The sequence below is a fragment of the Mytilus californianus genome, unplaced genomic scaffold (genome assembly GCF_021869535.1).
Source record: "Mytilus californianus isolate M0D057914Y unplaced genomic scaffold, xbMytCali1.0.p SCAF_2, whole genome shotgun sequence".
NCBI lineage: Eukaryota > Metazoa > Mollusca > Bivalvia > Mytilida > Mytilidae > Mytilus > Mytilus californianus.
Window position 1 is genome coordinate 6,588,605 of NW_026262668.1, and position 144,179 is coordinate 6,732,783.

The following is a 144,179-nucleotide window of genomic DNA, read 5'->3' on the forward strand; positions in this document are numbered from 1 at the left end:
GATATCAGTAATAATCATTGATGATAATCTTCGAGGACTTGAAAATAGCAATAAAACAATAAGACTCCAGAGAAAGAGAGTTGCATATTGCATTCAGGAAATAACAGAGTGTTGTCAGCACAATTTACAGCACTAATAAAATGATTTCAGATTTTCTGGAGGAATAACCACTTTGTCACTATGTAGCTGGGAAAAATAGAAATTGTTCAACACTTCTGAATTGATCATCAAGGTGATTGATAATTAATACCTTAAAAACATTTGTTACTAGTTTCTGTGGAAATTACTCATGTTTCTGGATTATTCATCAAGTACTGGAGATTAAAAGTTGAAAAGCCAATATGATCAAATATTATAGAGCATACAAACAAAAAAGACCTTGACAGAAGAGCCTGAAGTGTCGAAGGTCAACAATGAGTAAGATTAATAAATAATTACTTAATGAGCTGATACTAAATGATCTCCATGCAAAATGAAATTAATGTATTTCCATCCACTCATCCATTGGTGATATTAAAGTTATAATTTATATGTTATAAATTACATTTAAACATCTTGAAAGTAGTGAACAGATGAAGGCATTATCAACAAAATGACCATTTACTACCCAGATTTTACAAGTAAAAGATTTTAATTTTCAGATGAAATTTGAAAGATGTAGGTCTAAGTCCCCCTGAATTTTATTCTCTCCAGGATCATCTTAAATGAGATGTTCACTAATAAATTTCACAGCAACACAGCTTTACGTGTATATATTGAAGGTTCTTACAACATAGTGACTTGTTTCTAAACATGTAATCAAGTTGAGTATGCCTAAACACACATTGAAGCTTTAATTTTACGGAAAGTTTGCAGGAAAATTTTCCTGAAAGTCTTTATTTAAAGGGCAATTATATAACTTTTACATGCAATCTATGCATATAAACCTCAATTTGATTGTAATGTTCAAACAAGTATATACCAAGCGGAAATAAAAACTTTCACTTTCCGTAAACCTCAACCAACATGTAGTTGGAAGAAAAGCAATTTATTATCTCGATTACAAATAAATGCATTCTTTTGTGGATTTCATAAAATAATTTTGACTTAAAGAGCAATTACTATTATCAGGAGTCAACTGGCAATTTGGGCTCTGCCACTTTTTGTCATTCCCAAAAATCATCATTAAAGGACAACAACTATAAATATTTGACTGACAATTTCGGCCAACTTTGCATATTGAAGATCTTGTCCTGCTGATCATCTTTGTTTTTTAAAGTTTCTATCTATCTATTATAGTTTTTAAGATAATGGGCAAAAACGAAAAGAAAATATGGTAAAATCGTCTTTTTATGACAATAACTCCTTTAAGAAATTGATTGATAATTTTGGCCTAGATATTGGCTTGCTGATAACTTTTGATATTTAAATTTCGACCGTTTTCAAGAAAACAGACAACACAAACTATTGGTAAAACTGTCATTTAAGGGCAATAGCTCTTGTAAAGTGTCGACCAAAGATCTCGACAATATTCGCTTAGTTTTAGATTATGCCTTGTGGCTCCTTTTTGCTTTCCAAACTTTCTCTATCGATGATATTTTTCAAAATAATAGGAAAAAACAGAATCGCCATTTAAGGGCAATAAATCCTATTAGGACTCATTCAATTGACGATTTTGGACTTTTTGACTTATTTGTAGATCTTGTCCTATGATCATTTTTGCTATTCTTTCTTTTATTATTTCAAGATCATAGGCAACAACAACAAAAAATTGGTAAACATCTTCATTAAAGGAAAATAACTCATAAAAGGAGTCGTCTGACAGTTTTTATGTAAATAGACAGTAGGTATATAATTCTGAACATTTCTACATTTCAGATATTCTCTTTAGCGCTTTTCATGATAATAGACAAAACTTACAATTTATCCCTATATTTTCATTTTCGCAATGTCGACCATTTTGGTTGGCAAGCGGGATCATCAGACACAATTTTTAAACTAGATGCCCAAATGATAATAGAAAAACAAAGGATATGGGGTATCCATCTATGACACAAAATCAGTACATGCACAACAAAAAACACACAAAAAGCAAAGGAGCAACGCTTTTATGGTGTTCTTCGTCTCAAAGTCACAATGAGGCCTTCAACACGGAGCCTCATCGATAAGTATGGCCATGTTTGGTTCTAATTTTCCCAGCCGAGTAGTTTCTGATGAGATGATTTTTGTTTCGCTTGCGACGAAAGTCGCAGACTGCGAGATATAGGGATTACAATCAGGTGGTGACTTGATCTGACTGCTGGGACAGAAATTCGAGTTCAAGTTTTTTGTCATCTAAAATACTCGCTTATTATGAGTAACACAATAACTATATTTGGTATATGACATTCTTGCAAGGTCTACATGTCAGCAGACAGGGTTCACCTGACCTCGACCTCATTTCATGAATAAATTAAATTTTGGGTCAACTATTTTAGGTATGTGGAATGATTGTAAGGTGTACATGACAGACTGGCAGGTTTCATCTGACCTTGTCCTCATTTTCAGGTTTGATTGGTCAATGTTATGTTATGTATGTGCAGCAGAAGCTGCTGAGAAATGTTTGATGATAAATTTCGCCATCGCTTAGTACATCAAATCTGGGATATACTTTTTTAGATATCCTCTGCTCAGAGGGAATTGGTCATACCAGAGACATATATACACATATGTGTGTATTGTCTCTGGTCATACTCACTCAACACTTTTATATGTAATAGAGGATACTACTGACCATTTCATTGAGTTCACAAGAACAAAAACCTTGAAAGCGAGTATTTTATTTAAATATAGACTGGAATTAAAAAAGGATGGAAAGACAAATAACAGAACAAATGATAGTTTTGTAACCCGGATTCAATTCTTTTTTGTTTTGTTTACTGAATATTAGTTGTAAAACGGACTATATCAGGCCGTGAGTTTTCTCGTTTAATTTGTTTACATTTGTCATAATTCGGGGTCTTTTATAACTTGCTATGCGGTATTGGTTTTGCTCATTGTTGACCTATAGTTTCTAACTTCTACGTCTTTTGGTCTCTGTTGGGAAACGTCTCATTGGCAATCACATCTTCTTATTTTTATATACACCGCGGTTTAAATTGAACGGTAAAACTAAGAAATTAGCTATTAAAATTGGCATAGATAGACAAGAGATTGTGGTTTTATTCAGATTGGACTTGAAAGTAATACTGGTGAAACTTCTTTTTACTTTTTGAACTTTTTTGGGGGGTTTAAATTAAGATTTTATTTTGCCCCATTGTATCGATTGTCAACTAGACTTAAGGGTGCATTTCTTTCTAACCAAAATTTTGTAAACGTTGTGTGCCGTTTGTTATCGTTTGCTAAACGCTACAAAAGTAGAAACAAATACAGCGTTTAATCAGTGTTTACTGACCCTGTTTGAACTTTCAATAATGCATGCAAATGTTGTTGGTGAACAGACTTATTACAAAAGTTGAAACAAAAACATCGTTTAATCAGGCTGAAGTTAGAAACAAATGTAGCGTTTGTTCTAACAAACGATAAACGACAAACTGTAGACGCAGTTTTAGCGAGTGCATAGTTTGTCAAAGTTTAGGTAAACTTTGCAAACGTATGTTAGAAACAAATGATCAAAACATGTGCGCGCTTAGCCGTTTGTATCGTTTGTGTTTGAAAGAAATGCACTCTAAGTTTAGAAAACTGACTCTTCGACTCGTTCTTACCGAAAACAACTTTATGCCCTGAAAGTTTAAACTCTGTGTATTTGTTTTTAAAAGTAACTTCGGAACAACGGACTGTTGTGAACTAATTGAAGTGTTCAACTTCCGTCCTGGAAAAGACTTTTTGTTGTTGTTTTTTTTAACAAATCAGACCATCAAAATGTTGTGTACAGTTCCCAGAAAACTGTTTCTTCCTCCTTTCATTCACCATTCTTTCGTGATGCTACTTTGCTACATGTTTTCATTGTGACGTTTGTTAATTAAAACGATATTGTTACACCACTTCCTTGCCGACGTCGTTTTGTCGTTGTTATCGCTGCATCGACCATAAGAAGCCAGAAGACGGTAAGTTTCCTTCTCATTTATGATATTTTAAGGAAACTTGGTAATAATTTGTTTCAGAAAATGACAAATAAAACGGTATGGGATTCGGTGTAAGGTAAGTGTAAGTTTAGTAAAGCACATTACGGCCCTCTATCACTTTAGGGGTCATTGTAGGATCCTGTAGGGTTCATTTATGATTATGGTTAGGTTAGATGATAATCTAGGTTAAAGTTAGTGTTATGTATAGTTAGGATAATGGTAAGGTTTAGGGTAAAGGATGGTTTAGTATAGCTCTAGATGGGTTGGGACCCTTAGAGTAAAAGAAGACCACATTTTTAGGAAATTTGATAATATAAAAATAAGGTGATGTGGTATGATTGCCAATGAGACAACTATACAATAAAGTTCAAATAAAGCGGATGTAAACAATTATAGGCAACCGTACGGCCTTCAGCAATGAGAAAACCGCATACCGTATAGTCGGCTATAAAAGGCCCCGATATGAAACAAATCAACTGAGAAAACCAACGACCTAACTTATAACAAAATATTTTACGAAAAAACAAAGACAGACATGAATCAACGACATCCACTGAACAACAGGCTCCTGACTTGGGACAGGCACATATAGAATGTGGCGGGGTAAAACATGTTTGAAGGCGCCAACCCTCCCCTAACCCGGTACACTTGTGTAACGACACAAAACAAGAACAACCTATGCAAAACAATGAACGAAAAATACAAATAAAGAAACAACAAAAACTACAACCACTCAAATACAGGCTCCTGACTTGGGACAGGCATATATAGAATGTGGCGGGTTAAACATGTTTGAAGGCGACAACCCTCCCCTAACCTATGACAGTGGTGTAACAGTACAACATACGAACACACTATAAAAATAAGTTGAAAAGCTCATCACATCGATACAAAGCCGAAAAATACATCCAATAAAAACACATTCAGGACGTGGCACGGTATTTATACATCCCTAAAAACAAAAAAGACACAAACATAAAAATAAGAAGATGAGGTATGATTGCCAATGAGACAACATTCCACAAGAGGCTAAAATGACACTGAAATTAACAAATATAGGTCACCGTACGGCCTTCAACATTGAGTAAAACCCATTACGCATAATTAGCTATGAAAGGCCTCGAAATGACAAATGTAAAACAATTCAAACGAGAAAACTAAAGGCCTGATTTATGTACAAAACAACGAACGAAAAACAAATATGATATACAGCAACAAACGACAACCACTGAATTACAGGCTCCTGACTTTGGACAGGCACATATATAATGTGGCTGGGTTAACCTATTTTGAAGGCGCCCCCTCCCCCTAACCTGGGACAGTGGTGTAACAGTACAACATAAGAACAAACTATAAAAATCAATTGAAAAGGGGGTCTCATTTGGGGGGTGGGGGGGGGGGGGGGGGTGGGGGGGTGGGGGGTGGGTGGGAGGTCTGATTCCGGATCCCGCTTATTGTTTTGTCAGATTCCCGAATCCTGCTTATCTTTTTTTTAGTTTCCCATTTCCCGCTTATCAATTTTGACATTTTATTAATAGTCTCCTCACATACAGAAATGTAATTAACATTCACCGATAAGCCCCTTTAACGCTATAAATTTGTATATCCCCTCCATTATTTAAAGAAAATATTGCTACAGTAATATATGTATGTGATAAAGGTTGTCAGTGACTCGCTGAAGGTAGGTGGTTTATTCTGGGCATCCTGATTTCCTGTGCCTTTGAAACTAACTGTCATGAAATTATACGGATTTGAAGAAAATGACGTTAATTTGATGTGATAAACATTCAAAAAGACCTAACCGATGTTAGTGAAGGCGATAGTATTCCATCATTTTCTCTCAGAGTAATATGAACTCCACTGTGTAATAAAATATCGCTAGTTTGGAGAATAACTTTGAATAATAATTTTACGACAGACGACGGACGCAAAGTGATTGTAAACCATCAGCCTTGCTAAAACCAGGTGAGCAAACTATGAAAGGGTTTCAACCAAACCTAAGCACGTCTTTTCTATATAGTGTAGTTGAGCATCCTATACTCCGTTACTTACATGTAATCAAATTGTGTCTCAAAGCAAAATTATCGGACAAAAAGCAAATTGCGGACAAAAAGCACCGTATCAGTCCTCTAAGAAGATATTGGGGAATTAATCAGATTAGAGGGCGGTGATTTTTGTGAGCCACGGCCCACTTGGACCATGTAAGTATTATATTGACAATATAATACTTACATGCTTGGACCTATATCTTATTTAGATTTGATATATTTGCATCTTTTGTGGCTGCTTTAAAGATGAAGAAATGTAAGAATTCAATGTAGCTGCGAATACGAAGCCCTTAAGGTCGCTATTTCATAATTGTTTTTATAATTTTGTGTGAAGTCCAATTATGAAAGGGCGACCCGAAGAGTTACGTATTCACAGCAACATTAAACGTTGAAATCAAGTCGACAAATGACTAACTATAGGAAATTCGGCATGACGTAAAAACTTCAACATTAACTCAATGTTTTTTTTTAATTAAGGTAGCAATTCTGACTGTTTTTTTTATCGAAAAATAGTATCATATGACATTGACTAAAATCTATGACCTGGATTCAGTGTCAGCATTCAACTTTCAATGAAGCTATTCATCGGAGTTCAATCATATGTTTGTCAAATCAATACACAATATGATGTTTTAACCAAACTTATTACTGATACTTATTATGAGGTTGCTATATGCAAACCAAAACTTCGTAGCAAGGCATTTTAAGAAGTTGTGATTCACAATTTATTAAGCAAAGACATGCTACATATCGACAACATAACTAGAAACAAAATATTTCAATATTTGAATTCTTATTAATTTTTGCCAGCGGAGAAATAATAGTTTAATATTTGAAACATATTGGAATATAAATTCTGTTTTAGTAATGAAAATAGTGTTTGTTGCTCTCTTAGTTTTGCCAGCAATACAATTTTGCCTCAATATGAAATACTATATTTTCTCATGTCTGACGTGTTGCTATAGGGCCCCAAGATTTTTGATTCCCAAATGCGTCATTGTACCCCTAATGTGCTTAATATTTTCTTTGAGAATTTAGACATCACGACAGGTGCCACACGTCTGGCAGAGGATGCTTACTCTTCCGGAACAGCTGATGTTATTCTTGGTTTTATGGTCTTCTCGTTTTCCATGCTGTAGGTCTATGTTTGTTTCTTAGTTATTTTTTTTATATACACTTGTTTTGCCATATTAATTGATTATGATTTTGACCCCTCCTGTCGGTATGCTTCACTTGTCCTCAATCGTTTTCATGAATACGACCATCTTTCATTTATCGGAGAAAAGCTGTCATAAAAAACAGCTACATTTTGGCCAAAGCGGGAGAGGCAAAACTTGACAAAAATGCCCCTAAATGAACAAAAATAAATTCCAGAAAAAATGACCGCCTTACCTCTTGAATCCACTCCAGAATTATATACTTACTATCCATGCCAAGTTTGCAAAACATAAATTTTGTTTTTGAATTTCTTCAATATTTCTTGGGCACAGCAATTAGTTTTTCACGGAAGGGACCTTAAAGATATTGCCAAAATGTGTCAATGAAAAATGGTGAAATATGTTTATATATTTGGTTGTGTATATTGTATTGCACATGTGTATGTCTTTTGTCCGTTATTGTGCGTATTTTGTGTTTTAAAGTATTGAATTGAATGGAAGTACATGTATATTTTTTACTGAGACCAAGATTAAATAACGCTACATTTTCAAAATGAATTGTTGTACGGATCCGCCCGACCCGGTCTTTATTACTTTCAGAATGAAAAATCAGACTTCTCAACAGAAGAATCCTGCAACGCACCTCTTGATATTTGGTCTATTTGACTGGATCTTGTTGTTCTTTTTATAATGAGGTATTATGTACAGAAAACATTTCGGAATACAGTTTTCGAAATGCAGAATTCATTAACGGAATTTCGATGATTGTAAACCGTACATACAAACAAGTAACCACTACTTTTGACAACAAATTATGATTTCATGCTTAATACAATTATGATTTTCCCGGATTCCCTGCTAATTTTTTGGTAATTTCACGTGTCCCGCTCGACTTCGTTTCCCGTTTACACGCACAATAATTTGACTTTCACGTGTCACGTTTACCAAAATCGGCCAATCCCGCGACACGCTTAGACCCCAAGGAGACCCACTTGAAAAGGGCTTAACTCATCAGATCGATACAAAGAAGAAATACATCTAACACAGAGTGGACTTGTTCACTGGTGTTAATATGTCCTTTGATTGAGTTAAGCTATTTCAGTTGATATTTTATAGTGTGTCTTTCTATGTTGCGATGTTACACTATTATTTCAGAAAAAGGGTGAAGGTTTGGTACCATTAAAACGTTTAAACCCGCTGCATTTGTTTTCACCTGTCCTAAGTCAGGAATCTGATGTTCAGTAGTTGTCGTTTGTTGATGTGTAAATGTTTCTCGTTTCTCGTTTTTTATATAGATTAGACCGTTGGTTTTCCCGTTTGAATGGTTTTACACTAGTAATTTTTGGGGCCCTTTATAGCTTACTGTTCGGTGTGAGCAAAGGCTCCGTGTTGAAGACCGTACTTTGACCTATAAAATTTTACTTTTATAAATTTTGACTTGGATGGAGAGTTGTCTCAATGGCACTCATACCACATCTTCTTATATCTATTGGCAGGGTACTTATACATCCCCACAATAAAAAGACACTAAGTACAGTTCTGAGAGTACTCGCAGTTACTGACAGCTAGTTCAAAGCCAATAACAACTAATGAAAAAAATCATGCATCTAAGACTAAAATATCAATCAGTGCACATCCAACATCCAATGGATTTAGTGTAAAACGTCAGTACAGATCTGAGAGTACTCGCAGTTACTGACAGCTAATTCAAAGCCAATAACAACTAATATCAATCAGTACTCATCCAATATCCAATGGATTTAGTGTAAAGACGTCATTAACAGCCAGAGGCAATAATTTGTTTCAGAAAATGACAAATAAAGAGTTGAAATTACATTACAAATATCTTTTCAATTTACGTTAGTATAAGTAAAACATGTTTGACTTTCTTTTACATAGGGGTCCTTGCTCTCTTTAGGGTTGAGATTCATTTATGGTTATGGTTAGGTCAGAGTTGTTCAAGGTTGGTTTTAGGGAAAGGGTTAGTGTACGAATAATTATAGGGTTAAGGGATCAAGTGGAGTATCAAGACATAATTTATACTTTAACTGATCACTGCAAAATAAATTAACTATATCAGTCAAAGCTGTGGACTGCTTTAATTTTCTTTTCAGTAGCGATGCCGAGACCGGATATCAGGAATTCTGTGGTTATGTCTGCGTGGACTCAACAGGAGCAGATAGACGAACTTCGTGGAAAACTCCATCTAAAAGGTAACTTTGATCCTTCGCCAGAAATTAAACTAGTATTTCAAATTTATTTCAAATATATAAGAAGGTAAAGATTATAAAAGAAGAAAATGTGTGTAAGTTTTAAGAGTCAATTTCTTTGAAAACTGGTATCCGTGTACCTTATAAATTTAAAAATGCAAACTAGAAATCATAATGTCCTTTTCATTTCAGAAAGAGATGCGCGTGCGTTTTTTGAAAGCTCTGAAGAGAGGAAAATCTTAAATGAACGATTAATTGCAAAACTTAGAGCAGAAAATAAGAAGAAGCGTGTAACTATTGCGAAGAGTATAAATGTAAGTTAAAATGAAAAAAAAGCATACATTAGTAAATCAAAACAATCAGTAATAGAGAAATTGTAAAATACACAAAATAAAACAGATCCAAAGCCCCTTTCAAAAATAGAAACATTAAAAAGGCCGGGAATTTGTCTGGAACAAATTTATCATTTTACAAAGGCAACATGAATATAAATTAAAGCAGGTATGGAACACATATCCATTAGACAGAGACTTTAACAACAAAAGCTTACACCCCAGCCCCCCACCCTCCAAAAAAGAACAATAATAAAAAAAAAAAGATTACAAATAAATCTTTATTGCAAAATTACACCCATAAGGGTCAAGAAATACAAACAAACAATGATGCAAATAAATACAATACAATGCAATACAATACAATACAATAGAGCATATTTTACGGAAGAGTTCAATTTACAAATTTATGTACAAAACACTATTATAAACTTGTCTGACATGGGTCTGACCCCCTCAGTTCTAAAGACTGCTTAATGAAGACTCCAAAATGACAAACAAGTTCAGGGGTGGGTTTAAGAATGTGTTTTAGTTTATTAAATGCATCAAGATATTGAAATAATGGTACATAGTCTTTTAGATAAGCAAAAACAAAAAAATGAACGCAATGCTATGTTAATGTCACAATACAAAAAGAAATGAAATTCGTCATCTAGAACTCCACATTTTTTACATAATCTTTGTGCTCTTGGAATGTTTCTGTATCTATTTCAGTTCCTTAGATATATTATATGTTAATCAATTAAATCAAAATTAATCATATTATGTACTTTGTTTAACCTATTTTTAATTTACTTTTATATTATGTTTATAAATTATATTGTAATTATTCTACTCATTTTGGGCGCCGTGATTGTTTGTTTGTCACCAAATTCAATGCCTAGGGAATGATCACTAAGTATACATTTTGAGAGTAACTACCTATGTATAAAATTATTGCAAATTAAATATTCCTCAGACTGACAATTAATTTTTAATTTCTCATTAAGACAAAGTTTGGATGAGGAATCTTTGAAAGTTTATTTAAAGTATAGTTTTTTTCATATTCCTCTGAAACAAACTTTTTAATATTACGTTTTAACACTTTTTTGATTGTTTAAAAGGTACATTAATATTTGAGTGATTTTCTGGGTTTACTTTCATATCTTTAAAAAATTTATCTGCAAATGAGTACCAAGAATAATTTCCTGAGGAACAACAACAACAACAACAATAAAATAAACAAAAGAAAAAGTAAAATCTGAATGACCAAGCTTTCTTACCAAATGCTAGTTAATGTTTTCATTAGACGATTTTTGTTTGTGTATCTTTCTTTTTTCAATTGCCATTGGTAGTCTTTTTCTGGTATAGTCAGTCGCACGTGGTCAGTCGTAACAACGGAAACTATACATATGTGTTTGCAGGGCGATGAAAAAGTTATACAGTCTGTATTCCAAAATCGGAAAGAAGAACTTCTTTCGATGCAGCGATATACCGTCGAGGTAACTATATAGCTGTTAAAACAAGAAAGAAAAAGCCTAAACTCACATGAATATAGGCATATATATTGAATTATTGCACTACTCGAAAGTAATTAAGTTGAAAAAGTATTTGAAATTTGGCACGCTTGTCGCATCACTACTTTTGAAAACTAAAGTAAGTAGCATCTATATTTTGATAAGTCCGTTTTATGCAATGTATAATATATTTTTTTCTTTTTCTATCCCTCTCCGTTTAAAATTTGTTATTTTTTAATCTTGCAATCATTTTTTCAAATGATCTCCAGAAAACTAACGTAGTGTATTAAAAAAAATATATATAAATACAAACAAAAGAACCCCAATTAAGGTTTTAAGTTCAAGAAAATATGATGAATCGTCTATGTCGTATTCCAGGGTGCTGTAAAAACGATGGATCAGAAAGTGTGTGAGGCTAGTAAACGGCGTAATACCATCAAACATGAGGCAGACATAAAAAGAGATCGACTAAAGGAACTGCAATCTACTCTTAGGCAGATGAGGCTTGTTAATACACAAGATTTTGATCTAGAAAGAAAACAGGTGAATTTATACCAGTGTTTGTTTTTACCAAATATGGAATTAGGAACATACAGATATAAATGAGTCACAGCAATCTGTCAAGTACGACAAAACCAAAAATGGACAAAGCATGCGACTTGGAGTAAAAAACATGATTTATTTATAATATTCTCTTATATAGTAATCAGATATCAAGTCAGGGTGAAGTGAAAGATTTTGATCCAATACAATACCAAATTACACGTTCCTTCTTCCTCATGCTTTATATGGTTAATCAACATGAAACACGAAAAAAAAAAGTTAAGAGTATCTAGATCATAACTTTTATTGCGACACATCAAACATACACCTTAAGTCTTTTTCGACCTTAGGTCACATATTCGGCAATAAAGATTTCAAATGTCAGAGGCAATTGAAGGTCACGTAATACTGACCAATCAACTTGTTCCTTACTCTTTGCTTATACTTATACGATTCTCAAGAACATAGCATTAGTTTCAAGAGCAGAGATTAAATAATAATCCGAGATTAATGTTTAGGTTTAATATTTAGAATTTCCTAAACCTTTATACACGAAAAACACATTAATCGATTGATTTTCAAGAACGGATTTATTGCTTGATGTCTAGTGCTATAGTCGAGTCCATAACAATTTAACAATAAATCCAGAATGCAGGTTCTGCAAAGTTGTCCGAGCATACTAGAAAAAAAAACCAACTCTAACATACGTGGCGTTAAGAAGTGAATTTCTGCTTTCGACGTCCTTGTATTCTGCAGTAGTATGATAATTGCTTTTTTTTGTTGGTTTTGGATTAAAAATCATTTTTGAAATTAGTCATCGTGTCATTTCAGGTTATAAGACGATTACAGAATGAGATGGATAAAGCTGGTATTAAATATGAGGCCGCCAGAAATATAACGAGGAGGTACGAGGAAATAATGACACACATGCAAGAGGTAATTTGAACGTTATGCTGATTCAATGATTTTTTTTGTCAAATTCTTCGTGAAATTCGACTAAGCTCCGAATCGTCCAAAAAAGTCTTGATCAACATTTTATAATTATAATTGACGTAGCTAATATTATGATACTTTTTTTTAGAAATCTGGAATAAGAAAATTGAGTTCATAATTAGATATAAGAAGATGTGGTATGAGTGCCAATGAGACAACTCTCCATCCAAGTCAAAATTTATAAAAGTAAACCATTAGTTCATATTATGGTTTTAACTATATGAAGCACGTTTCAATCATCAAACAAATTTCTACACCAATCAAAAAAAAAACATCGACAAATCTTTCATTGCTTTAGTCATTTAGACGCTATTTTTTCTGTTGGTTTTATAAAAGGCCATTTCTTTTTTTTCCTGTGACTTCATTTTTCAACAGTTTTAGAGGCAAATAAGAAAATTCCAATTTGTGACTCTTACTTATACTTTTCACACAGCTAAAACGGCAACTCAAGCATGAGTTTTATTGCCGTACGGGAGAAATCGTCCAGGTGACCATATACCCATACTCCAATCAACCTTTATCTTTCCCGATTTCTGCACCCAAGCCATCTTCTCGTTTCATAAACTAAAGGACTATGGGTAATTTCATAATTCGTACTCCAACATGAAAATAAAGTCAATTCGTTTTCTATTCGTTTGATGTGTTTGAACTTTTGAATTTACCGATTATGTCTGTTTGTTTTGCTCACACATTGTTGTCAATATAGTGGAATTCTATGCAAATGTCATACAAGTGAGAGGTTTAGCTAGAGCTCTATAAAACCAAGTTTAATCCACCATTTTCTACACAAGGAAATGCCTGTACCAAGTCAGGAATATGACAGTTGTTTTCCAGTCGTTTGATGTGTTTGAGCTTTTGATTTTGCCATTTGATAAAGGGTTTCCGTTTTGAATTATCCTTGAAGTTCGGCATTTTTGTTATTTTACTTTTCACGTCAATGTTTTCCATTGTTAATGACGTTTTTGTCTCGCCTGCGATAAAATCTCCCAGAATGCTAGACATAGGGATTATACTATCCGGCGGCGGCGACGTAAACTATTTGTACAAAGCTTTATATTTCGGAAAGTAGACGACCTGGATGCTTCATACCGTGTATGCAGATACTTTATGTTACGAAGTTTCCGTCTGTCATATGTCCATTGTCCTTGACATCTTTTTCATGGCTCAGTTACGTAATTTTTTTTTGTCATGTGAATTCCGCATTCATCATGAGTAATATGATAGCTTTATTTGATATATGGATTCCTTGTAATGTCTTCATGTCAGTCAGACAGGGTTCACCCGTTCTCGACCTCATTTCACGGATCAGTGATCAAGGTTAAAATTACGTCTTCAGGTCCATTTCTCAATTACTATAAAAAGTAAGTCAACTATATCGCTGTGTTGAAGATCCATTGGTAGCCGTGTGCTGTTTTCTATTCTTTGATCGGGTTGTTGTATCTTTGACGCATTCCCCGTTTCTATGCTCAATTTTATATGTGGTGTATATTGAATGATTGTGAGGAGTACATGTCAGTCTGGCAGATTTCATCTGAAATTGACCTCAATTTTATCGTTTATTGGTCAGTGTTAAGTTTTTGTATTTTGGTTTGTTTTTAAAATACTATAAGCCATATCAACTATTTTTGGTGTATGGAATGATTGTAAGGTGTAAATGTATGTCCGGCAGGAATCATTTGTCCTTGACATCAATTTAATGGTTCATTGGTCAATGTCAATTTTCTGTGGTTTGGTCTTCTTCTCAGATACTATAATGATAGGTTAACTAAACTGATTACCAACTTATTTTCGCGGATAATTTATTTCGCGTGTAGCCATGCTCAGCCAACTTTACGGTGATTTAACTTCGCCGCGGTTTTCGAAATTTCTTGATGTATTGATATAAGGAAAGACCCATGTGTTATATATTCGCAACATTTTATATTCGCGTTATTTTCCACTGTGAAAGTTGCGAGAATAAATCGCTCGCGAAAATTAGTTGGTTAATAGTATTTGGTGTATGGAATGATTGTAAATTTTACATGTCTGTGTGGCAAGGTTCATTTTCATGGTTAATTGGTCAATAACAAGTTTTCCTGGTTAAGTCTGTTTCTCAGATAAAATAATCGATAGGTCAACTTGATTTGGTGCATGTAATGATTGTAAGGTGTACATGTCTGTCTGACATGTTTTATTTGACCTCGACCTAATTGTCATCGATCATTGGTAAGTTTATGTGATACTTGTAGTAGAAACCTTTATTTTTAAAACTTTCAAGGGGTCTTTCAACATCAAATCAATCATGGTTATGTTAAAGCAGGCGAGAAATTTCAGCGTATGTTCTCTTGTTATCAAATCCCAACGTTTGGAGTATGCTTTTGAAAATATTACCCAGAATGCATTAGATTTCTGAAAAAGACGAACTTTTGCAGGATTTTCTGTTGCGATTCTATAATAAAACCGATTGCTAACTTGAGGTTTTGTGCTTTTCTTTTAGGAATGTAGATTGTATCCAGCTAGACTAAACGTACTGGAGGAAATCTTTCGTGATGCTAGCACAGAATTAGATGTACTCAAACTAATGAACGAGAAGGCAGTTAAAAGTAGCGATGACACCAGAGTAAGTTACAGTGCAAAAGCACTAGTGAATATAGAATTAAAAAAAACATACATGCGAGAGGGATACATTTTTAAAGAGTTCACACGACAATTCGCCATCGTGCTAGTTTATTTGAAATTAGCTCTATATATATAGGTTCATCGTAGACTTTCTTTAATTGTTCATCTAACATTTTACAGAGAGACTTAATGAAAATGGAGAGAGAAATGTATCAAGCAAGAAGAGCGCGAGATCAACAGCTTAATGTTACCAAAAAGGAGGTGGAGAGACGTAAGGAGCCTACTGACAGAACAGAAAGAAGGGTGAGTATAACTCGAAGAATGTAATCAATCATTTACAATCTGGTAAGGAGTGAACAGGGTGCTTTAACCTTTTGGAGCACCAGAGGTCACATCCGGTTTTAATTAGGAGTTTGTTCAAGTCTATTTTTTGTTTTGAGTTCTTGTTTCATTTTCGTTCATTTTTTTTTCTGTCAGTTTGATCACTGCTGACCATTTCAAAACTTCTCTACGGACAACAATAGATTAAAAGACCATACATTTATAGGAACAAGCGGCTTGGAATTATCAAGATATCACAATGTTCAAAATTATAAAATATATTTTAATTTTGAACAATATTATGCAAAACAAATAAATACCAAGAAGAAGAGTTGGTAAATCGAAAAAAAACTGAAATGAATGAAAAAAACGATGCGAAGTAAGCAAATGCTTAATGTAAGGAAGGGATAGGTGAGAATTTAGATATATCTATATACCACAAATATGTTTATTTACAGGCAAAGGTTGCGTACGTTACAGATACTGCAGGTGGTAAGTTTTGTATGTTCTTGTCTTACGTTCTTACCTGTTTAATTATTTTATGTTATTTATTTATTCTAGGCTATTAATGTCGTCTGTGGCTTGTCTGTTCTTCAACTTTTCACATTTTTTAAGATGATCTTCTCTGAAACTACTAGGGGACAAGATACATATATTTATTGGTCCTTGAGTAGATTACCTTAGCTGTATTTTACAAAACCTTTGGAATTTTGGGTCCTCAATGCTCTTCAACTTCGTACTTTATTTTACTTTTTTTTTAAACTTTTTTGATTCGATCGTCACTGATGAGTCTTTTGTATACGAAACACGCGTCTGGCGTACAAAATTTTAATCCTTGTATCTATGTTGAGTTTATTCATGTTATCACAAACTTTCATTTCTGGTCACCAGCGCTTACATCCCAGCTCCTTTGTTCTACCAGGGGTGATCTGAGCCGGATCATCCCTACCAGACCACCCTAGCTTGCGTTTCTTTGTTCTGCATGCTTTCCTTTGTTCTGTATGCTTTCCTTTGTTCTGTAACATTTTGGCGGGAATGTCAAATCCACAATACAACTAAGAAATATTCTCATGGAAAAAACTAACTATCAAAATTTATGTAGATAAAATCCAGTGTCTATGCTGGGAATCGAACTCAAGACCTTAAGCATATAGACCTACGATTCATAGCGCTACACTAGGACGACTGGATGAAAACTCTCAGTTAATTTAGCATATTTAAACATTGTATCCGGGGCTCATAAAGGGTATATACTATATAGTAATATCACTGTGCTTAAACGGCTGTGGGTAACTTAAGTTACCCACAGCCCAAGATGGTGGTCTCTAAACTCGTTGATATATAATTGATACAAAATCTACTTTTTGCGACGTTTTTCATGCACTATGTAAATATTTATAGGATTCTTGAATAAAGAAATCACTTATTACCATATCAGTCGGTTAAAGAGCTCTTAAGAGCTCATGTTCCTTGTTATTATGTATATATGCAACCCGACTTTAAATAAAGATTACTTACTTAAAAAAATAAAGACTACTTACTTACATAAATTTGTTAATTTTGAGTTCATTTTAGCGCAAGGCCAACTTTAAAAAATGCATAAGATGTCCGTAACTTTATGGTCAAAACTAATCAGACGGTCCGTAACTTTATTTTCGAATGTGGGTAACTTTTGTTTTCTAAATTGTAAGATTGATAATTTCAACAATTAAAGGACAATAAACACTATCAAATCCCGTATTTATTACATAGTTTTATACTTTTACGATATACGTCAAAATACGAAGAGAAAAGAGAACATAGCTGTAAAAAACCAGACCCGAGTTTTACGGATTTACCGTTGTTTTTTTCCAATTTATTCCCGATTTTCGGATAATATGTTGATAGATTAATCCAGTAAACCTGGTTAGCAGCATCCAAAGTATACTTTGCAGAGTGTTTACATAAAACAAGATCTGATGGTACGGCGAAATTTATCTTCTGGCTTTATAGATTGTTCACTGTTTGAGTCCTTGGCACTTTAGCCGCGGGCAAAATTGATACCTTTTCCTTTAAATAATTTCCGAATTGTTAGCCAAAAAAGTATGGTATCCACTATACCTAGTGTTATGAAAAAAAAATGCCAACATCTTAAAGTAAATGGAAGCCAAGTTGTTGAACAGGTGTCCGTTTATAACAGCAATTAAGGTAGATTTAAAATCTTCTAAACGTTTCATTGATCTCAGGGATTCAATAACACTTGCTATCAAAGCGTAAGTATCTTCTTCAGGGGTCTGGACAGCTCCGTCTATGTATTTCCGCTCAGGATTGACATCTGAACTTGTTCTCTTAAAGATGATTTTCGTATATTCACTTTTAATGTATGGTTTAAAGCCTTGAGTAATTTGATCTGAACTTTGTGATATCTCCAGTGGGAAGTGGTGAGATTTATAAGCTGCATGTCCTGATTTTTCGTCCAAAACTTGTTTCCTTATGCTAAATTTTGAAGTTCCATTGTGTTGGCTGATTGAGTGATACACATGGTATCTATGTCACTAGATAAACTAACACATGTAATTTAAAAGAAAAATCTAGTTAATTAGCTGGGTACAATACCAGAAATCATGGAAATCACAAAAGAATTATATCATACTAGAAATCTACTTTATTTCTGATTATATATTCGATGCAATTTCTATAATATGTTTAATTATTACATCCATGAATATCGATTCTTTGAAAGTTACAGCTGGGACTATTATACTATAATATATTATGTCCCAGGTTACGGACATCATGTTAAAGTTACGGACATCCTGTTAAAGTTACGGACATTTCTATTGGTATAATGAAAAAAGTTACGGACATCCCGTTAAAGTTACGGACATCGCGTTAAAGTTACGGACATCCCTATTGGTATAATGAAAAAAGTTACGGACAAGTTGTTTTCAACTTACGGACATCCTAAGTGTTTTCGAAAATCCTAATGTGATCGTTTATTTCGCAGTATTTAATCATCTTTTATGTTTAGGTGTTTCCCTAAAAGATTGATACAACTTTTTAATTACTGAACATTTGTGTTGTTTTCAATGGTTTTTTTATATAATCTAGAACAGCTGGGATGTAAAATAGTAATCCCATTCGGACTTGGTGTGTCAGTGTAAGATCACCCTCCGGCCTCCGGCCGTCGGGATGATCTTGCACATGGAATAACTATTACGGAAACATTATGATCAAATCCTTTTAGGAAGGATGATTGGGCGACATCAATTTCATAGAATGATTATAATTCAGGAACTTGTAAAACAGTTAATTGTTTTAGGTTATTTAGGTTAAGTGGATCGGATACATGTATGAACATAAACACGTCAAAATGCGAACAACTTGACATGTACATGTATGCCAAAATTTCATTGTTGAATGATGACAATTAGCAATTGGTAAAAATTAAGGTTAAATTTAGATTTAACAATGGTAGTTTGATGCAAAGTGGATATGATATGAACATCATAAATAAATCAAATATAACCTTTAATATGTATGTCAGAATTGTTGTATAAAAACACCTTTAACTTCATTGTGATTAATCAGAATTTGTAAAAATTAGAAGAATATCCCATGTCTCATAACAAAGAAAAAACAACAGAATAGTTTTTGGAAATTCGAAATATTTAAACTGTATTAAGAAATAAATAATTCGTGTGGACTATAAGAAGACAGAAGATACCAAGGAGACAAAACAACTAGTCGATGAAAACCAGGAATTACCATGACCAAAAACGACAAACACCAGTCTACAAAACGCTACACAGAAAACTAACTATGTAAAGGGGCATAACTCTACAACGGTAAACGTGACGGAATAGTCAAAACTAAATACGGAGCAATATGAACCCAACCAATAACAGTTAATGATCTCAGGTGCTTTGGGAGGATAATGATCTCAGGTGCTCTGGGAGGATTATGATCGCAGGTGCTCTGGGAGGATAATGATCTCAGGTGCTCTGAGAGGATAATTATCTCTGGTGCTCTGGGAGGATAATGATCTCAGGTGCTCTGGGAGGATAATGATCTCAGTTGCTCTTTGAGGATAATTATCTCAGGGCCCTCGGTCATGCAACTTTACTCAGTACTCCGAGTACAAAAGTTGTGCTCGAAACATCAAATCCAGTATTTTGATTGGTTGAATTCGGAGTCTGAGTATGATAATCATGCTCAAAATGTTTATGACTGCAAGGCCAGTTGCTCTAGGAGGATGAGGAAATTATGCTCCACTAGTGGCACCCGTCATGTTTCTCATCGCAAGTAAACATTCGGTGATGAGTCGCAAACGGTGATGTCACAAACGGGGAAAAAGGGGCGGGATTGTAGCTAGGACGATTGGAACATATCCACAAATATTCCGCCATAACGGTTAATCAAATCATAATGACGTCTTTTAAACTTTAAAACGGATGTATCCAACTTTACCATTGGGAAATCATGATTATGATATGATACATTATCTCTGGAATATTATATCAACGGGGAGAAATATACTCTTATATGAAGGCGCTGTAGGAATGTTGCTACATAGAAATGGAAAGTTTACAATGAGAAAAGTGCAATAATCTTTTGTCGTCTAAGTTAAAGCTGCTAATAATATTATTATTGTTTGACGTAAATTTTACATTGAGGTTCTGAAAAAAGAAATCACCAATTCACCAACATTCCAACTGACTCCATTTTCAGAAAACGACATCTGTAACAAACATAAACTTTTAGCTACCGCTTTACAAACAGAACCAAATACAATGAAAATCCCAACTATGTATTGGCTTCCGAAGCTACACAAAACACCTTACAAATATAGATTCATTTCGTCTTCAAGCCATTGTTCCACTACTAAATTGTCTATTCTTCTTACCGGTACACTTGGTACAATCAAAAATCTGATAATAAATTGTTCAAATAAGGCCTTCGAAAATAGTGGAATTAATTACTTTTGGAGTGTCAAGAACTCGTTGGAAGTACTTGATAAATTGCATCCATATATTGGTGATTTTGAATCTGTTCAAAGTTTTGATTTCTCTACCCTATATACCACATTGCATCACTTTCTCATTAAGAAAAAATTCACACACCTAATTAAATGGGCATTTAAAAAGTCAGAATGTGAATATATATGTTCAAACTCTTTTAGGTCATTTTTTAGTAGCAATAAACAAAAAAAACTATGTCAATTGGACATGCTTTGATACTATATATGCCCTTGAATTTTTACTAGATAACATTTTTGTTCGCTTTGGAGATTCCGTATATCGTCAGGTTATCGGAGTTCCAATGGGGACTAACTGTGCACCACTTATTGCGGACCTTTTTTGTATTGCTATGAGTTACAATTTATGACAAAAATCAGCAAAGACCCTTTGAAACAACATCTGATACACAAATTTAATAATACTTTTAGATATTTGGATGATATTTTGGCTCTCAATAATGACGACTTCAGTATGTATACTAAAGAAATTTATCCTGTTGAACTTACTTTAAATAAAGCTAATACTAACAATGACCACTGCCCTTTCCTCGATCTTGATATCTATATCATTAACGGAAAGCTTAATACTAAAATATATGATAAAAGAGGTGATTTTTCATTTCCTATCGTTAATTATCCATTTTTAGATGGTGACGTTCCCTTGTCACCATCTTACGGTGTTTATATATCTCAACTTGTACGATTCGCTCGTGTATGTTACAATGTTTTAGATTTTAACGAGAGAAATTTATGTATTACTGAAAAATTATTACACCAGGGTTTTCGATATCACAAACTAGTCAAAACATTTACTAAATTTTATCATCGGTATAAGGACATCATTCGTAAATATAGCTCAACATGCAGACTTCTTATACGTTCAGGTATTTCACATCCAATTTTTTATGGAAATATTCTTTATAAAGCACAAAAATGTCAGTATTCACCTCTGAAGCTAACAAAACCTTTAAATAGACTTATTAAGAAGGGATATAGTTACGATACTGTTGTCAGGTCATTAAAGATTGCATATTTTGGCGTTAATATTGATTCACTTATAGGGTCTTTGCATCGGCACTAAACACATTTATTTAAAAACCAGTTGTTGGCATGACACGGGTTATGTTCTTCTCATATATGTTATGATGGTATGATACTAAACCCCTAACGGGAAGGATTGTGCCTGATATTCATATGATGAAGACATAATCTTTCTATCAGTTTAATTGAAGTCTGGAGCTGGCATGTCAGTTAACTGCTAGTAGTCTGTTGTTATTTATGTTTTATTGTCATTTTGTTTATTTTCTTTGGTTACATCTTCTGACATCAGACTCGGACTTCTCTTGAACTGAATTTTAATGTGCGTATTGTTATGCGTTTACTTTTCTACATTGGCTAGAGGTATAGGGGGAGGGTTGAGATCTCATAAACATGTTTAACCCCGCCGCATTTTTGCGCCTGTCCCAAGTCAGGAGCCTCTAGCCTTTGTCAGTCTTGTATTATTTTTAATTTTAGTTTCTTGTGTACAATTTGGAGTTTAGTATGGCGTTCATTATCACTGAACTAGTATATATATTTGTTTAGGGGCCAGCTGAAGGACGCCTCCGGGTGCGGGAATTTCTCGCTGCATTGAAGACCTGTTGGTGACCTTCTGCTGTTGTCTGTTCTATGGTCGGGTTGTTGTCTCTTTGACACATTCCCCATTTCCATTCTCAATTTTAAGTTTTCAATTTTACCTCATTCTCAGTTTCTAGAAGTAAGTCTCGATATGAAACAAACTTAATTTAATATGTAGGTTGCTAAGAAAAATTGTCATTTACTTACTGCATTTCTTTTGAAGAGAAAACTTATAACAATATTTGAGCAGTAGACTTCGATTTTGAAATGCTAGTATCAACATTTACTACTGAGACACCCTCCCCCTCCAACGAAAAAAAAACCCCAAAAACAATCAAACAAACAAAAAACAAAACAAAACAAAACAAACAATTAAACAAATAAATAAAAGCGCCACAAAACACAACATACAACAAACAAACAAATCAAACAAAAACAATATTATACCCCCGCCGTAGCGGAGGGGGCATTAAGTTTTACCCTTGTCCGTCTGTACATCCGTCCGTCCGTACGTCCCGAAATTGGTTTCCGTTCTCAAACTTTAGTTTGCCTCCACCAAATGTTATGAAACTTATACACAATGAACAAGTTTGAATTTTGGTGGCGTCACTTTTACCGTTGTAGAGTTATGCCCCTTTACAAATGAAAAAAATACTGAATTTTTCGTTTCCGTTCTCTTACTTTGGTTTGCCTCAACCAAATTGTATGGAACTTATACACAATGCTTATTATCACAAAACACAGATCGAGATTGAATTTCGGTGGCGTTACTCATACCATTCTAGAGTTTTGCCCTTTACAAATGGAAAACTTGCTGAATTTTTCGTTTCCGTTCTCTGACTTTAGTTTGCCTCAACCAGACGTTATGAATCTTACACACAATTCTTTTTAGCACAAAACAGAGATCAAGTTTGAATTTTGGTGGCGTCACTTTTACCGTTCTAAAGTTATGCCCCTTTACAAATGGAAAAATTGCTGAATTTTTCGTTTCCGTTCTCTAACTTAAGTTTGCCTCAACAAAATGTTATAAAACTTATACACAATGCTTATTGCCACAAAACTCAGATCAAATACGAATTTGGGTAGCGTCACTTTTTAACGTTCTTGAGTTATGTCCCTTTATAACGTTATATGCAAGCGGGAGCATCATCTGTGTCCCATGGACACATTCCCCATTTATTTCTAATATATAACTGTTTCAAACACTAAAGTTTGATTTCATATTTGAGGATATTATAAGTATCCCTGTTAAAGTCTTCTTTTTCCATTGAATTCTTCTTGTTTTGTTCTTTAAGATTGTGAAGTCAAATTTGACATTACTTCCGTGTATTTTCATATTGAATGATTACTGACACATGTAATGACAAATGAAGGATTTTTGTGTAATTGTAATAAACGTAATAAAAAAGAATTACATTACTTTTCGATTACTGTCAATTACATGCTTCAAAATTATAAAAATAATAAAGTAAGTTGAACACAATGATGTTGCTCAACGTATTTATAGTGAAAATTCAGAACTTTTTACAAAAACAGCATGTAAAAACGTTGTTTCCAAATGATATGTTCACAGTTGTTTTCTAGATTGACGCTCTTATCAAAAAGCGAAATATTATTGATCCTGTGTTTATTTTTCTGACAGATACAAAGGCAATCAAATTACAACAAGAGAAGGAGGATCGTCAGGAGAAGATACTAACCTTAGAAGATGCATTTGAAAAGATAAAATCAGCCATCCACGTGTCTAATATGGATGTAAGTTTTTTTTAATTATTTTGCTTGCAAACAGATATGATATGATAATTTGGATGTAACACGTCTTCTGACAGGCGGAAAATTTTTTGTCTCAGCTCATAGACATAATTTTGTCATGTGACCGTGACGTCATCAACGTTTTTTCATGATTTACTCCATAAAAATGGAATTTAGAATTAAATTATAAGGACTTACTGTAAAAAAATCTTTTTTTGTCTATTTGAAATAACCTGAAAAATGTGGTGCACACTTTTAAATAACACGCTACGCGGGTTATTCAGTGTGCACCACATTTTTGATGTTATATCTTCATAGACAGAAAAAATATTACAGTCATTCCTTGAATCTAACACTAGTATCAAGTACGAGCAAACTGTGCACTTTTTGAATTATTTGTTTTCGCAAACACTCACAAAATTTTGAGACAAGCGAAACTACAGGAGTTCAAGACAATACCCTCGTAAGCCACTTAAGCATGAGGAAAGCTGAAATGTCAAAAGTACTCAATTTTCATTAAAAAAATCTACACACGCATGTTCTTAAAATTGGGTTGGAGAGCGGATTGAAAATTGCATCGGTGCTTATCAGACCCTTAGCACTGGTAAAAATGCAGTAATTTTTCTGTTAATATGGGGTCGTAAAGGGGTTATATGAACGGATGAATATAAAAAAAGTCATATTCCAGGATGAAAAGAAAATAATATGTAAGCTTATTGGTGCCTTTTTAATGAGATATTTGCACGATACACAGCAAGTAAAAGCGGATAAAAGCGTGGCTCAAAATTACTGGTTTACCACTGTCCTAACAATGTCTAATCGTAAACCCGGTGCTAGCAACCATCTTTAATTTGTTCGACATGCTAATGATTTCATTTTATAGGTACGAATATAACTATAGACTTTGCTTCTTACCTTCAACTACTGCATATTCTAGTTATGCTTTAAGATGTAATTTTCAGTATTTTCAGTATCACTTTAACTTTTTATCATCTTCATCTCTTTATTTTCAGGATATAGTATTCCGAGTAACTAATCAAGATAATACACGTCACCGAATTTTACAACAAGAACAAGAGAAATTAGATGCAAAAGAGAGATTAATGGAAGAAAAAACTTCTTTACGAGTAATTTTTGAGGATCTCAAATTTACAAGTCAGCGGCAGATAGCTAAGTAAGCTTTCATATATAGTACTATCCGTAGAGTATGGAAAGTCGTGTGTGTTAAACTGATGCTACTGGATTAACACTTGTAGAAAGGTTGATTTCGACGGATGTTTCTACTGGGTCTGACATACTGGTCCTACCGGAACACCAGGGTTCCCTCCCACAATCTTGGTGATGTTCGCATTCTCAATCTTAATTCCTGCGTTCAGTGTTTTGTTGACTGTTGTTTGTCTGTTCGTTTTCTAAAATGTCTTTCTATTTCCGACGTATGGTTTTCTATTCTAAAATGTCTTTCTATTTCCGACGTATGGTTTTCTATTCTAAAATGTCATTCTATTTCCGACGTATGGTTTTCTATTCTAAAATGTCTTTCTATTTCCGACGTATGGTTTTCTATTCTAAAATGTCTTTCTATTTCCGACGTATGGTTTTCTATTCTAAAAGTCATTCTATTTCTGACGTATGGTTTTCTATTCTAAAATGTCTTTCTATTTCCGACGTATGGTTTTCTATTCTAAAATGTCTTTCTATTTCCGACGTATGGTTTTCTATTCTAAAATGTCTTTCTATTTCCGACGTATGGTTTTCTATTCTAAAATGTCATTCTATTTCCGACGTATGGTTTTCTATTCTAAAATGTCTTTCTATTTCCGACGTATGGTTTCCTATTCTAAAATGTCTTTCTATTTCCGACGTATGGTTTCGGTAACGATATCGTCTTCCTCTTTTGCACATCTAACTTAATGCTGATTAACTTTACTACAATCTAATTTAAATATAGTACTCTGATTTCTTTATAAGAGCTCTTATGGAGATAACGAAATCAGAGTACTATATTTTATTGCAGTTTATTCTTTGAACAAGTTTTTGGTGGAAACCAAGTTAACTTTCATAGGGACAACCAGGCTTTAAAATCTTCAGTTTCGTACAATATATAATCATTTTATTTTTTAAAAATTGTACAAATGTGTTATAGAACATAACACTCTTACTTGAAGCCCGTATGTTGACCGCTAGATGTCTATCGTATTGATGGGTCACTGTCTCGTGTATGTGTTTCAGAAATCCTTGCATCTCAGAAATGTTCGTCTCGTATGATTAAGACTCGGCGAGTTACACATTTGTATACTATAATAACTATAGAAGGACAATCGTATTCTTCCCGAGCGTCTGATATTCTCTTCTAGTGTCTGGTATCCTTTCCGAGCGTCTGAATCCCGGTTTTTATTTTAGTCCCTTTTAACCAAGCCTGACTTTTCAGGTCATCTGTTTATTTTTCCGTGCCCTTGTAAAATATAAACTATTTTCTTGCCTTTTTATCCCATTATATATTCCAATGAGTTTGCATTGAAACACATTCCTTTCATTACTACTAGTAATTAAGTTCCTACTTGCATTTTAAGGATTCAGTATCGGGCACTCGAGTTTTGTATATATATTTTATATATAACTATCTGTTGATATCTACATTTAGAGGAAGAAAAATGGTCGAAGATGTACAAGAATATGTTAAAAAGGAAGAGACGTCAAGAGACGATTGTCTGTCTGAAATGGCTGTCAACGACAAGCTTCTTCTCGATCTACAATCTGGTATCGCTACGTTGTATGAGAAACTTAAAGAAATCAGGCTGAAACCGGTAAGTACAAATAAAAAGATCACGCATATATAAATGATTATTACTGTTCATTTCTTTTTCGGGACATTTTGCATAATTGTTTTTGAAATTCTTCCTACTCAGCCCAGCCTTTAAAATGGGTGTCAAGAAGAGTCTTAGAGCCATATCATACCATCTTTAACTTTAACGGTACCATCAAAAACGAAGCCTTTAAACGCTAGAATTGAGATATTTCACAGAATTGGATTTTAAAAATTGGTGGCGTCAGTCTTAGAATGATGTTTGTAAATTGGCTAAGTGGTCTAAGTAGTTCATCTACGGAGATCAATTGCCGGGTGAGTTTGAACCCCGCTGGTGGCGAAGTTTGGTTCGACTCTGGCCTTAATTAGTAAGGATTTTCAGTTTTCAGGTCAAAGGTCGGGCACTCGGACTTCCTGAACCAATGAAAAAATGGCCTTCATGGTATAGCCAAGGTTGCTGAAAGTGGGGTTATAAAAAGACCAACAATGTTTGTAAATAACTTATTATTTCTGCTGACGCATTACTAGTAAAAAGGATTTGGTTTCTAGACAGTAACAGTGTATTACCCCCTTGGTTCGAAATCTAATACTAGTATTGATTTTGAAAATTTTCTTGACTGAATAAAAAAGAAATATGCTGCATTTAAGACCATTTCCTGGATTGGCCTTTGTCAAGAGTATTAAATAAAGTTTGGAAATCCATTTTATTTTAAGAACATGAGAAGTCATTATCGAAAGGACACACACATTGACAACATTGCTTGTGTGAGTTGAAATCTCAGTTTGTATTAAAACATATAACCAACTGAGAATTAAACAAAATGACATGACAATGGTACTCGTATGAGTCAACTAAAATAACGTGGCTTTACTTCAATTTTAGCCTTACCACAATTTTTCGAAATCCGATCCAGTAGAAGATCTTGCTAATTGTCAAAGAAAGCTAGAGGTATTGCTTACAGGGTTAGGACTGTGGAAGAAAACACCTGAGTTGTCTCCCGTGAATTTAAATGAACACAAGGTAAGATGGGAACTGAACCTTATCATTATTCAACATTCTATTTGAATGATGAAAAACAAACATGGTTTTGATCAGAATTCCTTTTCATTTTAACACCTTTTGAAATGCTTAATTTGGGTTCTACATCCAGGGTTAACCATTTTAAAACCACATATACCGAGGAAGAAATTTAAAGAAAATTAAAGACAGGTTGCACGTTGGGTTTAAATTAACATAAAATATTTTACAAAATGATAAAAAGCACTGTTTTCTATATTAAATATATGAATTTAGAAATTTAAATGCCTTCAATTGATATGCAGGCTGAATTTAAAACTTAATATGTATCTGATCGTTTTGAAATTACCATATTATTCGTATATATCTTTTATCGGTATCATTGCACAAACCTTTAAATCTTTACTAGTATATTTTCAACGAATAAATACCTGTCTCAACACGAATTTAATACTCACTAATGTTTTCAAGCTCAGTAGACCGATGGGTCATGAGCGTATTTTCTATCCTTTAAATGTATTTTTCGAAGTAATTTTACTTTGATTACTATTTATTGACCAGTAAAGCACTCATGGGGACATATACAATAGTAAAGTTGCAACCGTTTTAGAAATGCTAGAAAAATAAAAGGAGAATGTGTTCGAGGACACGAATGCCCCCGCTCAAGCTTTGAAAATGGAACGGACGGACTGTTTGCTGGTACTGGCTGACAAAGACGGTTGTCGACAAGAGACGTTGTTTCATGCTGGAAACTTTTGAAAATATGAAGAAGAAAAAATAAATTTATGAACTACACTTCAAATACAGACCAGGTATAAATGAAAGATATCGAGTGAATTTAAATACAGGCAAAATGTTGTTTACTTAGAACCGATTAATAGCGGCGCATGATTGTTTGGATAATAATATTATATCCTACTGGAAGTATTTCGAAGATTAGAAAACAAAGAACAGTAAAAGCAAAGTCAGACGACAATACCAAGTTAGACATTAGAAATCGTGTTCAGTCTCTTATGCTTAACCTAGTTACAATCGACTGGAGGGTGCCTGCAATTTCCTTTTATATTCTGCTGGCATTGGTTTTTTTCAACAGCTAAGGTATAAATTTATTTCAAAATGTAAAAAGATGGTGCAACAACGTTGTGTTTATGTTTGGAAAAAAAATGGGTTGTGTAAGATTGGTATATCAGTCCATACATGAAGGAACCATCTGGAAGTTAAGTAACAGAATGGTGACAAATGCAGAATCAAAACCGGAAAAGTACTAGTACCGGATATATCAGATTAATTACTGAAAGTGTTCAAGAAGGTGACTGACATTTCCGGTCTATTTTTCCTAACGGGGTTTGAATTATTTTTTTTTGCTATGGTAATTCCAAAAGAATAAAAAGAATCCTAACTTTACAAGAAAAGGGCCATTATGTGTTCTCGCTGATGCCTTTTGGGAGACCAATACAGGTTCCACTGTAGAGTAGTAAGAAATCAAAGGCAACAAATGAAAGTAAGACGAAACAAGTGGTAAATAGAGATTGTAGTTAGAACCAGGGCGGTATGCATGGACAAGATCTTATGAAGTAGTTGCAAAGTTATCTCAGCAAATCATTTCTTGTTAGATATTGATCGAATATTGCAGCTTTGGTACCATTCCGACAACCAATATTTGACCATTTAAACAACCAATATTTGACCATTCAGACACCCAATATTTGCGAAGGAAATACTATTTTTTCACTGTACCTATAAAAAATGTTAAAATAAAAGTACCGAACTCCAAGGTAAATTCAAAAAGGGGAAGTCACCAAAACTGACAAAACAAAACGATCGACTATATTAACCATCAACTACAAGAAATAGGTAGGAAATCTTTATAGTGTACGAGAAAATAGTTGTTATTTCTCATAAACATAACATAATGAACACTAGCGCGATACTTGGTTCCAAAGGTTTAATTGTTTGACATCATTTCACATCAGCAATGGTACAGAAGGCATGAATGGCAAGCAAGGTGTACATTGTCATATCACCACCAAGATGGTTTTTTTTTTTATAAAAAAAATATTCCTAATTTACAAAACTGTTATATATAATATTTTCTTTGTAGCTTCACACATATCTAGAAAACAAACTTCCGCCTGATAATATCCGGATCCGGTTAGAGACAGATGACGGAAGTGACATCGATGATTTCCATTTCGATCACGATCAAGATAATGATGGTCTGCTGTCTAGAGATGACATTAAACGTCAGGGGATGGAGTTCCTAAATACGAAACTCAAACCCAAGAAGAAGAAAGGAAGAAAAGTCAGAACAAAATAGATTTGAAGAAAACAAATGTACACAAATAAATAACATCAAATTGTTTCTGTAGTTATGAGGAGATCTCCATTTTTAGATCTATCCTGAAGGATACATGCATCTAAATTTGCGATCTTTTGCAAGCGCATTGAGCATAAAAAACGCATCTGAATATCATATTAATTTGAATATTTGAGCTTTTGGTTTTGCCATTTGACAAAGGACTTTCCGTTTTGAATTTTCCTAGGAGTTTGATATTTTTGTTATTTTAATTTTTTCAAAGAAAAGATAGAAAATATAATCCGATGAAAAATGGTTATAAATGTATAGGATGCACATAAATACTGCCATCTGATGAAATAATGATACATAAAACTTTTTTTACTAATCTAAGCATTTTTTGCCTATTACAATCATGTCAGTAGCGTTAAAATTAATCCTTAACTGCCTTTTCTCCCTCCAATTTAAGCATTGTTATCAATACAACAGAAACCATAAATTGACTCATCATATGAATCATTGTCCTTAAATGACGATCTTGGCCTATTATTTTGAAAACTTACAGATACTAATAGACAGGAACGTCAAAGATTTTCACTTCTAAAACAACTGAAACAATTGACTTCAAATTGACACGACTCATACACAGCATGTGCGAAATATTTAACGACCTCTCAACCAACATTGACAACTTGCAAAATATAAAACACAGATTTTTTTTCAAGAAATCACTTTTGCATATTGGATTGGGATATTTACGGAATGATCCATGGATGGTCTTTTACTAATTGTAAGTTTCTTGTGCCAATCCAAATAGCCATTTAAAACCAAGGAGCACAGTTTAACACGGATCCCTATCAATATGACATAGACACAGCTTAAAAACAATTAAAATACCCGTATCATACATTTAAACAAAACTGAAACACTGGATACAAGGGTGGTCCTCATTTAACATAAAACCCTATCAAAAAATACATATATTCTCAGAAACCATCTCAAACTTTCAACCCAAAATTTGAACAAATCCTAAACAAATATGCATTTGTTGATGCTGTACTGAAATTATAAATGGCCAACACACTGGAACATAATAGAACCCTATACATAAAATACATACAAAAAGCTCCTTCTCATAGTTAATGTCTCACATATTAAAACCAAATCATGCACACACGAACCTATGGTGTTCCTCTAGCAATTGTGAGTTTTGGTTTCAACTTGAAATAAGATTGCCACTGCCGTGGATCACAATTTGATATAGAACCTTTTGAGAAAAAAAACATAAATACAAACAGCATTTTCTCCAAGTTGTGAACAAAGTTAATACTATATCGGTGAACACTATACTAACTATACATTGTATTCATTATGTGTTAATACCTGTTAGCCCTTCTCGAAAGGAGAACGCATATAGGAGATCGTAACTCCATATTATTACGGGGATCATGTATTTTTTATCCTGCCAAATATTGTATGAGAGTCACAATGATATTTATACAAATCCAAGTGAGACGGACCGAATTTTTAAGGATGATTTGCCCTTTCGGAATAATTTGATTATGAAATCTGAAAGCTGAAAATATTATATACATGTATAGGAGCTATTAAATCGACCAAGGAGGAGGAAGGCAGACCATAATTCCCCCCACTTTTTATTATAAAAAAAATTGGAAATGAAAGAGGACACTGAATAACTTCTTAAATATTAGACTATAGATGTATATTTTGTTTTGTTTATTAGTTTTTTTTCTAAATTTGTTTCTGCATGTTTTTTTTTTTTTAATTGTCACTTTCAGAAATCCCCCCCCCCCCCTTTTTCAGTCTACTTCTACGCCACTGTAATAGTATTTTTTTTCCATAGTTGATTAACCTGGAGTAATTTAAACATGTTTAAGCTGATCTTAGTTTGGGGTCTTTGTCCCTAGTTTAAAGTAATGCGATGTCAACAGTTAATATGATTAGATTTTTGATTGCAACAGTTAGATAAGTAAATCAATTGAGACCATCACGTGACTTAAACTTTGAACGTTTCAAAAGGAATTCCATTTAAAGGTTTTGAATTTAGTTGTAAATCAATTGGTTTTTGTAATAAACAAACATGATATATATAGAAACTTCGAGGCCATGTATTGGGGAAATAAATTATATGATTACTTACATTTTATCTTAATCAAACAATTCACCTAAACTTTTATCACGTTTTTTCGTTTATTTTTCATTTAAAGGAAAACTCATTACATTTCATTTGTATACCTTTATTATAATATTCGATAGTGAAGCAAACACCTCACCTTATGATTAAAGTATGACCGGCATATATCACAAGATTATTTCACATTTTAAATCCTAAGTCGTAAGTGTCGTGTTGTCAGTATTTAGACCGAATGGGTACATTTAGTGGACATGCTATACCAGGATCGTTTTTTATTGTTTTTGCCATCTGGTGGACAATATGCCAGTATGATCGATACTACACCTGCCTTAAACGAAATGCACAATTTACGTCAACTCTCACATATCCACTTTCTTGTGGAAAATTTAAGATTCAATTATTTGAACCAATCATGAAAATAACTCTGGCAACCATTGGAATATGTGGAGAAATTTATACCGGATTTGATGAAGATAATGAACATTTTATTTATCCTGGAAATGCACAACATGCGACAATGTTTTGTGTGTTTGGAATAGGAGCAGTGTTGGATATATTAATTCATTATAAGTGTATAATACCGAAGGACATAGACTACACTGTTTTTATTCTGTCTGTGGGTATTGAAGGACTTTTATTCCATTTTCACCTGCATGGAAGAAATGCGCTAGATACACGGATACATACTCTGTTGATTTACGCCATTGTGTTCAGTGTTATCGCAGTCATTTTGGAAATGAAATACCGAAATAATATTTTGGCTGCTTTGACTAAGTCATACTTCTTTTTCGTACAAGGAATGTGGTTCTGGCAAATAGGGTTTATATTATATAATCCGTATTCTGACGCACAACCATTGAACCCGGAAGACGATTTTCAGTTAATGATGGTGCCTTTGTATTTTACATGGCATTGTGTAATAGTACTCTTTATAATGCTTGGGATTGGATTTTTTGTTGCTTGCTACCATAGACATTTATATCATAAAAATGAAGTGGATAAGTCCAGTTTGCAAAGTCTTTTGTAAAAAAAAAATTAGTAACAGGTGAACTATTAACAAGTGAAAATTGCAAATATAGTAAAGACATAATTTATGTTTAGTTAAAAAAAAACTATAGATATTATATATCTTAATTATTAAATAATGAGACTATCTTCGTAATACTATTATTAGCTCTGAAACCACACAATGACGTAAGTGTAATGTCGATTGTTTTTTTTTTTGCAGAGTGTGATTCCTAAATCTAATTTTAGGATTTAAGTGTAATGTATTGCAGAGTGTGATTCCTAAACCTGTTTTTAGGATTTATTCTTTTTTCTTTTTTGGGGGTTACTTTTTTTTACTTTTATTTTTTTTTGTACTGTTTTTGCTTTTGTATCTTCTTCACATGAATAGCAGGAATTGCATAAAACCACTCTCCTTCAACCATTTGTAAGTCAGTCAATATGGAATAAATTTCCAGATGTTTTATGGTGTTACAAAAAAGAGACTGCAGATACTAAAAGGGACAATCAAAAGTCATAAGTCGAAAGGAAACCGACACCACCACAGTGCTACAAAAAACGAAAAAAGACGAAAAGACAAAAACAACAGTCTACAAAGCACAATCGAAAGGATACAAGTGACATACTCGTATACTTCACATAAGAGGGTAGTTAGCGTGACAGGTCTGTGGATAAATACCTGGGTCAGTCACCTTTTGGAAAACCGGAACTACATTAGCAATTAGGTCATACTATATCATGATAATAGATGTTTTAAAATTATGGTACAGATGCTTAATATATGTATAGCAATATGTCAATACTCCATTTTCCGTTATTTTGATGTTTTCCACGACTTTGACTTCATCTCCGTTACGTAGTTAATTTTCATTACAGTACATAAAAGAACTGTTACATGTGTTCACTTTCATTTTGTTGTCCGCAGATGCAGGTTCACAGATGTTTTTTCAAGTAACATCTCCATTTTTTGCTTGAAGCTGCACTGTAAAAAGGTCATTATATAAAGCTGCTGTAGTGACAATCAATTTTATAATATGCTTGTGTTTATTAAAATTAATATTTTTTAATGTGCATTTGTGATTTGAACACCACTGTAGACGAAACACGCGTCTGACTAACTAAATTGAATGCAAGGCAACCTACTCTTATGCCTATATTGCATCTAATGCATCCAGGATCTTCAATTAAGAACACGTGTTGCAGGATCTCAATATTGACGAAATCAAGTCTAATATAAAAATAAGAAGATGTGGTATAATTGCCAACGAGACAAATCTCCACAAGACACCAAATGACACAGAAATTAACAACTATAGGTCACCGTACGGCCTTCAACAATGAGAAAAACCCATACGGCAGACTAGGTCATGTTGTAGATTGCATATATTCAAGTTCCGATCCGAGTTTAACTTAGCATTGTCAATACCGCTCCTCTTTCAAATGTGTTTACCAAAGGGTCAAAATATTGTTACACTTTTTTTGTTAATCTGCTAAAAATTATTCCATAGGCAAATCGCGAAAGAAAAGACGTAAAATACTCTTTCAAAATTGTTGAAGGTTGCATCTTTTGTCAAATGAATATACAATATATGCACATTGTCGGAAAATATAAAATTTATTTGTACGAGCTTTAAATAGAGACTGGAAGAAAAACGGCGCTCGCTTTTCAGTTGAAAATTTCCTTCCGTTCAGGAAAGGTGCAGACTGCGAAGAGGACATCAAATTGGGCTGTGACGCTAATAGGAATTTGAATTAACTTCGCTCGCAACAGAAGCAGGATACCGGGAGATTAAAAACGTATGCTAGACGAATATCACTTCGTGTTATCTGCTTATACACTTGTATTTGTATAGTGAAATTAATGGTCGATTGCAGGATAAATAAAAGTTGTCATATACCTGTCATTCCTACATGTCAAATAATATTACTGTCCGTGTAGACAAACAATGCATTCTTTTTTTTGTGTAAATGATTAATCGTATCACTTTAAACTGTTTAATAAAGGAATAAGGTATTGACAGACAATGACACTTACTAAAGAGGAAATCTGTAGTATGTGAATTTTATAAACCAACACATATTACTTTTCTTACGAATGATATTCGTTTAAATAATTTATAATTCGAAACTGTGTTGGTACATGTTTGCTTTCACTTTGTAAATAAATGACAAGGTCTATTGTGCCAAAATATTCATAGAACTAATTGGCACGCAATTAACGTACTTTTAAATACACACCTTTGTACTTATACATAAACACTACAATTTGTAAACTAAACCGTTAGAATAATAAGGAAGGCATACTTTTTTTAATTAAATCTCAGGTACACATGTACCCTGTGAAAAGTAAACATACACATATATTTTATTTTCCCCCCGATAAGCATGCGGTGAATTACTTTATATTTATGATCAGAGCACTGATTTATGGTATCAAATTTGTAATATTTATTTAAATCAAGGGTTTGTATAGTAATAACGTTGAAACATTAATATCTATAATTTTTTTTTATATGTATTCATCTATCTAGTAAAATAGGAAACAGCCAAATGCTGTAAACATTGTATTTAAGAGCTTATGACCTTTACTGTATGTCTATATATTACTATTTGCAATAAATAAATACCAAAAACAGCAAAAATAATTAATAAAAGAGACGTACCATATTTTACATATATACAAAAGAGAAACGTCTTTCTCGGCAATACTATAACTTATTGTTTTATTGCATTTAATAGAAAATGGGAATTTTGTGTGCAAACACGCTATCATTTTTACAGAAAATCCACAGAATTTATTACAGAGATTTTTAACAAATATTACTCACTTGTCAAAACGAAATCGTGGTGAGCCAGTAATCTGTTTTATGTATACAAATAAAAGGTGAAGAATTGCGATTTCGTTCAATCTACTGAATTTATAAATTGCATGCGTCCTTATAAAAAGACCAACAAACAATGTTGTAATGCTAGGACTTCCTCCATGGGAAATCTTTATTGTTCAAACAATTTATTTGCCTATTGACCCTGTAATTAAAGATCCATTTGTACGAGTTGTTTTCCCTAAAAGGGACTGATGAATGAAATTACAAGAGCAAATTTATCTGTGCGTAATCATTGTAATCTGATTTTTTTTCAAATTTTTAAATCACATTAAATCTTTTGTTAAGCTAAAAAAAACTTAGAATTTCAATAGTTACTTTTCATCAAAAATTGGTTAAAACGCCTATATATGTCATATATCACTTTTAACTTATCGTGCTTTGCATGGCAGCAGCTCATTTTGTACGATAACAACAGTCTATAATTGGCAGAGAGGAACAACTTGTATTAAATTTTTTTTAAAACGGAATCAAATCCATGTGAAGATGTAGGATTTTGAAAAAAAAGGAAGGGGGCGGGGGGGTGGGGGGGGGGGGGGGGGGGGGGGGTGGACTTAGCAAGCCAACTTTTGAAGTGATACTTGTGAAAGGTCTATAAAATTGCAAATGGAAACGGGGAATATGTCAAACTCGACCAAAGAGCAGAAAACAGCTCAAGGCCACCAATGGGTCTTCAACACAGCGAGAAAATCCCGCACCTGGAGGCGGGCTTTAGCTGGCCCCTTAACAAAAATGTATACTGGTTCAGAGAAAATGGACGTCACACTAAACTCCGAAACATATAAATGAACCAAAATTAAAAAAAAGCATACAAGACTAACAAAGGCCAGAGGTTTCTGACTTGGGACAGGCGCAAAAATGTAGCGGGGTTAAACATGTTTTGTGAGATCTCAACCCTCCTCCTATACCTATGCCAATGGAGAATAAACAAACCAGGGGCGGATCCAGCCATTTTTAAAAGGGGGTCCAACCATATGTCCCCATTCATAAGCATTGATAATAAAAAAGAGGGGTTCCAACCCCGGACCCCCCTTACTGGATCCGCCACTGCAAACACACAGTAATACGCACAATAAAACTCAGTTAAAAAGAAGTCCGACATAAATTAACAAAGATAAAATGGAGAATGGAAATGGGGAATATGTCAAAGAGACAACAACCCGACCAAAGAGCAGACAACAGCCGAAGGCCACCAATGGGTCTTCAATGCAGCGAGATTCTCTCGCACCCGGAGGTTGTCCACAGCTGGCCCCTAAATAAAATTGTGTGCTAGTTCAGTGAAAATGGACGTCACACTAAACTCCAAAACATATAAATGAACTAAAATTAAAAAACATACTAGACTAACAAAGGCCAGAGGCTCCTGACTAGGGACAGGCGCAAACATACGGCGGGGTTAAACATGCTTTGTGAGATCTCAACCCTCCCCCTATACCTCTAGCCAATGTAGAATAAAGAAACACATAGCAATACGCGCAGTTAAACTCAGTTTAAAAGAAGTCCGAGTCTTCTTTTAAGGACTTCTAGCAGTTACTGACTCCAGACCTCAATTAAAATGATTGAAAGATTATCTTCATCATATGAAAATTAATAACAATCGCTCCCGTTAGGGGTTTAGTTTCATACTATCATAAAATATACAAGAAGAACATAACCGTATCATACCAACATCTGGTTTTAGAATAGATGTGTTTATTTCTGATGCAAAGACTCTATGAGTGAATCAATATTAATTAAAAAAAATGCCATCTTTAATGACCTGACAACAGTATCGTAACTATATCCCTTCTGAATAAGTCTGTTTAAAGGTTTGGTTAGCTTTTGAGGTGAATGACGACATATTTGTGCTTTGTATAGAATATTACCATAAAAGATGGGATGTGAAAAACCTGAACGTATAAGATGTGTGCACGTTGATTTATATTTACGAATGATGTCTTTGTACCGATGATAAAATTTAGTAAATGTTTTGACAAGTTTGTGATATCGAAAACTCTGGTGTAATAATTTTTCAGTAATACAGAGATTTCTTTCGTTAAAATATAATACGTTGTTACAGACACGAGCGAATTGAACAAGTTGAGATGTATATAAACCGGCCATAAGATTGTGACAAGGGAACGTCACCATCTCAAAATGGATAATTAACAATAGGAAATGAAAAATCATTTCTTTTGTCGTAAATTTTGGTATTAAGCTTCCCGTTAAAGATATAGATATCAAGATTCAGGAAAGGGCAGTGTTCATTGGTAGTATTAGCTTTATTTAAAGTCAGTTCAGCAGGATAAATCTCTTTAGTGTACATACTAAAGTCGTCATTATTGAGAGCCAATATATCATCCAAATATTTAAAAGTGTTATTAAATTTTTGTATCAGATGTTGTTTCGATAGGTCTTTGCTGATTTTAGTCATACATTGTAACTCGTAACAATACAGAAACCGGTCTGCAATAAGTGGTGCACAGTTATTCCCCATTGGAATTCCGATAACTTGACGATACACGGAATCTCCATAGCGAACAAAAATGTTATCTAGTAAAATTTCAAGTGCAATTATCGTATCAAAGCAGGTCCAATTGACATAGTTCTTTTGTTTGTTGTTACTAAAAAAGACCTAAAAGAGTTTGAACATATATATTCGCATTCTGACTTTTTAAATTCCCATTTGATTAGGTATGTGAATTTTTATGTGAGATTATGAGGCATAGTGGTATATAGGGTAGAAAAATCAAAACTTTGAACAGATTCGAAATTACAAATATATGATCATACAATTTATCAAGTACTTCTAACGAATTTTTGACACTCCAAAAGTAATTAATTCAACTGTTTTCAAAGGCAATATTTGAACGATTTATTACCAGGTTTTTGGTTGTACCAAGTGTGCTAGTAAGTAGAATTGACAGCTTAATAGTGGAACAATGGCTTGAAGACGAAATAAATCTATATTTGTAAGGTGTTATGTGCAGCTTCGGAGCCAGTACATAGTTGGAACTTTCATGTTATTCGGTTCTGCTTGTAAAGAGGTAGCTAAAAGTTTATGTTTGTTACAGTTGTCATTTTCCGAAAATGGAGTCCGTTGGAATGTTGGTGAATTCATGATTTCTTTTGCAGCACCTCAATGTAAAATTTAGGTCAAACAATAATGATATCATTGACAGCCTTATCAGCCGGGACAAAAACCAATTCCTTGGCGACTTCTTTTAGCTTATGTTTGATACGAGAAATAGGGCTATTATGGTTGTTAATAGGAGTAAAATGTCCTCTCAAATGTTTAATACGAATATCAACTATGTTCATTACTGAATTAAAAAAAAAGAATCTAAGAATTTTTGTCAGCTTTTTCTCGTTTTATCCATTTCGTGCAGTAAGTACGGAGTGAGTCGTTGATGATGTTACGACACTCATTCCAATTAATAATTGACGGGGGACGATATATAGGTCCTTTACTAAGGAATGATTTCAACTCTCGATCATGGACGATTTTAAGGTCTCCTGTTATAACATGTGAACTGGGACCATAAATGTTTTTGGAATTACTGCAATTTCATGACGCAGGTGTATTGTCACTGATATTAACATCTTTACACACTTCGCTATAATTAAACACATATTTTCGGGTAGATTTTTTGTAAACATAACAAATAAGAGGGAGCTCATTATTATCAAAATAACCAGGAATTTGTTCTTTAACGGAATGTTCATTAAGAATATCTGCAATATTTACAAAATCAAAACCTTTTATTTTTTGACATATTTGATTTTAATGCATTTATCATATAAATGAAGTTCCATAAGGGGGCCCAGGCCCCCTGCCCCCTAAATCTGCATCTGCATCTGCAATTTGTAATTGGCAATTAGCTAGATTATTACTAATCAGTGTTATTGTCCCCGAGGGTTACTGAATAATAAAGATATGGTTACTTTGGTTTTGTTCCGATCGGCAGTAAAACCCCCACCTAAGTGGGGCATCCGTTTGGCTGTGCGGGATGTACAATTATACAGCCACGTCCGGTCATAATGGGGACGTTAAATCCGATGCCTCGTGTAGAGAGAGTGCCGAGTTCTCTGCTAGTTAAGAATCCTTGCAACAACTCTTTGAGGGGTCCGTGGGTAGCCTGTTGCAAGGCAAAATTTCCGTCCCTATCCAGTATACCCTCATTTTCCAATGGTATTCCGAATTTCCCGACATTTATCCGGGATGGTCCCTATGACAGGACCTTCCTATTGTATTTATTAATGATTTGTTCTCGTTCTGAACAAGCTTGAACTATTTTCCATCTGACATTAAGCAACCAACTATTAATCAATCAATCAATGTTATCATCAATGAATTAAAACCCAACTTCCAGGTAACAGTTAAAAAACTTTCTCTAGTGTTGTGTGGAATCATATTTGGATTCTATTTTTTTTTATTTTGACGATGTTTTTATTGCTCAGTCATCAGTTTTCTGGACACTTGTTTAATATATAACAAGATAAAAATGAAAAACAATGAATTGATAAGCACAACACTACTAGTACTCAGTCTGTCATGTTGTTGGAAAGGGAAACATGTGTGTTCTCTAATGTACAAATGATTTTAGTGAATAACCTTTATAAGATACGGTTGAAACTAAAATTTTGGAATGCTGAAAAAAGATTAAAATTTGTACAGAACATTCAAACCAAGAGAGCCTACAAAGGGGTTATAGTCATCTCTGCCTAATGGAGTTGCTACCTTAGTTTGATTAGAATCATATAACTTACGACCTACTAATGTACAATAAGAAGTATCCTTAATTCTGATTGCCAGCATGCTTCTCTTAATTTTTCATGGTATTCCTGAAATCTTTTTTCGAAAGTTTAACGGACGGCATCATGACTTAATTGACCGGTTTGGAATAATAACTTTAAAGATGGTCATTGGAACATATCAGGAGTTTACTTGTCCTTTGCAACAAGTATTGTACCTTTGGTATAGCCTTTCTGGGCATTCGAGTTTAGTCGCCTTTGGTTTTTGATGAGGTTTGTGTTGCCCAATCTTCAATTTTCTGAACATAGTTGAAAACTGGTATGCATATGTTGTCCTCTAATGAACAAGCGTTCATAGTCGCCGTTGTAAATTTTTATATATATAAATCTACAATATATGATGCGAGTGGGTAGCGATATTTTCCACTCAAGATTTTAATGTTAGCTATGAAGAGGGTACAAAATTGAGCCCAAAGGCAAACAGAATTAGAATTTGTATATCTTCCATATATGTTTCGGCCTTTCACGTATTAAATCCATACAACTGATTGGACACGGCGTTGGTACCAAAGAAGTTACCAATAATGTGGCATCATTAATGAATTACCATCGCGCAATGTATAAAAGGGCCTAATATGATTGTTAGTCTACTTTCATATACATTTTTTTTTCAGTGACAATGTATATACTCCTTGTCTATATTACATTTAGTTAATGTTAAAGTCAAATTTATTTCATATTTAATATAATTTATCATGTGTGTCATCGAAGGCGCTGTTACCAACGACGCTACCAACTACATGACATCAATAATGAATTCATGGTTTATTGCGCGAGACATCAGGCGCTGTACAAAAGTACCCAACAAGGCCTGAAAGTGTGTCCAGTTTGATTTATTTTTCGTTTTTCTCTCTCCAATGACAGTGTTTATAATCTCTACCTAAATTACACGATGTTAATGTCAAATTCAATTTAATAACATAATTAATCATTTTTGTTACCTATGTTACATGTATCAAGTACACCAAGGGGAAACTAGTTATCTTAATATTTTTAGTTATGAATCATCAATTCGATTTCCCCCTCTTATAAAGGAGAGTGAGAGAGAGATGTTGTCATGTCAATAGAAAAATATGTAGCATCTCGTGTGGTAAAACATCTCACGTTATCGATTTGTAACGGTAGAATTGAAGCATTTTTGAATCTTTTATGGTAATATTCTATGCAAAGCACAAAAATGTCGTCATTCACCTCAAAAGTTAACCAAACCTTTCAAAAGACTTATTCAGAAGGGATATATTTACGATACTGTTGTCAGGTAATTAAAGATGGCATATTTTGGAATTAATATTGATTCACTCATAGGGTCTTTGCATCGGAAATAAACACGTCTATTCTAAAACCAGATGTTGGTATGATACGGTTGTGTTTTTCTCGTATATTTTATGATAGTATGATACTAAACCCCTAACGGGAGGGATTGTACTTGATTTTCATATGCTGAAGACATAATCTTTCAATCAGTTTAATTGAGGTCCGGAGCTGGCATGTCAGTAACTGCTGTAGTCCTTTGTTAATTCATGTATCATTGTCATTTTGCTAAGTTTCTTCTGTTACCTATTCTGACATTGGACTCAGACTTCTTTTTAACTTAGTTTTACTGTGCGTATTGCTGTGTGTTTGTTTTTTATTCTACATTGTCTAGAGGTATAGGGGAGGGTTGAGATCTCACAAAACATGTTTAACCCCGTCGCATGTTTGCGCCTGTCCCAAGTCAGGAGCCTCCGGTCTTTGTTTGTCTTGTATGTTTTATTGATTTCATTTATATGTTTCGGAGTTTAGTATGACGTCCATTTTCTCTGAACTAGTACACATTTTTGTTTAGAGGACAGCTGAAGCCCGCTTCCGGGTGCGGGTTTTTCTTGCTGTGTTGAAGACCCATTAGTGGCCTTGGGCTGTTTTCTACTAATTGGTCGGGTTGTTGTCTCTTTGACACATTCCTCATTTCCATTCTCCATTTTATTGAGGAAGCCATATTTGTTTATTATTTTAACATTAACTATGAAAATATTTACATCGTGACAGACTTTGCACTTTTACTTGAAACATATCTTATTGACATGCAAAACAAGAAAAAAGAGTGGATAATGCGAGATCTTTACGACACGTTGAAGTGATTGCACTGTACTTGATTGTCACAATACATCGTAACATTAGTCTTATAATTGACCGCTTCAGAATCTAAAGGACTATGGGTAATTTTATTGTTCGTACCTCAAAATGAAAATAACGTCACGTCATTGGTTAAATTTTTATTGTTTAGGACATTTTTAACCAATCACGGCGTTTTGGTGTACACTTGTAAAAGCATTACCCCAAAAGAACTGTCGAGCGTGCCGATGAGAGTAGACGTGAAAATTTTTGCAGAGAGAATCCTTTAACATCATTGAAATTGTTTTGTCAAATTGGTTGCATGGATAAATATTAATATCCTTACAATACATCGTATATTTTATGTTTTGGATTATATTGTTTTGTCGAGGAAGGTTTCTGCAGATATTTTCAGGTTTGTTTGAGAAATGTGGTCAGATGGGATCCATTAGTACTTTCCATATGGAAAACCATCAGACCAATCTATTTGATGTCTGAGGGTTTTAGCTGTTCCCCTAATGGATCGGTAGTTTCTTTCCGAGATCCTTTATCGTAGGATTTTTGGCTTTCCTCTACCAGGGAAAACAGCTGGGCATTTAGCGGTATCGGTTTGGAATCCAAGTATGTCCTTACCGGTTTCCCGTTCGTTGCCTCGGCATTTGTGCGGCATCCGGGATGACCTAATCCTTTATTTCTTATATAATTGTTTATATATTTTGCATTTTTTATATTTTTGAGGATGAGCGAATCAGGTGAGTGGATGTGTTCGTATGTTTTATTGCATTGTACTTATTGTTTTTGGGGAAGGTTAACTTTCTGGTAGTAAGACTCGTCACGGCCAGGCTGGGAAACTGGGTAGGCAAATGCTCACATTAAATCTGTACCGATACAGTGTGTTAAATGTCCCCCTTTACACCATAACCCATTTTGGTGCTCCTACTAAAGGAGGAAGATACAGAACATACATACATACATTACCCAGAATGCATTAGATTCTGCAACGGCGAATTATTCAAGCTTGAAATTTGCAGGTCAAAATACTTTTGATTTTAAACACAAGACATCACTTTTAATAAAACTCTTCCTGGGAATAAATTACGCTATCATCATAATGTTCCCAATTACTTGAGTCTGAATAATACTCCGGATAATCAGCACTATAGGATCCATCGCTATAACTGCTGTCGTAACTCACATTATCATAAATATCTTCACTGCTTTGGTCATTATGATCATCTTTTCTTTTTAAAACATACATATCTGTTTGCTTTTTTGGCATTAATCTCACATTTTTTATGTCTTTAGAGCCATGATCATCCGAAGAATCGTAATCGTAGTACTCCCTACTCGATCTACCGTCCCAAGTATAATCAGTATATTCATACGTGGCATAATCTTCTTGTTCCTTTTTAACTGTTTTAATTGTCTTTTGTTTAAGAACTTCACGGACTGGTTGGGAACTACGAATGTATTCAGATGAAACCGAGTCTGAGGTGTCATAGCTTTCAGATCTATAACCGCATCCACTATCATCTGACGAATCACAATCAACACTGTCTTGATAAGATGATTCCTCAGAGTAGTGTACACCTTTCGTAAAGGATTTCCCCACTGTTTTGTTGTGATTTGCATTAACTGTTTTCATTTCATTTGGTTTACGGTTGGAGAATTTCAACTTCGACAGTATTTCAGTACTTATATATTTCTTGTTTGGATCAGATGTTAAATCGTCATCACTTTCCCACTCAATGCTGTCTGAACTTTCCTTATCACTGTTGACTGCATCCAAATCGGACCACTTTTTCCTTTGAAGTGTTTTTTTAATTGCGTTTAACTGTGAATCCTTAGGATTATTTGGTTTAGTTAACGATGTACGGTTGAGGAATTTCAACCTTGACAATATTTCATTACTTTTAGGTTTCCTGTTTAGATCAGATGTTAAATCGTCATCACTTTCCCAATCACTGCTGTCTGAATCAAAATCGGACCACTTTTTCCTTTGAACTGTATTTTTAATTGCGTTTAACTGTGAATCCTTAGGATTATTTGGTTTAGTTAACGGTGTACGGTTGGGGAATTTCAACCTTGACAATATTTCATTACTTTTAGATTTCCTGTTTCGATCAGATGTTAAATCGTCATCATTTTCCCAATCACTGCTGTCTGAATCAAAATCAGACCACCTTTTCCTTTGAAGTGTTTTTTTAATTGCGTTTGACTGTGAATCCTTCGGATTATTTGGTTTACTTGGGCTTAAATGGGAAGCCGTAGGATCTTTGGGTTTAGCTGGGCTTAACTGTGAAGCCTTAGAATTATTAGGTTTAGTTGCGCTAATTAACTGGGGACGTTTCAATTTCAATGCACTTGTCGGTTTTCTTGGTGTGCTTGGACTTAATCGCATCACGTCTGAATCGTCTTCGTCGGAATTACTTGGTCTAGTTGTCATTCTTCGCCGATATAGTTTCATTGTAATGGGGCTAAAACCTACCTCTTCCTCATTTTCCTTTTCACCATCTGTACTCTTCAGCACAGCATTTTTACTTGTTCTTGCATTTGCACTTTCACTTAAAAATTCAACTCTATTTTCCATTTGACCAGTCCTATCGATACCACCATCTGTACTCTTCAGCACAGCATTTGCACTTGTTCTTGCATTTGCACTTTCACTTAAAAATTCAACTCTATTTTCCATTTGACCAGTCCTATCGATACCACCATCTGTACTCTTCAGCACAGTATTTGCACTTGTTCTTGCATTTGCACTTTCACTTAGAAATTCAACTCTATTTTCCATGTGATCAGTCCTATCGATACCACCATCGTTCTCTTCATTTTTTCCAGATTGTGTAATTTGATTATCATTATTCGTTAAAGGACTCCCTCGTGGTGATGTCGTCTTTTTCACGGTGGCAGTATTCGAAAAAGCTTTTGACACATCTGGTATGTGCGATACAGATATCTGATACAACACTCCCTTATCATTATTATTATTATCATTAATTACGATACTTGCTTCGTTTGTTACAATCTCTACTGCATTGTTTACGGGACCTCTAGTTGTAATAGGGTTTACTGCACTGTTATCGGAATTTTCCATCTCTGATACAATGTTTACTGCATAGTTTATATGACTACCTCTATTTGGTACAATCTGTACTGCATTGTTTACGGGACTACCTTTAGTTGTAGTAGGGTTTACTGCACTGTTATCAGAATTTTCCATCTCTGATACAATGTTTACTACATTGTTAACGGGACTACCTCCATTTGGTACAATCTGTACTGCATTGTTTACGGGACTACCTCTAGTTGTAGTAGGGTTTACTGCACTGTTGACGGAATTTTCCATCTCTGATACAATGTTTACTGCCTTGTTGACGGAATTACCTCTGTTTGGTACAATATGTACTGCATTGTTTACGGGACTACCTTTAGTTGTAGTAGGGTTTACTGCACTGTTATCAGAATTTTCCATCTCTGATACAATGTTTACTACATTGTTAACGGGACTACCTCCATTTGGTACAATCTGTACTGCATTGTTTACGGGACTACCTCTAGTTGTAGTAGGGTTTACTGCACTGTTGACGGAATTTTCCATCTCCGATACAATGTTTACTGCCTTGTTGACGGAATTACCTCTGTTTGGTACAATATGTACTGCAATGTTTACGGGACTACCTCTAGTTGTAGTAGGGTTTACTGCACTGTTGACGGAATTTTCCATCTCTGATACAATGTTTACTGTATAATTTACAGGACTACCTCTATTTGGTACAATCTGTACTGTATTGTCTACGTGACTACTTTTAGTTGTAATAGGGTTTACTGCACCTTTAACGGAATTTCCTATCTGTGATACAATGTTTACTGCCTTGTTGGCGGAATTACCTCTGTTTGGTACAATATGTACTGCATTGTTTACGGGACTACTTCTAGTTGTAGTAGGGTTTACTGCACTGTTGACGAAATTTTCCATCTCTGATACAATGTTTACTGCATAGTTTACAGGACTACCTCCATTTGGTACAATCTGTACTGCATTGTCTACGGGACTACTTCTAGTCGTAATAGGGTTTACTGCACTGTTAACGGAATTTCCCATCTGTGATACAATGTTTACTGCCTTGTTGACGGAATTACCTCTGTTTGGTACAATCTTTACTGCATTGTTTACGGGACTACCTCTAGTTGTACTAGGGTTTACTGTACGGTTTACGGAATTTCCCATCTGTGATGCAGTGTTTGCTGCATTGTTTACGGGACTACCTCCATTTGGTACAATCTTTACTGCATTGTTTATGGGACTACCTCTAGTTGTAATAGGGTTTACTGTACTGTTAACGGAATTTCCCATCACTGATACAATGTTTACTGCCTTGTTGACGGAGCTACCTCTGTATGGTACAATCTTTACTGCATTGTTTACGGGACTACTAGTAACTGTTACAATATTTACTGCACTGTTTAAGGAATTTCTCATCTGTGATGCAGTGTTTGCTGCATTGTTTACGGGACTACTTCTAGTTGTAATAGGGATTACTGCATTGTTTACGGAATTCCGTCTCTTTGATACTGCATTGTTTATAGAACTTCGTCTCTTTGATACTGCATTGTTTACAGAACGTCCTCTCTTTGATACTGCATTGTTTACGGAACTTCCTCTCTTTGATACTGCATTGTTTATAGAACTTCGTCTCTTTAATACTGCATTGTTTACAGAACTACCTCTATTTGATACTGCATTGCTTACGGAGCTACCTCTCTTTAATACTGCATTGTTTACGAAGCTACCTCTCTTTGATACTGCATTGTTTACAAAATTACCTCTCTTTGATACTTTATTTTTTACAAAACTTCCTCTCTCTGATACTGCATTGTTTACAGAACTACTTCTCTTTGATTCTGTGTTGTTTACGGAGCTACCTCTAAACGACACAGACCGAGTTTTTACTGCATTGTTTACAGAACTTCGTCTCTTTGATACTGCATTGTTTACAGAACTACCTCTCTTTGACACTGCATTGTTTACAAAACTTCGTCTCTTTGGTACTGCATTGTTTACAGAACTACCTCTTTTTGATACTGCATTGTTTACAGAACTACCTCTCTTTGATACTGCATTGTTTACAGAACTACCTCTCTTTGATACTGCATTGTTTACGGAGCTACCTCTAAACGACACAGACCGAGTGTTTACTGCATTGTTTTTTGGTACAATCATTACTGCATTGCTTACGGAATTCCCTCTGTCTGATACAGTCTTTACTGCTTTTTTAATAACGGTAGGAGATGTCGACCCTTCTGTTTTGCTTGATTCAGATACTCGATGGAACATTTTCATATTTTTATTATTAGCGCCATTTAAAAGCACATTTCCATTTGATACAGGAAATAGTTCCTTCTTTTTACTTTTCATTTCATTGATATCCTCTTTTAACGTTCCGTTCGCATTTTTGATACTGTTTCTGAATCTTAGTTTCCTTACAAAACTTCGTCTCTTTGGTACTGCATTGTTTATAGAACTACCTCTCTTTGATACTGCATTGTTTACAGAACTACCTCTCTTTGATACTGCATTGTTTACGGAGCTACCTCTAAACGACACAGACCGAGTGTTTACTGCATTGTTTTTTGGTACAATCGTTACTGCATTGCTTACGGAATTCCCTCTGTCTGATACAGTCTTTACTGCTTTTTTAATAACGGTAGGAGATGTCGACCCTTCTGTTTTGCTTGATTCAGATACTCGATGGAACATTTTCATATTTTTATTATTAGCGCCATTTAAAAGCACATTTCCATTTGATACAGGAAATAGTTCCTTCTTTTTACTTTTCATTTCATTGATATCCTCTTTTAACGTTCCGTTCGCATTTTTGATACTGTTTCTGAATCTTAGTTTCCTTGTAGATCGTACACGTGGTCGAATCTGTCTTTTATTCAGTTCGTTTTGAGACTTCAGAATTTTTTCTAAATTTCCAGGTTTGCGCTCTATAAATGGCCTTCTTGTTGCACGTCTAGTATCATGGCGTACTGGAACTGAAATAGACAAAAAATCTTGTATGTGCCTATGTCATAATATGGATGAAATTGAAGGCGTAGATAACTTACCAATTTAAACAATTTTAAGTACCAAAATATAGTTTAAGAAAAGACTTACTATTTCAGAACATGTGTATCTTGATAAATACCATTATTCACCACATGATAACTAAAAGTCCAGGATGAATGTGCAAAATTCACGAAAAGACTGGTGAATCTCAGAATTCCCCAAATGATATAGGTTTTTTGCATTAATATTAATGAAAAGCGTCCCGAGTAGATTTTTTTTATTGCACGAGCTTATCTAATGGTGTCACCTAGCGATACGGGAATTAACGGGAGATAATAAACATGCTCAGTTTCCTGAACTAAATCTGTTTTGCTTTAGATTGCGTGACAAGTCATTGACGAACCGTCGTTTGGGAAGGAAATGTGTGCTTAAGCCACATACACGGTTAAAACAATACATATATATATGTGGTGCAAAATGTCGAGGGAAATTTAGTGATCATTGAAAAGAAATAATGGTAGTATGTCATTAGTTTAGAAAATGATATTTTGGAAATATTACTTATACAGCTTTTACCTTTATGAATAAATCAACTGTCTGTCAATATATGTTTACACAACTTACTACAAAGTTTTGTTTGTATAAAAAATCGGATCCAACCTGGGACTATTATACTAACTATTAGTATAATAGTCCCAGATCCTACCGATGGGCTTAAAAAAAGAAGGAAAAATTGCACAAAAGGTGTTGTAAAATATCAGCGGAAATCTTTAACATACTTTATAACAATGTATTAAAAATTCAGTCAGTGGAGCGCGAAAGTAGTCAAGACAGTATTATTTTTTCAGGGGTTGACAGGATACACGTAATCGTTATTAGTTTTAACTTCAAGGTTCTTATGCAAGCTAATTTAATAAACAATGATTTTATACAGTTGTTTTTTTTTTTCACCTTACATAGGGCTTTATTTCTGATCTTATTTCTGTGTACACAATTCTGATTCTACATATTTCACCTTTATCATTATTAGGAAATCAGTTTGGACGATTCCATATACCATTATGCTTTAGGTTTTTTTTTTTAGCTTCAGTGTCGAGTTAATGTATATTATTAAGCGTTGTCTGCGAGAAATAAATATTTTTTTTCTGATAGGGTAACTAAATTCAAAACCAATATAAATGTAGTTAACATATATATTTTATTTTACTGAGTAAATTGAACGGAATGTGAATGGCAACATAGACCTAAAATTCTTTTTGGTTTATCCCGTTTAACACAGTCATGACATTTGCGCGGGAATTTCTTCCATTGACATCGTAATATAATTGACTTTGGATTATTGTTATTTTTAGATGTAATGTGATATTATTTGTCTCTTCTTTTATAGTACATAGTTTGACGTCAGGTTTGTACACATGAAGTCTCTAGTCTACTCAGAACTGAAGTATATAGATTTACTCATTCTCAATTTTATGTACTGCATATCCCATCTTGTCGTCCTTCCCTACGTCGCCCTGCTCAGTCGCTCCGTAATTCTCGTATCACGGCGTTGAGACGAGAGCAGGCATTATCAGCAACGTCATAATGTCTGCATGAGGAGAAGTTATCAGCGACGTCACAATGTGTGAGGAGACGTTATCAAGCTTGCTTTCGTCTAGGTCAAAAAGCCAGTTATAGAACGTTAAACAGATGATCAGGTTTTCTTCGTATAGATATCGTAAAATATCAGCCGCTCGACACAGTGTGGTTCGTTTTAGCTCGGTTGCTGCGCTCACTCGCCAAAAAGGTTCATTGTGGCTCGCTTCCTGATATTTTACGATATCAATGTATAGGAAAGCCGATAATCTATACATACATATATGTCAACCAAAAGTTATCAGCGACGTCACAATGTGTGAGGAGATGTTATTAAGCTTGCTTTCGTCTAGCGTAAAAACTGTCTTAGGGAGGTGAAAAAGACCAGCAATAGAACGATAAACAGATAATCGTTTTTTTTTCGTATAGATATCGTAAAATATTATTAACTCGTATTTTTTAACTAATTTGATTCGTTCAGAGATAGTCACATGTTAAACTATATTTTCGAAGGTAGAGAGAAAACGGCGGATAGCAAAAAGCATATTGCACACCAAAAAGCATATTGCACGGTTATTTTTAGAATATCTAAAAACCGATATATACTTTGTGTGACGTCATGTAATGAATTTCATGATATTGTTTTATAAAAAAATATCTATGATCGATTATTTGAAGAAAAAAAATCTTCATATACATAAGATGTAAAAAAAAAAAAGTAAATGAAATAAACTTATATGTTGTTATTGTCTAGGAGACAATATGATATCTATAAAATTCCAACAAAATCAAAAAATCAAATCAGGATTTTGATACAAATATGGTCGGAAATTAATAATATAACAATTATAGCCTATTGATGAGTTCAATACAGGATATATCGACCCAAAGAAGTATATCGACCTCGGACTTTGTCCTCAGTTAATATACTTCTTTCAGGTCAATATATCCTTGTATCGACCTCATACAAAGGCTATAATTGTATACTATCAATGTGTAGAAAAGCCGATAATCTATACATATATATATTTATATATGTCAACCAAAAAATACAACTGATTTACACTACAACTGTTGAAAAGACCTTTATGTATATATATCTAATCTCATTCATTCTAGTCCGTTCAACTGGCAAAATCAACGGAATCAGTGAACTCTTAACAGAAATCATCATGGACTATTCCATACACCAATATCTTTTAGCCATTTAGGGGTCGTTTGCATTCAAAGTCAAGTTATAAATGTATGTTACTTAGTGGGTTTATTTTGAGAAAAAAGAACTCAATTTCCTGATAATTCAAAGTCAAGTTATAAATGTATGTTACTTAGTGGGTTTATTTTGTGAAAAAAGAACTCAATTTCCTGATAATTCAAAGTCAAGTTATAAATGTATGTTACTTAGGGGGTTTATTTTGTGAAAAAAGAACTCAATTTCCTGATAATTCAAAGTCAAGTTATAAATGTATGTTACTTAGGGGGTTTATTTTGTGAAAAAAGAACTCAATTTCCTGATAATTCAAAGTCAAGTTATAAATGTATGTTACTTAGTGGGTTTATTTTGTGAAAAAAAGAACTCAATTTCCTAATAATTCAAAGTCAAGTTATAAATGTATGTTACTTAGTGGGTTTATTTTGCGAAAAAATAACTCAATTTCCAGATAAACTTTCTTAATACAGAAACATTATATATAGTTAACGTTTTCTTTATATTTTGCTGTGTCAAAATGACTTAAATATAAAGGACAGTATATAGCCCTAAAAATGGTATATCACGTAATACACATGATATTTAAGCAGGAAAGACTGCCATTATAAGTTATATGGTTCGCTACTGACCCCCCTACGGATCCATAGAGGGTTAGTAAAATCCATAGGGGGTGAGGCCGAAGGCCGAATCTCCTATGGATTTTATTCACCCTCTATGGTCCGTAGGGGGTCAGTAGTCAACCGTATGACGAATTTATCGCCCGCGAGATTTTTTTCCGCTGTGTTTTGTAGAGAAATAAACAATTAAACACAACAACATTAATAGGTGACGTCACTATTAACAGTAGACGTGACGTCATGAACCCCCTATGAAATTTACTAACCCCCTACGGATCCATAAGGGGTCACCACGTGACGGCGTTAAACCAATCACAACGTGATAATTTACCGGCGGTGCGATAATGGAATATATCACCACTACGACAATAAATGTCTTTTAATTTGATATCCTTCCACTAAAGTCATTCAAGTAGAACGGCTAACATTATCAACATTTGATGTCTGGTTAATGTCCACAATTTGGAATATATATGATATAGATATACTGTTGAGTCTGTTCCCAGATGCCCGAGATGGACATCAATTTTTATTATTTTTTGAAAATAAGTGGATCCATCCTTTAGAAAAGTTGTTCCTATGGTAATGAATCCGCCCCCCCCCCCCCCTTATTAATTAGTTGAATTGTAAATCAGGACATTACTTTTCTCAATTGAATTGTTGCATACTTATCATGTCGGGACTGTTTTCCTCATTTTTGAAGGCTGTATGGTTGCCTATAATTGCTTTGTCATTTGAACCTCTGTGGATAGTTGTCTCATTGGCAATCATACGACATATTCTAATTTTTATATGGATCCATCCTTTAGAAAAGTTGTTCCGAATGTAATGAATCCCCTCACCCTTTATAAGTTAAAAAGGCTACATCTTCTTTTTCCGTCTTTTACAACTTTTTTTTTGGTGGTGGTGGGGGGGGGGGGGGGGGGGGGTTCCCAACCTGTTGTTTAGTTGTAAATCAGGCCATTACTTTTCTCAATTGAATTGTTGCATACTTTACATGTCGGGACTGTTTTCCTAATTTTTTTAAGGCTGTATGGTTGCCTATAATTACTTTGTTATTTGAACCTCTGTGGATAGTTGTCTCATTGACAATCATACCACATATTCTGATTTTTATATGGATTGCAGACCTGAAAAAGATGTTCAAAGTTGAATATGCTGCAAACTTCAAACAAACTACTACAACTGATTTACCATGAAACTGTTGAGCAGAACTATATATATATTTGATCTCATTCCAGTCCTTATACCTCTGTCAATCAACAGAACAAATGCAAATAATTATGATGTCTTGAAACGTTTTTTAATAAATCTCGAATCTTACCAATATAAACATGTTGGGCTCTTTTACAGCCGAATATACAGTATGGGGTTTTCTCATTTTTGAAGGCGGTATGGTTGCCTTTAATTTCTTACATCCATTTTATTTGAATTTAAGGGAATAGTTGTTATTTATATAAACAAATCCCACGTCGATATATTACATGTACAAGAATCAGACATCAACCCAACGCCACACTGGATGTAATTGAAAGACATTTAGAGGTCAATATACAGTCTCGAACAATAGACACACAATAAGAAAAAATATAGCGAATTATTGAGAAAAATTATTATTACATGTAATTGCAAGATTTGATATATATCGTTTAAAATAATTTGAGTTTAAGGTTCCACCTACCATTTTAGAAAACTGTGATTTCATTGCGGCTAGTCTATGAGAGGGGTATTTCATTGGTCGTATATTTGGAATCTTATTTTATTATGAAGTCAGATTTGAACATCGACTTGAGGAATGAAGGTCGAGTAAAGACCGGACGTCAATGAGTTATGAGTCTTTGAACTTGGGAATCTGGTGAGATTTTGTTTGTCCAGTGACAATGTGGGGGCGTGGGGTATGTGAGCGTGCTCACAAAGGTTCTTTAATTGATTCAGTGGTGATGGTAAATAGACACTGACAAGTCTAATAACATTTTATAGTTTTGAATGTTTCTTCACCAGTTTACTAAGATTAGGTGGAGGTATGTTCTTATTTCCGACAGAGGGGCACTCAAGACAACCTATATCAATTTGTTCATGAAGCGATTGTTACTTGCTAGATACCGAATGATTTTACCACAAATTTGTGAAAGTTTTAACCGGTGTATATACTGACAATATGATAAAAAAAATCATGTCTTTTTCAGGACTTCTGATCCAACTATGTAAAATTGAGAATTGAAAGTAGTATGTAGTATGGCAAGTTTGTGAGATGTGGTTATGGCGGATGGATGTTCATGAAGGACCTGTAGTACAAAGTATATCACTGGATTGAGCTCTTTGTCTAAGTGTATTATTAAAGTGCTTTGCTTTAAGCTCAGTTCATTGTTATGCAATTCATTCTTTGTGAAATAAAGTTTTGACAGTCAACTCTCATCTGCACAAGGAATTGTCAAAGTAGTATTCATTATATGTACAATGTAAGTAGTAATGGGGAGATAAAAGCATTTTATTTAGATTTGAACAAAACATTTTTTGTCCAGAAGCCAAATTAAAAAAAAAGCACAAATTTACCAAACAATGATACTCGTGTTACTAGCAATATGATGCTAGGTGGTTTTGTTACATTTTTTTTATACATCTGTACTGCCTACTGACGACTCAGTCCTGAGTGTAAATGGTCATTCAGTATGTAAAAAAAAAGAACAAAATTCATAAGGCCTATCTGGCCTAGTTCAAAATTTATTATTCATTTGTTTATTTCTTAATTTGTGTGAATTAACAGTAAATGTTAATTACTGCACTTTCATTCCACAACAAAACTGCCATACTGTACTGGTATCACTTATATCTGTATCCATATAACAAAAAAAATTGAAAACAAGAATATTTTTGCAATACCTTTTTCATTTTGAATACTATAACTTTTTAGATATTAAGACATATCAAGTAGATGTTCATATCCACTAGAAATTTTATCAGATGACTTCTGTAGCAGTTATGAGTCTTTGAAGCATGCTCACAAAGGTTCTTTTGTTGATTTCATTTTTTAATACTGGTCAAACTGTTTTTTGCTTTGACCAGGCTTTGGAGAAGATATTTTCGAAGAAATAATAAAAAATAACACAGAATAGATATAAGAAGATGTGGTATGAGTGCCAATGAGACAACTCTCCATCCAAGTCAAAATTTATAAAAGTAAACCATTATAGGTCAAAGTACGGTCTTCAACACGGAGCCTTGGCTCACACCGAACAGCAAGCTATAAAGGGCCCCAAAAATTACTAGTGTAAAACCATTCAAACGGGAAAACCAACGGTCTAATCTATATAAAAAACGAGAAACGAGAAACACTTATGAACCACATAAACAAACGACAACTACTGAACATCAGATTCCTGACTTAGGACAGGTGCAAACAAATACAGCGGGTTTAAACGTTTTAATAGTACCAAACCTTCACCCTTTTTCTAAAACAATAGTGTAACATCACAACATAGAAAGACACACTATAAAATATCAACTGAAATAGCTTAACTCAATCAAAGGACATATTAACACCAGTGAACATTGTACTGAACAAATAAATTTGACCTATGATACAATGTAAATACAAAATAAATAAACTAAGGGAAGCATAATAAAAGTAACATGTTATACCGCTATGAAATGTTAAACAATTTAAGAAAAACAATATGCTGGAACAAAAATATCAGCCATTTGAATTACTTCAAACACAGGTAAATGAAAATAATTTTGTTGTTACAGAAGTTTACTTTCTAGCTCATCTGCCCCAAGCATCATGTCAGGCATTGTCATAACTTAAAACCATTAAATGTCTTCTAATCTGACAAACAATTTCGACATTTAAACAAAATCTTTTACTAATGATACTGGGAAGATCCTACACAAAGTAACATAAATAGAACCATACAAATAGTACGCAAATACATGTTCTCAGATACCATCTTCCATATAAAAAAATCACATCATGAACAAATGAACCTAATATGTATATGTGTTCCTCTCCTAGCTACAAAATGTATCCCAAATCAAAGATGTGGAACATATTCTATCATAATCATTTGGTAATCAATGCAATTAGTATCTCTTCCATGACAGTCTTGAACATAAAAAACTAAATATTAAATAAACAACACTCCTAATGCTCAGGTTGGCTGTAATTGCATGTGTAACACAGTAATAATATAGAACCTTATGGGAAAAACCAGAGAACTCCTTTTGTCAGAAAACACTTGTCAAACACCCAAACATACTATCCACACTGATCTGTGTCCACACTTGTTTAAAGGAAATAAATAATAGGGCATTCAAAAAAGAAATGCATGATAGTCAAACTTTGAAACTTTGAGCAATAACAGGTAATTCCATTTGCATATAAGTTTTTTTTTATCGAGCGAGATAGGTTACCTTTTTCAGGTTTAATACTAGACATGTCAGATAATTAACTATTGTTGACAATTGAGAGTCGAGAGTCTATAGTTGAGACATTTGAATTAGGGACCATCTCAAAAAAATAATATATAAATAAGTCATAGCTGAGATAGATCAGATTGTTACCCCGAGAAAACGTTGTCAACCGAGGCGATTTTTAATTGGTCTACACGAGAGGATGACCTTCAAAAAATTGTCTCCCGCTGAGCCGAGGGATAGAGTCAGTTGTCTCCCTCGTATTATCCAATCAAAAGTTGGCATTTTAACGTGAAGTATAATAAAATTAATTATTGATTTACTCGGTACAATAATAACTTTTAATTATTCCTACCTCACTCGACGATAATGTTTACATCTTTTTTCTTCGCATCGCCGTTACGATTTCTACCGAGTCACTGGTGAAGCACCTAAAACATTGATTTAGAAGTTGAATTTACTCGGAAATAGAATACTGAATGTTGGGACTCGAGGACGTCCACATAAATTGTCTCCCAGAAATTGCATTTTGATTGTAATCTTGTGGCTAAGAACATATCCGTGTTTTTCGAATCTGTCTTTGTTGTTTGATGTTTCTTCAATCACTGTCATTGGATTGACCGTCGCATAACGAGTGGTTGTCTTTGCAAGGCAGATTACCAGGACTGCCAAACGCAATGGCTGCACTAAACGGTACATCTCATACAATTTATGGCCCGCAAAATGAGCTACAGGAAAAGTTTTATTCCGGACAAAGACAAACGCACTGTATCATTTATACCCAGGTTTTGATTGACAACCAAAACCACATTCGACTTGTACGCAGCGGTTTCCTGTGCCACCAAAATGATGCACAGAATTCAACTCGATGCCAGAAATAGGATACGGACTTCACTGTGACTAGATTTCCCACAGAACCTTTTTATATTAGCAGCTAAAATATATGCTTACTGTTATCCAATAATTACGCCTTACAAAAGACACCAATTGCGTCATAAAACAAGGAGACAAAGTTCAAAATGCAAGAAGCTAAATCGTCGCATTGGAGAATGTCGAACATGCTATTCGCAAACTTAAGTGTTATAATTAAAGTACTTGATACAATTTTCATTCGTGTTCAGAATTTGATATTTTAATAGATATGGTTACTATATATATTCTAAGTTGGATAATATTCACTTATATTCATGCATTTTTGGCATTGCACAAGGTCATGTTTTCCTCTAACTGTTAATGACGTCTTTATATTAAATCCATTGGATGTGTACTGATTGATATTTTAGACTTAGATACATGATTTTTATTAGTTGTTATTGGCTTTAACCTAGTTTTCAGTAACTGTGATTACTCAGATCTGTACTTTTTGTCGAGCCTGCGACTTTTGTCGCAGAAAGCTCGACATAGGGATAGTGATCCGGCGGCGGCGGCGTTAACTAACTTCTTAAAAGCTTTATATTTTAGAAGCTGGAAGACCTGGATGCTTCAAACTTTGTATATAGATGCCTTATGTTATGAAGTTTCCGTCTGTCATATGTCCATGGTCCTTGACCTCATTTGAATGGTTCAGTGACTACTTGAAAAAAAAGTTCAGATTTTTTGTAATGCTTATTTCTCTCTTATTATGAGTAATAGGATAACTATATTTAGTATATGCGTGCCTTGCAAGCTCCTCATGCGTGTCAGACAGTTTTTATCTGACCTCGACCTCATTTCATGGATCAGTGAACAAGGTTAAGTTTTCGTAGTCAAGTCCATATATTAGATACTATAAGCAAAAGGTCTACTATACTTGGTATATGGAATGATTGTAAGGTGTACATGTCCAATTGGCAGGTGTCATCTGTCCTTGACCTCATTTGCATTGTTCAGTGGTTTAAGTAAAGTTTTTGTGTTTTGGTCTTTTTTTCTAATACTATATGCAATACGTCAACTATATTTGGTGTATGGAAATATTTTACGATGTACATGTCAGTCTGGCAGATTTTATTTGATCTTGACCTCATTTTCACGGTTCATTGCTCAGTGTTAAGATCTTGTGTTTTGGTCTGTTTTTCTTAAACTATAAGCAATAGGTCAACTATGTTTGGTGTATGGAATGATTGTATGGTGTATATGTCTGTCTGGCAGGTATCATCTGACTTTGACCTCATTTTCATGGTTCATTGGTCAATCTTAAGTTTTCATGGTTAAGTTTGTTTCTTAGATACTATAAGCAATAGGTCAACTATATTTAGTGTATGGAATGATTGTAAGGTGTATATGTCTGTCTGGTAGGTATCATCTGACCTTGACCTCATTTTCATGGTTCATTGGTCAATGTTAAGTTTTCATGGTTAAGTTTGTTTCTTAGATACTATAAAAGATAGGTCAACTATATTTAATGCATGGATTGATTGTAAGGTGTACATGTCTGTCTGGCATGGTTCATCTGATCTTGGAAAATAATAAACATGGCAAGAAATCCTTTAATTAAAACCCTTTCTACCGTGTCAATGAGGTTACCGCTTATGAAACGATTTTCTGATAGATTGTGCTTTAATTTTTTATGCCAAAAAGTAACAAACAAAGACAAGATTTTGTGTTAAACTTCATAATTGTTCACTTGGTACTAGAAAATTTCGAGATCGATTGCCCTCCGACGTCCCGCTGGCCAGATAGTCAACTGTTTTTCATTCTTTTTCCAGACAAATTTTTAGATGATGATAGTTTGACATTATATTTACTGAAATTCGCTATCATAAAGATGTTTTCTAAAGGAAATCGTTTAAAACCAATCAAGCCTAGGGTATGATAACATGCCCGTGTTTACAGATTTACATTACGGCAGCTTGTTTTCCAACTGTATGGCAACTTGTTAGTTTAAAACAAAATTATATGCCGTCCTTTTCAAGAAATAGTGGCTATAAGATAAAATACATATTTACGCATTATATTTCTTATATATCCGAGTTTACATCATATATGAGATGCAATGTAATGTAGTCAATTTTAATACATTTGAACAAATGAAAAATCAGTTTATCTTTTGGGAAAATGGTACTATTACATTTTCCCAGCATTAGGTTGGCCTTTTGTGTACCCAAGACAGGTGAAGGAAGTCAACTTAGGAGCGCTGTGATTGGATGTTAGGGTACAATATATTTTTTTATTTATCTATGAATAACTGCAATGTGTATATTTACAATATAAATTTTGAAACCTATTGAAATATTTTCTAGAGAATTATTCGAAAAGACTTCAAAAATTTCATAAATTTGTTGTAAAATGACGGTGGGCATGGATAACATTAACAAGCTCCGTTGGAAGTTGGTCATGATACTATTTGGCTTCAACTTTTAAAACAGAAAAATAAATTACTAACACCACACATAACTGTTTTATCCCGTTTTTTATTATAAAAAGTGGTAAATTTAGAAAATGTTAGTATTGTCGCCTATGGCAGAATAAATAGTACCGTTTTCCCTATACTGAAGATAGCAAGGGGAATCAAAATCAATCAGACTTCAGTTAAAGTATACTATTTTGAAGCTTTTGATTAGTACATTTGATTTTTATCACAAAGAATAAATTTTTTTCACTGAGAACAATACTGTGTTGAGAAAAGTGCTGAGTCATCATAATAAGTCAAATTGATGGATACTGATATAAAACTTTGTTCTAGAATTTCAATATTAACTATATTGTATAAAATGCACCAAACTATAGTTCTTTTGTATTTGTTTTCACCTTTCGCAATGATTAATTCAATTGGAAACACCAGAATTCAAGTCGCGACAAGTATTTTTAACTGAAATATTTGCCTTTTTTCTGTGTAATTCCCTAAATGTATCACTTGGGTATTTCTGTAGACATAATCTGTTAAAATGGGAAATTGTCTGGTTAAGTTTGTACTGTTTATGGAGTAAGGCAATATTTGGTCATACTAGAAGCATTTTCAGTGTTAAAATTGTCCATCTAAGAAAAAAAGAGGGCCACTTGAGGCTAAATTTAGACAGAATTTATACTCTCCTGTGTAAAGAATTGGTCATATTCTTTGCAATTCATGCAGCAAATATTTCAATAGTGCTTCACTTTGTAGTTTCTGTCTTTTATTATATCAGGCATATGTAATTTTTAATTTTCTACTGTTTGAAAGGACTTTTGTTGGAAATTAATACTCCCAAGGGACATAATTCAGCTTTTTCATAGATTAATACAGTCAACAAAGGCAACTTTACAGCTGAGTATTTTGGATATCTAATGTGTAAAGTGTATAATATCTTTGTTTTCATCATCTCAAGACAGAATAATGGATTTCATAACAAGCTCTGAAATTTTGAATCACAATATGGCATATACTAAAGCATAGAATGGAGATTGGTATGAAAAATCTTGAGTTTGTGCTTATGTTGTAAATTTTGGATGAAATGAATACAAATTGAGTGGAACTGTTATTTTTATCTGTTTAAATGGAACTGTTTATTATTCTTTTTGAATAAGATAAGATATGATTGGATACAGGTTGTTTATGAAGCCTTATCTGAAAGAAGTAGAGAAAGAGGTAAACCAGCATGTAGGGGTGGGGACATTAAATGATCCATGTTTCTTTAAGTAATGGGAACATACAAGTATTTATTATAGCCAAGGTTTTCACAATAACTCAGTATTGCATTAATGGTGTCATAAGAATTTCTATATCTTTATGTCACAGTATAGGGAAAACGGTACTATTACATTTTCCCAGCATTAGGTTGGCCTTTTGTGTACCCAAGACAGGTGAAGGAAGTCAACTTAGGAGCGCTGTGATTGGATGTTAGGGTACAATATATTTTTTTATTTATCTATGAATAACTGCAATGTGTATATTTACAATATAAATTTTGAAACCTATTATTGAAATATTTTCTAGAGAATTATTCGAAAAGACTTCAAAAATTTCATAAATTTGTTGTAAAATGACGGTGGGCATGGATAACATTAACAAGCTCCGTTGGAAGTTGGTCATGATACTATTTGGCTTCAACTTTTAAAACAGAAAAATAAATTACTAACACCACACATAACTGTTTTATCCCGGTTTTTATTATAAAAAGTGGTAAATTTAGAAAATGTTAGTATTGTCGCCTATGGCAGAATAAATAGTACCGTTTTCCCTTTTCTCCCAGTCATAAAATTTTGATACTAAAAATAGAAAAAAATAAATTAAGCGTTTACAATTTGAATACGATACATACGACAGAGGATGAATGTTTTGACTTTCTTTTAACACTTTTGCTGTGTCTTTGACAGGCTACTCGTATGGTTAAATGACAGCTGTCATTAACAAGCAAATTCAAATATTTTACATACACATTTTTTATGTAACCTAAGACTATTTGAACTCCTTTAACCTTGTGAGAAAATCTTTTTATACACACTTAAGAATAACTCGCCTTACACTTTGTTTATCCCATGTATCATATAAATGTTTAATTGGAAAAAAATATCTGTTCCCATATGCTCTCTTTAAACAGGAATTCAGTTTTCCAACCAAGGACCAAGTCACAAAATATAGTTATAGATCTATAACACAGTTTATATAAATTACAATTTAAATGTCTTTTTCTTTAAAAAAAAAATAATGTTTTGTTCTTATGTTTTGCTGTTCACAGTCCCAGGTGAGGGGAGATTTGAGCGCTAACAAGCATACTAAACCACGATACGTTCTATATATATGTGCCTGTCTCTGGTCAGGAGCCTGTAGTTTAGTAGTTGTTGTAGGTTGCTGTCTGTCATATTTGTTTTTCATTTATCGTTTTGCCATAAATCAGACCATTTTTGTTTTCATTTGTCAAGTCGGGGCCTTTTTTAGCTGACTATACGGTATGGGATTTTCTCATTGTTGAAGGCCGTATGGTGACCTATAGTTGGTTAAATCCGCTTCATTTGGACTTTGTGATATTGGTCTCATTGACAATCATACCACATCTCCTTATTTTATAAAAGTATTATTGACTTATTTTTAAAGGCAACTACAACCAGTATGTTAGTTTAAAGAACATTTCTAAGAAACAAAAATTCATTTTAAGTAAAAAAAAAGGTACATGCGCGCGACTTATACTGTTTAATTTTTTTTAAAATAACAGGCAATAAAACATCATTGAGAAAGTATTGATATCGCAGAATGCTATACAACGGATGCAAATCCGGCTGCGGCTACGGCAAAGACTATTTATATAAAGCCTTAGAAGACCTGGATACGCATATATTATAAACAGAACAATTGTAATGATATTTTAAGATTTATATGTTGTATACTTATCTATACACTAAAGCTAGAAGTTATCATGCATCTTTTAAGTTAAAGAAATATAGTCACATAAAATCTAATAATGGCAGGTAAAAATCAGTTTAGATCCCGATGGTGTATTCTAATAAAATTTTTTGAAAAAATCCACAAAATAGTAAAGATTGATTTGATAAAGCGTAAATTTAGATATCTGCCTTGGATACAGTTTGGTTGAAATACTGAAACCGGTAAATTCTTTTCGCGAAAGAGTAAGTCGGGTACATCTTTCACATTTTGGGGTGCTTTCGTGCTTTAGTTGCACTTTTTTCTCCTTATAACATATGCCTGACAAAATAATTGATTTACCATCTCGCTAAAGATTTGATTATTTTCATATATTTGAAGGTTAAATAAATATTGATTTTTAAACAATAAAATCTGATATGTATAGGTCGAGTTCCATACCTTTATGAAGGGACGACCAGACCATTTGATTTTTTTTGGGAGGTGGACGAGGATTTTTTCCGGATTGATCATTAATTTTATTTGCTTATTTTTTTCCGCCTTTTTGTACACATTTGTTTCCTGCATTTTGTGCTGTAGAATATTCCTCCTGTCATGTGCAAAATTATTTATGTTCAGTTATTACCCGAGCATTCATAAACCTCCTGCCGCCTTCCAGAAAATCAAATTGCAATCTGGTAAGTTTCAAAACAGAGAAGGTGTGTTTGAAAACAAAATAACCACGTGTTGCTGTAACTGTAAATGCAATTGCAAGTCTTACTTGTGACACAATATCAAAGTCTTATTCATGAAAAAGTACTACAAAAAGAGATGTCGGGCGAATATTCTCCGCTACCCCACTACCCCTCATAACGTTCCTTTTAATCTTGACTAAACAAAAAGACTTGACAATAAATAGTTATTCCTTTGCGGAATTTTTTTCTATTGAATTATATTTTAGGCACTGACCGTTCTTTTTTTAAGGGGGCATGGTGTTTCTCTCGTTACAAACATTTTCCGACTTAAACAAAAAAACAAGCTATTTCTCAATAACATACAGTAACTAGAAAATGATTACGAAACGCAATGAATAATTCATTTCCCCCTACTTTTCATAGCAAACAAAGTATTTTGTTCACTTTCCTTCTAAACAAGGAATTATTTAATTTATATATTCAAGAAACTTAAAATTAAACAATATATAAAAAACCTCCCCACAAAAGATGAATGGTCTGTGTTTTATTGAACTTTTGAAAATTCGCCCTTACAACAAAAAGACAACAGTTGTTAGTAGTATAACTCCATATGATTATATTTAGAATGATTAGGTTAAAATAACATTTTTCTTTTAAAACACAATAATTACATCCAATAAGGGTACGCAAAAATGATGACATCTGAATGAAAATAACGGCATATATTTTATGATATTTTATGATATTTTTTGCTATGTAGTTTATTTCGCATATTTGTTAATAGCTGATAACGCGTTGATATGTTCACCATATCACCCTTTGTTATTATCTATATAGTTATTAGTATCATCTTTACATTTCAGTATATCGCAAGACGCCGTACAGAAAACAAGTTGTTATTTAGCAATTCATCGTACAACGCCCTGCGATTCGCCGTACAGTAAACACTAACTGTTTTGGTCCATATTCTTTAGAAAACATCTTTTTTTATAGCGAATTTCAGTAAGTATGAAGTCACATTATTATAATCTAAATATTTTTTCGGGAAAAAGAATGAAAAACAGTTTAATATCTGGCCAGCGGGACGTCAGAGGGCGACCAATTTCTATATTTTCTGGTACCAAGTGCACGATTTTGGAGTATAACACAAAATCTTGTCTTTGTTTGCTCCTTGTTGGCATAAACAATTAAAGCACTATATATATATCACAAAATCGCGTCATAAGCCGTAACATCATCAAAATGATAGAAATGGTTAAAATGAAAGGATTTCTTACGTTTATTATTTTTCTCCTTTCACTCCGCTTCGTTAGTACACAATTTACGGTGGTTCGGGATTTTCATGAAGTAAATAAAAAGGAACATTTGAGTCATGCTTCAAACTATAGAGTAGCGAATTGATTTTTATCAATATAATTTCCAGACTCAATAATTGTATAAAAACCTTTATCCATTTATATTAGTCTATTTAGCAAAAAAAAAAAAAAAATCAGATTTAAAAGACAGTTCCTTTTTGAGCTTTATTAATATTATTACCGGGAACAGTTTTGTGTGAAACATCACTGCTTATTAAATATTTTGCAAAAAATAATACGTTCATTGAAGTCTGAAACGTCACTGAAAGCACTCGCATATCGCAATACAAAATGTGATCTCTACAAAAAAAGCAAACAGAAAATCACCATCACGGAAAGTAAAATTAAACAAAGTAGAGGAAAAGTCCTGTATGTCATAACTTTGAAAATTTAAATCAAGTTCTAAAAAATGAGTGAGTAAACACATTTAATTTAGTAAGTGAGTTGGGGTGGATAAATGTCATTTATATTTAGAAAAATCTGGGTTGATTACAAAGTACATATCATCGAAAAATTTGCAAGCATTTAGAGAAAATTTTATGTTAAGTAGTATTGGTATTTATTATGGAGTTAAGCCATGCGTTATGATTCATACATGTAGCAGTAATAATTTGACAGTAACCTTTATAATTTAAAAACGAAAATAAATATCATTATGCAAATATCTGATGGCTGAATTAGTTCTAAGTATGGTAAATTAATGTATATTTTATTTATAAATTTTATTACAGAAAAGTGAACTGTAACGACAACAACAGATATAGGAGGGTCAGGAAGGGGACCCTTAATTTCTGTATTGTTTATTTTTAAGGACATTTTCCTGTATTCTTTATAATTTTTGCAAATTTTTCTCTATTTTTTATATTTTGGCACCCCATTATTCACTATTCTTTTTTTTTTGTTTGCTAATACTTTTTTCTATTCTTTATCTTTTTTGCATTTTTTTCTGCAGATGTGGCTCATCATTTTCTATTCTGTATACCCCAACCAGACCCTTATATATTCATATCAAGAATTATAAAAAGACCCTTTTTTCGTTTGATAAAATTTTGTGGTACTGGTGATCCGACTATACGGTATGGGTTTTTCTCATTGTTGAAGGCCGTACAGTCACCCTATTATTGATAACATCCGCTTCATTTGAACTCTGGAGGATAGTTGTCTCATTAGCAATCATACTACATCTCCTTAATTTCATATGCTAGGCAATTTATAAATTTCAATTTATTACTACATTTATCCTTATCGAACTGATACATGAAGACTTAAAAACTAAAGATGAGGAATTTTGTTTATTCTTTATTTGGAGAAACTAGTATTATAATTTGGCCGTAAGAAAAATTCAACAGTAAGCGGATCGTTCACGTACAAGTAATTTGATTCAAATTGTAATGGAAAAGCTTTCGAGCAAATCCAATAATGCATAGCAAGCTATAAAAGGCCCCGACATGATAAGAGGGAAACTAGAAAACAAACTGCCTTATGTATGTACAGAACATTACAAGAGCATGCTAAGGTACCAGAGAAAAGCCAAGAGATTCATTCAAAGATATAAACGTCCGAAACTGTTTGAAAGCGAGAAATTATAATCATAGAATTGCTATGTTTCATAATAGTAATCGATAACGATAATGTTCCCCCTTTTCTTACTATTTGTTTACAAAACGATCGCAAAATATTCGTTTTTTTTTATATTTATTGGAATATTTTTTACAGTCCTTCACCTTTCATCTGATACCTTAATTACTAAAATATATGCTACATAGTTTAAGATTTACACCTATGCGTAGTGACTATTTTGCTTTAAATATGTACTACATTCCAGTATGTTCTTTTTTGACCGGGCCGGATAATGTGATGTTACGTCTTACAAAGTCTATCAAAATTATTTTTGCAAAGAATTCAAGTCAAGCCGGTGCTAGGGGCCGTCTTAAACTTGTAGCGAGGCGAGAGTTTTTTTTGCTCCGTGTAAAAGGCCTCACTGTGACTTTGAGATGAAGAACAGCAATGTGGCTGTGCATGTACTGATTTTGTGTCATGGATGGATACCCCCATATCCTTTTCTTTTCTATTAGAACCTCGTCTGCGTATTGCGGTATATATTGTGTTAGTATCAAAACCACATATAGCTGTGGTATTCGTATTCACCATGAGCGCCAGAAATCGTGTTGATATTTCCAACACGTCTGCTATACCAGTCACTAGACGAGTTCGAGTGTCGTGTTTTTTTAGGGTCTATACATCTTCAATACACCTTCTATCAACGATATGTTTTTCGTGTAGTTACAGATAAAAATAAAAATGACTGGAGGCTTGAGACGTGACTGTCTAACGATTTTTAAGATAGTTTGTGTTTTGCTCGCGGTGTTATTGGTTATTCATACATGTTCATACTCATACACGAAATATAAAAGGATGTAAAATAGGAACCGTTTTAAAAAGCAAGTTTATTTGAATAAATATCCAAATGCTCACATATTGAAGATTAAAAAAGAGTGTGCACATAACTTGTTTAATATACACATTTTCAACTATTTCCTTACGCTGTAGAAAATCAGACAAAATTTAATTACCAAAGAATATTGATAAAGAATAATCATATTTAACATACGACTAACATGCTATGTTATATTAACATTACTAGTGACGTTTTTTTTAAATTTTTTTTTATAATATTTCGTAAAGTTTATTTGTTTGAACTTTTAACTAAACAAATTTACTATTTGAAAACTTTTCATTTTTAATTTAAAATTTCTATGAAACAACAGACAACAAGCTTGGAAAGACATGTACTGTAACTGGAGATACAGCTAGTTATTGTGTAGTTGTGCCATTAATATAAGCTCCACCACCACTTTTCTTTCTTAACTGTGTATCTAAGTTACAGTACAGCAAATATCAAAGACAATACTGAACATCATTTCACAAGTGCTTAAATTGTATCGTTTATGGACCAAAACAAGAACAAAGATGTACATGAACATTCAGGTACTACTATTTATATAAACAAAACCCATAGATTTACTGATAATTACTGCAATGTGAATACGTCTGTTGGTATACAAGAGTGCTTGTAAAGCAGGTTAAGACTCCGAATGGAGACAGTTGTTTGATTTTGCCTTCGGCTTACCTTTATCGTAATTGTCTTTACCTATTGATTAAATTGATTTCATATACATCATAAAGAGGGAGCTTTCAGTGAAAATATCAATTTATAAATTTCGTGCGTTCGAAGCACTTTCCTTGATTTATACCCTCATCAGGAACGCTCAGACTTAAACATTTAAAATCTATGTAGGATGTATAAATATGCAAAACGTTACGACAAAAAAGAGCCGTTAAATTTAACAGTTACGCATTCCCATTCATCAAAAATAAAGTTGCAGATAAGGTTATTAAACAAACCTGCATTCTCTACATTCACCTTAGCATTATAAAATCGAATCCAGACGTTAGGAATTCAATATGTAAATTTGTCAACCTCCCATAGTAAACTTCCCTTTTCCAGGTAAAAACGTATTAAAGAACGCCTTACGGATATGGCAATTATATAATCCGAATTACATATTTAAAGGCTTGTGATAGGTTTGGTCAAGGAAAACTACAATTCGAGTTCAAGTACTGCCACTGGTTTGTTATTTTCTACTTAACTATAATTCGATTTCAAATTCGCAGTTGTTTCAGAATCTAAAGAGCTATGAAAATTTCGTTGTTCCAAACTGAAAATAGTGTCACGTCAATGTAGGAATTTTCTTTGTTTAGTACGTTTTTAAAAAAATAACAACGTTTTGGCTTAACGTGAGGGTACCTAAATTGCACCTATTTTGACAGTTTTTTCACCTACGCTTTTTTATGATCCAGACAAAAGTTTCCATTCTGTGTTTATTTTGTAGAGGTCACCTTATTTACTATATAGTTACACCAATTTAATTTTGAATCCATATTGAATCATAGAAAAATTGGTTTGAACCGACCTTCAAACGATCCATGATTCTGTAATGAGGAGTACCCAAATTGCATCCATGCTTTAATTTCACATCCTTAAAAATCGAATAACAGATGTTTTGTTTTATTTCTTCAAATATTTAGAACAATTTGACATAAGTCTATGCTTATTATTCATTTTTTTAAGAAATGGATGCTTGTATCATATTTTATTTGCTCATTTTTAAAAGATGACTTTTTGTGGACGTCGCATTACTTTTGCCAGTAAATACTTCAGCTGTTGATATATACTGTGAACGTTTTGTGTATATTTAAATATATTTACCTATGTTGAAAGACGTGTATAATGTCAAATCATAAAAACACAAATTGTTTAGTCTCAAAGAAAACTTGTAAGATTTCCGCTGCTATTTTTGCTGAAAAGGTACAATTTGGGTACTCGGTGCAATTTGGGTACTGTGACGTTAGATAGCTTCTTATTATGGAGTAAAAGTACTTGACATAAAACCCCCTTATTGTAACATGAATTTGACTGAAAAGCATAAATTCCATAGACAAAAGGCGTGTATACACTGCTTGCTCCTTTTAAAATGAATAATAGAAGTTTATGAATGTTATGACATATTATGAAATGCGTTAATATAGAATTTTTCATGAAGTCTACATGAAACTTTTTCTATGAAAGTGAATAAATGCACAAGATATTATTGTTTGAAAAAGGAAAACAACTTACGTTCATGACTTATTTGAATCAAAAGTATAGAAACATAACATAAACAAATCCAAATGTCCATTGTTTAAAGTAGGTAAAACTAAGGTATTTAATTGCTTAATAATTAAGATGATGAACATTTAGTAAAGAATTATAAATTCTATTCACGTACTAGCTACATGTACTACAACATGTGTGTAATTAATTTTATTCAAATATCTAGCTATAAAATAAGCAAAGAGACATCTATATTTTACATGATTACGTATTCAAATTTCATGTGAAAACAGCAGCCGTTTCGTGATCGTATATTCAATTTCCAAACGCCGTAAGCATCCAAATGGTGATTAACATTTTAGTAATTAGAAATAATGGATAATATTACATCAAATACGACTTAAAAGTACAAAACTAAAATGTCAAACGACATTAATAATTTCGCCGCTTTTATTAATTTATCACAAAGTTTTTCCAATATTTTGGTGTAAGTTTGGAATAAGATAGACTAGACTGGGTCCTGAACTTACAATTGTAATATTTTCATGGAAAGACACAATTCGTACAGTACTTTGCATTATCAATTAAGGAAAAATAACAGTACAATTGAGTAAAACACACAAAGTCATCTCACCAACAAAATACAACGTTTATCATATAACACATCTATTAGAAAAAAAAATCAGAATCGAATCAACATTTCTTTACATTCGTACGTATGCGATGACCATTATTATATCGTATTTTTAATGTGATAAATAAACTCATCATAGATACCGGGATAAAAATGTTGTACGCCAGACGCGCGTGATACCCGACTCTTGAATCATTTAAATTATTAGTCTCGATTACCCGGACGCATATATAAGAATAGCGTCTACTTTGAAAAATTAAGCGGCTGGATGATCGAGACTATCAAATCATCTTCTTTTGACCAGAAAAAAAATCAATACGTCACGTAAAGTAGCTGAATAAGAACTATCTTTTTTGATTATATCATTGTTCAATGAGACATTTTTTTTAATTTGGAACATATAACCATGGCAAGTTGGTCAAATTGTAATCAATTATGAATTAGAATATTCTTAATTTATGAATGGAAATGTATAAAGATGGTAATTATGTACATCCCCATTGCTCCTGAAAAGGCCCCTAGCGTACTGTAATTGCGTGAAAATACTATATTACTTTTTTAAGCATGAGTGAACATACGTTGATTTCGCAAGAGAAATGCTAAAAAACAGTTTAAGCCAACCCAGACGACAAGTTCCTGACGAAAGACACGATATTTGTATGGTGTATTTGATATCTGACTTAATATAATAGCCTACTCGATTTTTTTTATCCGCCCATTCTAACTTAAAAACATGATTTTTTTTTGCCACGGAATTATAATATGTCTTTTCGTTATTTATGTCGCAGAGATGACGTCTCATTGATATATAGCGATATCTCATCTCCTCTAATAATATTCCTCAGCAATGTAAACCCTAGATACTGTACATAAACTGTATAGTTTTTCCTACAACGAAAAATATTTAAAAAAAATACGAACCGCGAATTTGTTTACCAGCAAAGTTAATTTGTCACATAAACGACCGGATTCAAATGCTTCTTGAATGATACTACCACGAATTAAATTTTGATAGCATGATATTTAAATGTTTATCTGATCATTCGATGGGACTTCACATTTGCTTCTTGCAAAAAAAATATGTAGTCCAGAGGAACAAAACGATATTTATTAAGGTCCAGGGTTTTTATTATAAAAAAAAATCTTAGGATGAAAATTGATCGTAGGCTACTCAAATATTTCAACTCGCTCGAATAGATTTTTCGTATTTCTTTTAATAAGCTACATAGCTTAAAGGGGCATTAACTGTCAAATTCATGTTCACCAATTTGATCCAAATTCTCGTATTTTATTGATGACATATCCAAATTACAAAAAGTCCAAAATAAACAACAAACAATGCATGGATTCGCTGTAATGTATCAGCATTTCGTGAATATTTTAGTCTAGACGCCATCTAATTATCCATGGAGATGACATTCGAAGACAGCCGATTGTCATATAACCCGATATAAACATAAATGTAAATATAAATTTACAGACAATCACGTGAAACTGTATGAAGATGATTTTTCTAGGTCTGTTTGAATTCATGTTATAGGTTAAAAATATATTTGTTAATCATCGTTTTACATGTATAAGAATGATTTTTTTGAGGGCCAGATCAGTCAACGAAATGGTTACTCCTGACGTCTCTTTTGTTTTACTTTACTTTTTTATGTTGACATGCTTTTTTTAATGAATAAACATGCTGACCACATGCTGTCAGAACACATGCGCAACCCATCTCACTAAATGTCAAATAGAGGTCACATGGGTACTTGTGTTGAATTATTGACTTGTAAGCCAATACTACGTCAGCGATGTTTTTTTAGCTTATTTTGACAAAGTTGAACCAAACTGACTGCTAATAGCGAAATTATTTATTATATTCCGCTTTTATAAATGTTTGGAAGACTTTTGTTTTTGTTTTATTCGTAGCTAATGTCCCTTTAAGTATCGTGCAAAGAAAAACATATAAAGTTTTTCTCTCTCGATTACGTGATTATATCACCTCTGAATATACTTATTCTTTCAAAACAAACTTTTTGGTGCGATTATATAAGTCATATCTAAAACAAATTCCTGTAATATTTTATGCCCAAACTTTTATTTTAATATGGAAATTTGTAAACATACCTGTGAAAATATTTGTATATTTAACTAATATGCAATGTAACATTTTAACAAATAAATAAACTATGTTCTTTCATTGTAAATGAAAGAACACCTTTAAATTTTGTGCGTCCGAAGCGTCAAGAAAATGACATTTATTGCTGTCGACCACCATTCATCCTTTAATTCGTATTTTTATTTTGTAAATTAATCTACGAACAACTTTATACTTATACACATTCATCTTTTTAAAAGCATTAGTAAAGCCTTGTTATTAATATCATGTTAATTTTAAACTTTAAATTTTTCTGCATTTTGATAAAAACTAATTTTTCTTAATCAATCCTTTGCCACCACTAAAGGTATATAAAAAGTAGTTTGAAAAGATAACGCCTATCTCGTTTCATCAAATAAAGAGGTATGAAACAGCTGAATTTGTAAGTATGGTATAAAAGAGAGGCGACAGATACGCAAGGGACATTCAAACTCATAAGTCAAAAATAAACTGACAACGCCATGGCTGAAAAAGAAAAAGACCAACAGACAAAACAGTACACAAAACACGACATAGAAAAGTAAAGACTGAGCAACACGAACCTTACCAAAAACCCGGGGGTGATCTCAGGTGCTTCGGAAGGGTAAGCAGATCCTCTTCTTCTTCTTCTACCATATAGCGACCGCCTTCAATTAATTGAAGATTATGTCACAGGAGGATAACTTACAACAAGACATAGATTAATATTATACAAATTAAAAAATAGCGGAAAATGAAGATACAAATGTACAATTAGTTGTTGTGAATAGTTGACTGATTTTATTGATGTTTTAAAATTGAAGATATAAAAGAGTTTACTGATCCTGCTCCATGTTTGGTACACGGCGTGTTACTTATGCAAGTACAAACCCGGTGATGAGTCTTATTCGGTAAGTCACATTCGGGGAAAAGGGGACAGAATTTTAGTAACAACAATTGGAACATATCCGTCGTCATCTGTAACGGTCAAACAACTCGTGATGGCGTCCGTAAGATTAACGAAGGGATGATTTCAACTTCGACACTTGGAACTCTTGATTTAATAGCTTCCTTGTGAGAAGCAACCCTCTATCAAGGAAATCATGATCAGAAATGCAAGCCCTGGAATATCGTATCAACCGGGAGATATATACTCCGTATGCAGGCGCTGCTGGAATGCTGTTACATAGATATGGAAAGTTCACAATTGGGGAGCTGAAATCATCTCTTTTGTCGTAAAGTTTTGTTTTCAACCGCCCCTCATTGTCAATTTCTAGATATAAGTCAAGATATGAGGAAGACTTAACGGTATCTGTTGTATCCTTTATCTCAAGTTCGATGGGATAGATGCGATTAACATAGTCACCAAGTTTTGAATTATTTAGTGAAAGAACATCATCTACAAAAATGTATATAGCGGAAAGTGAAGGTAAAGGATACTGCTAACTTCTTTTCTTTCTTCCTAAGAAGTTCGGAACTTTCTGTATGAAGTCAGCCTCATATGAATAAAGGAACAAGTCGACAAGAAGAGGAGCACAATTGGTTACCACGGGAATGCCGATTGTGTGTTGAAAAAACACGTCCTTCAAACGTAACTGCTCCAACAAAGTTATGAGGAGGACAGATTAAAATTGACACTCCGTAAATTTTACGGACACCATCACCAATTGGTTGATCCATACGATGTGTCTTTGTCAAAACTAACTAAGGACATTTTTACCCCGTGTTAGATTGTGGTTTGTCATTACGTCGTCTGATCTTTTAATTACCGAACGTGACTTATTCCCGATTGTGACTGTTTTGCTGAGTGTGAAACCGCATTGCTTTAAGACGTGTCACGGTACCTTTCTATCCCAAATTCATGTATTTAATTTTGATGTTATATTTGTTGTTCTAGTCGGATTTTGTCAAATGTCTTAACGTATTTTCTGTTATATTCGTGTGTTATGGTATAGATAATTAATCACCCCCTTCATTTATTAGATTTTAGTTTTAATTTTAAATTTATACGATATATTTGGTTTACAGTTTGATTCAGAAGAAACACCGACATAGCTAGATAATACAATTAATTATCTAATTACCACCACAATTTGATATTAATAAGTATTGTAATTTTCATTGTTATTAATAAATGTAATGGCAGTATTACAAATCTATCTTGAATCAATCCTAATCCTATCTTATTTTTGGGAAATATTTTTACAAATTCATATGTGACGTCACTTTGTATGTTTTTTTGGAATTTCAAATGTGACGTCACTTTGTGCGTTGAGGCTTTAGCTAACTCGGCTGTGTATTTTTATATGTTGGATTCAGTTGTTTTATGTAATGTATCCGTTTTTATTCTGTAGTTAGTCCCCACTTTGGTTTTATCATGTATATCTATTATATAGTCATTTTATAATATTTACTGTTTGCAAAATTATAAATTATTCTAAATAATAAGGATGTTATTGTCCCAGGCAGAAAATCCTGGCCGTGTTAGGCGCAACTTTTTGGAAGTTTTGGTCCTCGGTGCTCTTCAACTTTGTACTTGTTTTGGCTTTCAAACTTTTTTTATCTGAGCGTCGCTGGTTGCCAGGTTGGTCTTGTGTGGACGAGACGCACGTCTGGCGTATTGAATTTTAAGCCTAGTACCTTCTGCTAGCTATTATTCGTGTGTTTCTTTGTCCTATATGTTCTCCCATTTATTTGTATTGGGGTCCTGTCATGTGATGTTGTCGTTTTGGTGTTGTGTTTGACGTTGCCATAAAAGCGGGAGGTTTGGCATGCCACAAAACCAGGTTCAACCCACCATTTTTTTCTTAAAATGTCCTGTACCAAGTCAGGAAAATGGCCATTGTTATATTATAGTTCGTTTCTGTGTGTGTTACATTTTAATGTTGTGTTTTTGTTGTGTCGTTGTTCTCCTCTTACATTTGATGCGTTTCCCTCAGTTTTAGTTTGTAACCCGGATTTGTTTTTATCTCTATCGATTTATGAGTTTCGAACAGCGGTATACTACTGTTGCCTTTATTTATATGTTGTCAATCAAGAAATCAAGTATCTTGATAATGTCATTTTCAGAGAATTTTTTGTTTGAATCAGAGAGTTTATTTTACAAAGTACGATTTATCTCTCACTAAGACAAGATACTTGTATTTACGTTGGCCATTCTTTTTTATGAAACAAAGCAGGACCAACTCTTTCAATTTGTCTTTTAGTTTGGAATGGGAAATGCTTGTGTAAAGCGTAGAAAGGTAAAATGTTTTAATACCATTGCAGGATGAAGGAGTCTTAGTTTGTATATACTCTAAAATATCTTTGGAATTTTTTAGTATTCACATCTGATTCACGACACCTCTAGAATAGGTAGTTTCAGAATTACTTTGATTGCTGATAGAATGGATGTTAATAATTTAGAAAAAGGTTTCGTGGAGCACTTTGAAGACCCAGCAATATAACGTTGTTAGTTAGGACACTTGTGTAGTTTAGGTATCCAATACAGCGAAGAAAGATCAAGTTCTTTATCTTTGGTTAAAATGGGTTTGTTATAGGTATAAAAAATGATAGCACGTTCTATTGAAATTTAATGTTCATTTCAAGATACCTTGTCTTCTTACAGGTAAGGCAAAAATCTACTTATGGGTTTATATAATCAACCTGTTCTGCAAAATGCAAATCGTTAGGACTAAGAGTGTACGTGTTTGTTTACACAAATAAAACATTAAAAAAAACCTAAGCAAACAAAACAAAAGACGTATATTTATTTTCTTTCAACATGCCAAGCTCTAAATTCGAATCGAGAAATGCTGTGACTAAATTGTTCCTTTAACAATAAAACCCGTAAAGACAAAACCAATGAAATAAATCCAATGACAACGACTAACGAGATTCCTGAATTGCAGCAATCACAATAATATGATACGGGATTGAGCTACTGCTTTAAGCACTTAACCCTCCCTTAATTTATCCCGATCAAATTAATAACAAAAGGTTCATGGAAGAACGTAAGATATATAAAACTTAGGAAAAACTCTATGATATTGGTATCACGAACAATGAAACCTTATTACCGGCTTTAACTACTGCGAAATAATCAAATTTTAGAGTAAATTTGGATTTTATTAGATAAATACTTACCATCATAAATTTTGAGTGTACCCCAACTGCGTCATTAGGTCAGATACAATATCCCCGACTAAAAATAGACGTACTATCACTGGTCCAGACATATACCCCTGTGTACCCATGTTCTCCCATTCAATTTCCCCAAGACAGAAACGTAAGGAAAGGGGATGAAGGGGAGGCGGGTGGGACCTATAATTTATGATGGTAAGTATTTATCTAATAAAATCCAAATTTACTTTAAAATTTGATTATTTTATAGCTATAAATACGTTACCATCATAAATTCTGAGTAACAAATCTAACGTAAAGCTGAATCCCATGTAACAGAAGAAACAGGAGGAAAGTTCAATCTTTGTGCTGAAACTATAGGTCCAAGAGAGTATAAACTCTCGGCAAATGTAGCCATAGATTGGAGGTAATGAGAGATAAAAGAGTTCTCATTTCTCCAGAAACCAGCAGACAGTACCTCTTCTATAGATGCACTGTTAAACAGAACCCAGGATGTAGAGATACCCCTAACATCATGAGCTTTAACATAAAAACTATCGAAAAGTTCTGCCTTAGAAGAACCATAAGCTAAAGATATGCATTTGCATATCCAAGTAGAAAAAGTTTTAACAGAAAGATCTGAGATTCCTTTTTTAATAGGAATAAAGAGTCTTGAGTTAGAAACAGAACATAAACTCTTCGTTCTATCCAGACAAATAGAAAGGATTCTTACTGGACATAAAAGTACAGAAATAGAATCGCTAGGGAGTGCAGTAATCACGACTGGTACTGCACCCTTATCTGGAATCTGATTCTTTGCCTAAAAAGCAGGATCAGTTAAAAGAGTAACAGAAGATTTATCCCTGTTAAATCGAAGGCAAGCATCAGAAATAGAGAAGGCATGGATTTCACTCCTTCTCCGTCCAGAAGCCAAAGCTAAAAGAAAACAGCATTGATAGGAAAGAAACCTTAAATCTATTTTTTCTGCTAGTTCAAAAGGAGAAAATTTAAAAAAAGATAAAACTAGTCCAAGGTCCCACTTAGGAACTAAAGTTTTTTGTATTGGTCTTTCAAGACTACGAACCAAAAGAGAAATATGCTCATTGTTTCCAAAATCTGGACCACCAGAAATATGAATAGTTCTTGAAATAGCTGATCTATATCCCTTAATAGGAGAGGGACATAATCCTTTGGATTCAAAAAGAAAAACTAGAAAGTCTGCAAATTGTTGTACAGTGACTTGGAAAGGATCGATTTCCCGCTCACTACACCAATCTGAGAAGATTGACCATTTTGCATCATAGACAAGGCTAGTGGAGTCTCTGACAGACTTTGTGAGATGCTTGGTTTCTCCTTCAGCAAAAACCTCTCTTTCTGAGGCGAACCCCGAGAGAAGCCAGGCGTGTAGATGAAGTTTTTCTGGATTTTGATAAAGAACCTTGCCCTTGATTTGAGACAGAAGGTCTGGTCTCAGAGGAAGAACTAGAGGACAAGCACATGCTAGGCGCAGAAGGTCTGGAAACCAAGACTGTTTAGGCCATGCTGGAGCTTTAACTATGATCTTGCAATTCTCCCCTGCTATTTTCTGAAGTACTGGGGAGAGAAACCTGAAAGAAGGGAAGGCGTACCCGAACATTCCTTTCCAAGATAGGCTCATTGCTTCCACCTCAAAAGATTTCGGATCTGGAACCGGAGACACAAATGTGGGAAGTTTGTGATTGAGACTGGTCGCAAACAGATCTATCTGAGGTGACCCCCAATGAAGAGTCACAGCTTTTAAAACTACTTGAAGTAGTTCCCACTCCGTGTTTACTGGAGCAAGGGATCTGGATAGAGTGTCGGTTAGAATATTGAGGTGCCCCGCAATATGTCTCACCATTAGATGAACCTGGAGTTGAAAACACAGAAGGAGAATGTCTCTAGCTATCTGATAAAGAGAAGGCCAGTGAGTTCCACCCTGATTCTTGAGATAAGCTACAACTGTTGTGTTGTCCGTGGCCAGAATGACAGATTGTTTTTTTTAGAGACAGTTGGAAATGATTCAGTGCAAACAGAAATGCTTTCATTTCCAATACATTGATATGCTCTTCCAAAAGATCTGGATTCCAGACTCCCGATATTGTAAGCCCCTCCAGATATGCTCCCCAACCGAAGGTGGAGATTCAGGAAAAGAATTGTGAGAAGTCACAGTATCCTGAGAAATACCACAGGAAGCTTCAAAAGTAGAAGAAGGTCTCTTCGGCTTGGAAGGAGAGGCAAAAGGGATATGTGCTTCATCTCTCATCAGGGTATACACCTTATCCCTAAGATCCTTCAAGGATGAATTCGGATCCTCAGTCTCCTTGGTGGAAGGTTGGTGATCTGACTTAGAAGTAGGCTCAGGGGCCGTATTCGATACCTTGGGGGAAGAAGAACTATCAACATCCTCATCAGTGAGGAAAGCCCTTTCTTGACTCCCAGGGGAAACAGAATGCTCGTCAACCTCCCTCTCATCATATTCTACAGACTTAGTTGGAGAAGGTTGATGAGAAGAAACTCTATTCTCCAGTAGAGACATACGACTGGATAGAGTACTGAACTCAGCCTTGAAAGACTCACCAAAGTCCAAAAGTAACTTCTAAAACACATTTAAGGATGGTGCAGACTCAGAACCCTGATTACCATGAGAAGAGCTAGAAGAATGAGCTCGAGAGTCAGGTACAGGGTTAGAAGGAGCTACTGCAGTAGTCAAAGATACTGCTACTGGTGGAGCAGTAGCTACACCAGAAGGGGGACCATAGATATTGTCCCTATAAGGTCAAAAACCGGGTTGGTTTGGCATGAACCCACCATAAGGGTAAGACTTGCCAAGGTGGCTGAAACCATGAGGGTAAAGGTTGGGTGCCCGAGTTGTGAAGCATATACCAACAATAGGATACTTGGGGTCTAGAACCTGGCAAGTTCAAGCCCATAGCTGTACCTGGGACAGAACGAATAGTACCCGATGATTTAACAGGCCTAGATAAATTATAAGTTGACGTAGGGACCCCCCCCCCCCCTTTCCCAAATGCATGGCCGAACCTTGTTAAAGGGTCGGATAGGTAGCATTACCAGACACCGTTGTCGAAACTCCGGTTAATGTACTGGTAGTAAGGTGGGACTTAAAGGTAGTGAGCCATCCAGGAGATAGTCCAAACCAGGAATAGTGACGAAAGAACTATTCAAATTATAGCCCATAATTAAATTTAGTAAAAAAAAACCAAATAGTTTTGTCTAAAAATTAATACTAAACAAGAAATAATTTTCCAATCATACACAATATCAATTTGAAAAGCAATTAAGCAATTCAAAAAAACTTTACAACAACAAAAAAACTCTGTTAAATCTGTAAATACACGTGTGACCAATGTCGCAGATAGAAATTGAATTGGAGAATATGGGTACACAGGGGTATATGTCCGGACCAGTGCTAGTACGTTTATTTTTAGTCGGGGATATTCCTTCTGACCTAATGACGCAGTTTGGGCACACTCAGAATCTATGATGGTAACGTATTTATAGCTATAAAATAAGAAGGATGTGGCATTGAAAGCAAGATAATTGTGTTATTTCGAATGGAGCGCTTGAGCTTGTATTTCCTACCATGATTTCCTTGATAGAAAGTTGATGCTCACAAGGAAGCTATTAAAACCAAACCAGGTTCAACCCACCATTTTGTTCTTAAAATGTCCTGTACTTAGTCAGGAAAATGGCCATTGTTATATTATGCAGTGGCGGATCCAGAGGGGGGCGTAGAGGGCGTACGCCCCCCCTTTGCTTGAACTTTTTTTGTTTTTTTTTGTTTGTAAAATGATTAATCAGACTAGACTTCGTGAACTTTGCCATTACCCGGCCGTGTATTTAATTTTTATGCGACAATTCTTTACTTATAAAGATATTTTTTCGCTGGTATTTACTGTATTATTGATTATGTCAAAGTCATGTGATTCGCTACGGTGGGGTTGATCAGTACGTCGAAAAAAACGTCACTCAGTCATTTTGAAATTCAAATTACAGTAACACATTGCTTACGGCGGAGAATGACAAGCATGACTCTTTCAAAGCGACAAAGGATTGAACAAGAACCACGTATTGACTTCTATTTCACAATTCCACTCAACAGAAAATAACTCTATTACACTCTCATGAAAAAAAAAGTTCCACAGCAATATTATTTACCTACGAAAATATGTTTAACCCCAGACGCCCCAGCCAATTAATAACATTGCTGAATAGTGATCCCCAGTCAGTAAGCTCTAGAAAGATTTAAAGTCTAAGGTACGGACCATTTGATTTGATAGGGCAGTCCGAGATATTTTAGAGAAAAAAATCTGACCCTGATTTTTGCCTTAAACAAAAATTCTGGCCGTATCTGTATTGAAAACAATTCTCGTGTCCCCTTTTTTGCTATCAGAAAAAAAAATCCAACAGAATTATTCAGCATTACTGAAATGAACATGGTGAATAAAAAAACGGGCGTAAATTTTTTTGGGGGTTTGCATGTAAATCCCATATCTGACCGAAATGTCTGTTTCGCCGAACTGATATACTGAATACTTTTTTCAAGGCCCGACTGCAACCTGCCTGCTGGGTGTGGCCTTTATGTCTCCATTTGTCGACCGTCATTCACAACTTCGTTGTCATTTGATTTTCAGACTCATTCCTAGCCTTTGGTTGATTTGGGACCCCTCACTTCCCTTGTTGGGTGAAACATTTCAACCAAACATTTGGATAAAAATGCTTGTTTGTCTTTGTTCGTGTCGGTCGTATTATAAACTTCATTGAATAGCCGTATATCATCATACATGTTTACAAAAAAGAAATCTGTGAGGTTATGCTAACTAACCATACAACAAACGAGAATTTTCCATGTCCATTATTTACTGACAAATCCCACATCAAATATATTAGTTGTACATAGCTTTGGATCCATTCAGTCATTTTATAATAGACAATTAATGGGGAGAATGCGGCATAAAAAATGTCCAACCCTAGCTTACACTTTAACTATAAAATATACATGCCCCACGTCAGGAACCGTTAAAAATGTGTATTTTACACTTATTTTATGTTTTTTAGCCCCAAAAAAGGTCAGGCTAAAAAAATTTTCGCCTCGCTCCGCTCGGCGAACTTTAAATACTACGCCCCCCCTTTCCAAAATCCGGGATCCGCCCCTGATTATAGTTCGTTTCTGTGTGTGTTACATTTTAATGTTGTGTTTTTGTTGTGTCGTTGTTCTCCTCTTACATTTGATGCGTTTCCCTCAGTTTTAGTTTGTAATCCGGATTTGTTTTTATCTCTATCGATTTATGAGTTTCGAACAGCGGTATACTACTGTTGCCTTTATTTTTAAACCAAGGGTTCGAAATGGTGAAGTAGAAGTCATCCCTTGGAAAATTCAACGGACGCCATCACGAGTCGGTTAAACGTTGTGGAATATTTGTTTCAAAGATGACGACAGATATGTTGCAATTGTCGTACACATCATCTCCGTCCTCCTTAACTTGAATGTGACATCACCGAATTAGACTTATCACCGAGTTTGTGCATAAATGAGCAACACGCCCGGTGTTGTCACATGTGAAGCAATATCTGCTTACCCTTTCGGAGCACCTTAGATAACTCCCGGTTTCTTAGTTATTTGGTGAGGTTCGTGTTGCAACGTCTTAATTTTCTATGTTGTGTTCTGTATCCTGTTGTTTGTATTTGGTCGTTTTTCGATTTTTGCGAAGGCGTCAATTTTTCATCGTCTTCAGTTTGAATATCCCTTTGGTATCTTTTGCCTCTCTTTTAAATATGATACTCGAGTTTGACGGAAGTCTAGATTGCCCACATCTTCAGAGTTTTGTGTTGCTGTTCGTATTCACTTGTTTCTGTTGGTTTGTATACATGTCTCAATCCCTTCTCGTAAATGTATTGTCACCAGGATTTAAATTTTTGCGTATGTTTCTTCTATTTGTTATGTTAATGCGGCATAACATATTTGATAGACAAAGAATGAGCGTTACATATGAAGGTAAATCCAGAAAAGCGCTTCCGACGCATGAAGTTTATAACGTGTTGTTTTTTTGTGGTTTTTTTTACAGCACTGGGTCGATACCTCTGCATTTTATTATAATTTATATATTATAATAATAATAATAATAATAATAATAATAATAATAAAAGAGAAGAATGCCCCGAATGCAACTTATTTTGTATCTATGATATTTGAATTACATATGTTATGAAAAGTCAAATAATATCTACAGACATAATTCTTAGGAACATTATTCTAAATTCAATGAATTATCGGTGCTCTCAAGATACATATATTAGCTTATACAAATATGAAGGGCTTGTGACCGTTGGTATTTCTCAATCTGCATTCGGTATGCGTTGCCTGTTAATGCAAACGTCCGTTTATTTCTCCCTGTCTTTTGCTAATCATCAATGATTTATTCCTTATTTCAAAGAATCTATGTTCCTGAACTTCAAAATAATATTTTCATACATTTTTTTTCAAGGCAAATTTACAAGGCAAATTATAAAGAAAAACGTGTGCATGTTTATAAATGAGATCTAAGTATTTGTTGAAATACTAGAAATATTGACAGGAACAGATTTTCTCTCAATTTGTCATTTAAAAGTTGAGCCTATCTGCCTGTATGTATGTATCTATTTTTATTTATAAAGCACCAGTTGATAATTGCAGTCGCCATATCAGAGAATCGGAGATGGGTGTAATCACGTCAGCAATGAGGAGGTTTCCCGGTACGACGCATTTGTAAGCATTAAGAGAATGGATAAAATTTCGCAAACTGGAATATTTTTCGAGCAAACCTTGTTTTACATTTAATATACTAACACATTGAGGCACCTATGAAATGTTTTCAATTGAATATTCTCTTTGTTATACATAAATAGGTGTACATTGAATTAGCATTCAACCATGATGTTCATATGATGGATTTCTCCCTTATTGTATATTTCCAGCAAAGAAATATTTTAAACAATTCGTTTTCATTCAGAACAAATTTGATCCTTTCTCCTTAAAGACTGTCTTAATTTGAACATGATAGGCAATTCAACATATAACTAGATACAAAATATAACAAAAAAATTGCATAGCGTTTTGTTCTTAAGATTTGGATGTTTTTAATACATTAAGTCAACTTTTTTATAAGAATGAACGTTTTTGATTATATTTAAAATCAGCCAAATTTAGTCATTTAGTACGGAAAGCTATATTTATCTATTTTTTCTTAGAATCATTAGGCTACTTCAACCATTGAAAAAACCAATTATGTTGCTAAAAGTATATGTAATAGAAACTCGCTCGATTTGCAATATTACACAAAGTTTTCCCATCTGGAAATGTACAGTTTTCGTTTTTTTATTAGCTTCTTAATAACTATTGATATGTTGTTGTTGCATCAAATACAATCTATCGTTCCTTTACAAACATTACATTTTCTAGTTATTTTATAGACACTATGTGCAAAGCGGTGTGCATGTTTAAAAAACTTCGAAACACTGCAAGAGGCTTTGTTGATAAAATATCAACTGGTACAAAGAAAATCAGGTAACAGTAACCTTAAATAAACTTTCACACTTATTGATGGAAGCAGCAGTGTTGTTTTGTCCTAAACACAGGAGGCGACCGGCGATGACACGTTGTGTAAAATAACATGCGGTACTACATATTTATTTTCCTCTCCAAAGTAAAATAAATATTTTGAGTAAACACATTTCAAGGTATATTACTTTGGTAAAGTCCATGTTTGGCTTTTTTAAGATCTTAAAAAATGAATAATAAAATAAAAACAGAGGTTTTGAACAATTTCAATCCACTCGCTAACAGGAATTATTAAAATTGTTGGAAAGTACAGTTTTCGGCTTGAAGGGCTGTATAAAAACAATATGTGTCAACATACACATGATATTAAATAATAAGAAATTCAGAGGCAATTTTTGAAAAACAAATAAAGTTTTAAAAATACAAAAGCAAAGAATGCCAAAGCTACAGCAAACATTGATATGTATGCTAATACAGATTCGCTTCAAAACACAAACCAATAAAAGATAAAAGACAGAAGTTAGCAGCAAAATATTTCAGCCTTAAAAATAAGGATACTTAACAGCTGTTTATATAAACAAAATTGTCTTTGTAGTTGTGTATGGTGTAAATTTTGTGTTGTGTTAATTGTTGTCCCATGATGTAAACATACTTTTGAAGTTTTTATAGGTGTAGATTTATTATCTGTAATAGTCTGTTGGTATGTAGATATGCATATAATTTTCTGTTTGTATGGTAATGAATCAAATCTTTATAGATCCAATGTTTTCTTAGTTCTGATGTAACTCTCTTGATAGCCAAACTCAAATTCAATATCACAATCCACAAAGTCCCTAATGGTGAGTTTTAAGTCAAAAGTAAATTGTAACAAGTAAAAATTTTATTAACTCATCATCAGTGAAATTGAGCATTGTAGATTTTAACCATCTCCCAAATAATTTAAAGTTAGCACAAGTGATAAAGGGGGTACATGTATCTGAGTGTAAACAAAAACATAGTCTCAATAAACATACTGGCTCAAAGCAGACAGAATCTTCGAATGAATAATATTCATTAATACAATAAATTCAGTAACAAAATATTTTGGCCCTTGAGAAACGCTCAGCATAATTAAAAATTTGGGAGTTCCTGCCGAGCAAGTCAAATTGCAACCTGTAGTGTGAGGAAAAACCTGCCTGTCCGACAATATGCCAGCCGGCAATGTGAAGCGAGGGTTCTCAACCAAGGGTATGAGACTAGGCGTCTCATCTGCAGCCGGGGTGTGCAAGGTCTGCATGGGGGATAGCCCATGTGGTGCTATTACAAGTGGTAAGTAGCAGGGTCTATCGATCTGGCGCTGGAATAAATTCGAAATAATTTGTCCCCGAAATGCTTGGGGATGAATGAAATTTTAGAAATGACCAGTGATAAAATTCCATCAAGGAAAACAAGTTATAAAATAAAAAATATCACTGGTAAAAGCTGAGATGTTTCTGATGTCATGAACATTATTGAAAGTGTTTGGAAGGGGTTGGCGGGTGGTAAATTGAATTATAGCAGTGTTATACTGTCAAGTTGAACTTAGTTTGACTGCTTTGAACCAAGAAACTGATTACACAAAGACCATGCATATGGCTTAACACACAGATTTTGGGTACATTAATCATGTGGGAAGAGACTGAAATCACTGACCTTCAGTTAACATATACTAATTAGTGTGTAATTATTTGTATGAGATCTGAAACTATCCTGCCTTCACCATATACAGTGAATAATTGTAACATGTATCTGATTTAGAATAGATTAGTTTGTCCCCTGGTGAGATTGCAGTGTAACTACAAAGTGTCAAATGCCAGAGAAATTAATCTCAAGATGTAGCAAGTGGTCTGTGTATGTTCTTCTTCTTTTTCTTTAAGTTTCTAGCGATCCTTCAATTATTGAAGATTATTCGCCGGGCGTCGACTATAAAATTTTATAATTTACATTGTAGCAAGAAAAATAAAAAGAAACAAAATCAAAAAATCAAAATAATGTATGTACATTTGAAAATTTAAATGTTAATCGAATGTATCCAAGATGTTAGCATGTTTACTGGGAAGATTAATTATCAAAGTTGGCTCGAAATATTGTTTGTAAAAACAATACTTATATTACATATAAGTAACCTATTTATACAAACAAAATTGTCTTTGTAGTTGTGTATGGTGTAAATTTTGTGCTGTGTTAATTGTTGTCCCATGATGTAAACATACTTTTAAAGTTTTTATAGGTGTAGTTTTATTATCTGTAATAGTCTGTTGGTATGTAAATATGCATATAATTTTCTGTTTGTATGGTAATGAATCAAATCCTTATAGATCCAATGGTTTCTTAGTTCTGATGTAACTCTCTTGATAGCCAAACTCAAATTCAATATCAGAATCCACAAAGTCCTAAATGGTGAGTTTTAAGTCAAAAGTAAATTGTAACAAGTAAAAACATTTTATAAACTCATCATCAGTGAAATTGAGAATTGTAGATCTAAACCAATTCCCAAATAATTTAATGATAGCATAAGTTATAAAAATAATATATGTGTGTAAAAAAATATAGTCTTAATAATCATACCGACTCAAAGCAGACAGAATCTTCGAATGAATAATATTCATTATTTCAATAAATTCAGTAACAAAATATTTTGGCCGTTGAGAAACACTCAATTATTAAGCATAATTAAGAATTTATGAGTTCCTGCCGAGCAAGTCAAATTGCAACCTGTAGTGTGAGGAAGAACCTGCCTGTCCGACAATACGCCAGACAGGAATGTGAAGCGAGGGTTCTCCACCAAGGGGGGATTACACAAGGAGTGCCTAAAGGATTTTGGATAATCATATTTTCAATAATGTCATGAGAGTAAAAAAAAAAAAAAATTAAAAAAAAAGATAATATACACATACTATTCACAATATAGTGTAACAATTACCTATAGTAATTAGAGAATGTTATAAAATGATATTCAATAGTCAAAATGAGATGATATAAAAAAAATAATATTCAATATTCGAAGTTTCAATAATGATAATACTATAAAAATGATATTCAATATTCAAAGTTCAAACATGAGAATGCTATAAACAAGATATACAGTAATTCAATGATGAGAATGCTATAAAAATTATATTCAATATCAAAGTTTTTGAATTGAGAAAGCTACACTAGATTGATTCATATAGATTTTGAACATCATAGGAGATGCATTCAGTATTGTAATTCAGAGAGGAAGAAACTGCCTGTACGACAATATGCCAGTTAGGGAAAGTGGAGCGAGGGTTCTCCACGAGGGGGTGAGACTTGGCGTCTCATTTGTAGCTGTTAGTGTGCTAGGTCTGCATAGGGGATAGCCCATGAGCTAGTAGATTAGCCAAGGTCTATCAAAACTGGCACTTTAATACATGCATGTTAATGCTATAAAACTATATGTAGTATTCAAACATGATAAATTTTCTTAAAAGATTTTTGAAGAAAATGCCACCCTGTTCACTTTATGCAGTTAATAAATAATTCTTTCTAATGCTCGAAGATCTCATCATTGAAGACATGTTATATGCAGTTATATATTTAATAATTCTTTCGATGTGTTTGTCTAAAGTTCAAAGTTCACAGCTATAAAGTACTGTTTGATTCTGGGGTGGTATTGATTGCTTAAGTATGTACTGCTGTCTGCAATGTGAACATTGGGTGTGTAAATAAAAGTTTGAAATGTATGTATACTCTACAATAAACATCACTCTATTCCCCAATATAAATATCTTTAACATATTAAGTTTCATCAGTAAATTCTCCACTGGGTATAGAGCAATAAAATATGTACATACTGTCTCTGCTATTGTAAAAAGTGGTAAAAACACCTGTCTAAGTCATAATGCAACCTCTATAATATCTTTAAAGTAATAGGCAAACTGTATGGTTCCTTGGTTTTGACATATATGCAAAGTAGTCTATTTAAAAAGTGTATGTTGTCAGATTCTAAGGATTCAAGTATGCTTGAAATAGGAACGTCCCAAGTAGGTTTACAATTTGGTTTGGAATCAAATACTTCTGGACTCATTGGGCACCGATGAGGCAGACGGACTGCCTTGTAGTCAATATGCTAAAATGGTATATCCTACATAATCTGTTTGAATGGATTGATAAATAATGTCCACACAGATAACAAATCTGAACATACTCTTGGGTCCATGTCGCAATGCAGAGACTCTAGTATCAAAATATGGCAGTCATGTCTGTTGTAGTTCTGTTTGCACATGAAAACATTTTGAACTTGATAAATGTGAAACTAGTTGCTGATTGTGCTTTAAATATCAGAAGAAAGATGAAATATTGTTACAGATTATCCAACTTGTGATACTATGATTAGAATACTGGCAATGTTCATGTGTATATGTAGGTATGACTGAGCTCCAGTTGAATAAATGTAAAGTTTAATAATAAGGTCTGGAAATAATTGTTCGTCCCATTGACAAATCCAGCTGTAGCCACATCTTAGGAAAAATGAAGAAATTGATAGTGTCTGATGTCTTTGATTGTAAATCTGATGAACCTAATGTGCATACAGGAGGTGCAATGTGTCTCCATTTCCTCAGTGTTTAGATATGCAAATTATAGAAACGAAGAAAGGTGTCAGTAATAGGCAATATCAAATTCTGTACTTATGTTAAAACTATAACTATATATAAATATATATGTAAAACAAGCAAAGTAACTGTTTATCCATTTAGAATCATTTGAAATTTGAATTAAGGATGTAGTCAGGTGAAATTAAAAAGATCTGGATTTTAAAATTGATACTATAAACCAGAAGAGCATTAGTTAAGGGGGGGATAAGTTAAAAATATTGATAGGTTATGGAACTCCTTTTCAAGATATTTAATTTTTCTAAAAATGGTGGGAAAAGGCTGAGTTAGACTTTTACCTGATATTAAACATTGCATTATTTGGTAAATAACCTTTTATGAGCTACTGAAGTGTTATATACTAAGAAAAGTGGGTGATATGGGGCAACATATTTTACCCTGTATCGTAGGAAAACCCCAAGGAGTCTGAACATCTGACAAATATTTAAACCTGACATGACTACATCCTTAGATTACACTAAATGTCAACAAGTGTCATTACTCAACTTTCTAAATCAGTAATGTATATTGAGATACAAAACATCTGTAAAATGTATTTGAAATCTCCATATTATGCACTTGATGCAAGGAGTATTCAGCATATAAAATATACTATTCTATGTGAATGTCAGAATTCTAAATTGAAAGAAAAAACAAACAAAAAAAATTAAATAAAATTTTTTATTAAAATTACTTATGGCAGGGCCATTAAATTCCTTTATCTTAGCTATCTTTAGATCATGAAACTACTTAATAATAATTGTGCAATAGGTGGGGTATGTTATGAGGACAACAAACAAAAATCTTATAAGAGAGAGACAAATACAAAATAAATAAAAATAAAACACTTCTATTCAAATAAAGATGATGAAATGAATGGAAACTTAATATTTCATGAGGCTGTTTTCTGAATATGCATGTTGAGATTTAAAAAGAAAGTGAAAATTAGAATATTTTTTATATAAACCAGTGAAATCTAGTCTCTAGTTTGCCTGAAGTTTATAATTTTCAAAGAAAATTCCCAGCACAATACATCTGTATATAAGAAATAAAAGTTCAATACAAATATACTTGCCTAGAACAGTTGTATAGAAGGTAAGGCCAGTGCATAAACACTCGATGGAAATCTCTGTATGGTTACAAAATATATACATATATATGGATCTGATGATGTTATATTCTGCTCTATCACATAATACTCTCTTACACAGTTATCAATGTTATAGACTCCACAAGTATTGACAATGTAATGCTTTTTATATAAGTCATCCAAATTCAGATATATTAAAAATAAAAAATGTGTACATGTACTACACTAGTTTTTAAACATTGAAAACTCAGCTGTGTAAAGTTAATAAGATCCGAAGGTGAAAACAATAATAAGTTCAGGTACAAAGTAAATATTTAAAATCAGTATGGTAGCGGTTCAGTAATGCAGCCACATTGTGACAATGTTCAAGTTAAAACAAATGATTAAGTCCAGTTGTTAAAGTTGAAATAATAATAAATTGAATTCTATCACAAAGACCATGCATATGGCTTAACACACATATTTTGGGTACATCAATCATGTGGGAGGAGACTGAAATCACTGGCCTTCAGTTAATATATACTAATTAATGTGTAATTATTTTATGAGATCTAAAATTATCCTGCCTTTCACCACATACAGTGAATAATTGTAACATGTATCTGATTAAGAATAGATTAGTATGTCCTCTGGTGAGATTGCAGTGTAACTTCAAAGTGTCAAATGCCGGAGAAATTAATCTCAAGATGTAGCAAGTGGTCTGTGTATGTTAATTAAATGTATCCAAGATGTTAGCATGTTTACTGGAAAGATTAGTTATAAAAGTTGGCTGGAAATATTGTTTGTATAAACAATACTTATATTACATATAAGTAACCTATATTTAATGGAAAAATGTTAAAATGTCAACGAGTGCATTGTCACCACGGTTTCATTTTCCCTTAACAATTAGTAATTATGCCTTTGAAAATTTCTTTATATTTGTATTTCATATTTATTATCACTTAACAAAATTTAGTTTGTTAAATTTGAAAATAGCAGGCTACTTGTTAAATTTTAAAACTTGGTCTTGTATTTTTTTCTTTAAATTAAGTATCTTCTTTTGAATCAAATGTGTTATTCTTTAATCCATAACTAAAGTTGTTGTATTTAAATTTAACAATGTGTTTTTAAAAATTGAAATACAAGTTCTTATATCCGACTAAATAATTCTCAGTCCGAGCCGATCAGCCTTTTACCTCACTTCTACTCTACGCGTGTTAGACGGAGAGCAGCCAATACCAGCTTTTAAGTATTTTGTCTTAACCACCATCTCTTTTATCCAAAATGGGTTTTACTCCAGCATACCTTATGAAGCATATTTAAAAAGTAAACATGAAAATACCCCCCAAACTCACACACAAATAAACAAATTGCATATTTTGGCGTTAATATTGATTCACTTATAGGGTCTTTGCATCGGCACTAAACACATTTATTTAAAAACAAGTTGTTGGCATGACACGGGTTATGTTCTTCTCATATATGTTATGATGGTATGATACTAAACCCCTAACGGGAAGGATTGTGCCTGATATTCATATGATGAAGACATAATCTTTCAATCAGTTTAATTGAAGTCTGGAGCTGGCATGTCAGTTAACTGCTAGTAGTCTGTTGTTATTTATGTATTATTGTCATTTTGTTTATTTTCTTTGGTTACATCTTCTGACATCAGACTCGGACTTCTCTTGAACTGAATTTTAATGTGCGTATTGTTATGCGTTTACTTTTCTACATTGGCTAGAGGTATAGGGGGAGGGTTGAGATCTCATAAACATGTTTAACCCCGCCGCATTTTTGCGCCTGTCCCAAGTCAGGAGCCTCTAGCCTTTGTTAGTCTTGTATTATTTTTAATTTTAGTTTCTTGTGTACAATTTGGAGTTTAGTATGGCGTTCATTATCACTGAACTAGTATATATATTTGTTTAGGGGCCAGCTGAAGGACGCCTCCAGGTGCGGGAATTTCTCGCTGCATTGAAGACCTGTTGGTGGCCTTCTGCTGTTGTCTGTTCTGTGGTCGGGTTGTTGTCTCTTTGACACATTCCCCATTTCCATTCTCAATTTTAAACATGAAAATTGTGTATTGAAAACGTAACAAAGGAAATATACAATAACACACACAGAGAGAAAATAAAAAAAGAAGAGTTTCTTGCGCACTGAAATCGGTACCACACGTGTCTTTTACAGATGAACGTAATGTTGACCGATACATATCTGGCGGTGATTGGCGAATGATTAAAAAAACGACTGAGTGACTAAAACGACAAACAAAGCATTTGCTAATGGTCAGCCAGATGGAACATCATCCGTTCCCCAGGATTGTACGTACTTGGGTGCTGGATACAGACATATATTGTGCGATGTTTACTGTGACAATGGAAGTTTTCCCGCTGGATATATTTGTAAAAAATAGACGTTTATTTAAATTGAGATCTGCATATAGCCATGTTTTTTCAAATCCTTGTAGTGTACTGTTGACTTCCTGTTATGTCAAAATATGAAAACAACACTTTAAATTTTGTTTTAACCACCAATCTAAAACGTGTTTTAATACACACACTTCTAAATTCGAATCCAAACTAAAATTATTCAAGCTATTGTGTGAAAATAAGAGTTTTTTTATTTATCAACATCTGATTAGGTGATGCTAGTTTCTTTCTAAGTTAATCGTTTGCATATTAGTAAGCGTTCATTGGAAAGTAACCCGGAAAAGGCGCAGTCTTGAAGGAGGTTTGGGAGGTTGGATCCATTTGTGTATTCATTATTTCTTTTTACAATTTTCTAACATCCTTATCCGAATTGCCTATTTTTCTCTATTCTTTATTTTTTGACACCCTATCATTCACTATTCTTTATTTTTGGTTCATTATTCTCTATTTTCAACCCCATCACGACCCGAATAAAAGTCACTATAAATATATGTGACGAATACAACCGAAACATACCTCAATTTCAGATTAAATGAATTTATACATGCTTGTAAGTGTAGAAATTCTAATGCGAAAACGACCTGCGCAATTTAAACTTTTCTCTGTAATTTTGAGCAACGCCTAATTAATCCTGGAAATTTTGCAAATTCGTTCTTAATGTATTGTATTGTAAGAGAGTATAGTAGACTAGTTTCTAAAAAGAAATAAGAAGATGTGGTATGAGTGCCAATGAGACAACTCTCCATCCAAGTCACAATGTGTAAAAAGTAAACAATTATAGGTAAAAGTACGGCATTCAACACGGAGCCTTGGCTCACATCGAACAGCAAGCTATAAAGGGTCACAAAATGACTAGTGTAAAAACAATTCAAACAGGAAAACAAACGTTCTAATCTATATAAAAAACGAAAAATGAGAAACATTTATGAACCACATAAACAAACGACAACCACTGAACAACAGGTTCTTGACTTCGGACAGGTGCATACAAATGTAGCGCGTTTAAACGTTTTAACAGGCGCCAACCTTCACCCTTACCTGAAACAGTAATGTAAAAGTATAGTTACTATCGATCAGCATTCCTGAGTTTCATTTTCAATTAAGGTAGACATCTACAAGTTTCAAATGTGCAAATAATTAATCAAATAAGACCAATACACTGAAATTGTTTTATAAGCGCACTGACGTGTTCAAAAAATATACTTTGCATAGAGCAAAATATTTGAATTATTGAACGTTTTAGGAGGATGGTTTCCTGTCATACATTCACGGCAATGTCAATTTACCTATTAGTTCAAACTGTAGAATCAAGTTGTCAAAATTTAAACCATTGTCGTGACGTCAGCCTATTCATTTAACGTGGATTCTTTTTCTAGAATCAACACTTCCTAAATCTGTCGTTTAAATGGACTCACCAAATTATATTCAATTGATTCCTTTGTGTGCCTAAATTTACTTATTTCTGTTAAATAATGGAATTAATTTAAAAACTTACCTTTAATTCTTATATTGTTTATTTTACTTCACTGGGAATCGAACCCCTCCTTGAAATATGTTATGTGTGACTGACATCAACACACCGACGAAACCTCTCGGCTACCAATGGGTTCCAATTTAATTGTCTATGATATATCCCCAAATTTACAGATCTAACATTGTTGGGCTGTTATTTAGGCGAATTATATATATGGCAGTCAGCAGGGTTTAAGAACATCCGTTGTTCGACCTGTTAGTCAAATGCGTTTTGTTTAAATATACTTTTTCACTTTTTTGGTCTTTTGGAAAATGTTGTTTGTGCAGTATTTAGACCCCTCTACCTAGAAATTTGTTTTGTATGCACACGTATAAAAATTGCGGTTTATTATCCAACGCAATCATAGGTTCGAACGTTGTTTTCAATTTAGATTTATATATATACTTTTTCACTTTTTTGGTCTTTTGGAAAATGTTGTTTGTGCTGTATATAGACCCCTCTACCAAGAAATTTGTTTCGCATGCACGCGTATAAAAATTGCGGTTTTTATCCAACGCAATCATAGGTTTGAACATTGTTTTCAATTTAGACTTGTTTATGTTTTTTCATTTGGGCTTGTAATATATTTGCCTTCGGGTTTATATGATCCGTTCATCCTATTTTGACTCCTCGAATTCAAGAGTCTATCCTAAATTGAGGTAAATTGTATGGCTTTCCAAATACCGTTTCTATTCCTAACATCACTGAAGAGACATTAATTGTCGAAATCCGGATATGGTGTACAAAAATCTTTGCACCTTTTGTTTGCGGTATATCATCTTTTCCGCAAGTTTATTGTTTTCTGTTTAGTATTAAATTTATAACTCAGATCCATTTATTACATCGGTGATCCGTTTATTCGGCAATCGCCAATGGCAGTCAGCAGGGTTTAAGAACATTTGTTGTTCGACCTGTTAGTCAAATGCGTTTTGTTAAAATATACTTTTTTACTTTTTTGGTTTTTTGGAAAATGTTGTTTGTGCTGTATTTAGACCCCTCTACCAAGAAATTTGTTTTGCATGCACACGTATAAAAATTGCAGTTTTTATCCAAAGCAATCATAGGTTTGAACGTTGTTTTCAATTTAGACTTGTTTATGTTTTTTCGTTTGGGCTTGTATTATATTTGCCTTCGGGTTTATATGATCCGTTCATCCTATTTTGAATCCAAAAATTTAAGAGTCTATCCTAAATTGAGGTAAATTGTAGGACTTTCCAAATACCGTTTCGATTCCTAACATCACTGAAGAGACATTAATTGTCGAGATCCGGATATGGTGTACAAAAACCTTTGCACCTTTTGTTTGCGGTATATCATCTTTTCAGCAAGTTTATTGTTTTCTGTTTAGTATTAAATTTATAACTAAGATCCATTTATTACATCGGTGATCCGTTTATTCGGCAATCGCCAATGGCAGTCAGCAGGGTTTAAGAACATTTGTTGTTCGACCTGTTAGTCAAATGCGTTTTATTCAAATATTCTTTCTCACTTTTTTTGTCTTTTGGAAAATGTTGTGTGTGCTGTATTTAGACCCCTCTACGAAGAAATTTGTTTTGCATGCACACGTATAAAAATTGCGGTTTTTCTCCAACGCAATCATAGGTTTGAACGTTGATATCAATTTAAACTTATTTATGTTTTTTCGTTTGGGCTTGTATTATATTTCCCTTGAGGTTTATATGATCCGTTCATCCTATTTTGACTCCTCAAAATTCAAGAACCTATCATAAATTGAGGTAAATTGTATGGCTTTCCAAATACCGTTTCGATACCTAACATCACTGAAGAGACATTAATTGTCGAGATCCGGATATGGTGTACAAAAACCTTTGCACCTTTTGTTTGCAGTATATCATCTTTTCCGCAAGTTTATTATTTTCTGTTTAGTATTAAATTTATAATTAAAATCCATTTATTTCATCTGTGATCCGTTTATTTGGCAATTGCCAATGGCAGTCAGCAGGGATTTAGAACATTTTTTGTTCGACCTGTTAGTCAAATGCGTTTTGTTAAAAGATACTTTTTCACTTTTTTGGTCTTTTGGAAAATGTTGTTTGTGCTGTATTTAGACCCCTCTACCAAGAAATTTGTTTTGCATGCACAAGTGTAAAAATTACGATTTTTATCTAACGCAATCATAGGTTTGAACGTTGGGGATTGCTCAATAAACGGATCACCAGGTGTAATAAATGGATCTTATTTATGAATTAATATATATATATATATATAAATGAACATTAATAGTTAAGATCAATTTTGTTACATCTGGTGAATCGTTTATTTTGCAATCGCCAATGGAAATCAGCAGGGTTTAAGAACATCCGTTGTTCGACCTGCTCGTCAAATGTGTTTTGTTAAAAGATACTTTTTCACTTTTTTGGTCTTTTGGAAAATGTTGTTTTGCATGCACACGTATGAAAATTGCAGTTTTTGTCCACGCAATCACAGGTTTGATCGTTGTTTTAAATTTAGACTTGTTTATATTTTTTCGTTTGGGCTTGTTTTATATTTGCCTTTGGGTTTATATGATCCGTTCATCCTATTTCGACTTTTCCAAATTCAAGAGTGTATCCTAAATTGAGGTAAATTATATTGCTTTCCAAATACCGTTTCGATTCCTAACATCACTGAAGAGACATTAATTGTCGAAATCCGGATATGGTGTACTAATTTTGCACCTTTTGTTTTCGGTATACCATCTTTTCCGCAAGTTTATTGTTTTCTGTTTGGTATTAACTTAATAGTTAAAATCCATTTTGTAACATCTGGTGATCCATTTATTTGGCAATCGTCAATGACAGTCAGCAGGGTTTAATAACATCCGTTGTTCGACCTGCTAGTCAAATGCGTATTGTTAAAATATACTTTTTCGCTTTTTTGGTCTTTTGGAAGATGTTGTTTGTGTTGTATTTAGACCCCTCTACCAAGAAATTTGTTTTGCATTATAAATGTTTATAAATGAACATATGATACACATCGGTACAACGGATATACAGGGCTTGTACCTTTATGTATACATAATAGACAATCGTATAGTGTAAGTTGGTAGCCACGAGGTTAACATGATTAAGATCAATACAGTTAATGAGTCAAGTTAAAGGCAGAGACTTGTCGGTTTAGGTTCGAATCCCTGTATTCTCTTTGTTGGCCCTATTCTTTAGTTTTTCCGTTTTTCTTATTTTGTATGTTACTGTGGATATTTTGTAACAATAGCGAATTTTCCCATTTATTTTTAGATTATTGTTGCCTATTTCACATATTTGAAAAGAAAATGATTACATCCAATCTGTCCATTTTTGTTTTTTAAATATAGTATGCTTTCATCTGTTTTACCATATAATCTTTAGAAATGTTTATTCGCAAATCCCTATGCGAGTAAATCGTGATGTGTCTAGAATTATGCTTCTTTATAGAATTTTTGGTAGCATACTTATTATATTACTTAGAAATACGTTTGAATATGTCTTATTTTGTGAATTACGGATGATATTCAGATGCCTGATTATTTAAAGACAAACGTGTTATGTTATATTTGTATTTTTGTAACCAATTAATTGTGAACTTAGATTTATTAATACATCGTTGAACATGATAACATGGTTATTTAAACTCACTCACAATACCTTCTAATTAAGAAAATGCTTTGATTTAGAAGACATCAACACAATAGTTTAAGTTAGAGATACAATGTATAAGCGTTGATTTATGAAAAACAAAACATTTGCCCTCCGGACTCATGGTTTCTTTTTCAAGAATCAACGCTTATTCATTGTATCTATAATACGTAACCGCTTTGAAGTAACATGCCTTAGTTTATACGTTTTACAAGTTACAATGCACACACAATATTAGCATTGTAGTATTGTATTTAATTATTGCGCCATCGTTTAATTTAGAAGCAGTTAAATCCTTTTGAAATTACGTCATATATAATTTCTATAAAGGGTGATTTTAATGTAGCGCATTTTTAAGAATAAATTTTTGGAGCATTGAACGGCACCACTGCAGCACACATTACCCTTGCGCTATGCCATAACTATGCGTCCGTCGCTAGGTGGGAAGAAAATGTTAAACATCTCCTCCGAAACAAACAAGCCAACTTAAATCAATCTTGTTAGAAATGATGTATGGACAGTCTTCAATGTTAATTCCTTATGTTTTTCTAAGCGGAAGACAACATTAATCTATGACTGTGATTGGTCAATTTTCAATAAGTTTTTTTCTGTTTAACTACATGGCGGTGTGATATTTAAAGAGATCGGTAAATGCATGATTCTCTACACACGATGATCAAGTGGAAATCATCGATAGTATACAGTTCTCTTACTAACTTAATCAAGCCCTTAGCTCTTTCGGGGAGCATAATCATTGACGAACTCCCTCCATCTAACTCGATTTAGCGCCAGTTTTTCTTAAGTTTTCAAGTTGTATCCCTGGCCTGTTGCTTCATTTCTAATTCTGTGTCCCTGCGACAAGTGTTTCTTGGTCTTCCTCTCCTTTTTTTCCCTGAGGGTTCCATTTAAGTGCCTGCCTTGTAATGCTGCTTGTTGGTTCTCGCAGTGTGTGGCCTATCCATACCTATTTTCTTTTTCTTGATTTGGATGTCAATGGGTTCTTGGTCAGCTATTTTCCATAGGTCTTCATTTTTTACTTTGTCAAACCATCTGATGTTCATGATTCTCCTCAGGCAGTAGCTGATGAACCTTTGGAGTCTTGACAACATTGTTTCAGTTGTTCTCCATGTTTCTGCTCCATACAAGAGCACAGATTTTACATTTGAGTTGAATATTTTCAGTTTTGTGCTTCTTGAGATGTTCTTGGCACTCCATACTTTCCCTAGAATGCTAAAGATGACTCTGGCTTTGTTGCTTCTTGATTTAACGTCAGCGTCTGTACCACCTTCTATATTAACAATACTTCCGAGATAAGTAAACTCCTCTAGTTCTTCTATGTTGCTGTCTATCATCTTTATTGGTTGTTTACTTTTAGTAATGATTTTCATTACTTTTGAGTACTAGCTTTGTAGAAGAGAAGGTATGATTTTCTTGCATTTGTTGAAGAGAAGGAATGTTTTTCTTGCATTTGTTGTTGTGTACTGGATATAAGGGCTATATCATCCGCAAAATCCAAGTCTTCTAGTTGTTGCCACATCGTCCATTGGATTCCGTTTCTTATCTCTTCAGTTGCCTCTTTCATGATGTAGTCTTTTGAAAAGAGGAAAAGAAACGGTGATAGCATGCGGCCTTGTTTTACTCGAGTTTTGACATCAAATATCTCGCTGAGCTTGCCTTTATGTATAACTCTGGATTTCATGTTGTTATAGGAGTTCCTGATGAAATTTATGTATTGTGGTATTCCATAATAAGCCATAATATTCAAAAGGGTTTATCTGTCCAAGCTGTCAAATGCCTTCTAAAAGTCTATAAAGTTAATCAGTAAGGAGGTGTTCCACTCTAAAGACTGTTCTATCATTATGCGCAGTATGGCTATCTGTTCTATGCATGATCAGTCTTTCCTAAATCCTGCTTGCTGTTCTAATAGTTTTTCATCTACAGCTAAGAAGTCGTGTGAGAAGGGTTCTATTTAGTACCTTTGCTGCCACTATAGTAATGCAATTCCTCTGTAGTTTTAGCATTCTTTTATGTTGCCTTGCTATGGTAATTTGATTAGATGTCCCTTGTTCCATTCCTGAGGCATTTCTTCTTGCTGCCATATATCACCGAATAACTTAGGTAAAAGGTTAGCTGTTAGGGCTGAACTGGCCTTAAGGGCATCTGGTGGAATATTGTCTGGAACTGCTGCCTTGACTGATTTCAACTTTTTGCTGCCTGTTTTATTTCTATTTTTGTTGGTAGCTTAAGGTTTATTTGGAGCTCTTCATCTGCTCTGCTGATGACTTGTGTAACATCCGGAGGTGGTCTATTTAGCAGTTCTTTAAAGTATTCAGCCCATCTAGCCTATCTGTTCTTCTATCGTCGTGAGGACCTTTCCCTTTTTGTCTTTTACTTGTTGACCTGTTTGTCTTAATTTGCCCGCAAGTTTTTTGGTAGTATCACACAGATCTTTTATGTTTTTCATATTTGCAGTTTCTTGTGAGGCAAGTTTTTCAATATATGCTCTTCTATCTTTTCTTACGCATTGTATAACTTCCTTGTGCGTTTTGCTGTATTCAGTTTGAGCATCAACTTTTGCTTTCTTGATTATCAGTGAAACTCTGTTGTCTGTTCTATGGTCGGGTTGTTGTCTCTTTGACACATTCCCCATTTCCATTCTCAATTTTATCTATTAATTTTCCATCATTTTTTCTATAATCTTCCTATCCAAATTAAACAAAATATTGTAGAAATGATGAATGGAAGGTCGTAGGCAATATTTGAATCTGATTGAACCGGAGCTTTGCTTTTGCGCCAAAAAAATCTTTCATTTTCGCCACAAACCATATTTCATTTGCGCCTAAATAAAATATATCGTTTGCGCCAATAATCAAGTAAATAGCGCAAACAAAATCTGTCATTTTGAGAACTTATCAGCGTAAAGTCGTAGTGCTTTCGTCGTGGTTTTATGATACCTGTGGTTTCTGATGAATTTGTTTTATTATGGAAACAAAAACTGTATGTTTTGAGTTTTGATTAAAAGTATCTTTTCAATATATCTATTAATAATAATTCACCGTGATTATATAACCACAATGATAGCACTAAACATTGAATAAAATTATAGGTCTTTTCTAGCACAAATTTAGTAAGAAGCGATTTGGATGTACTCATGTCGGGAAATTTCACCTCTTGAGTGAATACTATAGTTCTCAAAAAAAATAGTCCGTTCTCTCTCATCTCCAATTGTCTCAGTGCAACCGCGGGCATGTCCATGGGTCTCACATTTATATAATTGTGTGCCTTAATCTTATTTACTACGTCCACATAAATGAAAACGTTTCGTTATTTTGAGTAGAACTGTTCGTTGAAATATGCAAGGAACGATTATGGTCCGTTACTGGTTCTCAGTTCTCAATTCTCAGTTTTTGCATCAGTCCAAATTGATGATGATATGTTGATTCATGGGTTAAACAATCTCTTTTGAAACTACCATTGCAGGTGAAACAGTTAAAACCTTATGGGATTATTGCTTGGAACACCTTAATTTTACACACGATCCATATTTAAAATTGATTGGATGGCAAAGCATTGGTTTCAAGTAGTTCCTATTGAAACGATAAGAAAAAGTTATAATTTTCATCATCTGTTCAGAATTTCAACCAAACTTTGCAGGAATCATATAAGGGATGTTCGCTTCTAATAATCCTCCTCCAATCCTAAAGTTATTGAATGCAAATTAGAGTGAATCTCTGATTTCCATTGACCAATTTTCAAATTTCTTCTCCTTAATTTCAAGGCGAAACCTTTTGAAACTTATGGAAATTGATCATCATTTGATGCTTATTTAGTGTCATTAGCGGCATTAGTGGTTCCGACTGAAACATAAAGAAAAATTACATTTCAGGTAAATTATATATTTTTTTTCTGAATTACTTTTTAACAAGACTTTCGAAAAATGCTGTAAGGATGTTCTATGATCGATACTAATTTCATTTTATTACAATTAGACGAAAAACATATGGCTATCAGATGGAATCTTTGTACATGAATCACAAGTTTAAAAAAAACCTACTCTTCTGATACTTCAAGAGGAAATATTTAAAATTTTAGGATGGGTATGATTGGAAGACCGTCATTTAATGACGATTGTGTGGAGATGTACTCCCCTACGGAGAATTACATTCTCATCTTATTCACTGTCATGACTTTGTCAATTTCTAAAACTCCTATCTCGATTTGATGTATGTCAGGCTTTCTACCAACACAATGCATTTGGTTGTTACATTTTCAAAACGACAGTAACGTTATTTTGTTGAACTACAAACCATTGACATTTTTGTTGACAATAGCTTACAGACCTCAAAACAGTTTTTATTTAGAAAATACTGTATTATTTTGGAATACTATTGCAACTATTAAATTCTTGATGGATCTAGAATTTCTATTTTCACTGTATTCGCAATATAACCTAAAGATGAATATTTTTTTGAGTTTACGTTTTTTTATTACTTCCTTATTGTTTACCTTTACTTTTATTCTTTATACACTGTAGATTGTTTAAGTAAACACCTACATTGGCTAGAAGTATAGGGGAGGGTTGAGATATCACAAAACATGTTTAACCCCGCCGAATTTTTGCGCCTGTCCCAAGTCAGGAGCCTCTGGCCTTTGATAGTCTTTTGTGTTTTTTTAATTTTAGTTCATTTATATGTTTTGGAGTTTAGTGTGACGTCCATTTTCACTGAACTAGTACACATTTTTGTTTAGGGACCAGCAGAAGCCCGCCTCCGGGTGCGGGATTTTCTCGCTGCGTTGAAGACCAATTGGTGGCCTTCGGCTGTTTTCTGCTCTTTGGTCGGGTTGTTGTCTCCTTGACACATTCCCCATTTCCATTCTCAATTTTATTAAAACAAAACACATTCATTTCAGTTTTGCAAATTAAAGAAAATAGGAACTAACATTGTATGAATAAATTATGAGTGCTAGTTCAATTCGACTTTTTGAATTCAAAAACCATTGGCACGATAGTCCTCTTGTGTTTTAAATTTGCTATTTGTTTAAAATTTTAGGAAAATAAGAATAGAAAATAGCTTATTGTAGAGTGACATGTATAATAGCGAAAGAAATAACTGAATGCAATTACAAGGGAAAATATAACCATATTTATTTGACTTCATTTAAACTGATGAACGGTGCTTTGTTTTGGCTTATGAATTTGGTCGAGGGTTAAATTAAGTCAAGTTAAATGCTAACTAATAAAAACTATTATACATTTTCTAAATTCTGTTAAAAAGTATGTGTATATATAAGTGGGACGCCACAGGAATTTACAGAAAGGAAAACCAATGTCTCGTAACATAATTCTGTAATATTTATTTTCATCTGGATCCGAATATCAAATACCATAAAGCAATTATTTCCGACTAATGTCTTCTAATTATCTGAAAGACAAAGTTTGAGTTATAATACCGTTTTAGTTTTGAATTCAAGAAGTAAATAAATGGACTCATATTTTCTCTTTTAGAAGTTTATCAGTTGATTCTGATTCTTTGTACCGGGTTATCTAGTGGTAGCGTCCTCAGTTCGAGTGCGGGAGGTTGTTTGTTCGATCCCCTGCTATGTCAAACCAAAGTATTGCATAGTATTAATTATCTGGTTTCCTAATGTGAACCTTTTTTTAGCGAGTTAGCGCAGCGAACGAACAAGAAAAAACAACTTCACATTGCGGCGAGCGGCTTAAATTTTAAGGCATCTATACGTAGAAAACCCGTTGAACAGTTTCACGCTTGACCAAAGTAAGCTTGATAACTTCACTTATCGGTCGTCCCTTTGTCTGTATAACTCTGCTCGGCTCTTAATAAAATGCATATTACGGCTTTGTGACGTCAATTACGATGACCAGGCCTTAATAACTTTGACCCGGACATATCACCGACGTCATAATATATGAACCGACGTTGATAAGTTTGACCCGAACTTATCACGTCATCTTCCGGTTTGTTGGGGAAACAAAGAAAACACTTGTTTCAATCATGCAAAATGCTCAAATACAACCCGATAAATCGATTATCTGGCTGTATGCATATTGATATTGTAAAATATCAGCTGCTCGACACAATATGAAGCCTTTTTTATCTCCTTCTCTGCGCTCACTCGACAAAAACCTTCATATTGTGACTCGCAGCTGATATTCTACGATATCAATATGCAGACAACCTGATAATCGGTACATCAACAGACTGTAATTGCAAATATTTTTGTAAAGTGTTGAAAAAAAATAATTGATATAGTGATAAGGAATTCTGGATCAAAACAGGGTAATCTTTACTTGTTAAAAAATATTTTTTACTATTTAGAATAATAATTGCATGCCTACTCGATATTAGTACAATAGCAAGTCACAATGATAATGGAAGCTGTGAAACACCATTTTACAATAAAAACCAAGCTTTTTGATACAAAGAAACAAGGAGAAAAATCAAACAAATTATGCAACAAAAAGTGATATCAAAACAAGTGTTGTTAGAATAATAATATATGCACTTAAAGCATAAAATATATAAACAGGTTTTTATTAAATATGGAATTGACTGGTAGCAGGCCAGCCTCGATTACGGGTTCAATTATTTTGTTGGACAATTCGATCGAGCGAATCGCTATCATTTCATCATCCTTAATATATATGTAATATTTGTCGCTGGATATAAGACATACATCAGTATCATCATCATCATAAGTATTATAGCTTGAGGCTAAATCTTCGTCGTATTTATTATAGCTTTAAGTTTCATAGCATGAGGCTAAATTCTTATCTGATATTTTAGCCAATTTATGTCGAGAACTTATTTTATGCATGCATCTCTTTGCTACATAATTTTTATAAATGTCCAAGTTAAAGCCAATGGAGATCATAGAAGTATGTTTATCAAATGATCATGTCTACTCATAATTAAAACAGTAAGAAAGGGATTGACTGGTCCGACTAAAACGAAGCACAAAAACAGCAAATACTAGTATTTCAAAATAAACTCCATGTACCGATCAACTGAACACTATCTTAAAAACAACTACAACTAATAAATACAGAATAATTATCCAGTCTAGAATATTAATCAATTATTTCGTACTGTTACACCACTGTCCCAGGAAAGTGGGCCCGTTAACTCCGCCACATTATGTATGGCGGGGACTGTCCCAAGTAATTAAGGAGCCTGTAATTCAGTGGTTATCATTTGCTGCTGTGCTTTCGTTCATTTTTTCTGTACATTAATTAGGCCGTTAGTTTTATCGTTTTTGTTGTTTTACATTTGTCATTTTGTGGCCTCTTATAGCTGACTATTCGGTATGGGCTTTGCTCATTGTTGAAGATCGTACGGTGGCCTATAGTTGTTAATTTCTGTGTCATTTGGTCTCTTGTGATGAGTTGTCTCATTGGTAATCATACTACATCTTCTTTTTTGTACATATCACAAATTAGGTAAAAAAGTACATAAACACTCTAGAAAAGCAAGACCTTGTGTCATTTCAAAAGCACAGAGTGTCTGTAGGACCATTAGTGTTCATAACTGTATAGCAGATTATATGTAGTTTCTATAAAATGTAGTGATAATTTATTAGTAAAAGATACATGATTATTTGTTAGTGGGATTATATATAACTAAATAAATGAATATTTATATTAAAAGAAACATCAGAAACAAGAATATGTGTCCATTAGATTACACGCCAGTATCACATTTCCGTGTTAAGTGAGCTCGAAATCCAGGAAAAAATCGAATTCAGTATGTAGTCTTAAACGTTTAAATCTCGTGCGAGATGTCTAATGTTCAAACATTGTTGTTTTTAAAACGTATTTATCAAAGTCAAACGACAATCATTTAATTTTTTTTTTGTGCTATACAATAAATATTGGACAATTTTATATTAAACATTTGTATAGATAACGTGGAAAATGTGAGATGTTCAAAATTACTTGGCGATCGAAAAGGGGGGGGGGGGGGGGTACGCCCTCTAACCCTGTATCTGCGAATGCACGTTTAGGTATACGTGATCAAAACCTCGACCCATGCATTATTATAGTTAAAGATTAAAAATTACTTTTTGATAAATGTATCAATGATATGAATTTCTGCCCACTTCAAATTATCTTGAAATAAATTAAAGAAAAATGTTTTTTTAAGTTAGTCGCGTACACCTTTTACGTTCGGGTGTGTTGGAATCCACTTTTCAAAACGTTAAAACTTATAAAAACAAAAAAAGAGACAACCTTCTCGCTTCGGATTTCATTATTTTAATATTTTCATGCTAAATGTTTACTTGGTAGTTTTTAAAATTCATATGTTGAGAAGAACTGAAATATGGGTCAAGTGAAATGACAAGAAATGATGGGTGTATTTGATTACCAGTTGCTAGCTTACTTATTCTATTAAAATATTTTTGTCAATAAAATCATTAAAAATTTAATAACAAAATATTGAAAGATTAAAAAAAGTAATTGGGGTTGATTTTTACATTAAGTCTCTATCAGCAAACAATTCGTGTTCAAAGAGCAAAAAATGCATGCAGTGTATGCTCCCCTCCGTCATGCTTCAATCCAATAGGACGATATACGTTGAGTTAGGTCGGTTATGTCGAGTAAAGTCATTTTATTGGAAATCTCTATTAACACCAGTGAACATACACTGAACAAATAAATTTGACCTATGATACAATGTAAATACAAAATAAATAAACTAAGGGAAGAATAATAAAAGTAACATGTTATATCGGTATGAAATTCTAAACAATTTAAGAAAAACAATATGCTCGAACAAAAATATCAGCCATTTGCAATAACTTTAAACACAGGTAAATGAAAATATTTTTGTTGTTAGGTATACGTGTACAGTTCCAATAGAGAAAGGAAATATTTTTACAAAATAAATAATTTTGATGTTCATAGTACGAAGTGAAAATTTATAGTAATACCAAACACTTATCAAAGCTGGTATATAGACCAGGTATAACCCTGAATAACATTAAATAACAAAAAAGCATTACAATTAGTATCAACAGGTCAAATAAACAAGAAAGTACGATTTGAGAGTACTCGCAGTTACTGACAGCTAGTTAAAAGCCAAAACAATTAATAATAAAAAATCATGCACCAGAGACTAAAATCAACTAAAACACATTCCAGGGATTTAGTATTTTAACGTCATGGACAGTCAAAGAAGACATGACTTGTGCAATGCCAAAAATAAATGTATCGACAGACAGTAGGATAGTTAGGAGTTTAACCTCTTTATACATACCTCTATATGCATTTCATTTCATCAGATGGTTTCTAGAATTCGCTTTTCGTTAAAATGTTTCAACTAATATATATCATAGCAAAATATTATAGTAAAACAATGAAACGCGATTTGACATTAACCTAAGGATAATCTTGTATTTTTTCCTTATACAGCAATTGGTCAACACGATAGGAGGAAACAGAGTATATTTTTAGCAGTGTACTCTAGAGAACTATTATTTAGCATGTAATCGCGGTACTACTACTACAATTACGACTTTTACTACTACTACTATTGTTATTTTATGTTTGAATCCAATACAACAATACACTAGCATTGATTACTCATTGTTTGATTGGTGGTTGTTTTGAGCCGCATCAGCGCAAAAGGCTACATCGCCGCGACACAAGCATTAAAATGGAGTACGAATTCCTCAAAAGACACAACTAGTCTTAAAAGATTAAGAGGGGACATAATATTATCATTATCAACACTTTTAAAATAATGCTGCCAATGTGTATATTTTCATAACTTTCAGATTTTCTATTTTTTTTCTTTCATTATAGACAATTCCATAGGAATGTTGACTCGACAGGCATTATGGGTAAGACACACATTCTTAGTTGTGTAACACAGGCACTTGTCTCCGAAAACAAATTTACCTAGTATATACTTTAATATAACATTAAAGTATATTGGAGACAAGTGTCTGTGTTGTGCAATAACACACTTGACAACAGTAAGTCGGTAGGTATATCTCGAATTGTTAATTACAAAAGAGTATTAACAATTAAACAGTATTCTTACAATGCATAAACGAAGATTTTGATATACGTCAATGAGAAAGTACTACTGGGAGGGAAGGGGATAGTAGAATTTGATTTCGTTTCAAAATTATTGATGTTCTTAGGATTATATTCGCTTTTAAATTGTTAATAAAGAATCTGCATATAGAATAATACGTTAATGTTCTATTTGTATTTATGTTTTGGAAGCTTATGGTAATGGCTGCTCCAACTGAAGCATACACCAATATGTGTTCATACAGTTCGCATAGATTATTTCGAAGTGAAAAAGTTTGTATTGGTGCACCTAGAAATTATAGCTGTTTATTTGATACAAACAGAGAGGATTTTATGGAATACTGCGACATTCGCCCAGACTTTTCTGCACCGGGTAAATATAAATTGATATAACATTCATGGCACAAATATTCTACAAAACGCTATTAATTAAAATTGCGATGCAATTTCTTCAAAACCACGTTTAACCACGAAATAACTAAAACGATTTATAACAGAAACTATAAGAATTTTGATGTAACATGGCGTCCTAAAATAGGTGTGTCAAACCGAGTTTCTTGATTGATTAATCATGGGTTTGTTGAATGACACTTAAATAATAACATTCTTTAAATAATTGAAAAATAGAGAGTGTTATACTTAGCTTGTAACTTTTATTAAAACATTTACAGTTATTCAAACATTATTGTTTTGCAAACGATAAACGTGACACGGAAAATTTTAATGAAAAATAAAAAGTCCAGATGCATAAAGTACACAAAAATGCAATACCACATTTTCCCGAATTCCAAATTTTAATTGGAACGAGAAAAGACTTAATCAGGAATAAATATCAAAATATAAATATAATTAAGATGACATCTGACAAACAATGTTGAAGTCAGACAGCAACCCAACAACACATGTATATTGAAATACATTAATAGGTATACATATTCCTTACAAATGGAGTTGAGCTCAAACTATCAGTAATATTGTATTTAATAGTATCCAAAACAATATTTTTTGATAATTTTGTATTTATAATTTTAGGTGAATATTATGTGGTGACAGGCAATAGACGCAATATTGAATGTACAAAAACAATGTACCAGCCTTATTCGTTATGGTCCAATGAAAGCAGTAAATGCACTTTCCAAAAATCATTATGTGCTGAGAGTGGGCAAACTCTGTACAAAATGGGCCCTGTTACAGAAGACAGCCGTTGTCGTTGTGATTATACAAAACGATATGCGTTTTTAATCACACCTTCAAATCGCTGCTTTTGCATACCATCAGAAGAGGATTGTACGTGTTGCATTAAACAGTGTGGAATTAGTCACTTCCTTGATGCAGGTATTTCATCGAATTTATATAATTCACAGGCGTATAGGAGCACGGGGGTGGAGGCTGGGGAGACAAAGGGGAAAAGGGGACAACTCCTTTTAATGAAAATAAATAAGGAAAATGAAAGAGAACAACACGGACTTTATTCCTAGACTATAACACTATCTTTTCTGAGTTCGACCCCTTTTTTCTAGGAAAACACGGAAAGCGCTATAATAAATGGACTCTGCGGGTTAGATGTAGATATTTAGAAGGTCGTAGAGCCTATTATTTTTTATGATATATTGCATGACAGAAAAATGACATTCAATGCAATATGGCCAATTTTTAAACTCAGGATCAAAAGCCTTTCCTCTCTATCAAAGTTCCCCATTTTCGTTTATGTCAAGCATGCAGTCTTCAACCTGAAGTCGTTGGTATTAAAAACAAAATTAAATCTCCATTTTTTAAGGCTTTTGCCTTTTATGAATTAGTTTTTTAAATGGCTAGGTTTATCCTCCCATGAGAAAAGTGCCGATAAGCAAGCCGTTATTGATAGAAAAGGAGACGTTATTAATGATGTTTGGAATACTCCTGATCTAGACACTATGTCGATATTTTCAATTATTACATGGTGACCGAATAGTCCTTAGTAGGTCATCTACAATATCACTAGCCTTCCAACATTGAGGTTGTGAGTTCGAACCCCGAACATGGCAGGTACGTTCGACACCAATCTTAATACATCAATCTCGATTTTTTTTTATGAACGAGTTACACTGGTTAACCCGATGTCAATCGGCGTAAACGACGTTATCGAACAATCAGTTCTTACAGTAAAAAAAATTTGTGACATAGGAAACGAGAAAGTGCACGATTTCAAAAGTAGTCTATTGGATACGATAATCAGTTTTCAAACAGAAGGTCGGTGTCTCTTTACAGACAAGGCACCAACAATTAGTCAGTCAATTTTTGTTGCAATGAAATAACATAATTTTTCAGAAAAATAAAAACGATAATATAACATGTGAAATAATTCCAATAATTTTTAAAACTTCTCTGACGTCGTACAACTATGGGTGTTGTCCAGACATTGTCGACGATTTTTCATCATAACGAATAAAGAAAACATTTTCTACTTTATTTTCGGTTTATTCCCGATTGTCCCACTTTTTAAAATTTTAGGGTTCTGATTGTCCCACAAGAAAAGTTCTGATTGTCCCACAATATTTTAGGAAGTAAAATGTTCTTAAATAAACAAGGTAACTGTTGTTTAGGTGGCTATATAAACAAGAATTAATTATTGCATGTTCAAACTGTTATTTAATATTAATTTTATAAATGTTCAAAATATAATTTATAAAAAATCATCAGATTAATGTACTTATGATTAAATAATATAACATTTCCGAGTTATGAAGTATATCTATAATGTTACGTTGATAGCGAAAAGGTCCTTCTAACATATCTCAATGTTTAAGGACATACGTTTGATTCCCTTCGTCCTTAGAATGAGTAGGAGGTTCACAATAAATTTGGTGACCGTTTTAAATTGTTCACAGTAGTGGTATACAAAGATTAACAAAAACATTGATAATTAATCAATATCAATACGTAAAATGCACAAACTGTATAATCTAGGCTCACGTCAAACGTTTCAATATTAAAAAAAGAAATGATTAAAAAAAACCAATGTATGTTCAAAACTTACAAATATATATGCAACATTTTTCTATTTATATTCAAAATATAAAAAGTTATGTTCAAAACTTAAAAATATGTATGCAATATTTTTTTATTTATATTCAAAAAAATAAAAATATATATTCAAAACTTATAAATATTTATGCAATATTTTTCTATATATACTTACAAAAAAATAAGAATTTATTATATGTTCAAAACTTACATATATATGTAATTTTTTTCTACAAGTCTAAATTGAAAACAACGTTCAAACCTATGATTGCGTTAGATAAAAACCGCAATTTTAATACGTGTGCATGCAAAACAAATTTCTTGTTACAGGGGTATAAATACAGCATAAACAACATTTTTCAAAAGACCAAAAAAGTGAAAAAGTATATTTTAACAAAACGCATTTGACTAACAGGTCGAACAACAAATGTTCTTAATCCCTGCTGACGGCCATTGGCGATTGCCAAATAAACGGATCACCGATGTAATAAATGGATCTTAATTTTGAATTTAATACTTAACAGAAAACAATAAAGTTGCGGAGAAGATGATATACTGCAAACAAAATGTGCAAAGGTTTTTGTACACCATATCCGGATTTCGACAAATAATGTCTCTTCAGTGATGTTAGGTATCGAAACGGTATTTGGAAAACCCTACAATTTACCTCAATTTAAGATAGACTCTTGAGTTTTGAGGAGTCAAAATAGGATGAACGGATTATATAAACCCTAAGGCAAATATAATACAAGCCCAAACGAAAAAATATAAACAAGTCTAAATTGAAAACAACGTTCAAACCTATGATTGCGTTGGATAAAATCCGCAATTTTTATACGTGTGCATGCAAAACAAATTTCTTGGTAGAGGGGTCTATATACAGCACAAACAACATTTTCCAAAAGACCAAAAAAGTGACAAAGTATATTTAACAAAACGGATTTGACTGACAGGTCAAACAACTGATGTTCTAAATCCCTGCTGACTGCCTTTGGCGATTGCCAAATAAACGGATCACCGATGTAATAAATGGTTCTTGATTTTGAATTTAATACTAAACAGAAAACAATAAACTTGCGGAGAAGATGATATACCGCAAACAAAAGGTGCAAAGGTTTTTGTACACCATATCCGGATTTCGACAAATAATGTCTCTTCAGTGATGTTAGGAATCGAAACGGTATTTGGAAAGCCCTACAATTTACCTCAATTAAGGATAGACTCTTGGATTTTGAGGAGTCAAAATAGGATGAACGGATCATATAAACCCTAAGGCAAATATAATACAAGCCCAAACGAAAAAGTATAAACAAATCTCAATTGAAAACAACGTTCAAACCAATGATTGCGTTGGATAAAAACCTGAATTTGTATACGTGTGCATGCAAAACAAATTTCTTGGCAGAGGGGTCTAAATACAGCACAAACAACATTTTCCAAAAGACCAAAAAAGTGAAAAAGTTAAAAAATAACAAAACGCATTTGACTAACAGGTCGAACAACAAATGTTCTTAATCCCTGCTGACTGCTATTGGCGATTGCCAAATAAACGGATCACCGATGAAATAAATGGATCTTGATTTTGAATTTAATACTAAACAGAAAACAATAAACTTGCGGAAAAGATGATATACCGCAAACAAAAGGTGCAAAGGTTTATGTACACCATATCCGGATTTCGACAAATAATGTCTCTTCATGATGTTAGGAATCGAAACGGTATTTGGAAAGCCTTACAATTCACCTCAATTTAGGATAGACTCTTGAATTTTGAGGAGTCAAAATAGGATGAACGGATCATATAAACCCTAAGGCAAATATAATACAAGCCCAAACGAGAAAGTATAAACAAGTCTAAATTGAAAACAACGTTCAAACCTATGATTGCGTTGGATAAAAACCGCAATTTTTATACGTGTGCATGCCAAACAAATTTCTTGTTATTTGGGTCTAAATACAGCACAAACAACATTTTCCAAAAGACCAAAAAAGTAACAAAGTATATTTTAACAAAACGCATTTGACTAGCAGGTCGAACAACGGATGTTCTTAAACCCTGCTGACTGCCATTGGCGATTGCCAAAAAAAATGATGATCAGATGTAACAAAATGGATCTTAAATATTAATTTAATATCAAACAGAAAACAATAAACTTGCGGAAAAGAGGGTATACTGCAAAAAAAAAGGTGCAAAGGTTTTTGTACACCATATCCGGATTTCGACAAATAATGTCTCTTCAGTGATGTTAGGAATCGAAACGGTATTTGGAAAGCCCTACAATTTACCTCAATTTAGGATAGACTCTTGAATTTTGAGGAGTCAAAATAGGATAAACGGATCATATAAACCCTAAGGCAAATATAATACAAGCCCAAACGAAAAAGTATAAACAAATCTCAATTGAAAACAACGTTCAAACCAATGATTGCGTTGGATAAAAACCTGAATTTGTATACGTGTGCATGCAAAACAAATTTCTTGGTAGAGGGGTCTAAATACAGCACAAACAACATTTTCCAAAAGACCAAAAAAAGTGAAAAAGTTAAAAAATAACAAAACGCATTTGACTAACAGGTCGAACAACATATGTTCTTAATCCCTGCTGACTGCTATTGGCGATTGCCAAATAAACGGATCACCGATGAAATAAATGGATCTTGATTTTGAATTTAATACTAAACAGAAAACAATAAACTTGCGGAAAAGATGATCTACCGCAAACAAAAGGTGCAAAGGTTTATGTACACCATATCCGGATTTCGACAAATAATGTCTCTTCAGTGATGTTAGGAATAGAAACGGTATTTGGAAAGCCCTACAATTTACCTCAATTTAGGATAGACTCTTGAATAATTTTGAGGAGTCAAAATAGGATTAACGGATCATATAAATCCTAAGGCAAACATAATACAAGCCTAAACGAAAAAATATAAACAAGTCTAAATTGAAAACGACGTTCAAACCTATGATTGCGTTGGATAAAAACCGCAATTTTTATACGTGTGCATGCAAAACAAATTTCTTGTTAGAGGGGTCTAAATACAGCACAAACAACATTTTCCAAAAGACCAAAAAAAGTAAAAAGGATATTTTAACAAAATGCATTTGACTAACAGGTCAAAAAACAAATGTTCTTAATCCCTGCTGACTGCTATTGGCGATTGCCAAATAAACGGATCACCGATGTAATAAATGGATCTTGATTTTGAATTTAATACTAAACAGAAAACAATAAACTTGCGGAGAAGATGATATACCGCAAACAAAAGGTGCGAAGGTTTTTGTACACCATATCCGGATTTCGAGAAATAATGTCTCTTCAGTGATGTTAGGAATCGAAATGGTATTTGGAAAGCCCTACAATTTACCTCAATTTAGGATAGACTCTTGAATTTTGAGGAGTCAAAATAGGATGAACGGATCATATAAACCCTAAAGCAAATATAATACAAGCCCAAACGAGAAAGTATAAACAAGTCTGAATTGAAAACAACGTTCAAACCTATGATTGCGTTGGATAAAAACCGCAATTTTTATACGTGTGCATGCAAAACAAATTTCTTGTTAGTTGGGTCTAAATACAGCACAAACAACATTTTCCAAAAGACCAAAAAAGTAACAAAGTATATTTTAACAAAACGCATTTGACTAGCAGGTCGAACAACGGATGTTCTTAAACCCTGCTGACTGCCATTGGCGATTGCCAAAAAAAATGATGACCAGATGTAACAAAATGGATCTTAAATATTAATTTAATATCAAACAGAAAAACAATAAACTTGCGGAAAAGATGGTATACTGCAAAATAAGGTGCAAAGGTTTTTGTACACCATATCCGGATTTCGACAAATATTGTCTCTTCAGTGATGTTAGGACTCGAAACGGTATTTGGAAAGCCCTACAATTTACCTAAATTTAGGATAGACTTTTGAATTTTGAGGAGTCAAAATAGGATGAACGGATCATATAAACCCTAAGGCAAATATAATACAAGCCCATACGAAAAAATATAAACAAGTCTAAATTGAAAACAACGTTCAAACCTATGATTGCGTTGGATAAAAACTGCAATTTTTATACGTGTGCATGCAAAACAAATTTCTTGTTAGAGGGGTATAAATACAGCACAAAGAACATTTTATAAAAGTCCAAAAAAGCGAAATTGTATATTTTAAGAAAACGCATTTGACTAACAGGTCGAACAACAAATTTTCTTAATCCCTGCAAACTGCCATTGGTGATCGCCAAATAAACGGATCACCGATGTAATAAATGAATCTTGATTTTGAATTAAATACTGAACAGAAAACAATAAACTTGCGGAGAAGATGATATACCGCAAACAAAAGGTGCAAAGGTTTTTGTACACCATATCCGGATTTCGACAAATAATGTCTCTTTAGTGATGTTAGGAATCGAAACGGTTTTTGGAAAGCCCTACAATTTACCTCAATTTAGGATAGACTCTTGAATTTTGACGAGTCAAAATAGGATGAACGGATCATATCAACCCTAAGGGAAATATAATACAAGCCAAAACGAAAAAATATAAACAAGTCTAAATTGAAAACAACGTTCAAACCTATGATTGCGTTGGATAAAAACCGCAATTTTTATACGTGTGCTTGCAAAACAAATTTATTGTTAGAGGGGTCTAAATACAGCACAAACAACATTTTCCAAAAGACCAAAAAAGTGAAAAAGTATATTTTCACAAAACGCATTTGACTAACAGGTCGAACAAAAAATGTTATTAATCCCTGCTGACTGCCAATAGCGATTGCCAAATAAACGGATCAACGATGTAATAAATGGATCATGATTTTGAATTTAATACTAAACAGAAAACAATAAACTTGCGGAGAAGATGATATACCGCAAACAAAAGGTGCAAAGGTTTTTGTACACCATATCCGGATTTTGACAAATAATGTCTCTTCAGTGATGTTAGGAATCGAAAAAGTATCTGGAAAGCCCTACAATTTACCTCAATTTAGGATAGACCCTTGAATTTTGAGGAGTCAAAATAGTATGAACGGATCATATAAACCCTAAGGCACATATAATACAAGCCCAAACGAAAAAGTATAATCAAGTCTAAATTGAAAACAACGTTCAAACCTATAATTGCGTTGGATAAAAACCGCAATTTTTATACGTGTGCATGCAAAACAAATTTCTTGTTAGATGGGTCTAAATACAGCACAAACAACATTTTCCAAAAGACCAAAAGAGTGAAAAAGTATATTTTAACAAAACGCATTTGACTAACAGGTCGAACTAAAAATGTTCTTAATCCCTGCTGACTGCCATTAGCGATTGCCAAATAAACGGATCACCGATGTAATAAATGGATCTTGATTTTGAATTTAATACTAAACTGAAAACAATAAAATTGCGGAGAAGATGATATACCGCAAACAAAAGGTGCAAAGGATTTTGTACACCATATCCGGATTTCGAGAAAGAATGTCTCTTCAGTGATGTTAGGAATCGAAACGGTATTTGGAAAGCCCTACAATTTACCTCAATTTAGGATAGACTCTTGAATTTTGAGGAGTCAAAATAGGATGAACGGATCATATAAACCCTAAGGCAAATATAATACAAGCCCAAACGAAAAAGTCTAAACAAGTCTAAATTGAAAACAACGTTCAAACCTATGATTGCGTTGGATAAAAACCGCAATTTTTATACGTGTGCATGCAAAACAAATTTCTTGTTAGATGGGTCTAAATACAGCACAAACAACATTTTCCAAAAGACCAAAAAAGTTAAAAAGTATATTTTAACAAAACGCATTTGACTAACAGGTCGAACTAAAAATGTTCTTAATCCCTGCTGACTGTCAATAGCGATTGCCAAATAAACGGATCACCGATGTAATAAATGCATCTTGATTTTGAATTTAATACTAAACAGAAAACAATAAACTTGCGGAAAAGATGATATACCGCAAACAAAAGATGCAAGAGTTTTTGTACACCATATCCGGATTTCGACAAATAATGTCTCTTCAGTGATGTTAGGAATCGAAACGGTATTTGGAAAGCCCTACAATTTACCTCAATTTAGGATAGACTCTTGAATTTTGAGGAGTCAAAATAGGATGAACGGATCATATAAACCCTAAGGCAAATATAATACAAGCCCAAACGAAAAAGTATAAACAAATCTAAATTGAAAACAACGTTCAAACCTATGATTGCGTTGGATAAAAACCGCAATTTTTATACGTGTGCATGCAAAACAAATTTCTTGTTAGATGGGTCTAAATACAGCACAAACAACATTTTCCAAAAGACCAAAAAAGTTAAAAAGTATATTTTAACAAAACGCATTTGACTAACAGGTCGAACTAAAAATGTTCTTAATCCCTGCTGACTGTCAATAGCGATTGCCAAATAAACGGATCACCGATGTAATAAATGCATCTTGATTTTGAATTTAATACTAAACAGAAAACAATAAACTTGCGGAAAAGATGATATACCGCAAACAAAAGATGCAAGAGTTTTTGTACACCATATCCGGATTTCGACAAATAATGTCTCTTCAGTGATGTTAGGAATCGAAACGGTATTTGGAAAGCCCTACAATTTACCTCAATTTAGGATAGACTCTTGAATTTTGAGGAGTCAAAATAGGATGAACGGATCATATAAACCCTAAGGCAAATATAATACAAGCCCAAACGAAAAAGTATAAACAAATCTAAATTGAAAACAACGTTCAAACCTATGATTGCGTTGGATAAAAACCGCAATTTTTATACGTGTGCATGCAAAACAAATTTCTTGTTAGATGGGTCTAAATACAGCACAAACAACATTTTCCAAAAGACCAAAAAAGTAACAAAGTATATTTTAACAAAACGCATTTGACTAACAGGTCGAACAACTGATGTTCTTAAACCCTGCTGACTGCCATTGGCGATTGCTAAATAAAATGATCACCAGATGTAACAAAATGGATCTTAAATATTAATTTAATATCAAACAGAAAACAATAAACTTGCGGAAAAGATAGTATACTGAAAAAAAAAAGGTGCAAAGGTTTTTGTACACCATATCCGGATTTCGACAAATAATGTCTCTTCAGTGATGTGAGGAATCGAAACGGTATTTGGAAAGCCCTACAATTTACCTCAATTTAGGATAGACTCTTGAATTTTGAGGAGTCAAAATAGGATGAACGGATCATATAAACCCTAAGGCAAATATAATACAAGCCCAAACGAAAAAATATAAACAAGTCTAAATTGAAAACAACGTTCAAACCTATGATTGCGTTGGATAAAAACCGCAGTTTTGATACGTGTGCATGCAAAACAAATTTCTTTTAAGGGGGGCTAAATACAGCACTAACAACATGTTCCTAAAGACCAAAAAAGTGAAAAGTATCTTTTAACAAAAGGCATTTGACTAACAGGTCGAACAACACATTTTCTTAAACCCTGCTGACTGCCATTGGCGATTGCCAAATAAACGGATCACCGATGTAATAAATGGATCTTGATTTTGAATTTAATACCAAACAGAAAACAATAAACTTGCGGAGAAGATGATATACCGCAAACAAAAGGTGCAAAGGTTTTTGTACACCATATTCGGATTTCGACAAATAATGTCTCTTCAGTGATGTAAGGAATCGAAACGGTATTTGGAAAGCCCTACAATTTACCTCAATTTAGGATAGACTGTTGAATTTTGAGGAGTTTAAATTGGATGTATGGATCATATAAACCCTAAGGCAAATATAATACGAGCCCAAACGAAAAAATATAAACAAGTTTAAATTGACAACAACGTTCAAACCTATGATTGCGTTGGATAAAAACCGGAATTTTTATACGTGTGCATGCAAAACAAATTTCTTTTAAGAGGGGTCTAAATACAGCACAAACAACATTTTCCAAAAGACCAAAAAAGTGAAAAAGTATATTTTAAAAAAACGCTTTTGACTAACATATCGAACAACAAATTTTCTTAATGCCTGCTGACTGCCATTGGCAATTACCAAATAAACGGATCACCGATGTAATAAATTGATCTTGATTTTGAATTTAATACTGAATAGAAAACAATAAACTTGCGGAGAAGATGATATACTGCAAAAAAAAAAAAGGTGCAAGGGTTTTTGTATACCATATCCGGATTTCGACAAATAATGTCTCTTCAGTGATGTTAGGAATCGAAACGGTATTTGGAAAGCCCTACAATTAACCTCAATTTAGGATAGACTCTTGAATTTTGAGGAGTCAAAATAGGATAAACGGATCATATAAACCCTAAGGCAAATATAATACGAGCCTAAACGAAAAAATATAAACAAGTCTAAATTGACAACAACCTTCAAACCTATGATTGCGTTGGATAAAAACCGGAATTTTTATACGTGTACATGCAAAACAAATTTCTTGTTAGAGGGGTCTAAATACAGCACAAACAACATTTTCCAAAAGACCAAAAAAGTGAAAAAGTATATTTTAAAAAAACGCACTTGACTAACAGGTCAAACAAGAAATGTTCTTAATCCCTGCTGACTGCTATTGGCGATTGCCAAATAAACGGATCACCGATGTAATAAATGGATCTTGATTTCGAATTTAATATTAAACAGATAACAATAAACTTGCGGAGAAGATGATAAACCGTAAACAAAAGGTGAAAAGGTTTTTTTGACACCATATCCGGATTTCGACAAATAATGTCTCTTCAGTGATGTTAGGAATCGAAACGGTATTTGGAAAGCCCTACAATTTACCTCAATTTAGGATAGACTCTTGAATTTTGTGGAGTCAAAATAGGATGAACGGATTATATAAAGCCTAAGGCAAATATAATACGAGCCAAAACGAAAAAATATAAACAAGTCTAAATTGAAAACAACGTTCAAACCTATGATTGCGTTGGAAAAAAACCGCAATTTTTATACGTGTGCATGCAAAACAAATTTCTTGTTAGAGGGGTCTAAATACAGCACAAAGAACAATTAATAAAGGACTAAAAAAGTGAAAAAGTATTTTTTAACAAAACGCATTTGACTAACAGGTCGAACAACAAATTTTCTTAATCCCTGCTGACTGCTATTGGCGATTGCCAAATAAACGGATCACCGATGTAATAAATGGATCTTGATTTTGAATTTAATACTGAAGAGAAAACTATAAACATGCGGAGAAGATGATATACCGCAAAAAAAACTGCAAAGATTTTTGTACACCATATCCGGATTTCGACAAATAATGTCTCTTCAGTGATGTTAGGAATCGAAACGGTATTTGGAAAGCCCTACAATTTACCTCAATTTAAGATAGACTCTTGAGTTTTGAGGAGTCAAAATAGGATGAACGGATTATATAAACCCTAAGGCAAATATAATACAAGCCCAAACGAAAAAATATAAACAAGTCTAAATTGAAAACAACGTTCAAACCTATGATTGCGTTGGATAAAATCCGCAATTTTTATACGTGTGCATGCAAAACAAATTTCTTGGTAGAGGGGTCTATATACAGCACAAACAACATTTTCCAAAAGACCAAAAAAGTGACAAAGTATATTTAACAAAACGGATTTGACTGACAGGTCAAACAACTGATGTTCTAAATCCCTGCTGACTGCCTTTGGCGATTGCCAAATAAACGGATCACCGATGTAATAAATGGTTCTTGATTTTGAATTTAATACTAAACAGAAAAAAATAAACTTGCGGAGAAGATGATATACCGCAAACAAAAGGTGCAAAGGTTTTTGTACACCATATCCAGATTCCGACAAATAATGTCTCTTCAGTGATGTTAGGAATCGAAACGGTATTTGGAAAGCCCTACAATTTACCTCAATTTAGGATAGACTCTTGAATTTTGAGGAGTCAAAATAGGATAAACGAATCATATAAACCCTAAGGCAAATATAATACGAGCCCAAATGAAAAAATATAAACAAGTCTAAATTGACAACAACGTTCAAACCTGTGATTGCGTTGGATAAAAACCGGAATTTTTATACTGTGCATGCAAAACAAATTTCTTGTTAGAGGGGTCTAAATAGAGCATAAACAACATTTTCCAAAATACAAAAAAAGTGAAAAAGTATATTTTAAAAAAACGCATTTAACTAACAGGTCGAACAACAAATTTTCTTAATCCCTGCTGACTGCCATTGGCAATTACCAAATAAACGGATCACCGATGTAATAAATGCATCTTGATTTTGAATTTAATAGTAAATAGAAAACAATAAACTTGCGGAAAAGATGATTTACCGCAAACAAAAGGTGCAAAGGTTTTTGTACACCATATCCGGATTTCGACAAATTATGTCTCTTCAGTGATGTTAGGAATCGAAACGGTATTTGGAAAGCCCTACAATTTACCTCAATTTAGGATAGACTCTTGAATTTTGAGGAGTCAAAATAGGATGAACGGATCATATAAACGCTAAGGCAAATATAATACAAGCCCAAACGAAAAAATATAAACAAGTCTAAATTGAAAACAACGTTCAAACCTATGATTGCGTTGGATAAAAACCACAGTTTTGATACGTGTGCATGCAAAACAAATTTCTTTTAAGGGGTCTAAATACAGCACTAACAACATTTTCCTAAAGACCAAAAAAGTGAAAAGTATCTTTTAACAAAAGGCATTTGACTAACAGGTCGAACAACAAATTTTCTTAAACCCTGCTGACTGCCATTGGCGATTGCCAAATAAACGGATCACCGATGTAATAAATGGATCTTGATTTTGAATTTAATACCAAACAGAAAACAGTAAACTTGCGGAGAAGATGATATACCGCAAACAAAAGATGCAAAGGTTTTTGTACACCATATTCGGATTTCGACAAATAATGTCTCTTCAGTGATGTAAGGAATCGAAACGGTATTTGGAAAGCCCTACAATTTACCTCAATTTAGGATAGACTCTTGAATTTTGAGGAGTTTAAATTGGATGTACGGATCATATAAACCCTAAGGCAAATATAATACAAGCCCAAACGAAAAAGTATAAACAAGTCTAAATTGAAAACAACGTTCAAACCTATGATTGCGTTGGATAAAAACCGCATTTTTATACGTGTGCAGGAAAAACAAATTTCTTGTTAGAGGGATCTAAATACAGCACAAACAACATTTTCCAAAAGACTAAAAAAGTTAAAAAGTATATTTTAACAAAACGCATTGACTAATAGGTCGAACAACAAATGTTCTTAATCCCTGCTGACTGCCATTTGCGATTGCCAAATAAACGGATCACCGATGTAATAAATGGATCTTGATTTTGAATTTAATACTAAACAGAAAACAATAAACTTGCGGAGAAGATGATATACTGCAAAAAAGGGTGCAAAGATTTTTGTACACCATATCCGGATTTCGACAAATAATGTCTCTTCAGTGATGTTAGGAATCGAAACGGTATTTGGAAAGCCCTACAATTTACCTCAATTTAGGATAGACTCTTGAATTTTGAGGAGTCAAAATAGGATGAACGGATCATATAAACCCTAAGGCAAATATAAAACAAGCGCAAACGAAAAAATATAAACAAGTCTAAATTGAAAACAACGTTCAAACCTATGATTACGTTGGATAAAAACCGCAGTTTTGATACGTGTGCATGCAAAACAAATTTCTTTTAAGGGGGGCTAAATACAGCACAAACAACATTTTCCTAAAGACCAAAAAAGTGAAAAGTATCTTTTAACAAAACGTATTTGACTAACAGGTCGAACAACAAATTTTCTTAAACCCTGTTGACTGCCATTGGCGATTGCCAAATAAACGGATCACCGATGTAATAAATGGATCTTGATTTTGAATTTAATACTAAACAGAAAACAATAAACTTACGGAGAAGATGATATACCGCAAACAAAAGGTGCAAAGGTTTTTGTACATACACCATATCCGGATTTCGACAAATAATGTCTCTTCAGTGAAGTAAGGAATCGAAACGGTATTTGGAAAGCCCTACAATTTACCTCAATTTAAGATAGACTCTTGAATTTTGAGGAGTTTAAATTGGATGTACGGATCATATAAACCCTAAGGCAAATATAATACAAGCCCAAACGAAAAAATATAAACAAGTCTTAATTGAAAACAACGTTCAAACCTATGATTGCGTTGGATAAAAACCGCATTTTTATACGTGTGCAGGCAAAACAAATTTCTTGTTAGAGGGATCTAAATACAGCACAAACAACATTTTCCAAAAGACCAAAAAAGTAACAAAGTATATTTTAACAAAACGCATTGACTAATAGGTCGAACAACAAATGTTCTTAATCCCTGCTGACTGCCATTTGCGATTGCCAAATAAACGGATCACCGATGAAATAAATGGATCTTGATTTTGAATTTAATACTAAACAGAAAACAATAAACTTGCGGAGAAGATGATATACTGCAAAAAAAAGGTGCAAAGATTTTTGTACACCATATCCGGATTTCGACAAATAATGTCTCTTCAGTGATGTTAGGAATCGAAACGGTATTTGGAAAGCCCTACAATTTACCTCAATTTAGGATAGACTCTTGAATTTTGAGGAGTCAAAATAGGATGAACGGATCATATAAACCCTAAGGATAAAAACCGCAATTTTTATACGTGTGCATGCAAAACAAATTTCTTGTAATAATTTTCAATATATATCAAAAAAAAAAAACCAAATTATGTGCAATATTTTATACTACTACTACTAGATCCTAATAGAGGGTGTTTAACTACCAATGAGGGTCTCGCACGGTTGGTCAATTTTGTATATGACGACGAGGGGGGTTTTTGACGAACTTGACTACCTTTTAGGGTCTTGAACGGTCGGTATTTTATATATGGATGTGGTAATATATATATTTATTATAACTCAGTTATCATTTTCTATCTAACATAAATACACAATATTTTGACTAATTTTCAAATTGCAAGCGTTGAACTATTTGACCGGTCAATAGTTTCCAACTATTGCACCTCGATGAAACTATATGACCGCAAGCGTCACTAAATTTCGGGGGAATTTCAAATGCAGCTACGGGTTTGGAGGATATTGAGAATATCGCGGGAGTTGCGACGTCGTGTTTTACCTATTGTATCTAGGGTTTACGTCAGTGCAGGATGTAGCCTTAGCATTCAGAATATATATGAAGTAAACGTTAAAGAGTATTGTTGTGTTTCTGCTTTTTATATTACGATAGTTCAGTCGGAAAGCAAGCCCTTAGACACGACCGTTATTGCTACTTTCTTAAGACAACAATGGGATTGATATTAAAGCCCGCCATTCTAAAATTGCGTTAATTTCGCGGAAAAATTAAATTGGCGGCAATTTGGAAAAATTTCTATTTTCTGTTTCTTACTTGCCGTTGGAGTCAGAAATAGATGTCTTCCTATATTTAAGCATGCGTCTTATTATTAAAGAAAATAATACCTAAATTGGTCGTCTTTTAACAAATACGTTAAAAAATAATGCGAAATTGTCTGTTAGTTTTTTCATCTTTTATCACAGATAAACTAAGATTATATATAATCTACAGTGGTAAAAAAAATAATACGTATATCTCAAAGTTAAAAAAATATTTCAAGTCTAACTTTCTGTCACCCCTTATGAAACCCCATTTGAACTAAATTCCGAAAGAAAGACATTTTTTGACATTGTAGGTTTTTAGTCTTACACATCGATGTCAACATGCATGTGAACAGAATGTATTTTCTTCTGTACACACATTTAGTGTGTTTGTTTGAAAAAGCAATGGCGATTTCAGCTGTGAATTTGACTGGATTAATTATTCTATTTAAGTGAAATCTTTGACATTAACTAAAACAATAAGGTAAGGAAATTTTATACTATCTGTACACCACCTTGAATTTAAGATGACTGGAAAAAATAATGCATTGTTAATATTATTTTTTGTGATGAGGGAATCCTGCAAAAGTAAATGCAAATATTACAGCAGTCTTCACGCTTAACCACAAGACCACCAGCCCAGGCTTGTAAAATTGCCTTCGGGCTTGTAAAATGTTTCTCTAAACACGTTCTCATCTAAAATTAGAAATTCTCATTAACGGTCATTTGCCATAATTCGTACTCAAATAGGTCGAATTATCGCTCATAAGACAAACTTGTGCAAAAACGAGAAAAATAAAAGAAAAACACGTTTTTCTTTTTATCAAGCACTTGAAAATCGTGAATCTGACATATTGAACACCTGGTGTATGCTGAACTGAATTGTAATAAATTAACTTGCATTTCTCAGGCCTGTATGCCAGCATACGAACCTGGTGTATGCTAAAGTCTACATTTGATTTATACATTGTATTTCTCAGGTCTGTATGCCTGCATACGAACCTGGTGTATGCAGAACGGCAAATATTGAATCAAATGTTGTATTTCGCAGGTCTGTATGCTAGTGTAGTATTCGTAGGGTTAGTTTTAGGTCATCAGACAGACCATCTAGAGATGTCCGAAGAACTACCCAGAAATCCCTCTCTTCCGGTAATGAACTAAATGGCTATACAGACGATATATTCTACTGAAGAGCAATCCGGCTGTTCCTGACTGCAGGAACGACCATCCAAGGTATCTATTGGTATTTAGATATACTCGGAATCACAACACTAGCATACGAACCTGGGTGTTTCCAAAAAATCCTTTACTTCAGTAGTTGTGTTTTAACGCTGATTTCGATTTTTTTTTTAAACTAAAAGCCTACCACTGACCTCTATATTTTCTCCCGATAGGTAAACAGAAAAGCGTTAATTTGCAGGGCAAACCGGTAAAGCGTTTACTGTTGTAAATCTAAAAATGAAAACCGATTCTCAAGTTCCACGACTATGATCACTTTATTGACATGACAGTTATCTGTTTGTTTGCAAATTAAAATTACGGAAAAATGAGGCGATCATAATTTGTACAAGGTTCCAAGTTGTTGACAAAATTTTAAATGACGTCAGGGACCTTCTGACGTAAGGCGGAGGGAATTATAGACGGATAGCACTTGACTTACGCGAGTTACTTTTTACCAGTACACTTAATTAAAATAATAGCAATTGATTACAAAACAAAATGTTTTTTTTATACTTTGTATTGGTAAATGATAAAAAATGGACTATTTATCTGCGTTGGATGACCTAATAACACCTTATGTCACGCACTCCTATATGACGTCATTTACAAATGTAAACAATGTGAATGATCAATGAAGGAGTTCCCGTCACGGAGAAGAAAATGGACAATTCATTGAAAAATACGCTCTATTATCTAAATTTTAATATACCAGAAGCAAAACAGAATGTCAGATACATTTACGGTAAGTAAACCTAGCTGTTTTTGTACATTTTCCACGAATTCCATAGAACACCCTCTTTTTTTAGAAGTGACTGACTGCTTTAATCCGGCTTGAAAACTATAATACAAGATTATTGATTACGCTAAGTTTGTTTTCTCAAGAGGTTTGTTCACTTCAATCAATTTCATGCTAGACATCATGTGGCGAAATTTACTGCTGTTTTACTATCAAGCTACCCCCCCCCCCCCCCAAAAAAAAATAGCCTTGCAAGACGTCATAAGTATTTGGACTAACACCCCCCCCCCCCTCCCCCCTCCCACGCCCCCCTTGAAAGTATTTAGAGAAAAAATGAATGGGAAATACGATTATGTGTACATCCATAGTGATGTCTCCTTGCATTAGTTACAATTTTAAGGATTTTAAGGGGTGCTTTGTGGAAAAAATTTAGTTGATTTATTGAGGGAAACAATACTGGAGCGGTCCATTTCTAAGGAATTCAGCGCCCTCCCCAGCCCATCCCCCTTATGAAACTTCTGGATCTGCCACTGAGTTAAAGTCTCCCGGATTTAAAAAAAAAATTGAAATTCAGCCCCTATCCAGATTTTCAAAATGCATGGCCAATGCCCTTCAGTTCTTATTCTAACAACTTTTAGGGAAACAAAAGTCCAAGGTAAAAAGGGGGGGGGGGGTGAGCGCTCACATGTTAAAACCGGCCACACTAGTCTTTATGTGCCTGTCCCAAGTCAGGAGCCTGTAGTTGAAGTTGTCATTGGTTCATGTATGTCGTATTTCTTTTTCGTAAATTGTTTTGCTATAAATTATTGTTTCTTATTTTTCATGTTGGGTCCTTTTATCATCTGACTATACAGTATTGGTTTTTCTCATTGTTGAAGTCCGTACAGTTGCCTATACTTGCTTACATCCACTTCATTTTGGACTTTGGTGTACAGTTGTCTCATTTGCAATCATCCCACATCTCCTTTTTTTTACAAGGAGGTTGTATGATGTGTCCTTGTTTTGGAAAACTGTACAGTACATTTGTCACATGATCACTGCAGCATTTTGTGATGTGTGTATGTAAGAAGCTGTTACTGTAACAGGGTAATATGAAAAGCTATCAACAAAATCGAAAGACAGACAGAAAATTTTAAAATATAGTGAGCAATAAAAAACAAAAAAAGAAGTAATTCAAACAAATTAAACATACATTTATTGCGAAAGGATCAGAACAGCACATTTCAAGAGTGTTCAATTGGAAAAATGAATGTTAATAAGGAAATGACATATTTCATTGATCTTCAATCAGATGCATGGCGACAAAAATACTTTCAACTTCAAGGGAACGACTTCAATTCAACCACTAAGAACCCTTAGTTCATATACATTCTAAAATCAGTAATTGTGATAATGTTAAAGTTGTGAAGTGTATAATATTCACACATATATATATATGTATATAATATGTAGTTTCCATTTCTCGTTTCAGCATTTTTCAAACAGTGGCTATACCTTTCATGTAACTATTTATGTGTTGCTTATGAATTGAATTGTAACACTTCTTAGTGACTGGATAGGTTAAACCAATGCCTTCCTAGAAAACTACGACATCAATGAACAACACCTGACCTTTTGCTGTTCCTGCTAATAAAGTAAAAATGGCTTCACTAGAAAAGGACGACACCTAGAACATATAGAAAAAGCATCAATTCTTTGGCTTTCCTGATTGAAGGATTTATTTTTACAACTCCAGTGTATAATATGCCATTATAAACAATTTTTACCATAGTATAATGCTATAAATTCACTAATTTCCATATCTATTAGCTAATCCAGTTAGATATCGACTTATGATATGCAGTGAAGACAGATCATTGCAAATTGTTTACATTACCGATAATTAAAATAAATGTATGCATGTTTGGCATACATCTTTGTAAAGCAAATTGTATACAGACATCCCCCTAAAAGCATTAAAAAAAAACAAGAACTTTGGCATACACCATGTTGACAGGCAGAGATGCAAACACAATGACTTAAACACTTTGTTGTATCACTGTCTATTTAGTATGCATATTGCCAACTATATCAGATTTTAAGACAGTTTCATTTTCTCTCCATCAATTTCTAACCAAGAGTTCCAAATGGTGAAGTTGAAATCATCCCTTCGTAAATTATACGGACGCCATCACGAGTTGGTTGACCGTTATGGAATAACCGTTTCACAGATGATATCGGATATGTTTCTTACGTCGTAACTACAATCCCCTTCCCTTTTCATGAATGTGACTAACCGAATTAGACTATTTACCGGGTTTGTAATAACATGAGCAACACGACGGGTGCCACATGTGGAGTAGGATCTGATTACCCTTCCGGAGCACCTGAGATCACCCCCAGTTTTTGGTGGGGTTCGTGTTGCTCAGACTTTAGTTTTCTATGTTGTTTCTTGTGTACTATTAATATTTGTCTGTTTGTCTTTTTCTTGCCATGGTGGTGTCAGTTTATTTTCGATTTATGAGTTTGACTGTTCCTCTGGTATCTTTCGCCCCTCTTGACACAATGCTTGAAGTTACTAACTTAGAGCATGATGAAAAATAATAGTTTTACAATTTAAAATATGAATACATGTACAACATACAGCTGGTTAGAATGCAAACCATTCAGCTTGCTAAATATCCAATAAGTGCCACAAAATATGCAGAAATTTTAGACTGGAGGCAAACCCTACACAAATACACTAGCTCAATGAACACCAGCTTGGTTTGACAATACTAAAATGTATGTAAAACTATAATTTAATAGAACATAGGTGGGTATACAGGCAATCAAATCTTGTATATATCCAAGTAAAAAAAAAATAAGTGTTCACCGTACACCAGTGTTGTATGCAAGAATACCGTGAACTGAAAATGTCAAACAAATATGCAAACTTTTATGTTCCAATGTGTATAGGACTATAGGTCGGTATGCCGACAATCAAACCTATGAATTCCATTTTTTTACAAGAGTTTATTGAAAAGCGGGTTGATATACAGGAATAAACCCCTGAGTGTTGCAGTTAAGAATTGAGAGCTTTCTTTCAAATTCAAACGAAGTTGAAGGCTATACATAAGTAATTCCTTACATCGATGTAATTCGGCCTTTGACATGTTTGATGGAGATACATTTGTATGTCTCTTTCAAAATCATACACATCTCCTTATTTTCTATGGGGGGGGGGGGGGGGGGGGGGGTTGGTTATGCAAACATAAGTAAATAAGAAATGTTACTACACAGTAAATGCTTAGCATTCAGGCAGACAGACTTGCCAATACAAACATGAATCCAGAATAAAATTTTAGAATCCATGCAGGCATACAAGTACCTGGCAGAAAAATGCCAAAATAAATAATAATTTGAGTCTATATGCAGGCATACAGACCTGACAAATACTAATATACGCAGAAAGTGAGAGTTTAGCATACGCCAGGTCGGTATGCAGGCATACAGACTTGACAAATACTAGTATACGCATACAGTGAGAGTTTGGCACACACCAAGTCAGTATGCTGGCATACAGACCTGACAAATTCTAGTATACATTTGTACACATAGAGTAAGAGTTAAGCATACACCAGGTCAGTATGCAGGCATACAGACCTGACAAAAACTAGTATATGAATAGAGTGAGAGTTTAGCATACACCAGGTCGGTATGCTGGCATACCGACCTGACAAATTCTAGTATACACATAGATTCAGGGTTTGGCATACACCAGGTCAGTATGCAGGCATACAGACCTGACAAATACTAGTATATGAATAGAGTGAGAGTTTAGCATACACCAGGTCGGTATGCTAGCATACCGACCTGACAAATTCTAGTATACACATAGAGTGAGGGTTTAGCATACACCAGGTCGGTATGCAGGCATACAGACCTGACAAATACAAGTAAGAGAAAAAAGACTGAATTTAGCATACTTTTCATTGAAACATCTGAAATAAAGATGGGCAAATGCTATGTTATGTATATATTTCAAAAATGGCATAAAAGTGTAACAAAAATGCAGAATGAGTAATTTTTTAAGGTTTATTTGCTTCAACTATTTCCTGGGTGTTGAAATAGTTCATTCTAGCATCCTATGAAAAAGGTTTATGATAAAATGATGAAGTTTTGGATTCGCATTTACAAAAAAAGACCACAAATCTTGCAAAAAAATGACAGACAAATATTAATAATGCTATACAGTGACTTTTTAACGCGAAATATATCAATCACCCCAAAAGATGTAGCTTTTTCACACAAAAATCAGTTAAGTGGCATATGAGAATTTCTAATTTTAGATGAGAACGTGTTTCTACAAGCCAACAGAATCTAAGTAAAATTTTCGTAAAATGAGACTTTGGGCTTGTGGATTCAAAACATGTACAATGGAAACATAAAAGTCTTGTCCTTTGAACTTAAAACAATCTCTTTCAGACTTGCATTTTAATCACTCTTATTCAAAGCATCTTCATAATTGATCATAATTAACATGTAGTGTGACTTATACTTGTGTTCTGAAAAATAATTATTGACTTTAATAGCACTCAGAAACTGCACTGAAATATTTTAATATGCCTAGTACTAGTTATTGTTTTTTAAATAGAAGCAGAACAATATGAGATCAAATCTTTCTCGTGGTTATATATTCGCAAGTTCATGGTTAACCTTTCAAATAATTATCCATTGGTTTAGGCTGTTTTTACAATTTGTGTCCATATTCTGGCATTCAGTAGAACATGTATGGAATCAATGAGAAAAAAAATTATTGTTATATTTACTTTAATTATACACAGATTGCAAACCAATTTCCTTTAATTTCAAGTTATGAATAATTTACATTGAGAATACTTTGATTATTATTTCTTTTGAATGTATATCAAAAAAGTATGATCAGGTATCAGTATTGCAAGGGAATTCAACATTTTAACCCTGTTTAGATCCAGTATTTATGCATATTTTGGCTAGCCCTGCGCCAGTGTATTGTATTGATTACATGTATTGATTTGTATTATCTCCCTTACTCCATGTGTCATATACATGTATGATTATTGATGGGTTATTTCCCTTTATTGTTTACCGCCTCACGATCATTATTAAATGTGCCTTTCTAACGATCACATGTGTTATAGTTTTCTCTGCTTACTGGCGTGGCGGCAGCGGTTTAAGAAACCCACATCTCAAATAACTCAAGAATTTGAACATTATTCCACTCTAGAAGTAAAAGGTGAGCAGGAAAATTTGTCATTTATTTTGACTAACACGACAACATTTTCTATTGTTGGACTTAACTGATCTTTACAAAATGGCAGGCACACGTGCTCCAAAACAATGGTCACTCTCAAAAGTTGAAACAATAACATCGTTTGAAGCGTGGAGACAAAACTTACAATATACCTTGTCCCTTGATCAAAACTTCGCAGCGTTCCTTGTAGATGGGTTTACATGGCTGAGGAAAACCAACGCCAATCCTTTGCGTGGCATTGCTGACGATGGCGAGGAGGTTGCCGAAGCTAACCGACGAACAGCAGCCCAAAAGTGCACATATTTGGACCTTATGCTTGGTCAAATAGCAAATTACTGTCCGATTATTTCAAGAAACACTATAATTAAAAATTCGACATCAATTAATTTTATTTGGCAGTCAATACGTCTACACTACGGATTTCAGTCTATTGGTGGACACTTTCTTGATTTTAATAGCATCTTTTTGGAACCAAATGAGCGTCCTGAGGACTTATTTCAGCGATTGGCTAGTTTTATTGAAGACAATTTGCTTCGTGCCGGTGGCAATATTCATCACCACGGAGAAGTACCTGAAGCCGACGAAGAACTATCGCCTTCTTTGGAAAACCTGATTGTACTTACTTGGTTAAGACTTATTAATCGTGACTTACCCAACCTAGTGAAGCAGCGATATGGAACTGAATTACGGTCAAAAACATTAGCTTCTTTGAAACCTGAAATTTCACAGGCACTTGATAGTTTACTTGACGAAATTCATTCAGCCACTGATGCCAAGGTTTTACGGGCGTCAATAAAAGACAAACATTTTGACAGAAGTGCAAAGAAGACAGGTAGTATAAGAACTGGTCGTCAAATAAAGTGTTGTGTTTTATGTAAGCAAGCAGGTCGTCCGTCCCAACATTTTTTAAGTACTTGTAAATATTTACCTGATGAAGACAAACAATATATGTCCAGAGTTAGGCAATCTTATTGTACAGAAGTAGGTGATAGTGAGTCTGAGGACAATGTTGATAATGAACAAGTCTCATTTTTAAATGCTAATGTAGGTTCTAGTAAGCTTAGAGTTGTATCTGCTTTAAAGGGAAACTTCGCAAAAAAATGAAAAATTGATATTATGTTCATTCTGTATAAAAAAGCACAAATTCATAAATATTAAAGTTTTATTCTGCTATATAAGAGATCACCATCGATTTTAAATTTAGAGTATCAATTCTCTGCATGCGGCCATTTTGACATCTTCTCGGTTTAGAAACCACGATATATCTATAAACCACAAAGGACCAAAACCAGCAGTAACCTAACGTAGTCGTAATTGCGTGTCGATATCTTGTCAAGCGTACAGTTGTTTTATCCGACAAGAAAAGCATAAACAGTTTCCCGGGTAACAAAAATGATTATAATAGACATGGTTGTGCAACCTTTCCTAACTAACATGATACGGAAAATGTAATTATTTTTTTTAAATAACTATGGTCTGTCATATTTAAACTTGTTTTTTTACCAAGGATTTGTATTCGTTACTATACAAATCCTTGTTTTTACTAAGTTTTGAAACAAGAAATTTATATGGGAATTAGTTAAAAAGTCAAAGTTCAAAGTCATAAATAAGTGTCCCGTGTATAATTGTTTTCGAAAATCTAATTTGTTCATAATTCTTTTATGTAATAAACTTTTATGTAATAAACCAAGTGTTGAAGACCGTACTTTGACCTATAATGGTTTACTTTTATAAATTGACAATTTGTGACTTGGATGGAGAGTTGTCTCATTAGCACTCATACCACATTTTCTTATATCTAATTATTTAAATAAATTCAGACCTTCCCTTATCTGATCACCAGCATGGCTAAAGGAATTATTCCCAGAGGTATTGTGAGGTGACGCGTCCAGGTAATCATGCGATTTCCTGTCAGGCTTAAAAACTCTTATTACACAATTACATAATGCATCCCTTCATTTCTAAGGGTATTGATCAGTGTACACGGCCGATAACTTGTAACTTTCCATTTTGAAACTATCAGGTGTAATATACATCTTTGTCTTGCGTGTCCGATAGTGATATACTAGTCATTACTAAACACATACGCTTGTTTATAAATAACATTTCTGGTGTAAAGAATGATATTTATGAAAATCTAAATAATTCCAAAAAAAGATTTGATAAAATTTTTCCAAGGGTAAATTGTGGAAATGTAAGTATATACTCGTTGTCAATAATGATGGACATTTTGAAACATACAAATATTGATTTAACAAAAATGTACGCACTTGTCGATCATTGGTTAATACGCCTAGATAGAAAGTTACGGAACTATAGATAGTCGCAATTAAAAATATATACATGTTTTTGAATATAACAGAGAAACATCCAGAACCAATTTGATTTAAATACAGGTTGATATCTTACTTGCTTTGGTTCATCGAAGTTATGGACATAGTAAAATCACAGATTTATATTTCATGTAGATTGTTCTCGAACAGTTAAAGAAATTCGTCATCACCACAATTGATGAGTATAATGTATAATGATGTGAAAATGGTTCTCAAAGTACATTATGCTAACTTTCCTGTTCCGACATGCATGTAATATATATGCCACTTGACGTACACTAATGATCCCCAAAAAAATCTATTTGAAGAAATAAAGAAACTTCACTCCGGATAGACTGATAGTATTTGTATTAACGTCTGATTAGCTAGATGGTTGATTAATTTATTTAGTTGGCTTGTGGGGGGAATAAACTATTCCCAAATATTGCACTTATGCATAAAATATTAAATGAGAGTAATATGAGAGAAAATATAAATACGAAAAGTCGCATATCTGGTAAAAGAAAGTCTCACTGGCAACTATAGAATTTCACGTACAATTGTCATTCTTAATCGAAATAACGGACAGTCATTAAAATACATGCATGTACACTTTGACAAAAAGAGGTGCCGCAGTTGCATATTATTCATCATAAATCTATTTCAAGTATATTCTTTCCTGTCATTCTTATAAGTTAACGCAGGGACATGTATTTTTACATCTCTAGTTAACGACAATCAACCATATAAATATTTGAATCTGATGTGACTTACCGTTCATCTCTTTCTTTTTTCTTCTCTTTTTTTTTTTTATTTGGGCAGGTACACAAACATTGTAATGTTAGATATACTGTTCCCAGGTTGGGAGGGGGGGCGGTGGTTGGAGGTAAAGTATATTGAAAGTTACAAAATAAGAACGTTGTATTTATGAATTTACATGAATAATTCTGATCTTGGACGTAGGTTTCTTTTTTTTTAGTTCAGTGATTTAAATTGAGAGAAAAAAATCTAGTCAGAATTTAAATCGTACCGGCAATTTCCACCTAAGACTCCTCTAAAATCATGAATGGTCACGCTTCACAATCATCAGAATTTTCTTTGCATTGGTACATTCTGTATCGGTAGTGATTTACCTTGACATTTCCGGGTATAACAGAGCTACTTGTATATTACCTGTATGTGGTTAGGTGACGTCCCATGAGGTCTTACGTATACAGGTTCACATTGGTTTCTGATAACAAGGTTTTATGACATTCACACATCTGCATGTTCTGTATACCAAATTCTTATCTTATTTTCAGACCAAACGAGGATGTGACTATTTTCCAGGAAAAATATGGAGTATCAAAGTATCAAATTAATTTCGGGATTTTTTTCTTTCTTCGTATCAAATCACAGAAATTTAAAGAATATACTGCTTGTCCGCTTGAGGTGTATTCTTGTCAGTTAAGACTGACATATATGTATCTGGTATAGAGTGGGTTTATGAATGAATGATAAGTCTTTCAAAGGTACAAGATATAAAGCACATTGAAAATTGATTCCGCCGGTCTGTCTCCATTCAAAAAAGGAAAGTTGACGTTATATTGATTCTGTTATCTTTTTTAAACATCGTTGGTCAAATAGCTAAAGTATGTATACGTTGTGAGATTTTAAATATTTTAATAAGGGCATTCCCGATTAGGTAAATGTAGATCGCTGTGGACGGACCAAGCTATATTAATCATGCAACCACGATAATTTTCGCTAAACATTGAAATATTCAAGCTTAATACCCATGATAATTTGAAAAAAAAGTAAGTACAGTGTTTGGTTTATACGCTCGTTTTCGTGGGCCATTTTTATTTATAAAATTATTTAATTGAAAGTAATACAGAATTTCGATGTTACAACAAAATACTCACCTATCTATTATAAAATTAAGCTTACGCAAAATATAAAAGATATATATAACGGCGATTCAGGTATTTTGCCACCATATTCCTCCCCAAATAATTAATGTTTTTATCATTCATACGAAATGGCTAAAATTCACTGAGTGAAGATCAAAAGAATAGAATTACAGAATGCTAATCTTTTAATTACCTTGAATTTAACCACGCATTCAACAGGTAGTCACTAAGTGTCACAGTACAATACACATTGTATTTACACAGTACTAGTGTGAAATGTTTGATAGACTGAAGTAAAAGCCTTCAGGTGAGAATACAAACATGCATTTGTAAAACAATATCAGTTATATATGTTTGTTCAAAATATCCGTCGGAAAAAAATTCATAAAAAAATATATTCTATTGTATGATTTACTTTTATTACTATAATCATATCAGAAATCCTTTAAATATAAATCGTACATTATAATTTTGAAAGTTGCACGGCTGATCACTTTACTTTCTCAATTATTAGTTGGTTATTAGCTACACCAAAAGTCGTCGATGCGCTTTAAATCGCGTTATTAGATGATTAACGAACAAGACTTACAATGAGATTTATTCACTCCCGGCATGCAAAAAGACTTAAACTACGTCACATAAGTCAGGAAGTTCGAATAAATTAAACTATTAATTCCCAATTTTCTTCTTTATTAGTGTTCATATCCAGATAAAACTTGGTGAATATGTTTTTTATTGTATTATGAACATAATAAGATGAAAAGTAAAAAATCGCGAATTTTCCCTTTAAGACGGGTGAGCACTAAACAGTCCCCTTACTTTAAGGCATTTTATAAAAATTTCCCGCTTGAGCTAACACTAGATACGAGTGCTGAGGTGAGTATGATAAAAGCTTCTTCCGCGGATTACATCGGCGTAACAATCAAGAAAAGCAACCATTCCGCTCTACAAGCTGACGGCGTTACCCCGTTAAATATAGTTGGTGAATGTCATTTCACACTTTCGAGAGACGGAATCGAGTTACAGTTAGAGGCCCTAGTAGTGAACGACTTGGACGTTGATATACTCGCCGGTATCCCTTTCATGTCATCGAACGACATCGCGATTTTCCCTAGCAAACATAAAATCGTCATACGCGACAAGGTAACTGTTATGTATGGTAGCCCAAACGAGGAACTTAACTCTAGTAATACTCGCGTACGTAGAACACAGGCCTTTCTTATCCGGGCTCCATCAGCAAATTCAGTAGTTTGGCCAGGATGTTACGGCGAATACGACATCCCGTCGGAAATAGAATCGGATTGCATTCTCGCGATCGAGCCTCACACTGACGCTTCTCGTACGAAAGATTGGCCCAGTCCGCAAATTGCTCAGTCTGTCGCAGGCAAAATACGCATCGTGAATAACACGTCAGTACCGCAATTCATACAACGAAATGAACATTTCTGTCGAGTACGACTTACGCACCAGAGGCTCCCGACAATATCCGTGACCTAAAAACAACAAACTACATAGACACAACACATACTTCCCACTTTTTCAAACAAGTCTCTGTAGACCCAGATAATTTACTTAGTCCAGATATCCAAACCAAGTTTAATGAACTTCTGCGAAAGTTCAGTGAAGTTTTTAGTCCTAATTTTGAAGGGTATAATGGGGCAATAGGTCCCTTTGAAGCATCTGTTAATATGGGTCCTGTCCAGCCTCCCCAAAGGAAAGGTAGAATGCCACAGTATTCAAAAAATAATTTGGTAGAACTCCAAAACAAATTTGACGAATTGGAAAGTAAAGGAGTGTTCCGTAAACCCGAAGACGTCGGAATTTCAGTCGAGTATATTAACCCTTCATTTCTTGTCAAAAAAGCTTCCGGTGGTTTCCGACTTGTAACGGCATTTGCCGATGTTGGCAGATATAGTAAGCCGCAACCCTCTCTTATGCCCGACGTGGATTCCACACTCCGTACGATCGCACAGTGGAAATATATAATCAAGTCTGATCTTACAAGCGCATTTTATCAAATCCCCCTGGCAAAAGATTCGATGAAGTATTGCGGAGTCGCGACCCCTTATCGTGGAGTTCGCGTATATACACGTTGTGCGATGGGAATGCCTGGTTCCGAAACGGCTCTTGAAGAACTAATGTGTCGTATTGTGGGGGATTTCTTACAAAAGGGTTGCGTAGCTAAATTGGCAGATGACTTATTTTGTGGCGGTAATACACCGGAGGAGCTTTTATACAATTGGAAATGCGTTCTTCAGTCGCTACAAAAATCAGGAATATGTCTATCACCTAGCAAAACTGTTATTTGCCCAAAATCGATAACAATCCTAGGTTGGATTTGGTCACAGGGTTCAATTTCCGCTAGCACACACAGAGTAGCAACACTAGCCTCGTGTCCCGTACCAGACACTGTGCGGGGTCTTCGATCATTTATCGGTGCTTACAAGATGCTAAGCCGCGTTATACCGAATTGTTCCAACTTAATAGCCCCATTAGAAGAGAAAATAAGTGGTATGAAATCAGCTGACAAAATTATTTGGTCCGACATGCTAAGAGAACATTTCGAGTTTGCCCAAAAGTCTCTGAGCTCCCGTAAAGCCACCACGCTACCTAAATGCAGTGATCAACTGTGGATAGTCACAGACGGATCTGTCACTAAACGCGGTATCGGAGCGACCCTATACATAAACCGTGACGGTAAAGTGTCCTTAGCAGGATTTTTCAGTGCTAAGTTGCGTAAACATCAGGTGTTGTGGCTACCGTGTGAAATCGAAGCGCTTTCCATTGCCGCTAGTGTCAAACATTTCAGTCCCTTTATTACTAGTATTCAGTCAAAACTGCAAGCTAATGTGTTGACAGACAGTAAACCATGCGTACAGGGCATTGAAAAACTATGTCGTGGTGAATTTTCGGCCAGTCCGCGTGTCACATCGTTTCTTTCCGTTGTAAGCCGATACCAGGTCAGCGTCAATCATTTATCTGGTCGTGCAAATATTCCATCCGACTTTGCAAGCAGAAACGCACCCGTATGTACAGAGCCTAATTGTCAGGTTTGTTGCTTTATATCGCGTACCGAAGATTCTGTCGTACGAGCCGTAAGCATTCAAGACGTTCTCAATGACGAATTTCGCCTACCTTTCACCACCAGGTCGGCCTGGATTAATATTCAATCAGAATGCCCTGATCTTCGGCGCACTCACGCTCATCTAAAACAAGGCACTCGGCCCTCCAAAAAACTGACAAACATCAAAGACGTCAAACGTTACCTAAATGTTGCATCAATCGCCAAAGACGGTTAGTTGTTCGGCGTTGTGATCCTCTTGCTCCACCCAACGAATTGATCATTGTTTCACGTAGCGTTCTTGACGGGCTCGTCACCGCTCTACATATTAAGTTGGGTCATCCGTCAAAACACCAATTAAACCTTGTCTTAAAACGTCACTTTTACGCTTTAGATATGCCAAAGGCGGCCGAACAGGCTAGTGACTCCTGTCACACATGCGCGTCTTTAAAACGGTTCCCTAAGAGCCTCGTCGAGCAGTCTTCAGAAGACCCACCGGACTTGGTTGGCATATCTTACGTGGCCGACGTTCTTAAGCGCAACCGTCAACTCATCCTGGTCATCAGAGAAACTGTAACTTCGTACACTAGTACGTGCTTTATCAAAGACGAAAAACTGGGTAGCTTGCGAGATGGGCTAATACACTTATTGATACCTTTAAAGCCTTTAAACGGTCCCAGTGTTGTCGTTCGTGTTGACCCAGCCCCGGGTTTTCGCCCTTTATGTGACGATTCCTATTTAAAGAAGCTCAACATATCAATTGAAATTGGCCGTGTCAAAAATCAGAACAAAATCCAGTTGCCGATAAAGCCATCGCTGAGCTTGAAGACAAGTTACTTCGTGAGGAACGCGATAATTCTCCTCTATCTGAAAATACACTAGTTATTGCTACCACGAGACTTAATTCAAGGCTTCGCCAGCGTGGATTGTCCTCCCGCGAACTATGGACTCAAAGAAGTCAGTTTACTCATGAACAATTGCCAATTTCTGACATGAACCTTATTCGCGCACAACACGAGGCCCGAAATAAAAATCACGGATTTAGCGAAATTTCTAAATGCAGTCGACCCGGTCGTCCGATCCCTGATATTTCTATAGGGGATTTGGTTTACCTTTATACCGACAGGTCAAAGACCCAATCGAGAGATCGGTACCTTGTTGTAGCGCGTGATGGCGAATGGTGTTTCATCAAAAAATTTTCAGGCAATCAACTCCGCGCCTCGTCCTACAAAGTAAAACTTTCGGAATGTTATAAAGTTTTAAACACTATAAGTGTCCACCGAAATCCAAGATATTCTCAGAACGAATATAATCAGGAGTCTGATTGTGATGACTATGATGAAGATAGCCTTCCTGGGCCTATCTGTGACCTACCACCAGCTCGCGCGGAGCCCCCGCCTATTCTTATTTGCGAAAATATCGACGATGTTGAAAATTTGGACGAGCCGACTGGGCAACCTGATAATAGTCTCGAACGTGACTTGACACATAGTAAGTCAAGCAATGAACAAGATAATAAACGCGTTCTCCGTAAGCGCTCCGAATTGAAAACGCCAGCGCGGTTTAAAGATTTCATTGCCTTTTAAATTTAATGCTCACTCGTCCTTAGGTTGTTAACTTAGAGATACGTCATATTTCTTTCTGTATTTTATTTACTGCTCATTTTATGTTTATTACAATGTGCATGCACAGTACTTTTTGTTTAACTACTTATACAATATATATATACATTCATTTGATTGCATTCGATGAAGATATAGAAAAGACTTTAAAGGAGAAAAGAAATGTCAGAATTATTTTGTTTCTTATTGATAGTTATGTGTTTACTTTATGCATATTGATCACATTTATTTTCATATATGTTCTTACGATAACAGAGATTATTAGTTAACAATTGTGAGGATATTAGATGTAAAGAGAGAGAGAGAGAGACTTTAAAGGAGAAAAGAAGTTGCGCCAGTGTATTGTATTGATTACATGTATTGATTTGTATTATCTCCCTTACTCCATGTGTCATATACATGTATGATTATTGATGGGTTATTTCCCTTTATTGTTTACCGCCTCACGATCATTATTAAATGTGCCTTTCTAACGATCACATGTGTTATAGTTTTCTCTGCTTACTGGCGCTGGCCTTTATGAAGTAGAAATTTATTTCTGTGTAAGTATTATTTGGTTACAGCAGTAAGAATATTAAAGTATCTCTTGGAATAATACCCAGAGTTACATTTACTGTAATATTTTAAAATCCCTATTTCAGTTCTGAAACTGTTTAAGTGTTTTAAAAATGATAAAATATGTTATGTTTACATAATTGTTTTACATAATTATGTCTGTAGTATAAAAATATATTTAGTAAAAAGATAATGAATTATTTTAATAATATTCACTTGTAAATAACAGCAGATGATTTAAAATATACATAATAGTACAAATAAGTTTGTTCATGAAAAGTGTCAACAAAGGGACGTAACTCGTAAATTACTATCGGAACCGCTTCGTCAGAAATTTCGACTCATCGAAGTGGCACATTTGCGTATTACAGCGTATTAAGTGGCACAAATTTGACACATGCCAGTTCATAAAAAGCCTCATCACATATTTTAAATTCAGCATAGGTTCCCCAGATGTTAAGAAAGAAATTTCAACTAATGTGTTGAAAAAAATTGACGCGACCAGTGACGACCTGGGGTTTGAAGGCTTCGTATTCTAATTCAGTACGCTAAATCAAACTTCTAGAAAGTATACACAGTTGGCATTTATAACGTACAGCATGCTTTGATTTCATTTGATATGACTTTTTGGAGGAAAGAGACTCGTTTCAGATGAAGAAAAAATGACAAAAAATATGCACAAATATGGTAGTCACATGGATTCCAATGTTGTCTTAAGAAATGGGGTCAAACCGGGGTCAGCTTTCCGACTGAGTTGATTTAGCCCCGACATTTATTGTCTGTTGTCTCTTTCGGTATAATAAAACACTTACTGACTGAATATTCGCGGAATAGTAAGTTTATTTTCCCCTCGGATACAACTATTGCCCTCGGCTACGCATCAGGGCAATAGTTTCACCTCGGGGACAGTAAACTTACTATTCCACTCATACCCAGTCAATAAGAATAAAATATTTTTTTGGATGTCGATTGTTGCTATTTTAAGACATTATATATAAATATATATAATATACTGTTTCGATCCCTAACATCACTGAAGAGACATTAATTGTCGAAATCCGGATATGGTGTACAAATTTTTGCACCTCATGGTTGGGGTATACCATCTTTTCCGCAAGTTTATTGTTTTCTGTTTGGTATTAAATGAATATGTAAGATCCATTTTTTACATCTGGTGATCAATTTATTTGGCAATCGCCAATGGCAGTCAGCAGGGTTTAAGAACATCAGTTGTTCGACCTGTTAGTCAAATGCGTTTTGTTAAAATATACTTTGTCACTTTTTTGGTCTTTTGGAAAATGGTGTTTGTGCTGTATTTAGACCCCTCTACCAAGAAATTTGTTTTACATGCACACGTATAAAAATTGCGGTTTTTATCCAACGCAATCATAGGTTTGAACGTTGTTTTCAATTTAGACTTGTGTGTATATATATATATGCAACTCGTCTAAACATCAGCCCAACAATGTTAGATCTGTAAATTTGCTTTCGCAAATTTTTAGTTCTTCCCTCGCCGGGATTACTAAAAATTTGCGAAAGCAAATTTACAGATCTAACATTGTTGGGCTGATGTTTAGACGAGTTGTATATACAGAATGTACACAGCCATGTATCACCATCACTGCTGGTGATCCGATGGATAAATCTGTTGTAGAGTTGTCACTGGTTCAGTCGTACTTATATATATATATATATATATTATTTGCGAAAGCAAATTTACAGATCTAACATTGTTGGGCAGATGTTTAGACGAGTTGTATATACAGAATGTACACATCCATGTATCACCATCACTGCTGGTGATCCGATGGATAAATCTGACTACAAATTTATTTTACCCCCTGTAGTGGTATTAACCATATGTGGATTCTTTAAAATTCTAAAGAACTTCTGGTCAATTTTAAATCTCGGTCTATTTCTGAAATTAATTCTAACATAACTTTTGATTTTTTAACCCTGTATACCAACATTCCCCATGTGAAATTATAAAATTGTTTTGAATAAACATTGAATGACAAAATTTCTTCTTAAGTGACGTTTACATTTTTTGACGTCAGACACGCGAAGCAATGAATGTGGTTTTTAATTTGATAGATGCTTTTGTTCTTTTTTGTAAATAATTGTTTGTTTTGATATTGTAACACAGTGATGACTGCTGTACCCATATTTTGACTATTTTATTTATAATGTCTGTTTTGTTCACACATCGTTGTAAATATAACGGAATTTGATAAGACTGTCGTACAAGTGAGCGGTTTAGTGCTATAAAACCAGGTTCAATCCACCATTTTCTACATTTGAAAATGCCTGTACCAAGTCAGGAATATGACAGTTGTTATCCATTCGTTTGATGTGTTTTGTCATTTGATTTTGCCATGTGATTAGGGACTTCCCGATTGAATTTTCCTCGGAGTTCAGTATTTTTGTGATTTTACTTTTTTTTTGTAGAGTTGTCACTGGTTCAGACGTACTTATAAATATAATTATTTCTGTGACTGTATCTTTCATTAATTTGTAGGATCCATTACAATAGATATTTCAGCTGATCTGTAACAATTCCATGCCTTATATATCGTGTACTATATATATTACGACGCTAGATTAAAACTGACGAGGAAAGGTAACACCCGGCCACCGAAAGCTTTATTTTTGTGAAGCCTGGTTGGTCGTATGGTCTAGCGCGTCGGATACAGTGCAGGCGATTTGGTGTCACGATATCTCAGTAGCACGAGTTCGAATCCCGGCGAGGGAAGAACAAAAAATTTGCGAAAGCACATTTACAGATCTAACATTGTTGGGCTGATGTTTAGACGAGTTGTATATATATATAATATATATTAAATAACTGAATAATAGCAAACGATAAATCTTACGGGGCGATGGATCATAAAATTAGGATACAGTATACTACAAAATATAATTTATATATATAATTCGTCTAAACAACAGCCCAACAATGTTAGATCTGTAAATTTGCGGAAGCAAATATTTTGTTCTTCCCTGGCCGGGATTCGAACTCATGCTACTGAGATATCGTGGCACCAAATCGCCTTGCACTATGCCCGACGAGCTTGACCACTCGACCACTATAGGCTCTATAGAGGCCTGGGAAGAACAAAAATTTGCTTCCGCAAATTTACAGATCTAACATTGATGGGCTGTTGTTGAGACGAATTATATATACAGAATGTATTTTCAGCCTTGTATCACCATCACTGCTGGTGATCCGATTGATAAAATCTATTGTAGAGTCGTCACTGGTTCAGACGAACTTAAATATATATATATATATTTATATTAGTCTAAATTGAAAACAACGTTCAAACCTATGGTTGCGCTGGATAAAAACCGCAATTTTTATACGTGTGCATGCTATACAAATTTCTAGGTAAATATATATATATATATATACATTCAATGATA

At 33.9% G+C, this 144,179-nt stretch overlaps 4 protein-coding genes across 8 annotated transcripts; 2 read left to right on the top strand and 2 right to left on the bottom strand.

Annotated features, from left to right (window-relative positions):
• The first annotated feature begins 9,406 nt into the window (after positions 1 to 9,406).
• LOC127729180 (outer dynein arm-docking complex subunit 3-like) lies at positions 9,407 to 30,314 on the top strand. Its single transcript, XM_052236870.1, has 13 exons — positions 9,407 to 9,500; positions 9,690 to 9,811; positions 11,233 to 11,310; positions 11,704 to 11,868; positions 12,700 to 12,804; positions 15,338 to 15,460; positions 15,640 to 15,762; positions 16,239 to 16,272; positions 24,039 to 24,151; positions 25,162 to 25,322; positions 26,790 to 26,952; positions 27,835 to 27,972; positions 30,071 to 30,314. Exons 1-13 carry the CDS (start codon positions 9,407 to 9,409, stop codon positions 30,284 to 30,286), a joined length of 1,635 nt encoding a protein of 544 aa, XP_052092830.1. The 3' UTR covers positions 30,287 to 30,314.
• A 2,202-nt stretch (positions 30,315 to 32,516) lies between these two features.
• Positions 32,517 to 34,492, top strand: LOC127729182 (transmembrane protein 45B-like). The gene has a single exon (XM_052236872.1). The coding sequence runs from the start codon at positions 32,653 to 32,655 to the stop codon at positions 33,445 to 33,447; it is 795 nt and encodes a 264-aa protein (XP_052092832.1). The 5' UTR covers positions 32,517 to 32,652; the 3' UTR covers positions 33,448 to 34,492.
• A 9,741-nt stretch (positions 34,493 to 44,233) lies between these two features.
• Positions 44,234 to 47,898, bottom strand: LOC127729178 (dentin sialophosphoprotein-like). Of its 5 annotated transcripts, XM_052236863.1 has the most exons (3): positions 46,874 to 47,898; positions 46,622 to 46,705; positions 44,234 to 46,495 (listed from the first exon to the last, which is right to left on the bottom strand). In XM_052236863.1, the coding sequence occupies exons 1-3, from the start codon at positions 47,673 to 47,675 to the stop codon at positions 44,262 to 44,264; spliced, it is 3,120 nt and encodes a 1,039-aa protein (XP_052092823.1). In that variant the 5' UTR covers positions 47,676 to 47,898; the 3' UTR covers positions 44,234 to 44,261. The 5 variants fall into 5 exon arrangements, with proteins under 5 accessions (XP_052092823.1, XP_052092825.1, XP_052092824.1 ...); XM_052236865.1 differs by lacking the exon at positions 46,622 to 46,705 and having other exon boundaries at positions 44,234 to 46,369; XM_052236864.1 differs by lacking the exon at positions 46,622 to 46,705 and having other exon boundaries at positions 44,234 to 46,453.
• LOC127728862 (extracellular matrix-binding protein EbhA-like) lies at positions 47,710 to 70,136 on the bottom strand. Its single transcript, XM_052236455.1, has 3 exons — positions 70,035 to 70,136; positions 47,847 to 49,234; positions 47,710 to 47,715 (listed from the first exon to the last, which is right to left on the bottom strand). Exons 1-3 carry the CDS (start codon positions 70,093 to 70,095, stop codon positions 47,710 to 47,712), a joined length of 1,455 nt encoding a protein of 484 aa, XP_052092415.1. The 5' UTR covers positions 70,096 to 70,136.
• Between the last annotated feature and the right edge of the window lie 74,043 nt (positions 70,137 to 144,179).

What these genes read in the sequence shown, in the direction of transcription:
- LOC127729180 (XM_052236870.1), top strand. Translation starts at nt 9,407, where the DNA reads ATGCCGAGACCGGATATCAGGAATTCTGTGGTTATGTCTGCGTGGACT. An exon ending in TGCAGCGATATACCGTCGAG is followed by an intron (nt 11,311 to 11,703) that starts GTAACTATATAG and finishes GTCGTATTCCAG; the next exon opens with GGTGCTGTAAAAACGATGGA. An exon ending in TCCACGTGTCTAATATGGAT is followed by an intron (nt 24,152 to 25,161) that starts GTAAGTTTTTTT and finishes CTTTATTTTCAG; the next exon opens with GATATAGTATTCCGAGTAAC.
- LOC127729182 (XM_052236872.1), top strand. Translation starts at nt 32,653, where the DNA reads ATGGGTACATTTAGTGGACATGCTATACCAGGATCGTTTTTTATTGTT.
- LOC127729178 (XM_052236861.1), bottom strand. Translation starts at nt 47,675, where the DNA reads ATGAGAAATTCCTTAAACAGTGCAGTAAATATTGTAACAGTTACTAGT. An exon ending in AAACCCTACTACAACTAGAG is followed by an intron (nt 46,706 to 46,873) that starts GTAGTCCCGTAA and finishes TACCAAATGGAG; the next exon opens with GTAGTCCCGTTAACAATGTA.
- LOC127728862 (XM_052236455.1), bottom strand. Translation starts at nt 70,095, where the DNA reads ATGGACATTTGGATTTGTTTATGTTATGTTTCTATACTTTTGATTCAA. An exon ending in GATTCAAATAAGTCATGAAC is followed by an intron (nt 49,235 to 70,034) that starts GTAAGTTGTTTT and finishes TGTCTATTTCAG; the next exon opens with TTCCAGTACGCCATGATACT.